We start from the raw sequence: 144179 nt of genomic DNA, 5'->3' as shown, positions 1-144179 counted from the left end.
AGCTAGGTTCAACAGGGAACTTGCAGACTTTTAGCCCTATAGGTAGCTGACTGTCCTGGCAGCAAGCAACTCTTTTAGTCCCAAGTGCCTCCTCTGGGGTTTGGCAGTGCCCTAGGGTCCTGGGTATGGGAGGAGGGAAAAGGAGAAATGAGGAAATAGAGATGGAGAGTAGGAGGGGAGAGTGGGAAAAAGAAGGGTGACCAGGGGTGTTTGGAATGGTGCTGGGCTGTGGGTAGGGGCCAGTACCACCTACAGTTGCCTTGGGTGTCTCTTGGTGCCTTGCATTCACTTCTTATAGGAGCAAAGATATAAGGTCTAGCTCTCTCCTGTCCACCCCAAGGCTGGCAGGGCCTCTCTTTTCTCCTTATGTCACCAACGGGCAATTGAGTGAGGGTACCTATTTGGCTCACAGTGATTCCTAACCCCAGGTCTCACCAAAACAGGGTCGTCCCTAATGCTTGGCCTTCTTTCCAGGGAGCCAGTGGATGAGGTGCTGCAGATCCCCCCATCCCTGCTGACATGCGGAGGCTGCCAGCAGAACATCGGGGACCGCTACTTCCTGAAGGCCATCGACCAGTACTGGCACGAGGACTGCCTCAGCTGTGACCTCTGCGGGTGCCGGCTGGGCGAGGTGGGGAGGCGCCTCTACTACAAGCTGGGCCGGAAACTCTGCCGGAGAGACTATCTCAGGTATCCCTTGCTGCCTTCCTGGGCCCTTAACAGGAAGGCTGGGCGTCCAGAGTCATCTGAGTCCATCTGGGTCGATCTCCCCGAGCCCCTGCTACCTTCCAGAACGAGGTCAGGCTGCAGAGGCTGAGTCTCAGTGGCCCCATGCAGAGAAGCAGTTGGCATTTCTTCCTGTTGGAGCATGCTCTCAGGGATACATTCCTATGGGGTAAAATACTAATATTTTTAAAGGCAAGAGAATGATAAACATGAAATTCAGAATACTTTATGTTTGAGGATGGGCTCTTAGGAGCTCATTTAATGCTTCAAAGCATACCTATAGGTTATAAATATTCTTTTCTATGACTTGAACATTACATGATGAGAAATTTAAAAATAGCATGTTTCTGTTGTGGCACTCCAAGAACATGACTGTCCCCACATGAAGGCCCTGAGTCAGTTGTAGGTTGACCCCAGACACCATTGCTTTCTAGCTCTGTGAGGGGCAAGTTACTGACTTTTCCTAAGCCTCGATTTTGTCATCTGTAAAATGAAGATAATAGAAATACCTCCTTCTGAGGAAGAGGTGAGCATTAGATGGGGTAATATAACACATGTAAAGTGCCTTGTCTTGGTGCACAAGTATCAAATAAATGTTAGCTGCTCTCGTAACTAACTCTCCTGACATTATCCTTAAGTTTTTTCCTGTCTGAAGAACAAAGAGGTAGAAGAATGGAAGGGCAGATAGGAACTCTACCACACCAGTGAGACCAGCACTGAAGACATCTGCCATGCTCCAGGTCACACAACCAGCCATGTGAATTTTTCGGCACTCAACGAGTGCCTTTGCCCAAATGTTCTAGCGTTTCTAGTTTCATATTAGCTGCTGTGGAGGTAACTCTGTGCCCTGTACTGTCAGATCTGTGCAGCTGTCGTTTTTTGTTTATTTGTTCGTTTGTTTGTTTGTTTGCCATCTTCTTATGGCAGAGGGTCTGTGGAGCATGCAGTCCTAACCCCATGAAGCTTGTGTAGAGTAGACTCCAGTGCCCTTGGCTACCCAGGCAGCCCTTCCTCCCCATCCTGCCTATGGAGCATTTTACGTTAAAAAAAAAAAAATGCAGGCAATTCCACAGTGAAAGCAGCTTATCTGTTCAGAGACTGATGAATAAGCTTTTTTTTTTTTCCTAAATTCCCTGATAAAGTCCTTGCAAATTTGGTGGTTCAGAGAAAATAAGTAGGGTTTTCAATGATTATGATGATCATTTTGGTTAATTTCCTTTAAGTTACAAGAAAAATAGAACCGAGATAAAGAGAGACCTGATTTTGCTCGCTACCAGTTTGCCAAGTCAGTGCAGAAAGCAGACGGGCAAATGATTCCCATTGGGCCCTCTGACTACATCCCTGTCAGATCATTTGAATCTTATTAAATGAAGTGCAGATAGAGTAAGGTCAGAGAGCCCAGGCTTCTCCCTATCTCTACGGCTTTATATAACATTCAAGAATAAACCCGGTGCTGCCTGGGCTTGTTAATCTTTTCCATTTTTAAAAAGGAGAGAGAGGAATGGTCTGGGAGAACCCAATGTTAATTAACTTGTGTCATGGTGACATGAAATAATTCTTCTCCCTGCTACATTCCTAGACAACATGTTAATTAACCGTGTTAGTGCAGGCATTTCCAGCCATCCTTTAATATCTATATTATTGTTATTAAAATGGGCAGGAGAAGGCTTAAGATGTGACACCTCTTGACGGAGGAGAAAAATATTTATTTATTTACTTACTTACTTACTTACTTTTGCTTCTGGGATGGTCCTTTCGCCATGGACTTGTATACATGCATTCGTAACGTATCCAACAGTGTCTTTAAAAGGCACGTTGGAAGAGTGACCGAATGGGTTCTGTGATGGGGTTCAGTCCTTCTCCCCGCTAGGATAACTTCTCCTGAGGATTTCCAATGGCTGACTCTCCTGTTACAGTCCTTTTCAGACATTTCGGCTCAAATATTCACGAGACCCCCCACGTGGAACCTAAACCCTGAGCTGTGTGTCGTGCTGTTCGGAACATAATAGTAGCTGTTAATGTCAGTGCTGGCCCACATCCCCTCAGGTCCCTTTAAGTTACCAATTTTTGCGTGCAGCGCACCCCCCACCCCAAGCCCACCCCTGGTAGTTTTACTTTCAACAGCCAGCACCTGTTAGAGCCAGAAGCGTGCCCACTACCCCGAGACTCCCAGCTTCCCCACTGAGAGTCTCCGCCTGAAATGCTTGCCTTCTTCCCCTTCTGTCCAGCTTCCCCTGCCACCTAACTGGTTCTCCCTAAGAACATATCCTCAATAAATCCCCACCTCAGGCTCTATTCCTGGGATATCCAGCCTAAGGCACCAGTTCTTGGTGCTAGAGGTGAATGCTCAAGTTAGATGTCAAGTCTTGCTGTATTTTTACTATTGGCAGAATCTCAGAACACCAGAGCTGGAAGGGGCTGCAGTGGCCCTCTCTTCCAGTTTCCTTGCTTTCCAGCTTAAGACACAGAAGCCAGGAAAGAGGATGTCATTTGCTCCGGGGTACCTGGCTAGTCAGAGGTGATGCTGGGACCTGCACTTGTCTCTCAAATCTTAGTCCTTCATCTTTCCCTTCATTAGCTGCCTGACATGTGTTGTAATTTACCCCCGACTTCCCTTTAATAAACGTTCTCCTTCCTTAAGGGTCACACACCCGAGGCGGTTGGCCCCATTCCCCCGCACGCTGTTTTGCGAGTCATTTATCCTTGCTCAGGCCCAAACTCGACTTGCTGAACAGTCAGGAAACCAGAACTGTCTTCCCACTCTGTGACCTCCAAGGTGGCAGCTTCCTACAGCTTCACCATCTGCTACGTTGGGATGAAATGCTGTCCCCCAGTAATGAGTTTGCTCCCAGGTGGTGCCTTGAAAACCCTCCGAGCTCTTCGCATGGGAAGCAGGTTCAGAAGGAAATGAGCTGGCCTGGCTCTGACAGTGTGCGCTCCACCCACAGACCACGTCATCTTGATTCCATTAATTCTGCCCAAATGTTTCAAAATTTATCAACTGCCCTTATCTCCCCTACAACCTCTCAGAATGTTCCACTTGATTCTCTGCTATTCTGAAGTTAATAAGAACTTCCGATAAGAACAAGCATTTACCTAAAACTACCCTAAAGGTTTTATGTGGAAAGGACCTGCTAGCTAACGTGCCCTGTTGCTAGCAGGCACGTGTGAAAGTGACTTCCTGGAGCGAGATTGGCGCCGCTGGGAACACCTGAGATATGTTAAAACACAACCGGCATTGGCTTAGCCCTTGACTACCGGTGCTTTGACATGCTCCTTACAACAGCTGAATGACGTAGATCCCATGCTCGCTGCCACTTCACAAGCTCAGAGAAATCAGAGTTCTCTCCAGGGTCATCCAGGTACTCAGGGCTAGTCCTGGACTGAATCTGGATCTTCTGATTCCAATACTTGCATTATTCCATTCTTGAAGACTGGTTTTTAAACTTCAGCCTGCATTAGAATCACCTGGAAGGGCTCATTAACACACAGAATGCTGGGCCTCTCCCCACGCAGAGTGTCTCAATCAGGGGGGCCTGAGAATTTGCATTGCTAACAAGTTCCCTGGTGTTACACATGCTGCTGGTCCCAGGATCACCTCTGAGAACCACTGCACTAGGCTCTACCGTGTTGCATCTGCCACATTGACACTGACTATTGCTGGACATATTCAGTCACTGGTCTGGGACTCAGGAGAGTCTTGATTTCAATGTCAGAAGTTTCTCCAAAGATTCACACCAATGGGGCAGCAAGGACTTTGAATTAAGAGCTTCCATACGATGTGAAGAGATGCTGTTTGTCCTCCAGTCTCTGAGACATGATTAACTGTACCACATGTTTTTTGCCTCTCAGAGGCTGGGGCCCCAGTGAACAATCACGTAGATTGTTGCTTATGGAGGAATTCAAGTCCAGCCTCCTCCATGGTGGAATTAGTGGCTGTTAGCATGATAAGAGCAGCCAAAGATGCCCATTTCATTGCATTCCTGGTCAATTCTCTCTCAAAGGGGCCCCCTGGTAGAAACTCCTCTTCTACAATGAAAGTTCACCTATTGGGAGTGGGACACACAGTACGTGCCCAACCTCATATCACTTCAGCTGAGAGTCTTTTCCACCCAGGAGGGGCCTGGGACAGCCTAGAGGAGGTGGAGAGTAGTGCTACAGGCCAGGAGAGAGCTCAGAAAAGGGATGAGTTATGCCAAACACAAATGCTACAAATTGTGGTTTCATCCCAGAGTACCTTCTTCCTTCCAGGAAAGACTATACAGAGTGAGCCACCTGTCTGGACCCAACACTCCCTTGCTTCCCGACATCTGGAAATTCAGCCTATTTCTCAAGCCCTTTCTTCCAGTGCCGTCTCTGCCACTGCCTTCTTAGCTTTTCTTTCTTTTATCCCCCCAGGCTTTTTGGCCAAGATGGTCTTTGCGCCTCCTGCGACAAGCGGATCCGTGCCTATGAGATGACCATGCGGGTGAAAGACAAAGTGTATCACCTGGAATGTTTCAAGTGTGCCGCCTGTCAGAAACATTTCTGTGTCGGCGACAGATACCTCCTCATCAACTCCGACATAGTGTGCGAACAGGACATCTACGAGTGGACTAAGATCAATGGAATGATATAGGCCAGAGTCCCCCAGTCCCTGACGTCACTGTCTCCATGGGGTCTTCACTCTTAGGCACTTTGGGGATTGAGGGTGGGATGAGACCTTTCTTAAGGGACGGTAGACTTAATTGGGCACAAGACAGCATCCAAGTGACTTAATGCAAGAGATAAGATTTAAATGTGAGAGAATAACCAGCCTTTAGGGAGAACTTATAAACAGTGGCCACAGCCTATCCGTAATAACTGACGTGGTTAATGAAGGAAAGGAGCATCCGGGGGGCAAGCAGGTGCTGCGCCATCATGGTGGAACTTCCCATCTACAGATAGGGAGTCGTTGTGTAAAGACGTGTTATGACTTTGACCCTTGAAAACTAGAGATGTGCAATTGATTTCTTCCCCGCTTTTATGATAACCCTGTTCCAGTCGCTGTCCTCCACACAAGGGAAGGACAGAGAAGAGAGTGGCCCTCCTTTTATTCCTGGCCACTTTCCCAAGGCCTTAAGCTTTGGACGCAAGGGAAACTGCATGGAGACACATTTCATTTGAGAATGGAAACTACAACTTTTAGCCAAATTATTTAAAGCAATGCTGATGAATCACTGTTTCTAGACACCTTAGTTTTCAGGTGAGGAGTTCCACAGAATGTTTCTATACAAATGTAAATCTAAAAAAAAAAAAAAAAGCTGTTCAACTATTTTATTATCTTAGATTATATCAAAGTATTTGTTGTGTGTAGTTAAGAAAAAAAAAACCTCTGCAGACAATAAAAACAACAGACTAAAATGCAGTGTTGTTTATTTGATGATGATCTAACAATTTGGGATGGCAGAAAAATAAATGGCTTTTTATATTGTAAACGAGAAGTAAATAAGCAACTTACTTTTAGGTCAAATAAAAACTTCCTTTTATTGCTAAGGTTTCTACAAGGCAGGCAGATTTCTATATTACTAGCAATTATATAACAGGTCACCATGTAGCTCAGAGGGATGTAGAATAATTAAATTGTTATTGTGAAACGTGCGTTTCACTTCAGCATTGTATGGAATGAACGGAAGGCAAGATCATTGCCTTTGGGAAACCTGTAACCTAGAAAGGACACAAATACATAAAACAGATTCCCTTTGGGAGAGAAGGTAATTACCTAGTTTGAAATGTGGCAAGATGCTGAGCTTGACACTTCGATTTTCCAAGACGTGTGTCTCAGGGTATTTTATGACAAGTGGTTAAGAGGACCTTACTTTGAGGATTTAAAGCAAGCACCTTCCTTGGTGGTGTGTTTGCCTTTCACCTTATCCAGGCCACCATGAACTGATTCCGAGCGCCACCTGCTGGTCATCGCCTCTCAGCTGGCCAGCTCAAGACTGCCCCAATGAAAAACCAACCTAGATGGATATACTTTTCAATTCTTTTATAAAAATTTTGGCAAGCTCCAAGAAGTCTTGATATATTTGATATGTTTAAGACATCAGAAACATACATCTATTGCTACTGTTGGTTAACTATAATGTTCCTTTAAAATTTCCACCACTAAGATTTGCTTGTTTTTCTTCTTCTAGAGGAGAAATAATTAAGTGTTGGCCATCTTCGTCTGTAAAGTGCCAAAAGTGGTTGGGAAATTTGACTGTGTAAGGTGGCCTATTTAAAACAAATATAATTATATTGCATTCCAATTCTGGTAGTGGTAAGGTGCTGCCAGTGAGGAATGTTTGTTCTAAATCAACAAAGGGGATGTTGTTCTCAAGTTGTGGTCTCTGAACCAGCAGTATCAGCATCACTTGAGAACTTGTTTAAAATGAAGACTCGTAGGCTCCATCCCAGATAGAGTGTATCAGAAACCCTTGGGATGGGGTTCAGCAATCTGTTTTAACAAGCCCTAAAGATGATTCTGATTCACGTTCAAGTTTGAGACTGAAATTCTCAAACATCCTCTGTTAGGCAGATCATGCACTCTAAGTTGTTAATAGTTAATATTTGACACAAAGGTTGATCACTGAGTGACTTTTCCACATGGGGACAAACACTGTCTACCCTCATTCCATAAACTGCAAACTTTTACATAATTTTGTCACTCAGCTAACATTTGTCATCTACCAGATCAACCACAATTCAATCCACCATTTTAACCATGTTATTATAATAATAACAATAATAGATTTTAACTATGCAACTATATTGTGAGCAGTAATAGGTAAAAATAAAGATTATTCTTGCTTTGGAAATGTAAGCTTTATTCTTAATCTCCATGGCGGTACAACACACATAGGATTCAGGAACTCAGCGAATACCTTTGCCATCCTCGGTAAAGCATTTTTCATTTGTCGGTGGCACCATCTTGCAGAATTGTGAATGACTTACAATTTGAGATGACATAGTCTTTGTGGCACAACACCCCAAGAGCCCAGATGTCTAACCCACAACTGACCTAAGAGGAAGGACATGTAAAGAGACTTCATGGGGGACCAGCTCCCAGAGTCCATCCTGGTGGTCTTTGCCTGGGTGAGGAACCCATGTGTCCTGGACCCAGAGTCAGGAGCACTGGCACCTGCTCCTTTCCCTGGTCTATACCCTAACTCAGCAGTTTGCTGGAACATTTCATTTTCTTTTACCTCATTAATGTCATGTCCCAAACCGACTTCCTTGCTGTCTTTAATAGAACCACTGCTTCTCAGGGAATGTTAGAACTCCACAAAGTTAAGATAGAGCAGTGGCTAGGAACTTTATCATCTGAAGACTTGGAATGACATGCAATGACATGACTCCTTTACTTAACAAATATCTACGTAACACCATGTGCCAGGCACTGTTCTAGGTGCTTCACAAATGTCAACTTCTTTAATTCATATAACAGCCCTAATGGCAGTTTCTATTGATTATCTTCTACATTTTACTGTTGGAGAAACTGAAGCACAGACAAGTTTAGTAACTTGCCTAAGGCCCTACAGTAATAAATGACAGAAATAGGCTGTAACTGAGGGTCTCCCCCACTCTGCTCTACTGCAAAATAGGAAAAATCAAGACCTTTCTCCTAGGTTATTTAAAAATATTTGAGTTCACTCTAGCCAGAAATGTAACCAAAGTACAACAATACAAGATGAGCACCATAATAAAGATATGTAAAAAGTGCTATAGAAACACAGATAAGGGAATAATTAAATTGGCCCAGGGGTGGCTAGCTGCAGTAATGAGGAAATGACATTTAAAATGATCCTGGACCAGGAAGGAGGTGACATAGGCAAGAACACAGACTCAGAGACCTTGACCTTGCAGAACAAGAGTCAGGTGACCCCAGAGTTCTCCTGGTGATGGTTGTGATGGTGGTGGTGGTAGGCTTTGGCCAGAGAGGGGCTAGATCCAGTGAGTAAATAAATAAGGAAGATGAGGTTTTCCAGTTTTCGGACTGAATGGCAAATCTAAATCAAAACCCAGGAATCTCTGAGGGGCAGAGGTAAGAAGGTAGGGAGGTACAAGACAGGCCTAGAACATCTTATTATGCCAGAAAATAAAAAAAAAAAGTGCTCTCACACACACACACACACACACACACACACACACACATATGTCACAAGGATAAAGAAGCAGATTGAAGGGGCTATCAATGACCAAATTTAGGACAACTTGACTACCAAAATAATTAAGGGTAGAAATGAGTTATAAACCATTGAGGGAAAAAATAAGAATTTGTGAGTTCATGCAAATAAATGGAGAGAAGGGCGGGCTCTTGCTTAGAGCAGAATCTTGAGTGCCAGCTCGTAAATGTGAAGAGAGTGTAGGAACTGGAAAGTTATTTTGCAACTATCATAATAAAATGACAGAATCAAGCAAGAATCATCAATAGTGACTAAATTTCAACAGAGAAAGAGCAGGATACTTGGATGTTCTTGAAGTGCCTTCCTATATATTGCTTATTAGTTACAAGAGGAGAAACCAGTGATGACACACAGGGGAAATTGGATAACACTGTCAGCAGGGGGTCAGTAAGGGGCAGATGGACACTGTATGCCTCCAGACGTGATACTCTGCAAAGGACACAGCATCACTCTTTTTAGTATTCTGACTGAGAATGTATAAGATGAATCTAATCATGAGACAAATGATCAAACTCGAAATGGTGAACATTGTATTTAAAAAAGGAAGAGGGTGGACTCTATTCTTCAAAAATGTTACCATCATAAAAAGACAAAGACGGGTTGTGGGAATGTTCCAGATTAAAGAAGGCTAAGGAGACCTAACAACTAAATCCAGTACCGAGGTCAATGCTGGATCCAGTGCTGGAGGGAGAAAATGCTACAAAAAGACTATCATCGGGTCAATTGAGAAAACTAGAGTATGAATGGGTAGATTAGTTCAAGGTATTTTACAAATAAATCTAGTGAAGCTGATAACTGCACTGTGGTTGTGTAAGAGAATATCATTGTTATTAGGAAATACACACTGAAATATTGAGAAATGGTTGAGAAAAAAGTGTGTGTGTGTGTGGAGAGAGAGAGAGAGAGAGAATAAAGAAAATGGGGTAAAATGTTAAGAGGACAATCTAGGTAAAAAATGTACAGGCACACTATTTTCTTGCAACTTCTCTATAAGTTTGAAACTATTTATAAATGTGTGTTTTTTTTAAAATTCAGGAATCTGAACTTTTTCTTGTTTGGGGTGTTTGGTTCAATTAGGAGAAGAACAGGAGGTAGAAGGAAAATATAGCTTAGAATTCAGTAATGTACTACTATTCATTTGTCACAATTTCAATGTACTTTGACCTTATAAATAAAGGTTATATATCTTACACAAGTAATTCCCCCCAAATACACACACATAATGTGAATAATGTGTTCAGGATTCACTTAGTGACAATTTCTGAGACAGGTTACTTCTCAACCTCATAAAATGAACTTGCTACAAGTTCTGCATTTCCTTTGTAATTATGATCAAGATGTAATCATCTGGCTCTGAAATGTGTGTATTATAGGGCCAGAAATAAGTTATAATGTTTTATGTTTCATACCTAGATCTAAGAATTGAGTTAAAAGACATTTCAGGGCATTAAAGTCACTTCCATTCTCTACCAGTGGCTATGTATAAATTCTTCCCCAAAACCGTCATTTCTCCGAGTTAATAGAATCTTTGAAGCTAAATCAAGTCAATTTCCATTGTCACATTGTGAAGCTTTTGAACTGGGCTCACTGAATTATCCTATTTGATGGCCACATTGAAGATGGCTTTGTGGTGAGCCTAAGAAAACCCACAGCAGCAGCTTCTATGTGTCACAGCCTTTCTGCCCCACCCTGTTCATCCTCATTAGTTAATGAGCAGCTCAGGGCAAATATCCCATTAGACATATAGTAGGTAAAACAGATACAAAGCCAATGTCATATGATAGAAAGAACACAAAAATGGAAAAGGAAATCTGATTTTGCCACTAATTAGTACAGACTTCAGTTTCCTCATTTGCACAGAATCCAACTTGTAATATCACCAGTGGAAATGAAATGTCCAAAGCATTTGCCAACTTGGATTTTTTTCATTGCATTTAATGTTATCTAACAAAATGAGAGGGGGTATGATGTAGAAAAGTAGTTTTTAGAGACAATGGGCTTGGGCCTACTTCTAGCCAGTCTTCTCATCTGTGAAATGGGGATAATGATACTTTAACATATTATTGCATAAAATATGGGTAACCTACAAAAGCAACAAGATCAGTTTCTGGCATTCATGCATGAATGAGTTCACTCAGGAAATAGATGCTGAACATCTCATATGTGCCAGAAGCTGTTCTTGGCAATGGAGATACAGTGGTGAGCAAGACAGATGTGACACCTGTTAGCGTGGCACTTATGTACCAGTGGGAGGAAACAGAAAATAAATAAATACACAAAGAAATTAACAATAGATAAATGAAATTAAGAAAATAAAATAGGATGACTTGATAAAGTAAAGAGACACAGAGTGATGTCTTCATTTTCGAGTCAGGGGTGGTCAGGGAAGGCCTTAGTGAGGGAGTAATTTTGAGCAAGGTCCAGAATGACAGGAAGGACCCAGCCATATAAACAGAGGGACCAGGCAAATGTAAAGCTCTTAAGCCAAGAACAAATTTAGTGAGTTCATAGAACACCAACAAGTCCCAGAGAAGCTGGAGAGGAAAGGTGATAGGTGAGGCCAAATCATGTAGGATCTTGTAGGTCTGGAGATGAGCTCAGGTTTTGTTTTGAGAAGGACGGCAAGCCTTTGGAATCTTTTAAGCAGGAGAATGACATACTACTCTGATTAGTGTTTTAAAAGATCTCCCTAGCTGCTATGTGCCCATAGGATGATAGCTAGACCAGGTGGGAAGTCATTGCATAATCCAAATGAGAAATGATGGTGGCTTGAGCTAGAGTGTTTTTAATGAGGATGGAGAAAAGTTGACAGATTCAAGCTTTATTTCAGAGGAAACTAAAATTACTTAACAGGCATCAAAAAAAAAAGAAAGCTTATTTTATTACTACTACTAATAGGAACTTCTTAACCACCTTGGGAACCATTTTTTGTTGAAGAAACATTGTCTTCACAGTGTCCGTTGCAACACAATTTGTCATATTCACTAAGGTTTTACTTGATTGGTGTGACGAGGAAATAAGCATCTGAGAAAAGGAAAATTTTATTTAAATACAGACAAAATCTTTCCTTCATTACCTGGTGATTGAAGGGAAAAAAAGGTAGTTGGTTTAACTACTAGGGATCTGATTTCATTAAAAAAGAATGTGAATCCTGCCTACTATGTCTTATAATGAAACCAATGCACCCAGTGGTGAGTGAGTCCAGCATGACTGAACAGGAGAAGGAAGGCGAGAGGAGGCAGACACAGCTGTATATGAGGATAAAGTCAAATCTAAACTGGAAAATGCTTAGTTTGGGCAAGATTGTGGCTTAAAATAAACTGTAACACCTATAATTGCTAAATAAAATAGACCCAAAGATATTTAGATGCCAAATTGAGATACAAGAAAAGCAAATATAGAAAATATTAGGTACAGGAATAACAGAAGTCAGAAAATTGCATAAAGCTGACACTGAGATGTCCTGGGGGAGTTACTGGCCAGTACAGTCTGGGACCACGTGGAGATAAGAGATCAAGATTTCTGTGAAGCAGGAGAAGATTGATTTGACATTTGAAAATCAATCAATGTAATTTTCTATGTTAATAGACCACACAGTCAATCAATAGATTGAAAAATCATTTGACAAAATCTACAACCGCATTCATGATAAAAATTTTCAGCCAACTCGGAATGGAAGGAAACTTCCTTATCCTAATAAAGAACAACTATGAAAAATCCACAACTAAAATCATACATAATGTAAAATACTGAATACTCTCACTTTATTTATTTTTAATTTATTTATTTTATTTATTTTTTTGGTGACGTTGGTTAATGAAATCCAATAAGTTTCAGCTGTACACTTTAACAGTAAGGCATATAGATGTTTACACTGTGTGTTCACCTCCCATAGTTAGATTTCTTTCTGTCACCACATATTTGGCCCCCTTTACCCCATCTACCTCCTCCCTCCTCTCCCACTCCCTACCCTCTGGTAACCACCGATCTGTTGTCCATGTCCATGAGTCTCTGTTTGTTTGTCCTGTTCATTTGTTGCTTTTAGGTTTATATCCCACATATAAGTGATATCATGTGATTTTCAACTTTTCGTCTGGTTTATTTCCTTTAGCATGATTATCTCGAGGCCCATCCACATTGTTGCAAATGGCAGTATTTCATCTCTTCTTATGGCTGAGTAATATTCCATTGTCTATATGTACCACAGCTTCTTTAGCCAATCATCTATCCTAGGGACACTTCAGTTGCTTCCATGTCCTGGCCACTGTGAATAATGTTATGAACATCGGTGTGCAAATATCTTTTTGGATATGGGTTTTCAAGTCTTTGGGGTAAATACTCAGTAGAGTGATTGCTGGATCATAGGGTAGATCAATTCTTAGTTTTTTGAGAAACCTCCGTACTGTTTTCCATAATGGCTGTACCGATTTGCAGTCCCACAGCAGTGTACGAGGGTTCCTTTTTCTCTGCATCCTCTCCAACATTTGTTATTACTTGTTCTATTGGATATAGCTATTCTAACAGGTGTGAGATGGTATCTTATTGTGGTTTTGATTTGCATTTCCCTAATAGCTAGCGATGTTGAGCATCTTTTCATGTATTTGTTGGCCATTTGTGAATACTCTCACTTTAAATTTGAGAACAGGTCAAGGATTCCTGCTCTCACAACTTCTATTCAACATCGTATTGGAGATTCTAACCAGTGAAGTAAAGCAAGAAAAAAGAAATTGAAAGCAAGAAAAAAGAAATTTATTTCTTCAGAAAAGAAGAAATAAACTGTCTTTTCAAAATAAAATGTCTATGTAGAATATCCGAAAGAATCCAAAAACAAAAACAAACAAACGAAAAAAACTAGAACTAAAAGTGAGTTTAGCAAGGTTAACAGAATACAAAAATCAATTGTGTTTACATATACAAGCAATGAACAATCAGAAACCAAGAAAAAATACCATATAAAATAGCATAAGAATGTTAAATACTTAAGGATAGATTTAACAAAATTTCCCAAACCTGTACACTGAAAACTGGCAAACATTGCTGAAAATAATTAAAGATGACCTAAGTAAATGAAGAGCAATACTATGCTCATGGGTCCAAAGATTTAATATTGTTAAAATGTCAATTCTGCAGATTCAGTGCAATCCCAAACAAGATCTCAGGAAGCTTTTTAAACGTTAGAAATTGACAAGCTAATTCTAAAATTTGCCTCTAAATGACAAAACAATTCCAAAAAGAACAAAGTTGAAGAATTCGCATACTAGCTAATCAAGACGGTGTGATGTTGGTGTAAGAACAGGCAATGGAACAAAGTTCCACTGATAGTCCAGAAATAGACTCACACATATGTGGCCAACTGCTTTTTGACAAGATGCCAAAGTAATTCAATAGAATAATTCAAATGCTGCTGAAATAATTGGAAATCTATATGCAAAAAAAAGTAAACCTTAATTCTTCACACTGTACATAAAAATTAACTCAAAATGAATCCTAGACCAAAGTATAATACACGTAAAAAAAAAAGAAAAGAAAAGAAACAGAACCATTTTAAAATGGAGTCAGAACTGCCATCTCAAAGGAACTGCCTTGCATGTCTTATGCCTCAAACTTTGGAATGTTAAAACGAGGCAAAATAACCTTTGGACTGGGCCTAAACCAACACTGTGTTCCAAAGAACTGTTTGCAAGGACAATAAGAAAGCAGATATTATGACTACAGGACTGATGGTTACTGGACTAAACATTAAAAACATCATTTAGAATGAACATCACTATGTCAGCTTATCTGCACCAATAGAAATGCCTTCCTTCTACTGATATAATTATTCCCCTTCCCATTCTTATAAATACCCCCTGCCTTTGTCTCTTAGTTTCTGTCTAAATGAATCAGTGCTTCCCATATAGCTATTCTTTTTATCTCAAATAAATGCTCGTTGCCCCTCAATTTGTCCTTTTATTTTTAGGTTATACACATAATAGTTCCCTAAGGAAATATAAGAGAAAAATTTGTAATTTTGAGACAATGATTTCTTAGATGCAATATAAATAGCACAAATCAAAATTTCAAAAAATTGATAAAATGGACTTTATGAAAATTTTAAAATTTTGCTTTTCCAAAGAAACCTTTAAGAAAATTAAAAGAAAGGTACAGACTGAGAGAAAATACTTGCAAAACATATCTGATAAAAGACTTGTACCCTGAATTTTTAAAAAACTCTTACAACTCAAAATAGAAGACAACTCAACTAAAATGGGTAAAAGACTTGAAAAAATACCTTGCTAAAAAAAAAGTATGCAAATTAAAGACTCCTTAGCAATAAAAATAAATAAATAAATAAGTCAGACAGAAAAAGTTGAGAACCATATGAGATATAAAACCGAAAGCAATAATTGAACAAGACAAAAACTCATAAACACAGACAACAGTTTAGTGGTTACCAGAGGGAAAGAGGTAGGGAGAGGTAGATAAGGGCAAAGGGGTGATGGAAGGAAATTTAACTTTGGGTGGTGAACACACAATGCAATATACATATGACCTATTATTTAATTGTACATTTGAAACCTATATCATTTTATTAACCAATATCACCCCCAATAAATTTAATTTTAAAAATAAAATTAAAAAAAACATTAAACATGCAAAAAAAATCCTACTCATATGTAACATGAATGGATCTCGAAAGCATCACACTAAGTGAAAAAAGACAGACACAAAAGACTAGGTATTGTATGATTCCATTCATACAAAATTCTAGAAAAGGGAAAACTATAGTGACAAAATCAAAACAAATCAGCAGTTGCCAGGAGCTGGGGACGGGGATGGGGCCGGTAGGCAGAGGAGGGGTGGGTGGTGGGCAGGGAGTATAGATTTACCTCAGAAGTGTTGGCAATAAATGCCAGAGGGAAGATGACCTATCCTATAACTTCCAGTATTTAAAAATATTTTTGGATACAAGAAATATAGTTTACCTTGCTCAGGAGAGGGATTGGGAAGTGAAAGAGGGAGGAAGGGGGGGAGGGAGTAATGAAATATGATTTCATTTTCTTGGAATAGTCATAATTGGATTATTCTGTGTGGTTATCCTGGTTTATAAATGATATTCTCTTTTTTTGTTCGATGGGAAATTCCTGATCTCGAACTGAAATAGACATTTTGGTTGAATTCTCATTCCCAGTAAGAGCAAGCAGAAAAGTGAGGATAAATTCTCTTCTAATGCTTCCCAATTGTTTTTCATATCCTGGCATATGTAGAATAGAATGCTGCAGAAATGGGAGGCAGCTGCTTATGGCCCAACAGGTTTCCCAAGGGTGCTGATAACATAGACCCAACTGTAACCCTTTCTAGGCACACCAGGGTTCCCCAGCACGCCGGTGGCTCTGCTCCAGGAGCAAGAGCTGCAAATGAAGTGATTGCTAATGAGAAAGGAGTAATGGTCTCAATGCTGGCCAGTTGCAATACTAAACTAACTCTGTAGCCAAAGGCCTATAAATCAATCAGAACACCTCGGCGTGAACCCATGACCACACTCCTGGACAGTTTTCATGAAGATGAACCGGGACCACTGCTGGATTTATCTTTTAAGCCACTTGTCTTTGACCCTAAATTCATGAATCCAGGAGAAAGGCTGGATTTAGGAACATATTGCTGATGAATTTTTATCCATTCGTTATCTCTTTTTGACTGTCTGTTCAATGTATTTCTGTAGCAGGAATAAAATATAGTAAAAATTATTTCTTACCATTGTAAAATTGGAATAACATCTCCTACATACCTACTTCACAGGGTTGTTCTGATAATAAAGCATTAGCACAGAACCTGTAACCTAGTAAATGCTATGGAAATGGTGGCAATTATCATTTACATGTTCATATACTGAGAACTAATTCTTAGATTAATAAAGAGTCAAAATGTTAAATATACCAAATTCATCTTAAAGGTGTGTGATTTTTGTAGGGAATGTGGAGTCAAGATACATGGAGCTTAGTCAATGCTACTATCAGGAATGAATTGTCAATGGGGTAACAGAATCAGAATTGGGACCTGGAGGGACCCAAGTGTTGGGAGGGACCCAACACTTTCCTTCTCTAGATGGAGAAAAGGAGATTCAGAGAAAGAAAGCCACAGTAGCAAACCTGCGATCGTGACCTGTCCTGGGTTCTTCTCCAGAATGCTATGCTGTGGATAAAAAGACTCTTTTTAAGTGCTTCAGGAAAGCTAAACACTCTACAAACAAGAGATAGTGTGAGCACTATATTTGGACAAATAAAATCTGAATCCGACGGAATCCTCCCAGCCGTTATATCTGGGGAAAATAGTAATGTGTTCAGCCAACAAAGACAAATCTAAATGAAGCAAAGCAAGTGATGCTGTACGTTGCAATACCACCCAATATTCAAATAGGCTCTCCTGAGCTGTGTCTAATGTCAGCATCATTTTTTTAAAGAGACATATCAGTTTCAGTCAAGGTTTTTATTTCACTTTCCCCATTTTTCACTGCCTGGACTAGGGGGAAAAAATAAAAAGAATTACCAGCTACATTACTTTTTAATTTAATGCCCTTGAGTAAGGACAATAGCAATGAGGCATGATGGAGATGTCAGGGAGGACAGCGAATGGAGAATGGTTATTAGTGCAACATCTTCCATGAATATTGGTTGCAGCAGCTGTCTCTGCCATCATTCTCTCAAGGTAGTGCCTTGCTTCCCATTGTCATTCTATCTCAGAATCAAATTATTTGAATTCCAGACACATCGACAGCACATTGAAGGGCCCCTGCCAATTTTTGCAGCTCGCTTGGAGAAGAGCATCAGGAAGCATTACTCATTTATACGACTCCCAGTCTCCTGTTGTAAATTCAGCGTGCAGGACTGCCTCCAGGTGCGGCCTTTCAGCTTAGCTCTCTAATCCTGTAACCCTTTACCACCAACTCCTTCCCATAAATGTGTGCAAAAAATTCCCAGGCCAAATCTTCCACCTCTTTGAGCTTCTTTTTGTGCAAATGGAGTCTGGGCTGCCAGAGCCCACCTAGAGACAGAAGCCAGCTATTTTTCCTCGGTCTGTCCTAGGGATGAAAGCCCCAAAGCACAACACACTGAATTGTCTCCACGGCCTCCCTTCCAACATTTTCATTCAGATGAAGTCTAGTTAAAATGAACATCTGTCCTACAATAGTGAAACAGCTGATGATGGCCCATCTCTTGTTGGAATAGGAAGGAGCCATTAGTAAGGGTGTTTTTGAAGATTTTTTTTATGACGTAGGAAAAATCTCACAACATAGATTTTAAAAAACATAGTCTAACCCCAAATATTATGCATGTTTTATATATGCATGTAAATATACATACACAGAGATATTTAACTGGAAGAAAGTACTTTAAAGTTAACTGATTATTTTATTTTTCTTTATTTTTTTCTATATATTGTAAAACAAGCAGATATTATTTTTATATTCAGAAAAATAAATGCTGTTTATAAAGAAAATTCCCATCAAGGGTGTTTTTATAAACAAAAGGACTTTTTTCAAAAGGCTCACTACACACCCATAAAACTCCCATTCTGAGAGCAAGGGGGGTCCTGCCCATTGCCCCCTGCTTAGAAAGGCTGCCACAGGGGGTTTCTCTACACACAAGTCTGGCACTCTAGTTAAGGAGTTTTGTCCAGCAGGACCAACAGTGACATGCCAGTGCAGTAGGATTCTCTCCCTTGAATTGACCCACATAGGGAAAGTAGCAAAGGTGGAAGAAGAAGGGAAGGGAAAGGGAAAAATGAGTCATTGGAATAGCGGGCTAGTGTGTGGATTGCTGAGGAGGCAATAAAAAACTCGATACTGGAGCTGCCTTAGGCCTTGGACCAGCTTCTGATTCCAGGGTTCTGTGCCATGCAGCTCCATGATTCCTATTTTTCCCATGAGGTCTTGGTGGTTGGTCTTCCTGACTATCTGGGAGACAGACCCATGGATAAGAATCCTGTTTTCCTAACTACCATGGGTCTCCTTATAATAATCTATTTAGGGCCAGGTTGTACTTCGATTCTTTTAATCACATGAGACAGGAATTTCAGGCTACCAAAACCCTGCAAACAGGTCATTTTATTCTTTTTTAAGTACACTATCCAAAGCAAGGTTATCACTAGCCCATATAGAATTCTATACAAATTTTAAGAAGCTACCCCTTCCTCAAGTTAAAAAAAAAACTTATTACTTATTTCTCAATATCAACAATTACTAAAGAATTGTAATTCTGCATAATTTACAGTAATTCTGTGTAAATTATACAATTAAATGATTCATAATAAAATCATTAAAATTCAAATGTTTATTAATAATATTAGAAACTTAAGTAACTTGGATCTAATAATTTGTTGTAAGAGAGACATCTTGCCTCAGTAGAAATACTTGTTTTGACTGTTTGAAGGCTTCCTTTATTTATAGCTCATATGTTGTAGAAATGATCACCAGATTGGTAGTCTTTCTTATGGCATTGTGGGCCTTGCACTGGTTTTAACATATTTAATTTTGAGATGTCACATTCTTCATTGATATTGATACTGGCAAAATTAATCGTACCTTGAAAGTTTCAAAGTTATTTGGAAATAAATCTCATAAATTGTCATCACAAAAAATTGTGAAATTTTGGTGGGCGCATATTAGACTTTAAAAAGAGTTTAGATTTTTAGTCCTTATATATTGATGAATAGTGTATAAAATTCTTTACTATACTCATCAGCCAATTTCGACTGTACATTTTTACTGAGTTTGGTGCTTCATAATGATAGTAATTCTTCACATCACATGAGATATCTAGAATCTTGCTACTCCAAGTACCAGCATCAGGGCATCACCAGGAGCCTGTCAGGAATGCAGAATCTCATATCTCACTCCACAATTATTGAATCAAAATTTGTATTTTCGTAAGATCCCTAGACATTCATGAAAATTTGAGAAATACTGATCTAGGATGCTGAAAATGCCATGATATTCTTTCAGCAATATAAACGCTTCTTTAAAAGATAATAATGTTACCAATATAGAAAAAATTGCAATAGATTTTGGATTATAAGTGGATTAATTGTGGAAATAACATTTGAAATGAATCTTCTTCCCCTCTCTGGTATTTTTACATTGGAGAAATTAGGGTCAATTTGTTTAGCAGCAATAAAATCATTTTGTAATTATCATAAATTTATTTCCCTTGAAATATTTTCTTAGCTTTTTATATGCTTTCAAGAGAATAATACATATATACAATGGAATATTACTCAGCCATAAGAAGAGATGAAATATTGCCATTTGTGACAACATGGATGGACCTCGAGATAATTATGTTGCGTGAAATATGCCAGACAGAGAAAGTTGAAAATCACATGATATCACTTAAATGTGAGATATAAACCTAAATGCAACAAATGAGCAGGACAAACAGAGACTCATGAGCATGAACTATAGGCTAGTGGTTACCAGAGGACTATAGAATAGTGGTTATTAATGGGATAAGGGAGGAGGGGTGAGGTAGATGGGGTAAAGGGGGTCAAATATATGGTAGCTGAAGGAAACTGGACTTTGGGTGGTAAACACACAATAGAATATACAGATGTCAAATGATAATGTACACCTGAAAATTGTATTAACCAATGTTACCCCAATAAACTTAATTTAAAAATGAGAATAATATACATTGACTTTTGGTTCCCATCTAATTTTGCTTATAACATTAATTTTACCTTCACTTCAAATTAGTACTGAACAATGCACTTTAGAGAATATTTTCAAAAGTATGTATAGTCTTTTGAAAAAATTTTTTACCTTTCAATTACAATCGACATACAATATTATATCATTTTCAGGTGAAAAGCATGTATACTTTGGACTCATATTTTGGAACCTATGTTTTTATTCGTATCATCAATATGCACTGCAGACTCATTCTAATTAAGTTTTAGTAGTAAAATGGCATCTACTCAATTTTCCCATCTCAGATTCAACAATGATTTTAAATTTTATGTTCCATAAATGCATTTTCAATATACTCCAACATTTGGTTAAAGCAAAAATAGTAGTTATGTAATTTCTTAGATGATACAAAAATTTCAGTGCTGTCAAATTTTTGCTGCATCATTTAATACGAAATGTAAAGAAGATACAAGACAAAAAATATAGAATGCCTTAGAATTTTTTTTGAGTATCTTCTATAGCAATTCATTATATTCTTTACACGTACTTGTGGCATGGTTGTATCCAATTTTTCTTTAGATTCAGTTTTTGTAAGCAGTCTTCTGAAAATATGTCCATGCTTTCTTTTGTTTTGTCATCTACCGAACAAACCCCTTTGGTCCAAATATTCACATATGAAACATTTACTTTTTGGAAATTCACAACTCTAATAACATTACCAGTTCCATGTAGATTATATCAGAGGTTGTATCTAAAAAAATCAAATAACATTTGCATTTCTTACCTTTCTCTCAAGTAGTTCATTCATTGCATCCGCTATAATTTTATTTGGTTTTATATTTTAGGCCTTAAAAATATGTAATATTATTTTTAATCAATGTGTCTTATGTTATCCAATTTTGTATAGTTTCTGCCCAATGAAGACAATTCTCATCATTGTACTCATTGTTTCTTGGATAAATCTTCTTCCTAGATGTTGCTTTGCCAAAAGCTGAATCACGTATGATATGTGTTCCCAATATTGTTTCTCACTGTCATAGCAGTTTTGCCTGTGTCTCTCTCAATATACGTTCTCAAATCGTATTTCACCTTTGAATTCTTAACACTATTGTTGAAATGCATTTTACCTTGCGTTTATTAGTAATATGTAATATATACTGCCAATCCTTACTCACATTTTCATTCTTCCGTTGATTTTTTTTTCCATTCCTGAAGAATTTGTAATACAGATGAAACAGAAATCATTCAGGTAGAATAATGTGGGATTTTATTTTCAATAATTTCTGTAAACTTTCTACCAGTACTGATGGTAGTTATATTTGATACAATTTGAGGACTGTTTGAAGAAATAGAAAAATGAATTTAATGAAAAGTTAAATTTCTTATATAAGGTAACCAAATTTCAACTAGAGTGTTATTAATATTCAAATTGTTAAATATTCAAATTATACAGCCAGGTACCTGGGTAGGAAACACACACACACACACACACACACACACACACACACACACACACATATACCCAGTTTAATATTTTCTTTTTCTCTTTCCCTTTTTCTTAAAATTTATGTTATGTTTGGCATAAATATTGATGGTAAATTCACATCCTAGTCCTGCAGTCTTTGCCCTTGTTCCATCTTCTCAAAAAACGTATTCAACAATCTATTCTTTTTCATTTTCTTCTGTTTTTTGATTCTGAAATTAATTTTAAAAATTCTTTCATAGTATCTGATCGAAAAACCAATAATTAGTATTTTATTTTAGAACTTATATGTATGTAGCATGCAAAGTATATAATTAACAAGCTGCTAAATATTGTGTTAATATTCTTACTAATAAAACATCCATAACAACAAGCAACTGCTATTATGTAATTACCAGATCATTAAATAGTAATCTCTGATTTATATGCATAGAATTTATTTTGTGGATTATTTGTGCATATGTAGTTTGATGGCGATTTGTACAATAATGAAAGTTCTTGTATATTTACATTGGGAAGTCAGCAATATCTTTTGAGTACAGCAAATAAACAACAGATGTGATGCAATATGAAACATTAAATTTGCTGGTGCACTAAAAACAATAGGGATTTTAAAATTTTTTCAAAATGCTTATCAGCATATCAATTATAAAAGCAATTTCTTGTTTAAAAGCAGAAATATTTTTAGATGATGTTACATTTGTTGTTCGTTCTGATTATTGACTCATTTTTCCTTTGTGAGTAGAAGCAGAATAGATTAAACCTCTTAAAATAAGACACTCTACTGCCATCTGCTGGGAAGTTGTAATAAACATATAAATCACCCATCTTTGTGATAAACGATAACAATAAACATACAAAAGTGTTCAGGATACTAATGGTGTTCTCTTCGATGAGGAGCATGCGTGCAGTGCCAACTGAAATAATTGGCTCCAGCAATTCGTCCGTAACCCACAGGTAGCACTGATGACTCATATCTATATTCAGGGCCCATATGTGTTTTAAAAAACCATTACCATGTTTTAGGTTATTAGACTCAACGTTTAAAAATAAGGGAAAAATCAGGGAAGCCATTGTGATGGTCAGGTTGTGAAGGGTTAGGGCTGGATGACAGTTGGGCAGTTGGAATGAGGCAGCTGTGAAGAATCTGAGAGACAGTTGGAAGGCAGCCCCGATCTGGGTGATGGGATGTAGGAGACAGGCTAGGGACGAGGCAGAATTTCAGAGGCAGGAGGAAAAGATAAATGATAGTTCCCTGAGCAGAAGTAGGGAAACTGGGAAGGAATATGATCTGAGAGAGAGTTTAATCCGCCTTTAACGTACTTGAGGCAGAGAGAGGCACCAGGAAGGCAGGGTTCTGCCTTCCAGTAGCGTGTGGCCTGGTAAAGGAGACAGGCAAGCTCACAAGCAACTAGCCGCCAAGGCTGAATGAGGGAACTTCGCTGACGACGCTGCAAAATCACATCGCTCGATGCCAGAGGAAAGATTCGAAGCAGGTCTGCGGCTCTCTGATCCTGAGATGAAGGCAGGCAGGCCATCAGGAGGAGGTGCCAGGAAGCTCAGAGGTGGGGGTGGGATAGGAAGTGAAATTTAGGAAATAAATCCACAAAGGCTTGTGACTACATGAATAAGGGAAAGGCAGAGGTGCCTGAGTTGGAACGAGCTGTCACCAGGCTGGAGCACTCAGAACTGCAGACAGAAGGAAGGGGTGGTTAAAAGCATGGGGCCGGGAGCCAGATGGCTCTAATTTGAACACTGGTTCTGCCCTTTGTTGGTTGTGTCTTCTTGAGCCATTATTACCTTCTCTGTGCCTTAATACCTCCATCTATGAAATGGGTACCATTATAGTACCTATGGTGAAAGCTACACATATGGATAATGTAAAATGTGAGTACCAATGCTTGGCACATAGTAAGGGTCCATCAATGCTAGCCAGCTTTGAGCACATTCGGAAGGAAAAGAGAGTAGTGCAGAGGTCGGAAGTAGCGCTAAAGTGGTACAACATCATCGAAGTTCTGGGGAGGAGCAGGTTTTAAGGAAAACAGGGTCAGAATGACAACAGAGAACATATATTGAGCACGTTGGTACATTATTTTGTTAAGGAACTGAGGCTCATAGATAGGAAGTGAATGGCACGAGGTCATACAGCTGGACAGATGTGGAGATGGAATTTAAATCTACGTCTGTACGGCCCTGCAGCCCACGTACCCACACTGCCCCCAGTCCCCAGGAGCCTCCAGAGAGGGCAAGGAGGTTAAAGACAGAGGAGGGGCCGCTTGGCGTGAGGAAGAAGCAAAGTATTCAGAACAGTGTGGGACTGCAGCCTGGTGTCTAGATCCAAAGTGGGAGAGAGGAAACAGAAATGGTGGATGCAGGTAACTCATCGGAGAACTTTGGCCCAGAATAAACTGAGGAATGAGGCAGCAGCATGGGGATATGAAAGCATCATGTAGGGGTTTATTCAGAGCAGGGACATGGGACTTGTTTTCAAGTCAGGAGGAAATGAAGAAGGAGATACTAAAGAGGCTATGGGGGTATAGCTGATGGAGAAAGGCCTTTTGGGGTGTGAAAAGGGTTGAAATCAGGGTCACAGCTGTGACAAAAGGAAGAAAAGGAGTTTATTACTGTATCAGAAGAATCAAGGGTGGGACCTTTGCACCCTCTTGAGGGGACAAGCTGAACCCCACCTTGAGACACAGGTGTCTGGTAGCTGGTAGGACACACCCAACAGGAAAGCTTAGCATTTAAGCAAGGGGTCAGGAGCTCTGGGGAGAGGAAGCAAGTAGGGCTCCTACTGGGGGATCAGACCAGCCTGAGCTCTGTCCACCAACACCCCCCATCCATCCAGGCTCTCCACAAACTGTTAGAACTAACTGGAGAGTTGAGATTTAACAAAGCAGATTCTGTCTTCACCAAGGTGGTTCGATCTGTCAGAGGAGACAGACAGGTGGATGCTGCTGTAACTGGTGAAGTGTAGGATGCTGTGGAGCACCCAAGAGGTCACAGTGCAAAAGGGAGGTCTAAGCTGAGAGCTGGAGGAAGGGGCAGGGGCAGAGAGGTGAAGAAGGTGAGGGGTTGTAGGGCAGGCGCAGCAGCTTCTGCAAATGATCAAAGGAGAGTAGTACAATATATTCCAGAAAGTGAGGTGCACAGCCGCTGGGACATAGATGGTGGCTGTGGGGAGAAACTGCACTTTATTTTAACGAAGCTAATGGGGCCATTGATGACTTTTGCACAGAGAAAGCCATGTGGAATTTATTTGAAAGCTGCCTCTGTTTCCTCTGTGGGATGTGAACTGAATGTGCACGTGACTGAGTAGGAGACCAGAGGGGACCGCAGTGGCCAAGCAGGGGAAGGATGACCTTGGTAGCAATCATGGAGAAGCAGAATGGCCGACTCAAGAAATACTCTAGAGAAGGAGCTGAGAGTCTCAGAAATTGTGAAGATGATGGTGAATACTTCAGTGTGGGGGTCATGCTGGGAGAGGCGTGGGGGTTTTGCGTGAACGAGGGAGAGACACTCGGTTTTGAAACTGGGCTTTTTGATGTGCACGTGGGACGTCTGGCGGGTCATGTCCAGCAGGCAGCCGGAGTTGTGGAATGGTGGTTTAGAAGAGGTGTGGGGACAGAGCTGGTGACTTGCAGTCCCATGTCTGGGGATAGAGCGCGGAAGAGTCCTGCCTCTTCCTCCCGGGAATAGGAAGACTGGTCGGCCTGGGAGCAATGAGAAAGTCAAGGTTTGATTTTGTGTTTTAAGCAGATGAGATTTGAGCTTATGGAGACACTGCTGGCAAGGAGTCAGTAGACGGAGCAGGTGGAATCGTCCTGAAGAGGGGTACGGGCTGAAGATTAAGGAAAGAGGAGACAGGCTTACACAGATGCTCTAAAGAAGAGAGGAAGGACCTGAGCAGAGAAACTTGGAGGGGGCCAGGGCTGGGCCTGGAGACCGTCACTCCACGGGGGCGCGGAAGTGGGTAATCTTGGATGGTTTTCGTCCACAGGACTCTGCAGCTTAGGTTCAGGGAAGGAAACTGACAGGAAGCTGAGGCTTGGCTGGTCACATACAAGGGAAGGACCATGGCATCCATCCTGCACTTCAAAGGAATAAATAGAGGTAAGCTGGGGAAGTGGTGCAACAGCCCTGGAAGACATCTGTGCTCTGGTCCGAGGGGTCTGTGCGGTCCTCTCATCGGAGCGTAGGGAGGCTCCTGGGAGAGACCTCGCCCTGACGGGCAGCGAGGCCGAGTTCTGATCACTAGGCTTTTGATGAGAAGAGCAGAAAAGTACCTGGAAGTTCCCACAGGACAGCAACCAAGCTCAGCGAGTGGAGAGAGTGGATGTGTGAGAGTATCTGAGATGCTCGGAGTGGGGGGGGCCCAGGGGCGGGGGTGCTCTAGGTGGCTTTGCGAGAGGAGAGGAATTGGGGAAAGTGGGGGGACCGCAGGTGCTTGGCTCTGCTTCGCTTCGCGGCTTGCGCTGCCTGGGGACGCCCTGTCGACATTTGTGCCCACGAACCGCCTGTAACGCACACTCTCACCCCTAAGCAATACCCTCCATATCCAGGGCTCTTTGCAGACCAGAAGCGCTTGCCCTCAAACTCCATCATTTAATGCTCACAACCTCCTGAAGGGGGCGCTTTGATGCCCAACTCGTAAATGAAATGGCGAATCGAGAGGTTTGGGGATTTTTTTTTCTGAGGCCACGCAGCTCGTGTCTGGTGGAATCCAATCTCAGCTCCTTGCCGTCTCTTTTCACATCCAACTCAAGTTCCAAGGTCCTTTGTTAGAAGCAATCTCTCGCAGATAGCCACCTCGCCCTTCCTTGGGCTTGGCCGGCAAGGAGAGTCCTGCTCTTTGCTTATCCCTGCCTACAGAAGCATAACTAGAGATGTCTGGAGAAAACCTCTCCACTCTGATGACACAATTCATGACCTTTAACCTCAAGAAAGCCCAAGGGAGCCTGGGTGCTGTCTAGTCCCCACTCTCAGACAACTGCGTCTTCTCTGACCTCACAGCCCCTGGGAACATCCAGGGCCCCAGTGTGCTCCCGGGTTTGTGGTGGGGAAGACCCGTCTCTGCCCAGGAGGAGCCTGAGATCTGGACACCAGCCCTGGTCGCCTAGCTGTGCTTCAGACCTTGGCCTCCCACACCCTGAGTGAATGAAGGGCCAGGCCTGATACCTGCCCCCACCCCCTCCTCTGCCCAGTCCACAGGGGCCAACTAAACAAGCAGATTCTCCACGGTTTAGCGATAGCTCCTCTGACACTGATTCACATATTTAATATGCTCTTGGGAGAGAAAGTATTTTGAATACAGGTTCCACTGATATCACATTTTTCTCTGAATGTGCAGGGTTTTAGGAACCATGACAACCACCCTCTAGGAGGACCCCCGTGGTGCTCTGCTCATCCTGTCTTTCTGTCTGAATTGGGGTGAAGGACAGAACCGCAGATGGCTCTGAATGCACAACCCGGCTGCCTCTCGCCTGGGAGGGGTGAGGTGACTTGGGGGGACACATGGGGAGAGTCACTGTGACACCAACTTCTCCTGGAACGCTTCGGGCCAGCAGAGCTGCCATCTCTCTCAGCCTGGCCTCATGCACCACCTCTGCCTAAAGAGCACCTGGCGCCCAAGAGATTCGTGATATCGTTTGAGCAAGATGACTCCTCTGAGTCCAGCCCCGTCAGGGGTCACAGGGCAGAGGAATCTACCCCAGCTCCAGTCTCTCCCTACCTCAGGGTCACAGTCCTTTGGTTTGCGAGTCTCTCTGTGTACCAATAATTGTATAAGGAGCTTTTTTAAAAAAAAAAATTACTCAGAAGCATTTGATTTCTAATAGCATTAAAGCTCCACAATTATCTACATGGCTACTAGAAACAGGCATTTCCTCCTTAGGCTGCAGGGTGTGGTGACCTTCGTTAGTGGTGAATATTGTTTTTTAAAACCATAAATCTCAGAGTTGACTCTGGCAGGTTGAGTGTCCACATGAACGCATAAGGATGCAGATGATGTGTCCATTGTCACAAATAAGAGTCCCTTCAGGGTGAGACACAACAGGAATCAAAATTGAAGAACTGACAGATGACCATAAAGTTCCCCCTACCCGTCCCGTAGAGATGGTCCAAAAGAGAAGGCTGGAGTTGGCATCCTCTAACACAGAGACCAGCTGGGTATCTTTTTTTTTTTGCTGGAAGTGGGCCTGAGCCACGGGTGGGTCTGCAGGAAGATTCTAGTACAGGAACTGGTGGGCCTGGGAGAGGAAGGAAGCCGAGACTATGCCTTGAATTTGTTTCTGAGAGACAGGAAACAGTGCAAGGGGAACGGTCTCCTCTGCAGAGTCACCTTTGAAGGTGCTGAGAAGAAAGGACACAAGGGCTTGGGGAGAGCCGTGTTAGGTCTCTGGCCCCGTTAGCTCGGCCTTCTGCCCTGTCCCTGGGCCTTCCAGGCCAATTCCCTCTTCTCAGTGCCTGTCACAAGGGGCCCTTGCACTTGCCCCACTGCCTCCCTTGTCACTCCGTTCATGGAAACCTCTTTCATGAGCTTGTCAAGCGCCCTGCTTCCTGAGGGCCTGCTGCTTCCCCCAAGCCCCAGAACCCTGGGAGATGCAGGGACCTGGGAAACAAAGCGGAAGTCTTCTCGGGATACTGTGGGCACTGGGGGGTTGGGGAGATAGGGACTGGAGCCCACCCTGCAGACCCCTGACCTGCTCCCGTAATGTCTCACTCAGGCCCCGTGGCCTGGAGTTTCCATGACGATGGTAACAAGTCTAAGATTCTAATCTGAAATTGCTGCCTCTTCAAGCTGCTCAAATAAGACAGTGATGGGGAAGAGGAATGCGGGGGAGGGAGAGTTCCAAGGTGAATGGCGGGTGGGGGTGGGAAGGGGTGAGCTGCAGGTCTATTTTTTCTCTCCCACTCTCCGAAATGACTTTCACACCTTTTCCTCTCTCCTCTCTTTTCGCACCTGTACCTCCGAGGGCCCTATGTCTCCTCTCTCACAGCTGCTACCTGGCTTCCTGCTTAACTGGGAAAACAGATAAACTACCCCTGATTTTATCAATAGCCAGCCATTCCACTTAAACACTGGACCCTACTCCACTTCTTAGTCAAGGACATCCCTCCTGCAATTGACCTCTATCCACCTGCACTATTACTTTTTCCCTCTCTATGGGATCGTTTTCGAGCAAACGAAATCACGCCGGGATAGTGAACTTTTAAAAATCAACTCTATTGAGGTATAATTTGGATATGAAATACACCCATTATAAGTGGAAAGTTAGATGTTTTGACACATGTTTACACCCTGTGTAATCAACACCACCACTACTGAGTTATAGAATGCTCCCATAATCCCCCAAAAGGGATCCTATTGCTGGGACTTATTCCCTGGTCTGGCTACAGCACCGCCTGTTTATGCATTCATCTGTTGAGATACCATTGGGCTACTTCTGTCTTTTGGCTACCACGCATAAAAGATGCAGTGACCATTCACGTACAAATCTTTGTATGGACATATGATATCATTTCTCTTGAGTAAATATCTACAAGCAGAATAGCTGGGCCATAGAATAATCTATGTTTAGTGGTATGAGAAACTTCCAAACTGTTTTCCAAAGTGGTTGTACCAGCTTACATTTCCATAGCAGTCATGAAAGTACCAGATGCTGCACTAAGCATTGTTAGTTTTTTCTCCCTAACTTTAGCCATTCATGCGCGTGTGTAGAGATATGTTCATTTTAGTCGTAATTTGCATTTCTCTGACGACGATGCTGAGCATCCTTTCGTGTACTTACTGGCTACTCATATACTCTGTGAAGTGTATGCTCATCTTTTGCCTATTGTATTCGTTTTCGACATATCACCATAAATTTGACTGAGGAAATAAAGTGTATTTATTGTCTCAGTTTCCTGTGGGTCTTCTGCTGAGGTCTCACAAGGCTGCAATCAAGGTGTTGGCCAGGACTGCAGTCTCATCTGAGGCCTAGGTCTTCTTCCAAGCACACGTAGTTTTTGGCAGAAGTCATCTCCTTGCACCTGCAGAACTCATGGTGGTTTGCCCCAAGGCCAACGGGAGAGCTTTGCTACTGCTTCTAGGGCCTCATTTAAAAGGTTCACCTGATTAAGTCAGGCCCACCCAGAATAATCTCCCTTTATATTAACTCAAAGTCAACTGATAAGAAATCTTAATTACATCTGTCAATGCAAGCTAACAACAGAGTGACACCAATAATATTCACCAGTCTCACCCATACTCAAGGGAAGATAATTATACAAGGGCCTGGGTCATCTCAGAATTCTTCTCACCACACCCATTTTTAATTGTTTGGTTTGTCTCCATATTAAATGATATGAATACTTTATAAATTCTGGATACAAGTCTTATGTTAGATATATGTGTTGCAAATATTTTTTCCCAGTCCCTGACTTGTCTTCTCATTTTCTCAATGGTGTTTTTGGTAGAAACAAATTTTTAATTTTTATGAAGTTCAATTTGCCAACTTTTTCTTTTATGGTTCATGCTTCTTATTCCTCCATGAGAAGTCTTTCCCTATGCAAAGGTTATAATATTTTCTATTTTTTTTAGAAGTTTCATAGTTTTAACTTTTACATTTAGTTCTGTGACTCATTTTGAGTAAATTTTTCTGAATGAGATAAGAGTGGAGATTCACTTTTTTTTTTTTCCAAAAGAATGTACCATTTTACCAGCACTATCTGTTGAAAACACCATTATTTCCCCCATTGAATTACCTTGGCGCTTTATTTGAAAATCAATTGATCGTATACGTATGTGGGTCTGTTTCTGGACCCATATCCCATTGATTTCTATTTTTATACTTAAATCTACATATACGTAAAGCCACTTGATTATATGTATATTGTCTTAAAATCAGGCAAATTACATCCTTCAGTTCTTTTCCAAAAATTTTTTGGCTTTTCTATGACCTATGAATTCAGCATCAGCTTTTCAACTTGTAAAACAAAAATAAGCTTGCCGGAATTTTGACTGGTATTGCATTGAATGTATAACTCAACTTGGGGGAAAATGACATCTAATAACACCGAGTCATCCAAGCCATAAACCTGGTACATATCTCTATTTATTTTCTCTCAGCATAGTTTTATAGTTTTTAGTGTACATGCTTTTCACATATTAAAATTTTCCTGAGTATATACATATTTTAGAAGCTATTATAAATATTTCAAATTTCCTTTTCCAATTGTTCATTGTTAGTGTATAGAAGTATACTTGATTTCTGTATATTGACACTGTATTTTGTGACTTAGCTAAATTCACTTAATAGGGTAGTCATTTTTTTTAAAGATTCCTCAGGATTATATACATATATATGAGCATATCATCTGCAAATAAAGTTTGGGTCCTTTCTTTTCAATCTGCATGCCTTTTTGCACTACCCAATACCTCCAGCACAATGTTAAATAAAACTGGAGAGATTAGACATCTTCACCTTGTTCTCATTTTTTAGGAAAAAAAGCCAGCCTTTCCTGAGGATTAGTCAATAGCTGCTACGTTTCAGCCAAAAAATTCCTAATCACTTTCCCTCATAGAAACATGTACGTGCACATAAAATTTTGTATAAATTTCAACGTGTTGACCCCCTTGGAGGCCATATGTGTACCTTATTTGATTCCATGGACCCCAATTTAATAAATCCTTGACCTATATCAGCCCCTACCTACAGGAATAAGAGAAAGATAAAAGTGGACTTTTAGCTGCCGTAGGAGAAATGGAAAACAGGGTTACGACCAAACCCAACAATCAGTCTACAGTGGGTTGGATACCTGCACTCATTTCTGTGAAAATGGCGTGCATGGGCCCAGGCTGAGGCAGGTGTAATCTGAAAGACCAAGAGGCCAGATCTCCCCTAAGGAAGGAGAGAGCAATGATGCCACTTTACGAAGGTGACATTTTCAAGAGCTTCCAAATCTTCCTAATTAATAGAAGGGTAGACACCAAAGGGACATATCTGGAATCTGCGAATGCGCCAGCCGATTGTTTACAGCGTCCCAGAGTGCACAAAGGATGTTGGTGTCAGCAAAGTCTTAAACCTGCATAATTATTCCAAACCAATCCTTTATTGGAGTAACTCCTTTATGTTTAACGGTTCTGGTGTCCCTATCTCCACGTTCCAATGTGAGAAAACATCTTACCCTCTGGGCGCTTCTTTAGGCAAAAAGGTTAGGTGATTCCTAAAAGCCTTTACAGTTTTCAGGATTCGATGTTCTCCATTAGTGGTTCTCAACTCTATATCAGAATCACCTGAGGAACTTAAAAGACTAGCGAGGCCTGTGCCTCATTCCCAGGGATATAAGATGCAATGGGCTTGAGGTGGAGCCCTAAAGCTAGTTTTATAAAATCAGGTACCAGGGATTTTATGAACGTTCATTGAGTGATTCTAATGTGCAAACGGGACTGGGAACCCGAGATCCTCAGTTTTGGCAGGGAAACCCGCTGATTAGAAGGACCTGGTCGTGATATGGTAGACAAAGCTATGGTCTTGTGCTGCCTCCTGGTGGTCAGATTTCTCCCTACAGGCAGATTTCTGCAGCTGCAAGTGTTTCAAAGTGAGACAGGAAATTTTTAATCAAGGAAGAGAGGAAGAGGAAGGATAAAGAAGGAAAGAGGAAAGAGGAGACAGAGAAGAGCTCCTTCTCCGTGACCCAAGGGTACACGGGCATTTCTTTCCCTACTACAAGTAAAGTGTCCCCAGAGACTGAGTCCTGGGGGCAATCGCCTGCATTAAATGTGGAAAAACTCCCTCTGGGTCCACAGGCTGGACCCTGGCAACCGAATTCAGAAGGAGAAAGGCTCGGAGGAGCTCCTGAGACAACAAAGCCAGGAAGGAGATTTGAGATGATGAGATAATATATTTGTTTTTTTACATAAAGTCATTGACTTCTTAGGCTAAATTAAGAACAGATTATCCATACATTAGAAATAGCAACAAAATTAATATTCTAGCATATTCGTGATCTCCACCTTTTTCCAGAAATACTTTAGTCTAACGTCCTTCTCCTTGATGCCCACGTACCCATTGGCTTTTCAGTTTTTAAGAGGAAATACGTGCCCCACCACTTAAATTATAGTGAGTTCACATTACAGGCCAAAGGTAATGTTTAGCTTCATATATTCTATGCCTGGCCATAAACAGCCCTGGTCAGAGGCTCACAGGTAAGAATTGTGCTCATTCACCTTCCACAGGCTGTGCTTCTTAGACCAAATCCTGGAAGGTAGACTTGTAAGCAAACTGTATCCAGTCAACCCAATTGCCCTCCCAACACTGGATGTTGCAAACTCTAAACCAAATAAGGAAATATTATAGCCGGCAAAGCTCTTAAAAATGTAAAAATTAAGATTAACCATCTTCGTTGTTCAGATGATACTAAGACATTAAATGACTTGTCTGAGATCACACTACTTATTCCTTTCAAAGCAAAAACTAGCATCTGAGTCTCCTGATTTGGAATCAAATGTTATGATCACCTATCACATCTCTGCATGCGAAACACAATACCTCTCCTTAGGAAACAAGAAAAACAATGACAAAACAGAAAACAAAACACATAATGCCAGGGCCTTGTCTGTTTATCATTTTATCCAGGATACCATAAAATCATGTATTTACTAGCACTCAGTAAATCTTCGTTGATTTGCAACAGATTACAATTCAATAAATATTTACTGAGTGACCTACAATTAATTAGGCAGTATAAGGGGCATTTTTGCATTAGTACCTGCATTTTATACTATTCTATTATCATCACCATTGTTGTTATTATCGAGTTGAAAACAGTTAACGCATAAGTTAAAGATAGTGATCATTATTGTCTCTCATTTGGGATTGAAGAAAAAGGAAGGTCGGTAGAAATGGGTGGCCAGTATTTCTCAGAACCTATAGGAAGGAGGGTTCGCCTGAGATATAACTTGAAAACTGGCAATTTCTGAAGTTTATAAACAATTGTCTTTCTTCACCAAATGCATTTTCAGAGTACAAATATCGATCCCTGAGTTTTGCCCAGCTGATACAATTCCCAGAGGAATGTCACTGTTATAGGCAAGAAGTAAAGTGACATGGTCCATGGTATTTCAACGATCAGGTTTTTAGTCTTCCCCCCAAGAGTTTGTGCTTATCAGTTCCTTTTTTCTCTCTTTTTGCTTTGAACAATCTGGATATATGTGAACCTAGGAATAAATGCTTTGGAAGACATAAAAAGAATGGCAGCTATGTCTAAGGATCTGCACTAAAGCTGACTGATCAACAGTCTTCAAAAACAGGCTCTTTAGGAGAGGATGGTCTTTTACGGTAAATCGGGCCTGTCCTAGGAACAAAATATAGACAAAACTCCTACCAAAAAAAAATCTCTTGGTTTAGAGTTAAATTTCATTTTTATTATTGAAGCTCTCTACCCGCTAAAACCTTAAGTGAAAGCATAGGTTATATGGAGCAAGCCAGAACTTGGTTGCATTTCTGGCCCTGTGCCTTACTGCTGCTTCAGGTGGACTCTGGCACATGGTGAATTCTAGATAAATGCTAGCAATTATTGCCATTACTCTTATTACCTCCACATTACCATTATGGTTATTGTTCTGAGCCTCCATCTTTGATGCTTTTTCCTGTATCCATATGGTCTACCATATCGATTGCTTCTCCCTGGATCGAAAAGAAGTCATTTCTGAACATCTGCACCAGTGAACTTCTGATCTAGTTATAAAGTACCTGCTCTGTCTCTTCCAGTTCTAGTCAAATTACCAAGAATGATTTTCGGGTTTTTCTTCTAAGACGAAGGTAAAATGTTAAAAAATAAAAAAATCAACAGTATGTGAAACCCAAGACTAATATAATACTAATAAATACAGCTAATAATAACACAATACTCATAAATCAACATGTATGTTGATGGTAAAGGCAAGAGATAGACAGAGGGAGAGAATGAATATATATGAGTAGATGACACCAAAGAAGGCTGAACTGATACCGGCTCTAGTAGGGAATCTGGCAAAGACAACCTTTTCTGAGGACTATCCCTCAGGTACTGAGTCTAAGTCTGTTGAGCATTCTGGGGTCATCTTTGAAAGTTATCAACCTCTCCACAAGAAAACATTCACATACACACCACATTTGCGTAAAGACTAGTGGTTGACCGTGGAGGGTGATAATTGGATCTATTTAATTCTCCGAACCCCACTTGAAGAAAGTTTAATCTAAGATTAGCCCCTGCCTTTGTAAATAAGAAGACAAAAGTGGGCAGTCTCCTGGGAGAGAAGAGGAAAGCAAGGGCATCCCTGCGCTACCACAAGAGAGGACCAAACCCTGCCCTGAGGTGTGGACAGATGTAATGCAAAAGATGGGGCAGGAGGGAGTGACAAAGCCACTGAGAGAAGCGGAGCTGCCAGGAGCTGCAGAACCTGCCTAGGCAGGATTCCTACATAATCGAGGTTGGTTTGTTTGTTTTGTTTTCCTTTTCTTGGTAAGCGGAAGAAAATTACTTTAATGATTAACTTTAGTCGAGCTTGAGTACAAGTCATTTTTCGCAGTGTTCTTGGCATTGTTTATAGAAAGTCACCACCAACAGGGGTCGCTGTGAATGTATCCAATCAGGACCTTCGAGGACCCAAGCTCGAGATCGCTCGTAACAATTAAACAGACTGACAAAAGAACAAAAAGAACAGACTACGCCATGTAAGCTCCGGTCTCCAGCAAATTCAGGAAATTTGGAGCCTCCTTTTGTGGGGGGTGAGGGGAGGATCTGGGACTAAATCCCAGGCCTAGTCCTGTTTCCTACTGGTCTAGCCTTTGCAATTCTCCTAGAGCTATTCCAGGTTTTCTCATTGGACAACGAGCTTGTCAGGGGTTTGTGTGTTTGTTTGTTTGTTTGTTTTGCCTCAAGGAGTAGCGAAGTCCACGCCAGGTTTTTCTATCAGCCCATCAGTCTGGCTGCTAGTCTGACAGCTGCTGTAACCTGCCTGCAGCGCTGCATTTCCATCCTCTTTTGCAAGCTATGAGCTGCCTCGCTACCAGGTTTTTCCTTCTGCAGCGAATCTACCTTTTTCAAATAGCCCACTCGCTTTTGGGCGTCAGTGGCTGGCAGAATCCCCGAGACCCCTCCACTTTCCTCCTGGATCTCAGAGCAGACCCCCGCCCCCCTGCTCCCCCCTAGAGTTCTGGCTAGATTCCTGAACTCTGAGGCCGCCTCATCCACTCTGGGGCTTGCAGATGCCTGAGATCCTGGTCACCCAGACTCCAGCCCTTGACACAACTCCTAAGAAATGTTTCCCACCCCTAAGGTGGCCCAGTGTAAAATGACCACTTGCAAACATTAGAGACAATGTAGATAGGTGCCTTTGTGTTTGGAACCATTATGCAAGAGGACAAGGACGTACACCCTACTATATTAGATACAAACAGAGTTCCCAGGGCCACCTAGAAGAGTTGGACTCAGGACCTCCTCTCACCTCCTTTCATGACACAGAGTTTGTGTCCAGGTGAGGCAGACATATATACAAACAAGTCCCTTATCAGATATATATTTTAGAAATATTTTCTCCCATTATATGGGTGTCTTTTCACTTTCTTGATAGGGTCCATTAAAGCACAAAAGTTTTTAATTTTGATAAAGTTCAGTTGATCTACTTTTTCTTTTGTTGCTCATGGTTTTAGTGTCATGTCTATGAATCCATTATGAAAGTCATGAAGATTTACCTGTATGTTTTCTTCTCAGAGTTTTACAATTTCAGCTGTAATATTAGATTATTGAGCCATTTTGAATTAATTTTTGTATATGGTGTGAAGCTAAGGATCAATTTTATTTTTTTTTTGCATGTAACTATCCCGTTGTCTCAGCACTATTTGCTGGAAATATTATTCTTTCTTCATTAAATTGTCTTAACGTCCTTGTTGAAAAGCAATTGACTTAAATGTACAGGGTTATTTCTAGACTTGCAATTTTATTCCATCCATCTACATAATTCTCCTTATGTTGCCTGCCGCGCTATTGCACCCAAGTCATGCTTCCTTGGGTTGCTCCCAACCTATGACTGACCACGATGGGGTATTAGTGCAGGAAAATCCTGTGTGTCTCTGGACTTCTCTGGTGGGCAGCTTTGGCTTTAAGAGTCTCTATCGGCCTGGCTGAGACATTCTCAGAGCTGCAGTCCAGTTTAAGATTCTTCCCTCCCTGTCCTTCTTCCTTTGCCTTCTCTTTTCTCAGCATCAGAACTGCATCATGGTCTGAAGGTTCTCTTTGCCCACTCTCCCTCCTTCCCTTTTATTCTTCACAAGCCCCTCTCCCCCACCCCCCAATACATCTCTCATCAATCTAATCCTATCTTGGCATCTGTTTCTCAGACGCTCCTAACTGACACACTGTGTCAAAGCCTATTTCCATTAATCTTAGAGCAGTATGCCCTACAGCCACAAATAACACCCGAAATTTAGCCAATTATTTAGCAAGTCTAGTGCTGTGGGCCTCAGCAATTTATGTCTGTGGTGTTCCATGGTGTTTGGCCATCTCAGAAGCAAGCTATTTAATCAGTGAACTTAGGTGGGTGTGTGTCTAATGGGTGGGCAACCACCTGTTCCTGAAGTTGACTAAGGTATCAGGAACTAGGCTTGGGACTTGATGGGAGGTACCATTTCTGTATTTCTATAAAACTTTCTGGGTATTTCAGTTCAGACAGTTCAGGATCCAATGCAAGGTAACAGTGTCAGATAACAAAGTATTTTTCCAGAATGGGCTAGTTTCAGGCTTGGCAACAAACGGAAGACCTTGTCGACTTGGCTGATAAGAAACTGGAGTCTCATTTCCAAAGTCTCCAATCTGCCATGAGATTGAACACCGATATCCGTAATTCCATGGATATGAAGGAGATAGGAGGCTTCAGAACAAGGTTTGCTTTACTGATGATTGGATTGCTTTCAAGCTTTCTTCCCACAGGTGTTCCCTCCTCAAATATGGTTGCTTATCTGGTGTATGAAGGTTATAGTAAAATTTTCTACATATGGAGAGTGTCGTTTCCAAAATAGATCAATCAGAGGTTGGGCCTCCATTCCTACTGCTAGCCGGTAGCCATACAGGAAGCCCCCAAGAAGGTCATATGAGTGGCAGAATCATTTCTCTCTCTCTCTCTCTCTCTCTCCTCCTCTCTCCTATCTCTCTCTCTCTCTCTCTCTCTCTCATGGGTTTATTGAGGTATCACTGACATACAAAAAAAATGCACAATTTAATGTATATATTTTGATGAGTGTGAACATATACATACTCCATGGTGCCATCACCAACCAAAGCAGGAAACACACCCATCGCCTCCCAAAGTTTCCAAGTCGATCCATCTTCAGTCAACTTTTCCAAGATGGGACGCAATGGAATGCGTGCAGTACATTCAGTGCTTGTGGCATCAATGTGGCAGAGCGATTGTCCCTAAGCAGCAGTTCTCATTGTGTTAGCATTAGTTCAACTCACTGATAATGTACTTCTGGGGAGTATGTTACAGTAGTCCTTGCCTAGGTAGGTGAAGGCAAATGATATCAGTCGGGAAACAGCCAAAACTTTCAGAGGGCCATAAAGGAACAGAATTCAATGAGATTACTGACAGAGGTACAAGCAAGATGAGGGAACCAATTAGGATGGTAAAATGCCCAGGGATTAGTTCAGAAGGAAGCTGTTTCTAGCCCTGAAAGAGCAATGGGAGGGGCAGTGTTGCCAGAGCTGGACAAGCCGAAGATCTGAACGAGGGCACCAATAGCAGTGATCGCCCCAGAAAAATAGAGCCATGGCCCAAACCCCAGCTGGTGGAGATTAAATACCCTTATTCCTCTTTTCTCCTGCCTTCTCCAACTCCCCTACCAATTCTTCCCATTGGCTGAACCGATCCAGAAGCCAGATGACAAGGGAACCCAGTTGAAGGAGTTCATAGCTTCCTGGGGCACAGAGCAGAGCACAGGTCAGAGACTGATTTTTCCCTTCTTCCCTTCTGGAAGAAAAAAAAACAGCATTCATCCATCCAAGCCTGCATACCAAGTGTCACTGGTTCAGCCACCCTTATGAGGTCTGTCCTGCACTACAGGAACAACAGTGGACAAACTGACCTGTTTAAGCCTCAAAAGGATACAGTAAGACTCTAAACACCAGTGGCTTTCCCGGCCCAAGTTACTGCATTGGTAGAGGGCATTATTTGACACCCTGGTCTGTATTACGTCTTGCATGAGAATACTGCGTTTTCTCTGCCGCTAGTAAGAGACATTGTTTAACTGATGCAATCTTGGCAAACTTGGGGATTATAGGCCATTTTGGCCACACCTTCAGTATTTACCATTTTAGAAGTTACAACGGGGACACTTTAAATGTATCCAATTGGTGGGTCCACTCACGGGTGCATCTGGAAGGTTCACATCAATTACAGAAGCTGGAAACAAACAAACAAACAAAAAAAACATGTTCCAGACAAAACAACAGACTTTAGCAAATTGAGGAATATTTAAAGTCTCACCTAAGGGAGGAGCAAGGGACCAAGTCTCAGAACTTAGTTTGAATGATTGCTGGAACTGTACCTTTAAATCTCTTACATCTATTCCAGGCCTCTCATTAGCCATGGGTTTGTCTGTATTTTGCTCTACAGAAGCAGAGAAATCCATTCCATATTTTTGCAGCTACCTATTAGCCTGGCTGCCATTCTGAGCTGCAGTGGCAGCCTCTAATCTTCACACATCCCTGTAATTTTATCCTTCTCCCTGTTTTCAACCATAAAGCATGAGCATCCTCCTGAATTTTCCTGGGTTCTGCAGAGGCAAGCCTCCTTTTGACCAATCAACAGCAGCCTTTCAGCCCAGGGTTTTTCTTCTGGGCGACGCACTTGTTTTGGGGAGCTGGTGTCTGGCAGTTGTACCGTGGTCCTCCCACCCCCTCATCTCCTGAGCTCCCAGATGCCCAAGCTGCCTCAGCACAACCAGGAGAGCTGACATCAGGGTTTGTGCTGTCCAGCCCCGGCCACCCTGTGACCTGACGGGACCCCATGAGAATTTCCTGACAATGTTTTCTGCCCCTGAGAGGCCCAACTGGACAAGGCCTGTTCCAAAAACACTTAGCATGAGACAAAGTGGGGTATAACCCTCATGCAGCTACCATTCAGGGGCCCAGGACACACACTACTATGCCATGCAGCATAAAATACAAAACAGGGACTGGGTACAAGCAGAGAAGGAGGAGCGTGCACATGACCCCCACCCCCATTTTACTTCCCATGCCAACTTTCATCTTTTGGTGTCCCACTGAGAGGTGACCCTAGACTAGGCAGAGGAAGACTGGACACAAACCAGAAAGAGTTCAGTAGAGCGGGTTCCTAAACTATGGCATTTTATACATGGCAGGGTGGGTGGGTGGGGGACAGCTAGGCCACCATTTAGCAGGAGCCTCTAAAGCTCGGCATCTGGTGACTGCCTGTCCTGCCTCTCAGCAAACTCAGATCTGCTGAGGCAGCTAGTTGTTAAACCATGAGAATGAGGGAGAAAATGAGACATGAGGGCCATGTGGATTTGTCTCTCCCTAATCCAACAGTTAGCAAGTATATCTCTCACTTTCTAAAGAGTAATTGCATCAAAGCAGGAACCGCACTGTGTTCATCTCGATCCCTTAGAGTCCCTAGCCCAGACCCTCGCACTCGAAAAGATATGAATAAATGACTGAGGGATTTACCAGAACAACCAAGGGAACCCTGACGCTGACAAAGCTACGATATAATTACCCAGAGGCAGGGCACTGTGCGCTAAGAACTGCTTTGCCACAGACCAAGGTGACACTGGGGTTCTAAAAAGAACTGGTAAGTATAGTTATTTCTTAAGCATTATCCATCTCTATTCCTGAGAGAACAGGAAAACCTTTATTTAAAATGCCACATAAGAACTCTTCTTTCAGAACCTTGTGCTTTCTCACCTACCATAGGAATATTAATGGCAAGCGAATACTATTTTAGTGAAATCCTTCTATGCCCTTTAGAAACTAGCTTCCAAACAAAACATTAGCAGACTTGGAGGGACTGTTTCTCCCACCCAGGCACACAACCTCTGAAGCCCTCACCCTCGACCTTAGGCCAGAGGACCCAAATAACTAAGTCCTGGGCTTCCTCTTCCTACCCCTTTTCCAGCCATTACTGAGGGTACGGGTGGGGGCAGGGGGGATAGTGATAGGAAGCCATAGCCCAGGAAAAGTCTCTCCTGGGTCCTGCTCACCTGCATTGCTCCCCCAACCTTCCTCAACCTCCCTGCTTCATACCATGTTAGGGAGAAAAATGGAGACTGTGTTGAGACCACCTGTCCCAGGGAGACATGAGCTGTTACAGAAGAGGCCAGCAACCCTATGAGATTTGCCCGAGTGGGAAGTGGCAGAGCCTGGCAGCCTGGGAAAGAGGGCCTAGGGAGGGCGGCAGGGGCTCTGGGTCCAGCCGCCTGGGAGAAACAAGTCCTCTGCCTGAGCACCCCTTCTGGCTTTTCGGTGAGTAAGGAATAATCATTTAAAAAGAAAAGAGAGCCACATATATTTAGGTAAACATTTTTGGCCTTAGGATCTAATATGGCTTACAGAGCACTGTGAGATCCTGGTTTTTTAGGATGTTGGTATTTTATTTATTGTGGTTTTTTTTTTTTTTTTGCATTACTTTTGATTTTTTAAAATATTGCATTAAAATATTATCTTAATTATTGAAGGGTTTTGGGGGGACACCCCCTTAAATTTTGTGCCCCAGGTAAGTGACTCTCTTGTTTCACCTTAATCCTAGCCATGCTAGTAGGGCAACTTCATACTTTTGGTCATCTCATTAGGTTATAACCAGACCAAGTTCAAAAGAAAGGAAAATATAATAGGATAGCAGAAGCAAATGCAGTGTACTTGAAACCCTTACCAGCTTTTGGACTTAAAACAAGTAAAGTAGCCCATCTGAGGGAGAAGTAGAGACAAACATGAATTAGGAGCAAATACCTTTATGAGCATTTACCTATATATATATGTCTGGTTCCCTTATAAACAGAAATAACTCTCTATTTTGATCCATTCAACCTGAATTAAATTTTCTACCTGTTGAATGCCATAGTAGGCCCTGGAGTTACAAGGATGAAAAAGACTGAGTTTACAGTCTGGTGAGAAAGACGAACAGGGAACAACTGATCTGAATCTAATTCAATAAATGTTCTAAATATGTGTGTAGTTAGTTTTGAAGTACAGAGATGTAAGCAGAGGGATTAGTTTTTGTTTTTTGCTTGGTGAGTGTCTCGTTTGTACCCATAGAGTTTTAATTTGTGGGGGTCACTGAGTGACATGACAAAGCCAATGCTATTGAAAGAAGATATTTCCCTGGAGAAGGGGACACAACACTCCACACAGGGCCGCAGTGGAAGAATCAGGTTTTGGTCAGGAGGCAGAAGCAGGAGCAAAGGGAAAAATTTAGGCCAGAGCCTTTACTGGGGTTTCTCATAAAGGGAAGGCAGGGTAGGGCCGAGCAAACAGCTGAGAATTGGCTAGTTTGAACAATGAATAGTGGGCTTTGGGCTGTAGAGGTTTTATCTAGCTGCCTGGTACTGGGCCCTGGGATGATTTAGAGCAAGAGAAATATCAGCTTGGTGTGTAAAAGTTAGATAAAGGGGGCAGTTGGCTTGCATACGAGAGGTGTTCTCCCGAGTAATTTGTTTGCTACCTTTAGAAATTAGCTAGTCCTGGGAGGACAGTCTCTCCCTAGCCAGCAAGATTTTTAGTTTGTCAAAACATCATAAGATACAGAAAATAAACATGAGTAATACTGTCTGTGTATGTGTGGGGGTGCGGGGGGGGGTAGAGGGTTATAAATATTAGACAAAACCATAAAGCATTAATGGTATGGTGAATCGAGGAAATGGAGTTTTTTGTGTGTGGGGAAATCATTTCCACTTTTCCAAAAACTTGGGAGGAAACTTTTTCCAAGATATGGAAAAGTTTGGAAAACTTAGTGATAGAAGTATGTGTAGGCTTGGGAAATTTATATATATATATATATATATATATATATATATATATATATATATATATATATATATATATATATATATATATATATAGAATATCTAGCCAGGCACTCTACGTGAAGCTTCATTACAGTCCATAAACCACTTTAGGGCAGGGATGGTTTTTCAAGATGAGTAAACAGGCTCATAGAATTTAGTTAACTAGTACACCATCTCACTGCTAGTAAATGACAAATGTATTCAGTACAGGTCTGCCTGACCTGAGTCCCCAAAGCCCCTGATATTATACTTCTTTTGGAAAAGCAAAGAAAAAGAAAGAAATAGGCAAGGTAAGCGATGTATTTTTTAGCTCACAATCCATGACAATTGTCCCACTTGCACTTAAATACCACTTTAGCAAGGCTGAATCTTGCCTCAATTACTCCCCGGGAGGGGTGTGGGGGCGGGGGATTAGCTCATCCCTTCATACCTTGCTACTTAAACCACAGAGATTAAACCTTGGCAAAAATAAAACAAAACAAAAATCCATTTACTATACACATGGCGTTGCCCCAATAGGCCAAAAAATAACCATAACGACTAAATTTAGGGACAGTGGCTGACCCTTAGTTTCAGTCCCTGCGCACCTTTAACTTGGGGTTAAAATTAGGCCCTCGATGATCATTACCCCAGTTTGGGAGAAGAGCCTTTCCCAGGAGCCTGTGGCCGGCTCCCAACTATGCCCCCACTTAGCGGATATGGCTCAGAGCCGCCTAGCTGCACAGAAGGGACACGCGGGGCGAAGGAGGTTGACGAAGGGACATTAAGGGCTTCTAGGTTGTAAAACGGAGAGAAGCAGTGGATTTGGAGGCCAAGGGAGGAGAGGATTTAGTGCGAGATTTGGGGCCAGTCTTCGAGGATACCGGGTGCAAAATTTTGCTTGAGGTACTAGAGGGACCCAGGAAGATTTTGGAACTGAAAGGGGTCCAGGATGGGCAAGTTCAGGGACCAGAATGGCAGCGGAGAGCTCGAGAGACCCGAGGGGGAGCACGTGGGCACCCCGCAGAGATCGAGCAGCTTAACTGAGCCGGGACCCGAGACGCAGAGCGCTCCCACGGCGCTGGCGCAGGGCGCCCCCGCCACCCCGGGCGGCAGGCGGAGCCTTCCCGAGCGCCGGCCCTCGGCCCGCCCCGTGGGCGGGGCTGTCCAGGCGGTTACATAACAAACCTGTGCGAGCAGCTGGGGAGCGGCTCCGGCGCTGGCGGCGGGGGCGGGGCCGGGGCGGGATCTGGGCGGGGTCAGGCCTGCACCGGGCCAGGCAAGATGGCGGCCGTGGAGACCGAGTCGGCGCCTCTGACCCTAGAATCGCTGCCCACCGATCCCCTGCTCCTCATCTTATCCTTCTTGGACTACCGGGACCTAATCAAGTAATGGGACGACGCGCGTCGCTGGCGTGGGGTTATGGGGGCGGGAAGAGGCGGTGAGGCAGGAGGGACTGAGGCCCGGCTCACGGACGGGACTTGGACTCCCCGCGTCAACCCGAAGGTGACGCCAGGACCTCTGTGGTCCTGCAGAGCCACCCGGGGGCCGAGGCGAGTCAGGGACGGTAAGGGCCCGCCTTGAGGTCTTCCTGCTGTGCAAGGCCCAGGCCTCAGGAGCGACGAGAGCCCTCTCTCCCAGGCCTCGGCGAGGCCCAGTTCAAAGAGGGGAGGTACTGCTCCCCGCTGCCGCCCCGCCGACCCCAGCCCCCACCCCCACCACCCTCCGGTCTCCGCCCGATGTGGCCCAGCCCTGGCCGCCTTGGAAAGGCCCTTTGTGGTCCGAGCGCTCTTCTTTGCTTGGGTCCCCGGACTTCAGAGTAGGGCCCTCGAATGGGCAGGCGGGGCGCCTGAGAGAAGAAGGCCAGGCGACCCACTGACCCCCAGGTGCAACTTCCGCGGCACCGTAACATGTGGCTGGGCACACTTTCGGACTTTTGTTCTCGGTAATTGTTTTGCTCCCAGCCCTCCTCCTCAGGGTTGCATGTTGGATTTTGTGTTTTGGTACTGACTTCTGTTTGTGCGATACAGGTGACCGTTTGCTCTCTTGTATGCTTTGGGTTTCCCAGATTGCCAGCACCTGTTCCAAAAATAGACACCGGTTGCTAGTGAGGGTGGTTGAAAGCCCAGTTCCTTCAGCGCTTGGGACTGTCTGGGATGGCGAAAGAAATGGCGCTGTTTATACCCTTGACAGCTGGTGGCATGGCTCTGTCTTTCTTGTGCCACCACATATATTTGCAGAGGAAGTGAAGTCGCCCTCTTAAGGATGGGTAGGCGAGATTCGTTTGTTGAAGTCGCCCTCTTAATGATGGGTAGGCGAGATCTTTTCGATTTGAACTGATCATCCCTCTCCGCCCCCCCCCAAAATCGAAAGGAGATTTTGTTTGTTTTTTGGATTAACCATTAGATTCTAGCCATTGTGCCCTGTGTTATCAGAGATCCTTTTAGAAATACAGCCTTTTTGGAGTTACTGGTAGCTGTCGGTTGGCCTAGCTAAGTGGTAACAGAGGGACAACTCCAGTTTCTGACTGCTATCCATTTTAGTACTTTCTGACTGCTATCCACTTTAGTACTTTAGTACACTTATTTTTTCTAGAAAATAAATTTTTCTCTACTCAGGCTTGAACAAAAACAAATAAAGTTTATCTTTTCTTTGGAAAAGGCTCTTCCAGATGCAAACTGTTATCTGAAATATTCTGTTGTATAGCCTCTTACAAATCCAACACACACGTACACACGCTGTTTTGATCTATGGGCTACATAGCTCCCAGAATGATCTAAGACAGATCTGGCTATCATTCTTAAAAACTTATGATGCCCCTGGTTTCCAGACTATAACCTAAATTCTGGAAGCATTTCAGGCCCTTATCATTTGGCACAGTCCACTCTAGCCAAATCAGACCTCTGCCAGCATACACCACACATCACAGACACACACACACACACACACACACACACACACACACACACACACACACGTGTGTGTGTGTTCTTTTGTTCTGTGGCTTAAGCTCTTGACCTTCTTGGAATGCCTTGTCCTGCTCGACCTCTTAACCTGGCAGGATGAAATTTCTTTAAGACTCCTCTCCTGATCGTGCACTCTACCTTCTTCCTTCCTCTGCAGAGTTTATTTGCCGTGCCAGATAGATCGTCAACTTCTTAAATGTAAAGACTGTCTTGTTTATCTTTGTATTCATCATTTATTCACAGATATTTTTGAGTGCCTGCTATGTGCCAGCCTGTTAAATGTTGGGGATACAATAATGAACAAGACAGATAAGGCTCAGGAAGCTTACAGTCGTGAGCAAGATGGAAAACAAGTACATAATACAAGACATGCTATGTGCTTTGAAGAAAATAAATCAATTGCTCTGTTAAGGAATGTGGGTGGGAAGATGATCAATTCAAATCGAAAAGAGCTGCCATTTATGAAGAACGCCATAGAGCAGTTCGGGCAGAGGGAACAGTGTGTTCAGAAGCCGATTGGACAATAGAATGGCCTGTTGGAAGAGCGAGAAGACTGGCATTGCGGGAGGTAGGGAGTGACTCACAGGGAGAGTGGCTTGAGAAGAGACTAGTGAGATTATGCAGGACATTGTGAGCCAAGGTAAAGAGATCAGATTTCATTTTAAATGCTTTAGGTATTAATCTCATTTTTAAACAGAAATGACATGACCCCTCCATAAATGCTTGTGAAAGTGAACTGAGTTGAGTACTGTATTGGGGTTCTTGAGAAAAACAGAACCAATACAACATGTATATATGTATATGATTTATTGTAAGGCATTGGCTCCTGAATTATGGAGGCTGAGAAGTCTTACTATCTTGTCATCTGCAAGCTGGACACCCAAGAAAGCTGGTGGTATAATTCGAAGGGCTGAGAACTGGAGAGCTGATGGTGTAGATTCCAGTCTGGATCTGAAAGCCTGAGAACCAGGAATGCCAAGGGCAAGAAAAGACCCATGTCTCAGCTCAAGCGTCAGGCAGAGGGCAAATCCAACATTTCTCTGCCTTTTTGTTCTACTTTGGCCTTCAGTGAATTGGATGATACCCACTCACAGTGGGGAGGGCCACCTGGTATACTTAGTCTACCAGTTCAAATACTAATCTTTTCCAGAAACATCCTCTCAGATACACCCACAAATAATGTTTAGTGACCTATCTGGGCATCCCTTAGCCAGGCAAGTTGACACAAAATTAACCATCACAGATACCATCAAATTTTATCCACAGAAAAGTTTCTGGTGTACTGAAACTTCCTTCCTGCACTGTACAGCCCATCTTTGCCAAGTGCTCTGCCCATTACTAAACTCTGGTTTTTGGTACATATATTTGCTGAGCTGGATTGAGTTGGATTGGATTAGTTCCTTAGGGTCATTATGTAATATCAGCTGCGTAGTTTAAATCTACTTCGCCATTTCAGGGTGATCTATTGTGTACTAGTCTTTCTTAACCCTCACTGTGTATCGGAATTACATGTGGCACTTTTCAAACATACACATGCCTGAGGTACAGATCTCACCCCAAGCCAATTGAGTCAGAATCTCTAGAACAGTAGTTCTCATGCTTGATGTGCATCCAAATAACCTTTGGTGCTGATTCCAGAAGTTCTTTTATGTTGTTTAACTCTTGGGACAGTGTAGGTAGGGACAGGGATCAAGAAAAGAGGGAATGGACTCTGAATCACAAAACTGGAGGAATTCTTGCATTTGCAAATGTTAGTTTGCATATTTTGTGAGCTTGGCAGAATAGGATGAGGATAAATTTTGTGTAAAATCTGAAAATGAAACAAAGGCTATTTATTCTGTTTACCATCGATTGGTTTTTAACATGTTCCACTCATGGCCTTGACAAACTTCATGTGAGTTAAGATTTCCTTAGTCGATTAGCTATTGAATAAGTGAGATCTTTCAATACCTATGCTCTGTAACTTGTGATTCCTTTTCTGAAAGGATAGAAATTCATTTTCCTAATCTTAGGTTCATTTTTTTTTTTTTTGCAAATTAAATAAGGTAAAATTTACAGGATAGGAGCATTATTCTATTATAAATATATAATAAGAAAATTACTTGTTTCTAACATTCCATGTTTTTGAGCAGTTGATACTAACTTGAGTAGCCATGGACATTGAAATAGAATTGTTATGAATCTGACACTTTTTATTTATAGGTGGGCTCTTCAATAATTGCTATACTTAAAAAGTGGTTTTGGCTGCAGTATTTCTTTCCTTTAAGAAAAGATTAGAACAAAACAAACAAAAAGCATGTATATTTATTTAATATCAAATGTCTTGCAGATCTTACCAAAAAAAAGAAAAACCACTTTGTCTTACCTGAATAACATTTCTTCCTATATGCAGAAATGGTTATTGTCCCAATAATAAATATATGAAGTTTCTTTGATTTGAAATTAACTTCAATGGTTTATAGGTTTTATAGACTTTCATGTGAAAATTGTAGTTGTAGAGAGTTGAGGGGTTATTTGTGAACTCAAATAGTTAAGATTTCAGTACTCACAAGGTAATTATATTAGCTAACACATTAAACAGTTTTTAGAGAATATTGTTTTGCAATTATAAGGGTAGAAAATAGAAAATAAGGAAAGCAAAAGGAATAGAACAAAACTTAACATTGAATATTTTCATCTTTATTTTAAATTGTTTTCTTTTCTTTTCTTTTTTTTTTTTACTAACTGTGAATCTGGTTATGGTCAGTTGTTGCTATGTCAGTCGAAGACTTAGCCAGCTATCAAGTCATGATCCGCTATGGAGAAGACATTGCAAAAAATACTGGCTGATATCTGAGTGAGTATTTGAGAAATATGTATTCTTGAAATTGGGCCCTTGGCTTTTCATAGTCTGTACTGATAGTCCCCTGTAACCCTTGTTTCTTTCTCTCCTTTGATGACTCTCGTGCCTGCCAATAAATGCGGTATTCTCCAAGCTTCATTTTTGGCCCGCTGCTCTTCTTGCTCTGTGAATTCTCCTGCATGCACTGTTGTGGTTTCTAGTGACTACCCGTGTGCCCCTGATTCCTGAACCTGAATTGCATCCATGACATCTCCCACTGGGCTTCAGACTTGTTTGCACAACTGTCTGCTGGACCTTTCCATTGGATGACCCACAAGGTTTTCTGACTTCAGTAAATGTTAATAAATTGACAGGATAAAAGTGTTGATGAATGAAGGTGGGAGTTGAGGAAGGTGAAAGAAAGGGTAGGATTGCTAATATCTTTTTCTTAGATTGAGGGGAATCAGCTAGTGACTGAAGTTGGTAAAGCAAGAAATAGAGGTTTAAGTATATTATTTAAAGCTGCAAGCTACTCAATAGAACTAAAACTAACAGAGCTATTAAACAGGAGGAGGAAGACTGGGGAAGAGGGAATTTTAAATATTGCTTAAATAATACTTTTATTTTAGGGTATCAATAGATAGATTGATAAATCGGGAACTACAGGCATAAACATTTAGAATTAACTTCTAGAAATAACTAAAGTTTCCTTTGATGTATTGGGCTTAGAACAGGAGACTAGTGTTTTTTATCATAAGTTCTTTGGTACTTTTTTGGGTTTTGATAAATATATATATATATTATTTACATGCATGAAAGAATATTTCCCTTCTACCACCACTCCCCCGCAAAAAACACCACCCTGAATGATTCTTTTCCCCATCCGTAAACCTGATCTTCCTGCTTTCCTGGTCTTCATGGCAGTACTATCCCATCCACCCAGGGAACATCTAAGCCAGAAACAGAAATCATCCTAGATCTCTTTCTTTTCTCCCTCCCTCTCTCTCTCTTTCTCTCTCTCTTTCTTTTCCTCTCTCCACTCATTCAATCACCATGCTTGATTTTAGCCTCTTTATATTTCTTGAACCTTTCTACTCATTTCATCTAGCTACCCCAGTTTTAATTCAGTTGATATCTCTTACCAGGACTACTACAAAACTCTCCTAACTCATGTCTGTGCCACTCCCACACCACAGCCAGAATTCTGCTGTTTTAACTATCCTGTTAAAAACCCCAGTGACCTATATAATTTTATTAACAAATGTCACCCCAATAAAGTTAATCTAAAAAAAAAAACTTTTCAGTGGCTCTTCATTCTCTACAGAATAAAGTACAAGCTCATTAGTATGTTAAGGCCCATTGCGGCTGCCTTATCTTGTACCATTTCTGACTCTGAATTTTTCACTTTATTCTCTCTCCCTGATAAGACTATACATTTTTTGAAGGCAAAAAATCTGCCTTATTTTTAATATCCTCAGTGGCCAAGTGCTCAATAAATATTGTGGAATTGTATCGAATAGAAAGGTCGAATCATGTGATTACTTTGATGCTATATGATTTTCTAGCTAATCTAATGTAAATAAATTAGATTAATATTATCTCATTAGATTCTAAATATTATGTAAAATGGAACAACTACAGTTCAAACAACATGGATGTGAACTGCCTAGATCCACTTATACTTGTATTTTTTTCGAGAAATACCGTAAATATATTTTCTTTTCCTTATGATTTTCTTAATATTTTCTTTAGCTTAACTTTATTGTAAGAATACAGTCTACAATACATATAACATACAAAGTTTGTGTAAATCAAGTGTTTATGTTATTGGTAAGGCTTCCAATCAACAGTAGCTATTAGTAGTTAAGTTTTGGGGGAGTCACAGCTATACTCGGATTTTTGTCTGGGGGCTCAGAGGGATCCATGCCCCTAACCTCCGTTGCATTGTTCAAGGGTCAACTGTACATATTCATTTTTAAATTTTATGATTGGTATGTATTTAGGAGTCAGTTGAGATTCATACCCCATATACTCTTCACATTTTATTAAGATTAGAAAACTTAGGAAAAAATAAGAAAGGAAATAAATGACTCATAATCTCACCATGCCAGCAATAATTCCTGTTATGTTTTTTGATGTGTCACTTTCTGCTATCTAGTCTTCATTTCTGGCTCAAATAAATGAAAAGGAAGGCAAAAGTAACCACAGATTTCCAATAAAGTATGTTGGTAAATGTCTAAAATATGTGCTAATTTCATTCTAAAAGATGTTTAACTTAACTTCCGTAATTCGTTTAGGGAAGAAAAAACACAGAAGAATCAATGTTGGAAATCTCTCTTCATTGATACTTACTCTGATGTTGGAAGATACATAGACCATTATGCTGCTATTAAAAAGGCCTGGGATGATCTCAAGAAATATTTGGAGCCCAGATGTCCTCGGATGGTTTTATCTCTGAAAGGTACTGGGAATGCAGGGTCTCCCTTCCTCAATTTAGTTACTATAGTATAAATAGGGTAAATGACTTTGGGTCTCTATCATTTATGCTAATCTGTGCTCATCCAACACTATCTGTAATTCCCCATTCACATTTGGCAAAGGAAATAGCCTATATTGCTAAAAGGACCCTTGCTATAGTGCCTGCTGTAGTTTTGCCTACCTCTGGACCAGTGTGATCATTTATTAGAAGGGAAAGCCGAACTCTTTTTATGCTTGTGTTTGTTTTATATAAAGAAACAAATAGGGCAAAGATTGCTTAAGGATAACTATTGTGATTTCTTTTAAAAGATTTTTTCATTGAAAAACTGCCTGCTGTTATCAACCTCTTTTCTGCTTTCAGTACAACTAAATGTTTGGCAGTCTAATATTTAGAAAAACCAAATATGAAAGACTTGGAGTCTTTAAGAGTATAAGAATAGTATAGTAGAGTAAGGAAAACTTTCATCCGCTTTTTTTTTTTTTGATATTTACAGAATAATAAAAACAAAGAGTTGAACTGAGGTCTATGTGATCCCAGAATCTGTACTCTTTATACTACACTGTTATTTTCCAATTTTGGCAAGAAATATTAAGAAGCTAGCGGTATTAAATTGGTTTTTTAATTTATGCCCAAGAAAGTACTTAGATTGCAGATATATTGCTACTTATCTGGTTTAGCCTCCAAGTTTTTTCAGATTTCTCCACTAAAAGGAATTTTATACATGTTTTGGTTTGATAAGCTGAAATTGGGATCATTTATACTCACATGTATTCCTTTTGCAGTAAGGTCTCTTTTGAAACAGTATTTCTTTGACATTTCATAGTTTCACTGTAACTTCTCATGCAAATATGAATTTCATACAAATCATGATCACATGGCCAGGTACTTGAAACTGAATTGCTAAGAGGTAGAAGAAAGAATGATTTAGCAGAGAGAGTAGAGCCTTGAAGGAATGTGCCCTTGACTAATATTTTTAATAGCTTTTTTCCTTGGAAGATAATAATATTATCTGCTTGGTATATGAGGTTAAATAATTTCAAGAAGAAAATAATTCCAAAAATATATATTTGTGGTGATATGTAAAATAGGTAAGTGATATTTAGTAAATAGCTACTATTTACTAAACACAAAGCTAGGCACTAAGCTAAATACTTTGTATCATTCCATTTAATTTGCCAAAATTCTGTCAGGTAATTACTATTCTTATTTTGTAGGTGAACAACCCAAGACATAAAAAGCTAAATAAGTTGTTTGACATCACAGAGCAAAAGGCAGAACCAGATTTGAATATAGTGCTGTCTCCAGAGCTATGGTCTTAACAGTAGTTGAAGAGAGAAAGGACCTATCCTATTTTGTTTAGAATCTTGGGATCCTTAGAGAGCTAGTTCAATATTAGGACATTTGGAATATGAGAATGTAGACATAGTTCTCCTTTCAGGCACAGAGGTACCAAGAAAGGAAAAAACTAAGGATACATAGCAGCTTCTTCCTCTTCTCCTTTTTTCTTTTTCTTCTTTTTCTTTTTCTTTTTCTTTCCCTTCCCTCCCCTCCCCTCTCCTCCAGTATTCCCAGGCCCCCCTGCTCACTGTTCTGTACCTAGTGGTTGAAGATGAGGTTGTGGTTGTGGTTTTACTCTCAGGTGCCAATTCTCTGGGGGCTTTGCTATGAGTTAGAATAGGACAAGGGCTCTTTGATATCTAGACTGCTGGAGATTCTAAGAATGCTATGCCTGTGAGTTTAGGACTAAGTTAGGAACCTAGCCACTTCAGGAATCATAGTCTCTGACTCAATTTCAAGGTTGTTGAGATAGCAGCTGGAAAGGAAACTTGGAAAACAAATAGATATTGGGCTTGGGGAAATTTTTATAAGTATCTTAAAATTTATGATACATTAATATATCATCTATCAATCTATCTATTGGTATAGATCATATATCTTCAAATTTCATATTTACCTTACATGTTGGCTTAAAATTTTAGACTCGGAAGAGCATTTAGAGATCATTTACACCAGGTGTTGGCAAAGTTTTTCTTTAAATGACCAGAGAGTAAATATTTTAGGCTTTGAGGGGCAAACAGTGTCTTTATTATAACGGTTTAATTCTGCTGCTGTTGTGGGAAAGCAGCCATAGTTATCACCAAAGCTAATGGGGATAACATTGTTCCAAGAAAAGTTTATTTAAGCAGCAGGCTGGGATTTGGCCTGCAGGCTATAGTTTGCCAATCCCTGGTTTATATTAATCCCTTCATTTTACAGGGGTGAAGGAACAGGCTCAGCAAGTTTGGATGACTTACACAAGGTCCCATAATTAGTCAGTGACAGAGATAGAACTCTAGGTTTCTTGGCTCCTAGTAACCTTTTCACTGTTTCCTCATGCAGGTAGGCTAGGGGACAAGAAAATAAATGAACATTTATTGAGTGCCAGTAAGCACTTTATTAAGCACATGACACTTATTTAATCCTCACTATAATTCTCTCAGTTAGGTGGTATTGGCTCCTATTTCGCAGATGAAGAAATAGGATTAAAAAGATGATATAACTTGCCAGAGATCAGTCAGTAAGTGGTAGAGGTGAGATTTCACCTGGTCTGTCTGACTCCCAAATTCTATAATAGTAGGATGCTTCTCTAAACCTTGATTTCACTGTTTTGTAAACATATATTTCTTTGTTTCTCTTTTGCCATATTTGTTTTTTCCTCTCTAGCTGTCTCTTTTCAAGAAATGCTTGGTTTATTAATATTGTATGTTAAATATCCAACAGGTAGCACTAACTATATAAATATTAGTTTCTTTCCTCATCCAACTTCTCGTTCAGGCAGCTATTCAGCTTGTTTTGTACTAAACTTTATTTTTAACAAAGTTTTTATTTTGGAGTAATTTTAGATTACAGAGAAGTTGCAAATATAGTACAGAGAGCTCCTGTACACCCCTCACCCAGTTTTAGATTCCCCTAATGTATGCCCTGTGGGACGTTTGTCAAAACTAAAGTCTTCATTGGCACAATATTATTAATTAAACTCCAGACATTATTCATATTTCACCAGATTTTCCATTTACGTCCTTTTTCAATTCCTGTGTCCAATCCAGAATACCACGTTACATTTAGTTGTCATGTCTCCTTAGTGTCCGCTAGTCTGTGGCAGTTTCTCAGTTTTTCCTTGTCTTTCATGACCTTGACAGTTTGAAGGAGTACTGGTCAGGTATTTTGTAGAATGTCCCTCCAACTGACATTGTTTGACGTATTACTCATGACTAGCCTGGAGTAATGGGTTTTCAAAAAGATTACCACAGAGGTGAAATGTACCTCTTGTCACTTATATGTGGATACGTGATTTCCATATGTTATCACTAGTGATATTAACTAATCTGTAGAAGTGTGCACAGATCGTAAGTTTAATACTCAGTGAATTATCATAACATGAACATACCCATTGTAACACTCCCCAGGTCAAGTAGAATAATTATCTGTACCTAGAATCTTCCTTTTTTTCAGAGGTAACCACTCTCCTGATTGCTAAGGTCACTAAGTAGTTTTCTCTTTTTGAACTTTAGATAAATTGCATGAGTAACTGTATTTTGTGTGAATTATTTCCATTTTGTTTGTGAGATTCAGCTGTGTTGTCTGTAACACTAGTTTGTTCATTTTTATTGCAGTATAGTACTTCATTATATGAGTAGACCACAATTCATGTTGATGGATTTGGGGGTTATTTCTAGTTTTGGGCTATTACAAATAATGCCAGTGTAAAAAAGAAATTGTAAATAGTACAAATGTAAATCATTTTTGATGTTTATATGTATGTATTTTTTTCGGGTAAATATCTAGGATTGAGTTTACTGGGTTGTAGACTGTGCTTATATTAAACTTCAAAAGATACTGTTAATTTTCCAAAATGATTTTACCACGTTACATTCCTACCAGCACTTTAGTGTTGTCATTCGATATTTGTTGTGATTTCTTCTGTGGTCTAGTATATAATCTGCCTTGGTAAATGTTCCATGTATACTTGAAAAGAATGTATAGTCTGCCATTGTTGGATTCAGTACTATATATGTAATTAGGCAAAAATTGTTAATCTCGTTCAAATACTATGCACTCTTACTAATTTTTTTGGCTACTCATTTTATTAGTTACTGAGAGAGGTATGTTAAACTTTCTCACTGTGGTAGACAGAATTCTGAGATCCTAAGATTCCCACACCTGCTGTATATACATGGTGTAATAATAGATTCCTTGAATGGGAGTGGTACTGTGGGTATATTGATTTCAGTCCTGTGATTACGTCATATTATATGTCGAAGCTGAAGGGGGTTTGCAAATGTAATTAAATTCCCAAATTAGTAGATTTGAGTTAATCATTCATCAAAAGGGAAATTATCCTGAGTGGGCCTGACCTAATCAGGTGAGTCCTAAAAGAAAGTGGGTCCTGCAGAAGTCAAAGAGATTTGAAGCTTGGATATCTCTCCTTTTGGCCTTAAATAAACAAATGGGCGTGTTGTGCAGAGGGACAACCAGTGAGCTTGGAAGAGGACCCCAGCATAAGGTGCATGAGATGAGATAGCAGCCCCAGTTGACACCATGATTTCAGCCTGTGGGACCTGAGCAGAGTATCCAATTCAGTCATGCCCAGACTTCTGACCTACAGAAACTATGAAATAACAAGTGTTTTAAGCTGCAAATGTTGTGGCAATAGACAACTAATATACACACTATAATTGTAGATAGATCTTTTTTTCCATTAGTTCTTTATTTCAAAAATACATATTGAAGCTGTTATTAGGTATACAAAATTAGAATTATAATATCCATGTAGTAAGTTTAACCTTTTTTACTGTTACAAAAAAGTCTGTCATTCCCTCTAATAATACTGTTTGCCCTAATATCTATTTTGTGTGATTTTAGTAGCTCTTCTAGATTTCTTTTCTGTATCTACATTTTTAAGATGTGCCTCTAGTATATTATTGTGTTTTGTTTTTTATCTGATGTCGGTCTCTCTTTTAACTATATTAGTCTATTTATATTTTATTAATTACTACTATATCTGAGTTTAAATATACCATGTTTCTGTTTATTTTTTATTTTTGTCACTTAAGCAGGTGTTCCTTTTTTGCATTCTTAATTATCTTTTATTCTGTATCCCTCCTTTCTTTAAATTAAAGTTTATTTTAAATTGGTATGTTTACCACTTCTTGGATAATGAAAGAACCTTAGAATATTTTAATTTTAATTACCTCCCCTCCTGCCTTTTGTGTTATAGTTTTTGTGGTTTTAATTTTCAGTATATTTTCTACCCCGAAAATGGCAGATTTTGCCTAATTATCTCATATATTCAATATTATTTTAGATTTATCTTTTCTGGTTGCTTTTTATTTCCTATATCTTCATGCTTCCATCTGGGATCATTTTTCATCTTCACTTTTGAAGTATATACTCACTGGATATAGAATTCTAGACAGCAGTTATTTTTTTCAGCACTTCAAAGATACAATTCTTCTGGTTTCAATTGTTTCTGTTGAAAATTTAGGTGTCATTCTTATGTGGTTTTCCCCTTCTCTGGCTGCTTTTAAGAATTTCTCTTTTAAAAAAAATTTTCTTTTTGTCTTTGATTTTCAGTAGTTTTGCAATGATGTGTGTAGATATGATTGTCTTTGTAATTATTCTTCATGGAGTTTATAGTGCTGGAATCTATGGTTTGATGTTTTCATTAGTTTTGGAAAATTCTCTCAGTCCGGTGACACTGCTGAAAGCATTGCTCAGCTCCTCAGCCTATCAGCCTCATGTTTCCTTTCAGAATTGGCAATTGCCTCAAAGACAAGGTGGCTCCCAAGGCTGTCTAACCTCTCAGTTTCTTCTGGACCCCTCACCCCTGCCATTTCTCACCTTCACTGAGGTTCTCCAAAAGCCTTAAAACCAATTTTCTATCGTTCAGTTTTTCTAGTTCTCATCAAGAGGTTTGGTCTAACAACCTAGTTGGCCATTGCTAGAAATAAATCTCTTGTTTGTAATCCTTTCTGCTATTTAAAGCAAGAATATATGGCAGGCTTACAAATGCGCAAAATTGAATTCAAGTTAATGGCTTCCTCACAGCATGAACCTACACCTATGTCCTACATTTCCCATTTAGAGACTACGTTAAGGCTCTTGAACAATGTCAGTTTAGAAAATTTCTGGGGATTTTTTTTTTTTAATAGAGAAGTATGAGTATATCAGATTAAGAAAAGTGAGATATGCCAAAATGTCTGAAAAAATTATTGTGGATTTCATTGGTGCGTACCTTTCCGTATTTTACTCAGTGCCAGTGTTTTCCCTGTTCAGAAGAAACTGAGGAATTTGCTTGCTCAGTGCTTCAAATGTCAGAGCAAATCTAAAGTGATAACATGTTTCTCTGAATTTTCAATTCATTTCCCTATATTTCAGCAATGCATTTTGGACAGAATTCACTTGCTCGTCAAGGTTGTTTCTTTGGTTGGCACAAAAACCGTATTTTGTCTTAGATTTAAGGCTTATTGTTTTTTCATAATTTGCTATTTTGGGTATTTGCAGAGGGTGCTCGAGAGGAAGACCTAGATGCTGTGGAAGCTCAGATTGGTTGCAAGCTTCCTGATGATTATCGATGTTCCTATCGTATCCACAATGGGCAGAAGTTAGTGGTTCCCGGGTAAGATGTTTGCTATTTTGACTATTTTTGATGATACAGTTATGTTCTGGAATGAAAATAAATTATAGTTACTCTTAACAGATTAAAGGAGTATAGGAATTCCCTCTTCTTCCTTGTAGCAGTCCATAAGACAAAATCTATAGCTTGAACTTAATTTAACAAAATATGTCTCATAAAAACATTTTAATCAACATATCCTTAAAGTTAAAATGAAGTCTGTTTGGGTGTGGGGCCTATGAGACGTAGGGGAGATGTGTGTATGAGTATATCTTAAGTAAAACTATTTGGAATCCTTTAACTGTTTATCCTGTTATAGGCCAGATAATTTGTTTTCGGGAGCCTGATGCAAATTCTATGTACTATACATGTAAAAAGCAGTGCTTGTTCAGAGCTGCATATACTAAACTAAAGAAAGTATAGTTTTGTCCTATTCAAGCATAGCCTATAATTAAATGGCCTATTTTAAACTTACTTCTGAAAGATGAAGTATTCACTGTGGAACCCTTCAGGAAAAGCAGACCACGCAGTAGCTGTCAAATTCACTCACAATTTTAAAAACTATATGCTTTGAATGTGTCTACTCCTTTTGTTCTTTTATGAAATTAAGCTATTTCAGAGACATTGCATTTGTGAAATGCTAATAAGAACCTAGGAAGAACTTTGCATTGTTCTTATTGGAACTTGGTATCTCTGTGTATGTGAGGAATCCTATAAGGTTCCATTACCATTTCAGATCAGGTTTGAGTGAATACAGGGAATCTTGGAAGTGATCATACTGAGTTTACAAGGTAGTATTCAGAAATCAAATACTGGGCAGTTAGGACAAGATAAGCCTAAGTTATTGGCTTTTTTTCCCTAGCCTATTTTCCTATCAAACTGAAATTTGACAAAATTGAAAAGTTAACCACATTTCAAGAGCAAGCAAGAGAGAACTTTATTAAAAGAGTTGCCCAGAATTGACATGACAAACAGGTCATGATTTTTAACACAGGAATTTTTATCTAGTCACAGTCCAAACAGTGAGACTTAATACAAGACTATCACCAAGGACCCACACCTGCTTTGTTCTCATGCACATGCAGTGAGATGAGTTTAGGTCCCACATGCCCTAAGTTTATAAAAGTTTAGACAAAGTTTAGGCTAATTAACATTTATACTGTCTGATAAGATAGAGTAAGCCAAAGGTTGTATCACAATAAAGGTATCAGAGAGAATTTACCCTTAAACATTAGTCATACATACATACATAGTAAAACACCAGCAAATCAGCTTATGGCAAGATGGATTCTTGAAAGCAAAAAGCTATTTTTCTTTGAAAAAAGCTGACATTTAGACATTTTAGACGTTCGGGCTTTAATTTAAATCAGAATTTTTCTACTCGAGTTTGAATTTAATATATAGACAATGTTGTGTTTTTGGCATTCCCAGTTTGGAATCAACATGTTAATCAGTTCCTATAAAGTTGTTAATGTGAAATTATTATTCATCAAAAAGATAAAGCACAGCTGTTTGTTTGGCACTGCAATTGATTAAATTTTTGAGTCTGTATTCTCAGGTTGTTGGGAAGTATGGCGCTGTCTAATCACTATCGTTCTGAGGATCTGTTAGATGTCGATACAGCTGCTGGAGGCTTCCAGCAGAGACAGGGCCTGAAATACTGTCTCCCTTTAACTTTTTGCATACATACTGGTTTGAGTCAGTACATAGCAGTGGAAGCTGCGGAGGGCCGAAACAAAAATGAAGTTTTCTACCAATGTCCAGTAAGTAGGAAGTGTGTTTAAATGTGGCTTTAAGATGTGTTCTGATGAGTGTCTACATGTGTGTGTTAGGAATTTTCAGGGTTGTAGAATGGGTGTAGAGCATTATGCTATTTAATTATAGACCCATCTAATTAGAGGGCTAATATTCTAACATAATGGCATGGAATGCCAAAAGAAAATTTTACTAATGGACAGACAATTTAAACTATTGAACATAAGAGGGAAAGCTATGCTTTATGTTAAGGCATTTTAAGTTTAAGGAAAATTAATGGGCTTTTTGTTGAAGTAATTGTAATATACATTTCTAACTTCAAAATTTTAGCTTTTGAACTTCATTTGATTCAAGTTCTGAGTGCAGTAGGAACTTTTTAAACTCTTCAGTAGGTATTTGAGTTGTTGAAAAATATAGATCCTTTTTAGGAGGCATTTGTTATGATTAAATGTAATCGGAAATACAGTATTTGATTTCAGTCTTATTCCTCAGTTCTCGGTAATTTCTCAGTTGCAGAAGTTCTGCCTTCATTTTTGCCTAGCTGTGCACTTTTAAAAAAGGAATTTAAAGTAGAAAATATTTTTCATAGTTAGCTGAGAGTTATGCCTCCATATAACATTTAAAATATTTCAAGAGCTTTAATAGCTTTTAATTTTTTTCTAAGCATTTTCATATCTTTTATCTCATTTTTGACGTGATACCTCTGTTAGGTTGTGGGATGATGGCTTGGTCTCTTTATTTACTGATAAAACTGTGTAACCTAAAATTGTTCAGGTCTCTTCACTTAATCCAAATCCCTTTCTTCTAGGATAATTGGCCATATTTCTTCTCACCTTAACTTCCTAATTCTTTTTCTGAAGGACAGTTTTTTAGTTCATTGTAACAGTAATAGTATATAAGCATTTAAATGTTATTGAGAGGTGCCAGACACTCTTCTAAGGACTTCGTAGAAAGAACCTAAATGTAGAAATCATAAGAGCAGGAATTGCAAAGTATGAGGAATGTCCAAGCACTTGTTATTTTTATCTGTTTTTCCTTGTGTCCAGGGAAGAATACAGATAATGAACAATGAGATATTAAGTTAAATGTATTTTTCTCAATTATAATCTTTTTCTCACCCAGGACCAAATGGCTCGGAATCCAGCTGCTATTGACATGTTTATCATAGGTAAGAGGAAAAAAAATCTTCTTTTCCCTTCTTCCTGGTCAAAAAAATTAAGTTGGTAGCAACTTTTCAGTTACTTGATCACCTGGCAATTTTATACTTGTATTTCTTCAGCCTTGCAGGTTTATAAAGTACTCTGTCTAGGCTCTCATTAGCATAGCATGGTTTCTATTTGGAAAAAATCCATGCGCTATACACACTTATACTCTTAGGACTCTGCTATAGAACAGTGAAATGTATAGAACTGCTGTGAGTAAGTCTATAGTTCCTTTACACGCACATGCATTTTCTATCAATCATATTAATACATACAGATAAAGATATATAAAACTACTTCATAATTTTTTTCTTGGTGCCAATACCATAGTAAAATACCGATAAGTCACACTAGAGACCTCAAACAGGAAACTTCAGAGACCAATACCATAGTAAAATACCGATAAGTCACACTAGAGACCTCAAACAGGAAACTTCAGAGACCAGTATAAACTGGGCTTTATAAATTCCTTGGTACAGCAAGTTTGTCTTGGCCTCAAAAGGGTTTTTCTCATAGGATTCGAGAACAGTTCAATTTGTATGCAGGTGCAGTTTACCCCTTGCTATTCATCCAATCTTGCTTTGCTTAGATTTTGCTCACTTAAGTGAAGCTTCCTGACTATCCATTTTGCTTTTTAAAGGCATTCTGGCACATATTAAACATATACTATTAGTAAAGGGACCTTGCAGGCTAAAACATCTGTATTTAATTATTTTTCCTAATTGGAAGCATGAACAGAGTAGAAATCTCCATTTGTTCCATACTGTGGCACATTCTAGGTTTGTGGCATATTTCACTATCAAGAAGCTCTCACCCCTATGTAGTAAGTTGTAAAGAGCTTTTACACTTAGCCCATAGGTTTCAGCTCACACTGATAGATGTGGTCTGTGGTTTCTAAGTTAACCACCCACTAGGGTGATGCCCCTGCTCGTTGCCCTCTTTGGCATCTTTGCACAGCACATACTTTGAGATGATTATTATGGCTCCAGTGCAGTGGTGCTTTTCAGATGATAAACCAAATGCTGCCTGAGCTCTACAGTAAGTTGCCTGCTAGGCTCTGAGTTTCTTACTCTTAGTTTCATGCTGTTCTGGCATGATGTGAAAGACCTGACCACTACAGCAGAGCACTGAGGTTTGATGATAATATTCTAGTAGTCGGAATTACTTCTAGAATAAGAGAGCAGAATAAAAGATTTAAGACGCACTGAGAAGAGACAAGGTAGGATGTCAGTGCTGAGAGGGAAGATGAGAAAGCAGCTTTCTTTAAGCTACCCTGATAAAACCCCGATACTGTCAAAGAAACTCCAAGATACGTGCTTACTTTAAAAGATAAACTACCTTATAACATGTAAATTATATCTTGATTCAACTAAATTTGACTTTCTTGGAATTTTGGTAAAACATAAGGTGGAATCTCTTGGTGTTCAGTGCATTGTTAATAGATATTTAAGAAAACTAGATTCTATGTTTGGATAAATTTAGTAGTGAAGGCTGCATTGGAAATTCTGTCTACATTTTAAAGAACATCCTTTGGTATGTATGTATTATAATAAATTTACGTTGAAATACACTATGTCAATGTTTATGTAAACCATAAGAAATTTATTTTTCTTATAAAATATTTTAATTCATAAAAATATACTAAATGAGTTTTTAAAAAAACTCTACAAGAAAATTACTAGTTCTCAAAACATAAAATTGTACTTTCTATGAATTTTAATGAGATTATTCATGTCATTAAAGATAGACTCCTTAATATCTTGCTCAAAGTAGACAGATGATCAGTGATTATTTGAATACAATATCATTTAATAAATAAGGGGTGTAGTTTACCTTCTCAATTGATGCCTTTAAGATTTTAAAGCTATATACCCTCAGACGCAAATCTAAATTGTATCTTCTATCATTCCTAAAATAGGATATTAAGTAAATACTATAAATTTAGCATCTAACATTTCACGTGGAAGACTATAGGAACTGTTAATAGAAACAAAATTACAAAGAAATTCATTGGACAGCACTGATTAAGGGACTAATATATGCTAGGCACTGAGATGTGTAAATAAAGGGGTCTCAGAAAGCTATATTGTAGTACCTAGAAGGAGCAAACAATTTATATAAATGCTGATTATTGATCCAATCACTAGATCACGAATGTATGGTCTAGACTGGACTGTTTCAGTCATTCTTTACTGCTTCAAGATGGTCACAGAGAATATGGAGGACTGCTGTGCATTTGAATCTGTAGTAGTGCAACTAGACTCCTTTGGGGTTGTCCTAACAGCCAGAACTCCACAGTGCCATACCCCTGAGATGTCCACACTGAGCATGAGTCAGGATGTACCCTGATTGACTGAAGATAGGTGCTGATATTTTTCCTGTAGTTTCTTCTTAGACATAGCTGTATCTCCTTTGTTCAAGAAATTATAAACAAAAGGCTTTTCATTTTTATACTAGAACAAATTAAAGTTTAAAATCTATTATTTAATTATAAGTGTAAAACTTAGTTCATAGGTAATTGGGAATAAGATGGATAGAATTGAGACTAGGAATTGACCTAACAAAGGACTAGTGGAATTATATCTATAAATGTTTCTAGTTTTGATATCACATCTTAAGCATAAAGAAATTATAATTATTTCCTTGTTTCCTGGTTGATTTTATAAAAACTATTTGTCCGTCCTTTTTTTTTTTTCCCCCCTTTCCTGGTTTACAGGTGCTACTTTTACTGACTGGTTTACTTCTTATGTCAACAATGTTGTATCAGGCGGCTTCCCTATCATCAGAGACCAAATTTTCAGGTATATTTATTTCACTTAGGGCTTTTTGGTTCGGAATAATTATAATCAGCAAAAACCTTCAGTTAGAGATCATGAATGCAGTTTCCCAGGAAGGTTAATAACAGAACCTCTCATAAATGTAAATCGATTTTATTCTCACTTTAAAACCAAAACATCCAAACATTTGAACAGCCAATATTTTTCTTATCTTGATGAATCAAGAGAAAAAACTGATTTTGATTTTTAATTTAAAGATTATGGCTTTATAGTTGTTGTACAGTTTATTTTGGAGGGGGGTGGAAATAAAGATGTTTGCCAGTTCGTAGATATTATGAATTGCAAGTCATTAACTGTTGACTCCTAGCAAATATTACTTATTATCTCTAAATGGAACATCTACATATTATGTATATTATTAGAGGTAGTATTGGTTTATAGCATGGTTGGCAGAAATTGATAGACTAAGTGTGCATTACAGGCCCGTAGAATAACATACTAACACATTTTTATTGTCAGAGCCACTGTTTATAGGGTATAGCTGGGTTTTCCGATGTCTCAAAAGTTTCCTTAGCTCTGAAAATGGAGATAAGCTCTTTTTAGTTTCCAGCCTAGTTACTGATCCAGTGTTGAACCACTGATCGTTGAACCTTGACTGCTGTCATTACTGATCTGGAGTCTTCAGGGCTTTTTGATTCATTTGTAATTCTGGTTTTCTTCTAAGTTTAATAGGACTATACCTTTAAGGTTACAAATATGATTTAAATTTTCAATCCTAAAGTAAAGTATCAGCTATTTTGCATTGTATCTTTAAACCTTTTATCTTATAGAATTGAGGTTAGTTGACTAAAAACTGTTTAATTTTTAAAATTACCTAGGTATGTTCATGATCCAGAGTGTGTAGCAACAACCGGGGATATTACAGTTTCTGTTTCCACATCGTTTCTGCCAGAACTTAGCTCTGTACATCCACCTCACTATTTCTTCACATATCGAATCAGGTGAGAATTTGAAACGGGTCACCTTTCAGTTAATAGTGGGATATATCCTATGGATGCATTGTTATTATCCCATTTGACATGATACATAAAACATATTTTGAAAGACAGTTTCTTGCTGAAGTATGGAAGAAGGTGGATAACAAAATTTTTTACAATATAGTGTTTGGAAAGTACCTTGAGTTTATATTAACCTCTAAATTATTTAAGTTATTGCTTATAAATATAAGTATTGTGCCAGGTACTTTGCAAGGTGGACTACTAAATTGTAATCATGAAAGATCAAAATTACAGTTGTAGTGCTTTCTAGAACCTATCAAATTCCCCAAGTTAAAGCCATGCTTTTAAAATTTCATCTGGCTTCTCTATATTCAGTTAAAAGTCTAATAAATATTTATTGAGTGCTGCCCATATATCAGACCCAGTGTTAAGCACTGGATTTGGTTAAATAAATAACAAATATTAAATTCACTTTAATTAGAAGTACTCTGTGGTGTGACATAAAGACAACTCATTGCTCTAAAGGACTAAAGATACTTTGTTTTTAGATATATTTTTATATATTTATGATGTTAAATATAGTATTTTAAGAATACATATACATATATGTATACATACTAGAAATATTTTCATAAAATATAACTTACCAGGAACATCCTAGGATTTTGTTATTTTATATAGCCTTTGATATGTCTAGTTACACTTTGATATGTCTATTTAATTTAGATCCTAGGACTAATTTAGAGCCTAGGACTGAGATATGCTTAAAATAGTTATACCAGCATACACTTATAGGGAACTCAAAATGAAAATAAGAGACAGAAGATTCCCAGAGGAAGAGGGGAAATAATAGTATTGGGAAGCAAAGTTAAGGTGTAATCCCAGTAACTGAATAGTGACATTTTGCTTTGAGCTTTCTAGAAGCTAATGGAAAAAAAGGGAAATGGGTTGCATAGCTTAGTAGTGAGAAAAGACTGTCAGTTTTTTAAAACAAGTTTTTCATGGCACTATATTCTAGAAGGTGTTTCCCACACTGATCTTTGTTTAAACAGCAAATGTTTGTTGCCAGCATTGTCTTTGAAAATATTTATGTTGCCCTTTCTATTGTAGTTCCTCACTGAAAGTCAGATACATAAATTAGTGGAAGCATTTCTGTGGGGGAGTCAAGCTAATCAGGCCAGTGTCTTTGAAAACTTCCATAAATAGATGATTAACACAGACTTTGGATTGGGTTTCCTAATTTCCTTTGGAAATTCTTTTCAAGGTCCTACCCAAATACTGTCACTCTTAAAAGAAACAAAAAAAGGGCCTGATTTGTGTGTCTGCCACTTCCTTCCCTTATCTAGGATCGAAATGTCAAAGGATGCACTTCCTGAGAAGGCTTGTCAGTTGGACAGTCGCTATTGGAGAATAACAAATGCTAAAGGTGATGTAGAAGAAGTTCAAGGACCTGGAGTAGTTGGTATGTAACGCAGCATTTGGGTTTATAGATCAGTTGCTTCTAAGAGATTTTGGAGAGCATATATGTGATACACAGCTTGGAAAATACATGATGTAGTTAGCAGATAAGACCACATCTTTTTAATAGCCGAGTTTACAATGTGAAAGTTATCATAGATTCTGGACTTCTGACTATAATACTTTGCTTCATAAATATAATTTGTAGAGATCATTATACTATCAGTTTAGTACCTTAAACATAACTTTTCTAAAATTATAGCAGACTCAGTTATTCAGGGATTGAGTTTCCATTCTGTGGATCACTTGAGTTCTTTGCTTTTTCTTATTTTTTTAGCTGGATAATTACTCGTTATCCTATTTTGCAGGGTTACAGGGTATAGGGCAGAAAGAGAAATATTGGTCATCTTTTTTGAAATATGAGGGAAATGTTAAAATTAATAGCACAGATTTTTGTTGTGTTTGGATTTCGGTCATTTCTAGCTTGATTTCCATTGGCATTTAAAATTTATGATCATCTTATGTTTCTAAACTCTTCCTTAGATTCTTTAGATTTTGTATTTGTTCTTCAGGAAAATAACATTTAAGCTATGTACTTGTTATCAGTTCTCTAAGCATATCCAGAATTCAGTTTAAATTAAAGTTGTTCTAATTCATTGCCACAAATAAATTCATATTCTACATGTTTATTTAAGGAATTTTTCCTGGATTTATGTGGGGATCTCTAGTGCTAAGGAATCGAATTAAAGCTGTCATTCTTTTTCAGTCATTTGGTCCATTGGAGTAAGACCTCTCCCTTGTGACTGCCATTTTGTCTGGGCTAAATGCTTAAGATGTATCCTCAGAGTTTTATGTTTTAGTCTCTTGCTACTTTAAACATTTAGATTATCCTTATTTCTGTTTAGTATCTGTGACACTTTTTATTACCCATCTTAAAGATGGTGTCTAAAATGCCTCAAAGCATTTTGAAAAAGAAAATACTCCTTTTTTTGTTTTGTTTCATTCTACTAGATATCCCCCATCCCGCCACACACACCATAGAGAATTGGGGGATTACCAAAAAAAAAAAAAATCGAAATACTCACTCATAATCCCGTCATTGTTACTATTTTGTTGTATTTCCTTTTAGATTTTTCTTTCTAATTGTGCATTTACTTAAACATAGTCTACATAATCCCATAGAAGACATATCTTATTAGCTGTGATGAAGAACTGAATTTTATTCTTTGGCTTATTGTTACTGTTTTCTCTGCAGGTGAATTTCCAATCATCAGCCCTGGTCGGGTATATGAATATACAAGTTGTACCACATTCTCTACAACATCGGGATATATGGAAGGCTATTATACTTTCCACTTTCTTTACTTTAAAGACAAGATCTTTAATGTCGCCATTCCCCGATTCCATATGGCATGTCCGACATTCAGGGTGTCTATAGCTCGATTGGTAGGTTAAATTTTCCTCTGGTGCTGATTTACATGACTTTGTAGAATTCACTCCACAGAGGGTCTTTGTTGATTAGCCAGACAAATAGTTTATAAGTTGTGTTCCAGAAAAAAATAGAAATTTTGAGGGAAGTATCATGGGGAGGGGTGGGATGTGTGAATATGTTGGGGGAGGTGGACAGTAAGTAAGCTAGGCTCCATACTCTTCAATCAGAGTAATTCTGTTATCTTCTTTATCGTTGTTTTTGTTTGTTAGTTTTTTTTAATAGACTTTATTTTTAAGAGCAGTTCTAGATTCACAGCAAAATTGAGCAGAAGGTACAGAAATTTCCCATACACCCTCTGCCCCCACATAACATCTCCCACCAGAGAGGTACCATTATTACAACTGATGAGCCTGCTGACACATCATTATCACCCAGAGGCAATCGTTTACATCAGGGTTCACTCTTGGTGTTGTCCATTCTATGGCTTTGGACAAATGTATACTGACATGGAGCCACCGTTATAGTATCATGTAGTTATTGGTTTTAAAGGTTCAGCCTCTTTTCCACTGTTTCCAGAAATACTTCTGTCACTTAATGAGAAACACCACACTAGGCCAATTAGAATCTGCTTTATTTTATTTCATTAAGACTGGGAAAACAATTTCTTACAGTGTTTTTGCTAAAACTCCCAATTTTGTAAAAGAATACAAATAACCTATAGAAATCATTGCGAAGAGGATTTAATGGGTAGACTTATACTTTTAATAGTCCTTTGGAATCATTTCCTAAGTCAACTAGATATGTTTTTTAAATCTCATTTTAGAGTTACCTTATTACAGGTACAGCAGTAACCCCAATCTTGTGGGCTATAGAATGATTAGAGAAAATTATGAAGCTCCAATTATAAAATAGGAATAAAATATGAATTGTATACCCAAAATGTAATTGAGTTATAGGTATCAAATGTTCACAAAAAGCCCTCTGGCTCCTGGGATGACCCTGATGGGTGGGTCTAAAATAAGACTGGGAAGATGGACATATTAATCTGACCCAGAGTTGACACATTCCCAACTCCAGTTTGGAGAAAGAAAGATGATGATGAGACTTTAGGCCGTTATACCTGTGACATGTCTGGTGATAACCGTCTACAGTCTGGGTTTGGAAGTTAGGGTTAGCTTCCCTCCCAGTGAAGGAATGCTTTCTACTGTATATTTCCAGTACGGAGAATTTGCTACTTCCTGTAAGTCTTCCATTTTTGACTAGCCCAGTTTCTGTATGAGATTGGTATCATTCTTAAATGTTTGATGCCATTTATCAGTGTAGTCATCTGGGGCTGGAGTTCTCTTTGTGGAAAAGTTTTGAAATATGAGTAATTTCTTTAATATTTATATTTTCTGTTTGTTGTTTCACTTTTGGTAATTTGTGTCTTTCAAGAAATTTGTCCATTTGTCTAAATGTTGAATTTATTGGCATAAAGTTATTCACAATATTCCTTTAATAATCCTTTTAATGGCTACAAGAGCTATAGTCATATGTACTCGTTTGTTCTTAATATTGGTAATGTATATCATCTCTTGCTCTTTAGTTTAGCTAGGGGGTTATCACTTTTATTGATCTTTTAAAGGAACAACTTTTGGTTTTGCTGATTATTATTTGCTCATTTTCTGTTTTCATTGATTTTTGCAGTTACCTTTATTTCTATCCTCGTACTTACTTTGGCTTTAATTTGCTGCTTTTTCTAACTTCTTAAAAAGAAGGTTAAAAAGAAGGTTTTCTCTCAGCTCTGTTTTAGCTCCGTTTCATAAATTTTGATGTTTTTATTAATATTTAGTTCAGAATATTCTCCAATTATCTTTATAATTTAATTTTGATATATGATTTTTCTAGAAATGTCTTAATTTCCAAACAGTCAGAGATTTTCCAGTTATCTTTTCGTTATTGATTTCTAATTTTGTTATGGTTAGAGAACTCGCTGTATATAATTTTCAATCCTTTTAAATGTTTTATGGCCCAGAATTATGGTTTTTCTTGATAAATAATCCTATGTATTTGAAAAGAATGTTATTCTGATATTTGGGGGAATATTGTCCTATAAATGACAGGTCAAACTGGTTTACTGTTTTTCAAGTCATCTATATATTTACTGATATTTTTTTTTGTCTGTTCTCTGAGAGATGATTGTTGTAATACCAAATTATAATTACAGTTTTGTCTGTTTTCTTTAATTCTATCAGATTTGCTTCATGTATTTTGAAGCTCTATAATTACATGCAAATATACTGAGAATTGTGATGTCTTTTTAATGAAGTGCTTCTTTTATTATGAAATCTCTCTATCTCTGACAATATTCCTTGTCCTAAAGTTGCTGATACTCCTGACATAAAGTGTAAAGAGACGAGAGTTTGAGCAAGCAGTTGTTATTATTGGGTCAGCTTGATCCTGTTGAGGCTTCTTTGTAATGTTTGTTAGGGTGGGTATAATGTAGTCTCAAGGATAGTCATTCTCAAACTTTTCAGTCTCCTGACCCCCTTAAGCTCTTAAAAGTTATTAACAATTCCTCAGAAATTTAAAATTAAGAACTACCGTACAACCCAGCAATTCTACTTATGGATGTTTATCCAAAGAAATCAGACCCTAATTCGAAAAGATATGCACTCCTATGTTCATTGCAGCATTATTTACAATAGCCAAGATATGGGAGCAACCTAGGTGTCTGTCAATAGATGAATGGATAAAGAAGATGTGGTACATATATACAATGGAATGTTACTCAGCAATAAAAAAGAATGAAATATTGCCATTTATGACAACATGGATGGACCTGGAGGGTATTATGCTAAGTGAAATAAGTTAGATAAAAGACAAATGCTGTATGATTTCACTTATATGTGGAATCTAAACAACCAAAACAAACAAACAAACAAAACAGAAACAAACTCCTAGATACAGAGAACAAGCTGATGGTTGCCAGAGTCGTTAGGAGTGAGAGGATGAGCAAAAAAGGTGAAAGCGATTAAGAAGTACAAACTGTCAGTTATAAAATAAGTCACGGGGATGTAATGTACAGCATAGGGAATATAGTCAATAATATTGTAATAACTCTGTATGGTGACAGATGGTTACTAGACTTATTGTGGTGATCACTTCATAATGTGTATATATATATGTCCAATCACATTGTTGTATACCTGAAACTAATATAATATTGTATGTCAACTATAATTAAAAAAAGTTATGAGGACTCTAGAGAACTCTTGCTTATGTGGGTTATATTGATATTTATCATGTTAGAAATTAAAACTGAGAAGTTTTATAATTACTTATTACTTTTTTAAAGTTTTAAATTTTTAAATTTATAATTTTAAATTACAATAATAAACTCATTACATGTTCAACCCTCTCTTAACTGTTCTTACTTATTTAGAGTTTTAGTGTCTTCCCAACCACAGATAATAGTATAAAATCTTGACCTGCCTTGTGGAAAATGTTTTTTCTGTCTCAGGGATGAGAAATCAATAAAAATAAATGAGAATTCTGGACTTATTTTTAATCAACATGAAAGAGGCACTGGATTTTACATTTGTGCTGTGTTGTATTTATGTCGTACCTTTCCTATTTAAATATTAGTTTTTTTGATATGGGAGTTGAATTGTTTTCCTTTTGTGTTCTCTAACAATATGATTAATTAAGAGGCTTAACCCTTCATTTTGCTTATATTTTGAATGCCACTTTAAAATATACTTTGGTTGGTCTTAAGCTTTTTCTTGGTCTAGATGGTTGGTTTGTTTTTAGACCTTTAGAGATTTCTGCTGCTGATGTATGTCCATTCTTGTCTTTGTGTTCCTCTTTCCATCTGCTGTTTGTGTACATGTGTTTTATCTGTGATCATCAGCAGTCTCTTTAGCCACACTGATTTCTCTAACAGTATTTCTGTTTTCTTCTTTATTAAGATAATAATTATATGATCTGGATTTAATGTTTTAGAATTTTTTAAGCCTTCTCCCTTTCCCCTTTTGGACCATCTACTGAATTTTAGTCTTCTTTCTCTAGATTTAAAAATAAATCCTGAGATAAAAGTAATAGAATATCTTCTATCCATATTTATGTATTTCTCTGGTTGGTGTTTGTGTTAAAATAAATCCCAAGTGAAAATTCCTTTGACAAATCCTGAAGGACAATACTTTTCTCTCACATTAATTTGCTCAACAAATATTTATTGAATACATACTAGGTGCTAGGGAAAATGCAGTGAACATTGCAGTCAAAATCTCTGCCTTGGAATTTGCATTGTAGTTAGAAGAGACAAAGTGTAGCAAATGAACACTATGTACTTAGGTCAGTGGTTAATATGTGCTCTCTGCATAAAAATCGGGAAAGGGGATAAGAAGTGTCCTGTTGGGTTGTTCTAATATAAAGATGTGTCAAGGAATGCCTTGGGGATACTCATGTTGAAACTTAGGTAGGGGGATTCAGGTGGATATGTGGGAGAAGGGTGTTTGTTCCAAGCAAAAGATCAGCAAGTGCAGAGGTCTTGAAGCACTCGTGTGCTTGGCGTGTTTGCAGAACTGCAGGGAGGCCGGTGCGCTGGAAGACAGTAAACCGGGAGGGCAGTTGGAGGTGAGATCAGAAGGGTGGTGGGCTGCTGCTTCATCTAATGCCATAAAAGCCTTGGTGGAAGGACTTGCAGACAGCCACACTTCCCACATTACCAACTAGGACCTACTTGCTATTTCGGCACTTCCCATATTACCAACTAGGACCTACTTGCTATTCAGAATGCTGTCCAATACAGCAGCTCTTCTCATTGAGCCTTCAAAAGTATGAAAGAAAACTGACAGCAGAGTAAGTCAAGACTTGATCAGAGACACTGCTTAAGAGGAATTGACGTTTCCAAGAGATTCAGATAAATGCATGTTTAACGTCACTACTGCCCTATTCTGAGAGCCTTCAACAAGTTAATTTAAAAGTAGAGGCTACCAGTGGTTAAAATATGCTGTATCTATAGTAAGAACTCAACAGACATCTATTAGACCTCTTGTTGACAGTACATAAAACCAGTAGAGATCATACCTTATTAATGTTTTCACATCCTCTTTAAGCATATAGATGAACAGAAATGTTTCTTAATATACTAATGATAATTCAGTAAAACGTTATTTTGGGTTGTTAGTAGTGGTCTGTTTGCTACCTTGTACATGAATCATCAACTACCATGTAAAAAATAAGTACTATATTAACAAAATATACTTACCTTTAAAACCACATGGAGCATTTTGAAACGTGATGGAGTATACACTCTGGAATCTTGCATCAGCGTGTGCATTATGAACAGCGTGTGCTGTTCAAGTCTTTAAAAATTCATATTTGGTATGTCCAGTTATTTAGCTTCTAGATAAATGAGAATCTGCATTAAATAAGTGTAAAAACCTGATGGAAGTTCTTATCAAAAGATTGTTCTCTTTTTCAAGGAAATGGGTCCTGATGAATATGAAGAGATGGAAGAGGAAGAAGAGCAGGAGGAGGAAGAAGACGACGATGATGATTCGGCAGATATGGACGAATCTGATGAAGACGACGAGGAGGAGAGGCGGAGGAGAGTCTTCGACGTTCCCATTCGCAGACGCCGCTGCTCTCGCCTTTTTTAGCAAGCCTCTGCTGATGGAAGCACTGGAATGAATCCAGCCTGTCAAATAGATTTCTTAATGATGTAAATAACTAAATTGTTCTCAGCATATAGCAAGAAAACTAGCATGAAATATTGTTCCAGGCCCTGGGTTCTGTGCGACTCTACATTAGGAATTGGATTGTTTGGGTTTACTTTGTGGTTTTGAGGTTGAGGAGGAAATGGAAATCTTTTTTTTTTCCTCTTCTAGAAGTCAGTGGGGGAATAGTTCTCTAGCTAAGGAACACATTTTTTTGTTTAAAAATATTTTATACTTATAAAAATATGGAACTGGGAGGGAATTGTTTTGAATATGGATTTAAAATTTAGCAGAAATACCTACCCAAGGATAGTGAGAAACTATGTGACTGAATAATTCTGTAGAAAGACTTCTTGGAGTTGTGAGTTACTTAGAAATGAACAGAATTTGTAATTAGGCTATTCCATTTAGTGATTCCTATATATTTTGTACTCACAGGAAACTAATTGACTAAATAGCTTGAATGCTAGTTGTTTTGTCCTTTCTTAGACAATCTGTCCTTAAATTTAAAGTTTTCATCGCTACAACCTTGAATTTAAAGCCTCAATCAGTATGACCTTGACTTTGAATTTAGTCTTCAACTCTACCAACCTTGAATTTACTTTCAAGTCTTCAACACCACAACCTTGAATTTAATTTAAAGTCTTCATCACTATGACTTTTATTGTATTGTTCACAGATGCATCATTTTTGAAATGTAGTGTGTAAAAGTATGTATTGTGTTGTTTATTAACAAAGAATTCTTCACATTGTCTCGTGTAGTCTAAATTTGTAAATACTGCTTGTTTTGTTTCTCCTTTATACACTTGACTGTCTAACTTTGTGATAAGTGATATGAATTTTATGTTAATATTAAGTATGTTTTCCTGAAATACGGATTTTTTTGGTAATTATATAATTGAGAATTTGGAATGAAATCCTCCAAGTGTCAAAAACTCACATTTTAAAAACAATTTTTGGTTCTGATGCTGCATTTTGTGTAATTGCCTGTTTTCCATAAATTAACATTTAGTATAAGCCTTTCCTCTTTAGATGGATACTTGTTGGCCTGTTGCCAGAGGCCCATTCAAAGTCACTTTATGAAAAAAAAAAAAGTCACTATGGCTTTTACTATACCCTGACACGTGCTCCACCTTCCATTTCTCCCAAGAACAGTTCTTCTGTATGGAAAACTAGGAATAGGGAGGTGGGTACACAGTAAAGCAACTGCCATTAAGGACCAGGAAGTCAAACTTACTCTTTCATATTGGCACATATCAAAATGTTCTGAAATGGAGTAAGTAATTTCTCATTTTTTTTAATATAGTATTGTCAGGCTACCAAATGCTTCTATTATGCCTGTCTCCTTTTTAATCAACCAACTGACTTTTTAAAAAAACTTTCCTGATAAAGCAGTAATTTAAAACTAGTTAACGCTGGAAGTTAAAGCTGGCGCAAGGATCCCTTGCCATTCTTTGCAACTTTTCTGGATGACCTCTCCTCTCTCTCAGTTCCCAGAGTACTGATGATGCCCCAAATTTCCCCTGTAACCTCAACCAATCCTTGTTTCTCAGAGTGCTTCAGGCTTCCTTATCAAAATTCACATTCTCTTAGTGTGTTGAATGAATGGCCTCTAGTTCATACTAAGGTATGATTGATTAGTTGATAACAAGTTCAGATTTTTTATTTCATTGGCAAAAATGTATTCATACGTAAAAAGGATCTAACAGTTGGTCAGACTGTGCTTTTGGTGAAAAAACTCGAGGTCAGTGGTTAAATATTTCTGCCTCCGAGGTCCCTTGAGAATACCATCTATTCATTTGACTAAAGTTTGATGTATCAAGACGAGACATAAATAGAAGGTTGGGCAACTTAGGGGCTTCTTCCTCTTGTGAAAAGTCAGAGGTAATTAATTCAGGGCTGATGTGTTTACCCAGTGATGTCAACAACATTCCAGATTCCTTCCATCTTTCTGTTCTGTCATCCTTAGCACAAGACTTTAGTCTTCAAGGTTGTAAGATAGCAGCTGCAGTCATACTGTGTTCCAGGAAGGCTGAAGAAAGAAGGGAAACATTAAATGGAAAGCAAAATGTCAAACATAAGGCTGTAGAGGTAAAACAGCCAGGTCTCCAGCAGGAGGATAGGTAGAGAAGGGGTGAGGAATGCAGGAATTAACATATGCAGCATGGAGACCTGGTATGAAGGAATCGTAATGGCCCGAATAAGACATGCTACAGGCCTGAATTAGGGCAGAAGCAAGAGTAGAGAGGATGGAACATACAACTGATGAAGAAGTAGGTAAGAGTTGTTGATTAGATGCGAGGAAGTGGAAATCAAAGTTGATTCCCAGGTTTCTGGCTTGATAAATGAAAAAATTGCAGGGAAAGCAGTGTAACGGAGGTGAATTCAGATTGGGACACACTTTGAGTTCAAGATGTGGGACATGTAGGTGGAGATGTCCAGCAATCAGCTGGATGTGGGAGTAATCAGGACTGGGGAATATTTGCAAATCTTCTGCAAACATATATCTCCAAGGTAAAATAAGTGGGTGCACTGTAGTCTCCCAGAGAGCATATATAGCAATGGTTCTCGGTCCAACCCTGGCAACATCAGATTATGGGCGAGTAGTGGAAAAGAATCTTAGACTGAAAGGTCAAGGGACTGGAAGCAAAACCAGGAGAGAGTGGCATCTCAGAATCCAAGAGAGTTCCAAGGAAGGAACGGCTAATAGGTTGCATATAAGATAATGCATCTGAAAGAGCTTCGTAAAAATATCATTGGAAATACATAAATTAGCTGATTTAAGCAGACACACCAAATGAAACTCATTTCCTGACATCCCTAAGCCATCAGAGAATCTTGGTAGAAGGCTCGTCATGATCAGTTATCTTATGATTTGCCCTGCTTCGATTTTAGCTCACGTCTTATTCCCCTTCGGATTTAGCTAAGCAGTCCTGAGATACTATACGTTCCTACCCGGATCCTCCAAGAGTGTCTCATGGTCACCAGCAGAGGTCAATCTTCTAGAGAAAGACGTACTTTTCGCCTATTCTCCACTCTCCCTTCTATGGCACTCAAGGCCGGTTCTGCAGCGGGTAGGACACTTTCCAAGCAATAAATAGAAACTTCAGATTACATCATCACGTAAAAATAACGTTCTATGTGGTGGCTCTTGTCCCAGACTGGCCAATGTAAGCTTTTAAACAGGTTTGTTCCAAACAAGTCACAAGGCATGGGTGTGGCTGAAGTTTATTTGTGGGCTTCAGAGATGAGAGCAGAGAGGAGCTCAGGCTGGCTGAGCAGGACTGGATAAAATCAACAGCTGAGACCAGTGGAGGCGCGGCGTGGGCAGAAAATCGTTTTGAAAATCATTTTAATGTAACTTTTTTTTAAGGGGAAAATCATAAACTTGGAGTTTTATATTTGTTTTGTTTTCGGTTACAAATCGGAGGAAGACACCATAAACTCCATTTCCTGGGTTTTAAAGGTCTTAATTTAGCCCTGGCCACGAGTCTTTTTCTGAACCTAGCCCGGGAGCCCGAGTCCCTTGTGCGCAGTGTCTACCCAGCTCCTAGGGTGCTCTGGACCCGCGCCGTGACCACCAGGGATCCGGAGCCTTCACTCATACCCACGACCTTGGGCTCGCGGACTGCGGCGCTCAGGAAGAGGCGGGAGCCCAGGCAAGGTGGGGCCCGCGGAAGGAGGCGGAGCCCGCCGGCGCCCAGTCTATAAAACCCGGAGGGCTGAACCGCACAGACCATGAATTGCTGGAAGCCGGGCCTTGGGCGTTGTCAGGTAAGACTAGGGCGGAGGGGTTGGGTGGAGTCGCGCGTCGGGCCCGCGGCGGCTGTGGATCTTTGCTGGCGCGCGCGCCCTCGGGCAGTGGGCTCGGGGAGTCCGGGCAGGCTGCGCCCCACCCTGCGCCAGCCTCCGATCCGGAGGACGGCTCCAGCTTTTTCCTGTACCCCGGGACGGCATCCCGTCGCCCTGCCCTTGGGCCCGCGGCCTGGCGGGAGTCCCCGCGCCAGAGGCCTCTGGTCGCAGGCTTCAAGCTCCCCTGAGAGCCCGTCAGAGCACTGGCTCTTTTTGTTCACAACAAAGGAAAAGGAGGGAGAGGGCACTCTCTCCGAAACACGCCAAATTCCGCGGGCCTTGTTCTCCATTCCCTCGGGAATATTTTCCTCGAACCCAGACCACCCGCCTTCACCTTTCTCTGAAAGGAAGCTCTTGCGATTTAGAGAAAAGAAATCGCGCCTTAAAAGGCGGTTCATGCCATCCCTAAGTGGTCACAGGCATGCTTCTCTTACCTAGAGGACTAAATGTCAGATTTTAATGAACAGGGAAGGGCTGAAACAGACGTTTTACGTCCAAGTTTGGTGTGAGGTTTTGTTTCCATGGGCCGGCTTGGGCCGCGCCCTTCTTAGGATTAGACAGCCGACTTTTATGATTTGAATGGCTGTTTAAGGGAAAGTCTGGAAATGTGGCAGCTCACATGTTCCATTTCTGCTCTGACACATCTGAACAGTGCCAGGAAAATGACTTCTCCCCTATAGCCTGCAACCCACAGTGAGAAGAGCTGGGGTCTGACTCACCATGACAGTATTTGTTACTTCTGAAACCTGTCTTCCAGGTTCTTTGTGAAATAGTAGTTTGATCTGGTTGCCACCTTGTGAAGTCTCTCGCTCAGGCAGCTTCCTCGGGTTTTTCTTTTGATCATGGCTTATTTTCCTTCCTATAAATACCCCGTGTCCATCTTGAATGTACCTCCTGCTGTGACCAACCGATTCTCTTTAAAATCATCTTATTTAGCGGTGACTTCCTAAAGAGATTAGGGGGCCTCAGCTGAGGCCTGGCTATCCACCTCTCTCAACTGCAGTAATTCTACTTCATTCTAAACAAATCAGCCCATAAATTTTACAGGCTTAGAGACATGGCCCACACTATATTGTCAGCTTGTGATGATAGACCCTTTTTGAAAGAGGAGAGCCCTCACACACAGGAGAGAGAACCCAGATATGACTTGTATTCAATTCCAAGAATCCCAGATCACGGAAACACCTCTTCCCACTGTGGCGCCCTACCCTATCTAGCTTAATCTATCTGTTGGTGAGGTGGCTCTGGAATCCACTTAGAATCAACACAGTGTGAAGCCCGTGCGTACCTGAAGTGGTGAATTCGCATTTCCTGATCATCGAGTTCGTGTGTCACAGTTAATGGTTAAGGGCCCGCACTTTGGCATCAGAGCAGGTTTTGAATTTTGGCTCTGCTGTGTACTGGCAGAGTAATCCTGAATTAGCAGTTTAATGTAACTATTATCAGTAAAATCATAGACCTTACATCGCTGATATAATTCATGGAAATGGCTCAGTTTGGCGCCTGGTATGTGGAGAGCAAATGTTGGCTGTTATTATTTCAGGTATTCCCACCTTGTTCATGTTCCCGACTGGGGACAGTTTACTCCCAGTTCCCCAGAGCAGGCACACAGGGCTCAGAATGTTAATTTTGAGGGAGGTGGCAACATTTCCCAGAATGCTGAGAAATTTCTAGCTCCAAAGCAGATCATCGGGAGTTGCCTCACTGTGGACCAGACATGCCTGAGATTTGTGTCTTCTGTATTTTCAAAGTAAAAGCAGGACGCTGTTTGCTGGAATGAACCTTCCCGTGAGAAAACATCCCAGTAGGCTGAGTGGCTTGGAAGATAAAAGCCCAAATAAAATGGATTTTAGAGTGAGGAGAGTGGGTATCTAATGGAATTCATCTTTGACAGCTGCAAATATAAGCTCTTAAAAAGGAGCACATTAAAAATTCTGGGGCAGCTCTTGAATCTCAGCCACAAAAAAAAAACAAAAAAACAAAAAAATACACCCAGGGGTGCAGTGGAATTTCCAAGGGGAAGACTTGCTTCTACCTATGCCTCATATCTTTGGGAAATATGGGCTCTGTGGGTTTACTTTTCCAAGGGTGGGGTTGCCGCTTGGGTCTCTCTGATAAGAGGCCCTCAGGAAAACTAAGAACTTGGCAAGTTTGTGTGGTTTAGAGAGTTCTGAGGTGGCTATCTCCAGCAGTGGGACCTCAAAGTGGGAGGGGCTGTTCTTTATGACGTGACTGTGCTGTTTGTCTCTCTACTGATGTTGTAATTAACTTCTCTGAACTGAGTAACTGATCTCTGTCTAGGCCTGCTTGGCTGCCCCAGGCACTGTATTATGAGGTGATAAGGCAAAGTTGTAGGCTCTTGACACTACTAGCTACCTGGTGATGTCCCTGGTGAGTACAGCAGCCTGATCCACCCAGGGTGGCTCTGCAACTATTCTGTTGCGGCAGGACAGGTAACGTCATCCCCTAGGGCCTCCATTAATTTCCTATAAAATAAGAACTTTGGGTTTTACCTTTGAGGACACTTCTAGCCTTAATGTTCGACAGCCTGTAAGGTCCCAGGCTCCCAGGAGCAGTAATTATACTCATGGGCATCAGTGAATCTCCTGATGGAAAATCTCTTCTCTGGAGGCCTAAGCTTAATGAATTTATTTCAGAAGCTGAATTCATAAGTCTTCCCCACCAGAGACTTTAACAACAGTTAAATGCTCAGACTTGGGTTTACATGTTGCTCTACCACATACCGGTTCTGAGGCTAGTGTATTAGTTTTCTATTGATGCTGAAACAAATCACCAAAATTTAGCAGCTTAACACAACATAAATTTATTAGTCTTATAGTTCTGTAAGTCAGAACTCTGACAAGCCCTCACCAGGTTCAAGTCAAGTTGTTGACAGGGCTCAGCTCCTTTCTGGAACTGTGGGAAAATCCATTTCCTTCCTCATCTGGATTATTGGCACAATACAGTCCTTGCGATCGGAGGACTGAAGTCTCATTTCCAGACTGAGCGTCTGTTCAGGACAGTTCTTAGCTTGTAGAGGCCACACGTTTGCTTTGGTTATGGCCCCCTTCCTCTCTCTTCAAAATCCATAATGGGCAGAGTTCATCTTGCTCTGAATCTCTTGCCTTTTCTGTTTGCACAGCTGTCTGACGGACTGCCACCTCCCCCTCTCTCTTAAAAGTAGTCACCTAGGTGATTACATTGGGCCCACTGGATAATGCAGAATAATCTCTAGCCTTAATCTCATCTATAAAGTCACTTGCCATATAAGGATACCTGTATTTACAGGTATCTGGAATTAGAACGGGGATATCTTTGGGGAAGAGAGGCATTATTTATTCTATCTTCCATAGTTGTGTAAATTAGTTACCCTCCTCGACTCTCAGTTTTCTTATAAGTGGAGGTGGATATTACAGCATTGTGTGAGGCTTAAACACAGTTAACATGTCAAGAGCACCTAGCAACTGGCCCTAGTATTTGCTAACAAAACAGAAGTGAGTATAGAAAGGAGAGCTTGCTAAATGGCTGGCATTCAGTGACAGACAGCCCAGTGTATAGTTATATGGGCCCTTAAAAGAGACCCCTAATTATTTTATCAAACTCTTGCCCTTTCTGCTTTTCAACCTTTTCCTGACCTTCATCAGGCAATTCCTGAGCAGCAGATGACCTGCAAAGATGTGAGAAATGTCATTCCTAGCCTAGAGGTGGATGGGGCCTTACCCAATGCCCCGGCTGCCTGCCAGGCATAAGTCCTGGCCTATGGGACTCAGGAGGATAGAAAGTGGATCCCCCTGGGTTAGAGGAGCTGTCAAGATGGGCTCAGGGAAGCAGGAGTGGGGTTGGAAATTTCTTATATCTGCTATTCATGGTTTGGACAATCAAAAACCTCTCTGCCTTGGCTTTCTTGCATACGAAAAGAGGTTTTGACACTCACTGCTACACTTTTAGGCTTGACTGTAATGGGGACTAGTCATCAAAGTTACCCAGAACCCCTCTATACTTCCCAGAGTGAACAAGGATGTGTCCCTGTTACTGGTCCATGTGCCCGACACTTCGAAATGCCAAAATCCAAAATGTCAGATGTGGAGTAAGGAAAGGCTTATCGATCTAGAATGTACCAGCCAAGAAGATGGAAGACCTAGTGGTTCCTCAAATCTATCTTACCAAAGGACGGAGTTCAGGCTTCATGTACTTCAGTGGAAGGGGGAAATGGGAGCAGCTGTTTTTGTAAAACTCAAGCCAAAGCAGATTTCCTCTAATGATTAGCATGTTATGTGCAAGACTAAGAGGAAGCTATTAGCCTGAAGGCCCTGGGAATAAGACAGACTTGACTGAGATAAAACCCAGAAGCCTGGAGCCTTTCACTGTTTCCCATCATTCTTGCTCAGGTAGAGAGCCAGAGCTTCCAGGCATGCTGAGCCTTTGCCTCCTGTTCTGCTGCTAAATGCATGTTGGTGCCCTCCAGAGTCGCTCTTTTAGTCTGATGCACTTAGTGGTGTGGCCTGGAGAAGTGGCCTTCACTGGGTGCCAGCTCAGCCAGCAGGATAGAAAGTACTTTACTCGTACTTGATTAAACAACCCTTGTGAGGAAGGAAGTGCTGTATCCACTGCATGCTGGTGAACACTGAGGTCTGGCGCATGGAGTTTATTAAAGGCCCCATGGCTGCTGTCGGTGAAAGCCGGGGCAGGCCCAGGCATTCCTGACTCCAGGCCTGGTGTGCTTTGTCTCCCTAAAGCTGCCCCTCTCACCAGTATGCACAGCATTTCTTCAGTAAGCTGAGGTCTTGGGGCAGGAGAGGGGACCAAGCGCTGCCCCACCAAGAGCATGCCTCAGTTTATGGCACCCCAGCCCGGTAGGCTTCCCCTGCTTTTTTGGTCTGCTAGCTCCTTCCCCAGGTCTCCAGAAGCTCTCTAGGCCTTCTAACTCTTGGTTTCTGGGATAACCAGCAGTCATTTATTGGTTTGTGACAATTCTTTGTGTGTTATCCTTTCAGATTCTATAGACAGTCACAATGGGAAGCAAAGGAGGATTTGTCTTGCTCGGGCTCCTGCTCATCCTGTTTGCCCTCTACCATTCAGGTGAGTGTCTGAAGGATGTGGATTGGACCATAGAGGCCTCCATGGCCATGCGCTTCCTATTTCTTAGGCCTCAAGGAGACAGAGCTGATGCCACTGTCCTCAGCCTGGCCTTAGTTCTTTTGCCTTCCAGTATTACAGGTCCAGGGTTGTGTGACAACTCCTTCCTACGTTAGGGCCTCACCCTCAGGGGAACACCTTCTTGAGTTACATACAGCCTGTCCTGGGTTACAGAGCTGCTTTTGCGGGGAGGGTCGGAGGGGGGTGCACCCAGCAGCTTAAGTTTCACCCCCTCACCACAAGCTGCTGGGTTACCAGTGGACACCATCTTTACAGCGCCGAACTCAAACCCTTTGCCCTGGGGCTTCTCCTGTGTTGTGATGAGGGTGAAGATACAGTAACAGCAGTAGCAGCTAATGCTTACAGCATTGTTGCTATTCTGAGCATTTCACAGGTATTTACTTATTTAATTCTCATGTCTGCCCTATGGAGTAGGTACTGTTTTTATCGCCATTTTACAAATGATAAGACTGAGGCCCAAAGAGATGAAATAACTTATAAAATATCCCACAGAAGTGGTACAGCTAGAATTTGAACCCAGACAGCCTGGCACCAGAACGTCCACTCTTACCTCCTCCTCCTCCTCCATGCCACCCCTCCCTGGCTGCTGGAAGTACCTGTGTATTCCTCAGTCCTAACCTCTGTAACACTAAAAACACCTGTGTGACTTGATTTACTTCATCATAAGGAACAAATGTCATTTTCTATTGTGTCATGTAGGTACTACTCGTTTTTGCGGGGGAGGGGGAGCAGAAAAAGAAGTAGCAAGGCAATGAGCAAAAAAAAACCAAGAAATCTGCTAAGTTGACACATGTCGTGTATCAGTAACTTCAGTAGCTACCACATATTGAATGCCTGTTACATACTAGGGGCCGCATCAAACCCTGTCTCCTGTAATCCTCCTGGTCATTCCGTGAGGGGTTAGTCAGTGTTGTTATACCCATTTTATACTTGAAACTGAAGCAAAGAAGAAACTAGCCCAAGGACACATTGGAATATGCTCTCCCTTTCTGAGAGAAAAAAAAAAGTAGTCACGATTCTACTTCTCCCCTACATCCTCTAATTCGAGCCAGGATAGGTTACAGTGAGGTTAAGCTATGTTAAGACACTACATTACCATCTGAATTCTTCTACCTAGTTTTTTCTGGAGTAAGAATAGCCTGGTCATGCCCACTTTCCAACAGTCTGTTTACGGAGCAGGCTTGGGTTTGGGGCCATCAGCTGTTCTGTGACAGATCTCAGGGTGCACTTAAGCCATTCCTCAGAGAGTCGGCATTTGAGGCAGATACTCCATACCCTGGCTTAGCAGATAGAATATTGAATAGTTGTCTGCTGATTTATTGCTTGTCCCCGGCGTGGGTCCCACCCACAATTTGTACTGTTTCCTTCTAATTCCTACTCAGGATGATTAGAAGAACGTCGTGGTTAAACCAAGCTTGGGTTTCAGAACTGATGGCCTGGGTTTGAGTCCCTGGTCCCTCACTTAGTTGCTCTGTGACCTTGGACAAGTTAGTTAATGTCTTAGTCTTAGTTTTCTCTTGAAAAATGGCAGTGGAGATCATTGAGCCTACCTCTTATAATAAGTCTGTGAAGATGGAGAGCTTCGCACAGATATTTAAACACTGAATGAATGTATTATCTCTGAATGTCCCTGCCCCACTGTAGTTCCAAATGCGAGCTTTGGTTCTTCTGTCTAAGGGTTTGTCAAGAAGCCAAATGAACTCTAGCTCTAGCCAGGAGAAAATTCACTCCTGTGGGCAACCTTTTCGAATAGCCAGGCTAAAACAATTCTTTCCTCTCATGAGTATACACAAATCTGGAGCCGGAAGGAGACTAGAAAAATTGCATCTTTGTCCCTTATTGCGGCTCCCTCCTCACACAGGCATGACAAACACCGATACTGGGGAGGAGAGAAAGAACGGGATCATGGAGGCCTGCCCCAGGCGTGGCAAATACTCATTACATGGCAGACAGCATATAGCAGGAAGAAAGTCATGTCTTATTATAGAAAAGGGTATTATATCTGCATGAATTAGGCAAATTTTCTTGCACCTCTTACTTCTCAGCCTCTCCCCAGCACAAATGTGGAATATGGCCGATCTTTTTCTTGTCACCATTGATATGGAGAAGGGAAAATAATCCAGCAAGACCTCGTCTCGCTAGCAAAGATGATCGATCCTTAAGAATGTACATGGGAGCAAGAGTCATTTTTCAAACCGGAGGCAATTTGCGTCTGATGTACGCTGACTCCTGTTCTCAGTGTCACTGCTTATGCCTGGCTGTCCCACTGCCCTGAGTTTAAGGCGTACAGCTGCTGTCTTTCCCTTGATCATCGTCTATGCTTCTGGCTGTGGGCAAGTCCCTCCTCAGGAATCAGCTTCAGTGATGACACCCTACACCAGAGTTATCGGACTAGTTCTATAGAGGGCCGAAGAGTAAATATTTGAGGCTTTGCAGGCCAAGAGACAAAATCAAGCATTTTATGTAGACTTTTACATAAATAACAAGAGAAAACAAATTTCTACAAACTTTTGACAGAATTCAAAATGTAATAACTGAGTACGATTATAATACAAATCTAATGAGAAGATGGAATTCTTTTTTAATATATCATTACATTGTAGATTAATCACTTCCTGTTGAAGGGAATAGGAAGCTTCTCGACGGTACAGCTAACATGGATTTTTAAGTATGGAAATTCCTTTTGTACTTGCATCAGGGCCCCCAAAATGCTGCTGGAATTGTATTTTGAGCTTGAAAAAGTAAATCTGCTACAGATTTGTGTGGGGATGGAAGCAAGCTGAGTTGCTGACCTCTGCCCCATCGTGATGGAGATGGTGGGCTTTCTTCTGCTGCCAGGAGGGCAAGGCAGTGCTCTTCTACCAGATTCTTATGAGTTTTCTTCCTGATTCTAGGTCATGGCCTGGAGTGTTATAGCTGTCTTAACCCAATCAAAAGCTGCACTGCAGCCATCAATTGTTCACAAAATTTGGATGCGTGTCTCTACGTCAAAGCCGGTAAGAGCCTCCCTCTTCCCTCTCTCCCAATTGTAACGGGATGATGAGAGCCTGGAAAAAAAAATTGTGCCACTCTAATTCTTGTTAGACTTGTATTCAACAAGTGATAGCTACCATGTAGTAGCACCAGTTACACGTAGCACTAAGCACTTCCCATACATACGTTTTAATTTAATGCTTCTCAGCTACCACTCAGGGTATTATTTTATTCTTGTTTGATAAATGAGGAAACTGAGGCTCATATTAAGCAACAGACAAAGGTCAAGTAATCAACCCAGGATCTGAATACTGTCATTCATCTAATTCCAGTGCTTATTCTCTTAACAGCAACACTGGCTGCCTCCCCAACTTTTAAGAGCCAAAGTGTGTCAGAGTCTGAGCTAGGGCCAGGGATGCAAAAAGGAAGAAAGGAGACAGAATTATGATAGAGGCCTATTTAGCTGTCGCAAATATCTTTATTTATACCTCTCATTCCATGGGGTATTTAGCACATAACAGTCCTGCAAGCAGAGCTCAAAGGACAAGGAGGGGAAGAGTATTCCTGAGAGTGGCGAAAGCAGGAACCAAGATTTGGTGGCCTCAGAGCAGGGCACTCATGGCCATGGGATGGGGGACTGCTAATATTGCATTGACAAGTCCTGTCAAACTGCATTTCCCATATTGGTTAGACTCTAGAAGTTCAGTCTCCATAAACCCTGTTAAAATAGGATTTAGGAAATGGACAGAGGAAAGAAACCAGCAAAGGGATGCCCTCTGTTCTTGTTGGATTTGGTTCCGGATTGCATCAATATGTGGAAATGATACTGGTAAGGAATGGTTATTTTAGGGTCTTCATGGTTAGGTAACGTATAAGGTAATGCCTCCTCCCACCCCTCCCCGCCCCCCAGACTTACATCTCTAAGAGATAAAAATAAAATCCCCCTTCAAGGTTATTTCACTCTTACATCCTCTACTATAAACTTTTCATGGTGGGAACATCAGGGAATGCTGAACAGGTCAGGTAAATTCATGAAAGGCTTGGGAGACCCACAGATTCAGAAAAACCTGACAGAAAGGAAAAGATTAATTTCCTAGGAAAAGAGGAATCCCTCAATAACTAAGGACAGATTAGAATTACCTTGTCTTAAAAAACAGACATGTCTGATGATTTTGATATAAATTCTTGGAATGCAGCTCAGATTTCAAGCCCTCTATGCAAGGAACTTGACTGCATAAGTGGACAGTCCCTCTGCCTCTGGAGCACCCTATTAATTCATTGTAAATACAGAAAGCATCATGAGGCCTCTAGGGGGAACATAGTCACTCACGCCACAAATACTTGCGCACCAGTTATATATGCGCAGAGACCTGGTTCTTAACCTGGATGGCCTATGTCATTTGGACCCTCACTACAAAAAGTGTAATTTGCAAATAAGAGAATAAAGGCAATATTACACGTAGAATTAGCAATTAAGAGCTCTAAGCTCTGATCTCTGTCCTGCCATCAGTTAACTTATTTCTGCTTGTTTTTTACTTATGAAATGTAAGAGTTGGATGGGTAGAGGTGGGAAGGAGAGGGAAAGAGGGAAGTAGACTAGATAGAGCCAATATCTTTTTTCCAGGTCTCAAAGCCCATTGTTTCTTATCTGAATTACTAGACTTTTAATTTTTTCCAACTTTATTAAAGTATAATTGACAAAAATTGTATATATTTAAGGTGAACAATGTGATGATTTGATATATATTATGAAAAGATTACCACTATCTAACACATCTGTCATCTCACATAGTTACCTTTTTGTGTAATTAGAACACTTAAGATCTATTCTCTTAACAAATTTCAAGTATACAGTACAGTATTACTAACTAGTCACCACACTGTACAGTAGGTTCCCAGAACTTACTCATCTTACAATGAATGAATGGTTTTTTTAAATGCTTAATGTAAACAATTTTGCACACTTACTAGAATGGTCAAAGTCCAAAACACTGACACCACTAAATGCTGCCAAGAATGTAGAACAATAGGAGCCCTCATTCATTGCTGGCGAGAATGGTAAATGGTATAGTCTAGTCACTTTGGTGGTTTCTCAAAAAACTAAACCCTCTAACTGTACAAGTCAGCAATTGCGTTCATTGTTACTTACCCAAATGAGATGAAAACTTATATGCATACGACAATCTGCACATGAATGTTTATGACAGGTTTATTATAAATCCCAAAACTTGGAAGCAACCAAGATGTCCTTCAGTAGATGAATAGATAAATAAACTCCCAAAACTTAAGCTAGACATGTGATAAAAGCAGTTTTTGAAATACAGATATTCTGACCTCACAGTAAGGCAGATACTGACAGAGCATCTAAATCCCCCTCCAGCTCTGGAGACAGCAGCCTGGGAGAGGCAGGGCACACTGGGCCGAAGGCCAGGCACGACGTTAGAGAAGTCCTTTTGCTATTCGAGCCACATTTTCCCCCCAGCTATAACATGGGAATACTTATCTCTTGGGGTCAGTGGAGCACTTAGAGGAGAAAATGGGTATGATAGTGCTGTGCAGATTAAGTCTAGAAGAGAGACAGGCATTGGGTATTAATTCAGCCACTATTTACTGGCATCCTGGCCAGGTCCTGGCAGTATAAATCATGTAGAGTCTGGCAGGAGCCTCTGATGACAGTGCCAAGTGATCATTGCTGTAATGGCCTTCTGAATAAGGGATGCACTTAGGGGTGTCTAGGACAACTGTGGACTTGCCTGGTGAGGGTAGACTCAAGGCAAATCTTCCAAGATGGGGAGGATGTGCCAAGCAGAGAGAGAACCTCTAATATTCCAGTGACTGATACAATCCACTTTTATGTGAGTGGTTCTGGTGAGAAGTTCACCATCATAAGGGATTATGCAAATAAAATAATTCAAGTAAAGTTCTTGGCTCATTGCAAGACACATAGTAAGTGATGAATTGGTAGCAGTTATTAATACATTACTGTCTGCTCTCTGCAGGTTGTTAGGCTTCCCTGATGAAAATTCTGGTAGCTTTATTGCTCTCCCAGTTCCAATGCCTGCTGACCGTTACACAAAGCAGTAACTTGTCCTGCTCAACAGCATCCTCTAGTACAGTGTTAGAGAAGCAGCCAGTTTAATGCTTACGACCCAAGTATGTAGGGCCATTGGAACACTCAATATGGCCTGTGCCACTTGACTAAACGCCATTAAAATCCAGCCCATAAACCCATTCCCTCTGAACGGTGGATGGGACAGTTATATCTATAGTTAGAAGCTTACAAGTTTTGTTCCAAACTATGAACGAAATTGAATAAATTAGTTACAAGCCTTAAGGAAATGGGCATCCGTATTTTTTTCTTTCCAGCACAGAAGATAAAAAAACTAATTCCAGGGCAAGGACCATACCTTCTATATTTGTATATCCTGAGCATTGAGCACAGTCTTAGCACATAGATAGTTTTGGGGTTTTTTTTGTTTTTGTTTTTAGTTTCAAGTATACAGTTCATTGGTTAGACATTTATATAGTTTATAAGACAGTCCCCCTAATTGTTCCTTCTCTCCTCTGGTTTTTAGACAGTTATGTTTGAAAAGAGAAATCTACCATAATTGTTCTATCTCAACTAACAGATTTTTTCCACTTAACATAATTTTTCTAAATTTAAAAAAACTGTAAGATACTTGGCATATATACTTTTTGGCCTTTATTTTTCTATATGTGCAAAAATTGGGACCATAAAGGCACGTTCTAACTGGTTGTTCCCCTTTACAACCCAACTGGGGTGCACGTTCTTGCCCAAGCATCTCTCCTTCCACAAAATAAGTTCTAAGAAGTGGGATGGAGGGTTCAAAGACAGGTACAGAACTTTTTACCGACTTGCTTGCTTACCCTCGTGTGTGTCTTTCTCCCACAGAAGAGCGAACATATTACCAGTGCTGGAAGTTTGACAATTGCAATTTCAGATACATTTCAAAGGCCTTAGGGGAGAACAAACTAGAGTACGACTGCTGCCAGAAGAACCTGTGTAACAGGAATGATGCGGTGCGCGCATCAGGGAAAACGTTTCTGCTGCTGACTCAGCTGCTTGCAGCATTCTGGAAGTTCTTTCTCTAAATCAGTACCCGGAGAGCTTCTAAACTCCCTATTTCTCTGTATCCCTTATGTCCGTCCTTTACTGCTGTGTTCCAAAAGCTTTGTACGTTCCAACTGGATCCTGATGGGAAAGATTAAAGCTTGAGCAACATGGATAAGAGAGATACTCAAGAAACTCCGAAGACCAGTCCTGTTTGCAGAGAAGGCCCATTTGAGAAAAGAAGTTTAAGAATGAAGGAAATGACATGTGATTGGAGCTAGGTTACATGCTTCTTCCTCTGCTCTTTGCAGTGACAGCTTGACTAACTTCTCTGAAATCCTGGTATTTCCTATCTTGCTTCTTGCATGTAGTTAAATAGTATAATCGATACTTTTGGAAGAGTGGGACAAGGGGGGTTCTTTTCAACAGTCTCTCACAGGGAATGCTTTAATGCAGTTTGGGACCTCCAGATGTCATCATAAACAGAAACAGGTATGCAGGGAAGTGTTTTATGTGCCGACATCAATCCTCTTGAGTCCTAGCTGACTTAGAACAGATTGTGTAAAATATCTTTATAAGATCTGTTTGCATAATCGCAGATGTTGGGGCTTTCAGAACCTCAGCCGGTTTCCTGAAAAGTGATACACCTTTTCAGAAGGATAAAGTTTTGCCTTTTTCTTGTAGGTGCTAGTGAATAAGTCTCAAGATCCTGTAGACTTAATGACATTTGTATTCTTATACTTGGCAGTATTTAACAGAATAGCCTGACTTTTGCAGATGAAAGTGGGATTTCTTAATTAACATTTAAAAAAAAAAAAAAAGCCCTTGATTATGTAATCTGTCAGACAAACTGAAATGAATGATGCCTTTCTGAAAATAAAATCCAATCAAATGCTAGAGTGTGGTCATTAGCCCAAGAGGATAATGGCATATGCAGCATGCCCCGTGAAAGGAAAGAACTTGAGCAGTACCAGTTTTCTTCTGTTGATGCTGTAGACAAAGACTTTCTCATCCAAACCTAGTGCATCACCTTGGTACTCTGTGTTCCCTGTTGGCTCAGCGTTTGTCTTTACATCATCTTTAATTCTATGTTCCAAGGCAAAATACCAGGTGTGACTCTTTCTGTTACCGAACTCAAAAGGGTTCATTTGCCTGCACGTGTCAATAGCCAAAAGAGACATGAGACGGGAGTTTGCAGCAAAGCAAGTAGAGGTTTACTTAAGGAAATGGTACCAAGCCTGGAGACACAACAGAGCTAGCGCTCAAAGACCCAGGTCTCTGATGGCCTCTAGGGAATAGGTTATATACGGAAACAGTCATTAGTTTCTAAGGGAGTTGGAGTTGTGGGCTCTACTGATTGGTCGGCACTAGGTTAGGAGGCAGTGATCATCAGGTCCTGATGTCAGTCATGGCATGTCCTACCTGGTTTCGGGGGGATGCTGGTAAGATCATTCCACTTTCATAGGTGTGAAGCTGCAGGATGTTCTCTTTAGTTTGACCAAAACTTTTCTCTGGTCAACAGACTTGAGGCTTTGTTCCTAAAAGTAATGCTGACCTAAGGGCTTAATGATTAAGAGAATGGTCCTGCAATGTGCAGAAAGATAAGGAAAGAGAAGAAGCAAGTGAGTCCAAGGCCTGTTTGAGTGGAGGAGAAAGAGGAAAAAGTCGTTTTAAAAGAAGTGAAGATTTACATGGTCACAATTCCTTAGCAGGACTTTTTCAGCCTAACTGTGCCCATAGCTACCATCTGAGCAAAGCAACTCATTTCACGTAGGGCTTTTTACTTAGGACCAAGAATCAACTTTGTCTTCAGCAGAAAGTGAAATTTGGGACAGTTTAAAAGGGGGATCCGACCGGACCGCAAAAAGCCAGATGTTGGCCAGTTCCGGAACTCTCTCAAGATTGAGATTCCAGGATGAGACCATCCGACTACTAAAAGTGGTCATGTGCAACTTTCGGGCCAGAGAAAATTGAAAAAAGGGTAATTAAGGCAGAAACTGGGTGCCGCTGAACGGGGAGAGGTCTGCGGGAAGTCGAAATCGGCAAAGGTACAAATAGCCTTAAGCTTCAAGGTTTCTTTCTGAAGAAAGTTGCTATGATTCATACCATAGACTACGGATTGGGTGTCTGGACCCAAAGGCAACAATACTTCAAAGGCCAGATGAGTGGAAAGTCAGTAGCCTTTGCATAGCTTTACAGAAATGTTCAAATTGAATTCAGTATTAGGTGGTAATAACCCCATTGGATCTCTTTGCGGGGATGAGCTATGGGTGCACAGTACACCAAGTGGGTGGGTAAGTAGAACTCATAGTATGTCCTGAAGGATGCTGACCCATTGTCTTATTCTCAGAAGTACTGAGCTTCGAGGTATGGGTATATTTCCGTGTCCTTGCAGTCGGCCCTGCAACTTACATCATAGAGTGTGATCCTCAAAATAAAGGCCAGCCTATGTGTTTTGGACTTCGAGCCTCTTGAGTAAGAACCATGCTTTATTTGTCTGCAACTTCAGCAGGGCCAGATAATTTATCTCACACACTGTGAGTCCCTCATCCTCATCTGTGTTCAAAGTCTGCTAGCTCAGGTTGTTTTTGTTGCTAGCTTGCAAACATCGGAACTAATAACAGTTCTAAGGGATTCTTAATGTGCTGAGAAGGCACAGAGCTGGTGGGAGGTGGTACTGACCTGACAATCACTAGGGATACTAGTGATGAGGGGTACCTTCTGGTGCGAGGTTCTACACCCCACGTTTTACATGTGTCTTCATCAGTACTACTATCATCCCGCTTTAAGAGGAAATGACATTTGGAGAAGTGAGCTGAAACGCTGAAGGTCACTGAGGTAATTAACGTGTTGGCAAGTCCAGGATTCACACTGAACTTCCCAAGGCAGCCACTCTGCCACCTGGCCTATTCCACAGCAAACATACACCAGTCTGACCTTGGAAAAAAGCCTGGAACAAGACCCTGGTGCTTTTTTGCTTTGAAGAAATCAATTCCTGCCTTTTTTGAGAAGAAACATTAAGTACAGTTATATTTTACTGGACAGTTAGGTTACCCGAGCTTCACAAAATCTAGTTAGGCCTTTTGAGAAACAAGATAATTTAAAACTCTGTGTTTGCCACGGTCTGTTCCCAAAGGAGCACTGCTTCTTGTCAGTGTTTCACGGCGGCGTAGCGGTGCTTAAGGGCATGCATGGGTTTTGTAGTTGGGAACCTGAGTTTGATCCCATGTCTTCCACTGATTGGCTATGTCTCTGGACAAGCGTTTTGGACCTCTCTGAGCTCTGGCTTCCTACACCTACCTCAAAGAATTGTGAGGTTTGAGGTCAAGCATTTTTAAAGTGGCAGAAAGTGGGCTATAATAAGGATGCAGGTTACGTGGAACACTGGGCAAAGCTTAAGAGATCTGAGACTCTACAGGGAACCATGTGGCATTCATTCCACTGGCTTTGACATGAGTAGAAACTGATCAGAGGCCTATTAAAATTAAAGGATTATTCACCATAAAATTTTTATTTAAAGCTTCCTATTTATGCACACGTTTTATATGGGAATAAGATCAATGACCACACCACTTAACTTCTAGGTGGTGTCTATGTGGGTCCATTGTAGGTAAGGGTATTCTCTTCCCTGGCAGCCGAGTAGGTCAAGAGACTCTGGGTTGGGGAGGGGGACGGCATGCGCCCTGCAGAGGGAAAGCACACTGAACTGGGAGTTGAGATTCTGGGATCGTGGAGTGGGGAGCTTCTTTTCTGTAATTGGCATCCCTAGAGGTGCTGCCTTTCCCATCCTTGCTACATGCAAGTTAGCCAAACCCCAGTATATTAATCCTATATCTACGACTAGTGCTCATGCTAACTCAACTAACTCCACCCAGTCTGGTTGTAAGTTTTACGGATGTATCACTATCGGTCAACGTAGAATACTAATGCCGAGAAGATGTGGCAGCCTTTCCGGGCATGCAAGGGGTCTCACGTGTTGCCGTGATATGGGGCTGTGGCCAGAGCTATAACTTAGCGTTATGATTCCCTGAACTACCAGTGTGGACAGAATAGGACCTAGCACTACTTTTTTCAACAAGGAATGCAGTGATCACAACTTGAGGGCTTATTGTATGCCAGGCACTATTCCAAGCATTACATATACAAGTTCACTTAATATTTCTCAGTAACTATAAACAGTATTGCCTACAGCCAAAGCCATCGGAGTGCTTACAAATTGCAGTTCCCTGTGCATGTCACTGGCTTGGACTGTGTGCCCGGGTGGCTGCCCAGGGGTTCGGCCAGGTGTCTCCATATCATATTCCCTCGTCCCTTTTGTGTTGCTTAAAATAGTTTGAGAAAATTTCTGTTCTTTGCGACCAAATATCTCTGACCAAGACAACTACTAGTGAGAAGGGTTAACTAAACCACCCTTTTCCCTGAGCTATAGGAAGAAGTCTTAAAAAACCCTAAAGATTGGAATGGAAACCGTGTGTATATGATGTGAATAAAGCCGTTTTCAGATTTTTTTTTTAAATTGGGATTTCCAATAAGATCTTGCTGCAACAGACTTTTACTTAAATGCAATACATTTTCAGAACAGTTACGAAAGTTCCTTTTTCCGTAAAAGTAGAAATTCTCCAGTTTCAGGCACGTAGTATCTCCAGGTGCCAGCCCCCAGGGAGAGCAGTAACTCAGTTACAGGGAGGTGATATCTCCAGGCGCCAGCCCCAGGAAAAGTGCAACACTCCAAGGTGAAGATGATAAAACTGTCTACTAGGCCCTGTTTGATCTGAGAGTTCCCCCGGATACATTTATCTTTGTACAAAACGTTAACGGCTAACTTCCGTGTAGGGAGCTAAAGGGTTAAGTGAAGCTCCCAAAATTCAAAGGAGTGCAGGGATTATCTCGGGAGGCCTGCTTGCATATAAAAGGGAAAAAGCTGGTTCTGAGGATTTCCAGGAGGAAGATAAGATTAGAAACAGGAAGTAAGAAGGGAGTTTCGATTGTACCTTGATCTTCAAGATGTTACTTTAACTATGTTATCTTGGGATACACAAAGGAACAGAATATGTATAAAAAGGAGCCCAAGAAATAAACTCGGGAGAGAGAGACGGTTGTGAGATCTGTTCTCCCTCCTGCACCCTGTCTGTCTTCTCTTTTTTCTCAGTCCCCGCTCCCCCATTCAGGGACCCGGTTTGACTTGGTCGGCTGGTTTCCGACACTTCTGCTTCTTGTAATCTGCTTATTCAAGGATGTAGTAGGAGGCTCTATAAGCTGCCTCCTCTGGAAGCTCGGGGCTGATCTCCTCTAACCCTGCATGGTAGAGAGTCAGTCGCTGGCCGGCTAATAAAGGCTCATAATTAATCTCAATTATCTCTGTGGGTCTCAGAACCATTTGCGCCACATTTCCTTCCCCTATCACTGACTAGCTCTGAGGGCTTGCACGTACTGCTTCACCATTCTGACCCTCTGTGTCATCATCAGATGTAACAGTAGTACCTATGGTAATGGACATTTTGGTTTTTAGCCACTAGGCACGTTTCCCTTCCCCTCTGATAACAAAACCATAATTGCCTATTGGGGAATTACTTCCACCCACTAAGTGCATTCTTGGCGAGACCATTAATGAAGGAGGTCTACTCACCTCTTGCCAAAAGGTGGGCATGTTCTCTCCTGGAATTTAGGTCCTGAGTTATAGAAGGACTCAAAAGCTATTTTAGTTGAAGGTATAAGTCTCTCAGGAAGGCTGCAAGTAACAGACGACCCAACTTAGAAGGTAGGCAGCTGGTGGCATTGGTTCAGCTGCTCAGCAGTGTCTCGGCTGGTATATTTGTGATATTTTCATCTCAAAGTCACTGCAGAAGTCTTAGCATTGCATCTCGGTTCAAGGCAGGAAGAGATGAAGGGAACGCATGCCGATGGAACTTGTTTTTGTCCTTCTTATCAGGAAAGTAAAATCCCAGAAAGCTTCTGGCTATCTCCTGGTCATATCTTTTGGCTGGAAATATCTCATGGCCACCCCTAGCCGAAAGGGAGACTGGCAAAGCTAGTCTTTCATATTCCAGCCTCTATAGGGGAAGGTGCAGGGGAAAGAGTATAAAATAGTCATTGAGAATAGCCAGCCAGCAGCATTTACTACCTGTACTGGAGAGGCTATTGATTCCTTTCTGCTACCTGTGGTGCAGGACAGGGCAAATTCCCTTGGGTGAGGAGACAAGCCCTGCACTGAGACAGAGGGTTCTTAGTGGAGAGAGTAGAAAGAGTTCAAACTCATGCCAAAGTTAGAGTCAAAGGCAAGTTTATTAGAGAAGAGGTAACACTCCATAGGCAGAGCATGGTCTCCTCTCAGCCTCAGAAAGACTCAGAGAGGGGCGGACAGTGAGAGACAGAGTAAAGGCACCTGAGAGGGACCCCATCTGGAATTCAGTTTATACATCTTCTTTAGTTCCTGTGAGTTACAGTTTAAAGACTTTGTTTACCCATTTCCTTTGATGCAGACATGCAGTGAGGAGGGATAGGAGTCCTCAGCAGGGAACGGCCTGCTGGCAGTTAGTTCCCAGCCTTTAATTCCTAGATTCCCTATGGTGTTAGCCACAGGGAATGAATGATTTTATTTTGTGCAGGAGCGGCCACTTAAAGACTCTGTTGTTCCTGGTTCCCCTTCACAGGTGTGGGAAGTGGGTTGTTAGCAATCCCAGCGGAAATCGTCCTTTGTTCTGCAGGTGTCCTCCTGGCCTGGCTCCAAGGCCGATCAGCATATCGCAGTGTCTCTGAATGTAGCTTGATTTAACACTTAAGTTCTCTTGCCTCCTCCCTACGTTATCTGGATCCTTGGAGCCCTCCCTGGTCTCTGAACCTTCTAAACCTAATTCTTACGCTTTCAGTCCCATGAATTATCTCATATCTCATAGCCCTTCGTATTAATTCTCAGTATTAACCTCTGTTGCTTGTGAACAGAAAATTCTGACAGACCTACCCTATAACTGTTACTGTGAGGATAACATGAGAGCACGTTACAGTAAGTGGTCAATAAGTGTTAACTACAATTATTTTGCACAACTAGTTGATGCTGGTTGATGGAACTTAAACTCAGCTCTCTCATCTTCCAAGCCCCTGCATTCTCCACTCTATTAAACTGCCTCTCAGGCTTCAGTTTATTTAAAAATCTGCTTACTCTGCAAGTGCATAAGAACACATTTACCAAAGAAAACAAGAATAGGGGCTGGACTGCATTTTTTAGAAACTTTCTTGTAATAGTGGGCATTGCAGAGGGCAATGGGAATGCCTGGGCCACCAGCAAGGACCAACACAATGGCTAATTCAGATAAGTAATAAAGAAAAGACTGTTCTGTGCTTCCCAGGGTAGTGGGGACTTGAATTGTGACACAAACAACTTCTAGTAAGAGCCAGCCTCTTGCCAGGAAGAGGATGGAAAGCCAGAGGACCTGAAGGTGCCCTTGACCTGAGAGCCGTGGGAACTGTTGGGAGGCCACAGGAGGAAGTGGGGAAGAGGCTGAGGCCTGGGGCCAGCCAGCCTGTTTGGAATCCCAGCTCGGAGCTAAGCAGTCACAGGACCTCGGGCGAGTTGCTTAAGCTCCTGTACCTCAGTTTTCTCACCTGGAAAATGAGGATGATAACCTACAGCTTGGGGTTGTCAGAAATATAAAATGAATTAAGACAAGTGCCTGGCACACAGTAGTGGCTGTGGGTTTAATTTCACTCAGAGGGAAAACAGGTAATCAGCTTCTAGGGTGTAGGGCTTGCTAAATTATCTGGTTTTAGCCAGTGGCAATGAACGATTGTATTTGGATACGGCAGCCACTGAAGGACTCTGTTGTTTCTGTTTCCCCTTCCGCAGGTGTGGGAAATGGATTATTAGCAATCCCAGCAGAAATCTTCCTCTGTTTCGAAGGTGTCCTCCTGGCCTGGCTACAGGGCTGATCAGCATATCGCAGTCTCTATTAATCAAAGTAGCTTGATTAACATTTTAATTCTCTTGCTTCCTCCCTACATTAACTCTAGTCGAGCTGTTAAATTACTAAAATCAAGTAGGTTGAGGCATGAGGAAAAAATTCTGTTCCTATTTTAAGTTAGCCTGGGAACTTAAACGTTTGAATTTTCCAATCCTTTGTCAATGCCTAGATATATATATATCAATTCCAGATAACTCCCTTCCCTCAGTGGATTACCCACCTGAAGGACTAAGGTAAGAAATATTCATATCTAGACAGCCTGACATCCATTATCCAAAACACTCGTTACCTAGAGGGTCACTATCTCAGACCAATCCAGAGGCTAAGAATGCAGGATTGATTCTTTTCAAGAATGTACTTTTTACTATAAGAACTCTTAACTCTTTTTTTCTTCTTCAGAACACTCTGGGTTTTGCTTGATTGTGTTTCTGGTTTACAAACTGGAACATGTATTTCTAGCCAGAGCCCCAGACTCTTTTTGAGTTCTTTCAACAATACGTACAAATAAAAGCAAGTGATGATATTGCATCATTTAAAAAACATAAGAAACATCTGTTTACCTTCTAAGGACCATCAGTATGTAATAACAAGAGCTAATGTTTACTGAGCATGTACCACGGCCAGGTACTTAGATTGTCTCATTTAATCTTGCCAATCCAAGTGAGTAGTGTTGTGGCGCGAATGATTCTGAGACCCACAGAACCAATTGAGATTAATTATGAGCCTTTATTAGCCGGCCGGCGACTGACTCTCTACCACGCAGGGTTAGAGGAGATCAGCCCCGAGCTTCTATAGGAGGCAGCTTATAAAGCCTCCTACTACATCCTTGAATAAGCAGATTATAAGAAGCAGAAGTTAGCCATTAACGTTTTGTACAAAGATAAATGTATCCGGGGAACTCTCGGATCAAACAGGGCCTAGTAGACAGTTTTATTATTTTCACCTTGGAATGTTGCACTTCTCCTGGGGCTGGCGCCTGGAGATATCGCCTCCCTGTGACTGAGTTACTGCTTGCACCTGGAGATACTGCCTCCCTGAAACTGGAGAATTTCCACTTTTACAGTAGGTACCATTACTATTCCCACTATATAGATGAAAAGCTGAGGTTCAGAAAGGTTCACCTATACAGCCAAGAACATAGTGGATCCAGGGTTTAGTCCCAGGCCTGAGTCCAAAACCCTGACTCTTACCACTACTATGGTTCTGTAGTGGTGGGAAAAAAAAGGTTTCCTCTACTCTCTTAGGTTCTGTAGCTGGCAAAAGATAGATTAACTGGTCTTGAGAATTACACTGACAAAAACACAGATTAACAGGAGATAAGATTTATTATGCATGCACGAGGTGGGGGGAGGAAGCTACTCACAAAAAAGAAGTGAAAATCTAAAAAGCGGTCAGGCTTGAGAGTTTACAAACCATTTTAACAAAAGGTAATAAATTGTGGACAAATGACAAGCCAAAGGAAAAGGGGTTTGGGCTTCTAGGGATTGTAAATTATGGGGGGAAATATATGGGGGAAATTTATGGAAGATAAGGGTCGTTTAGTAAGTTTGTTATACAGACGGAAGTCAGTGGCATCTCCAGTCATCTCTTCTTCCTGGGATGGGAGAGAGGAGGGGGGACCCCTTCACAAGGGGAAATTTATGTTACCTTTTCAGAGGGAAATATAGGTCCTGCTCTTAGGCAGAAAAGGAGAGGACAGAGAATTCCTCGTGTCTTCTGTTTCTCAATCGCCTTCAATTTAAAATAATCCTATGCCAAAGTGGCATATTTTAGGGTGGTATATTCTGATCCCTATTGAGTCCTATTATATTCTCAGCATTATAGGATCCTTGGGCTGGATCCAGCTAAGTATAGGAAGAAAAAGCTCAGCATCAGATAGACCCCTGAGTGGGGATAGGCGCTCTTTCCTTTTGGACATAATTTCTAGGTTTACAAATGCTTTACACATACCATTCTGTCTTGTGTCTGATCACCATAAACAACTGGATGAAGCAACCTGGTTCTCTGAAGTCAAACAACTTGCCCAAAGATATCCAGCTCGGACATCTGTCTCTCCCTTTGCGGCTGCACCCTCGGACACACACACACACGCACACACACGCACACACAGCGCGCGCCGCGCGCGCATTGCATCAGCATTTGCCAGTGGAAATGGTATTGACTCAGGTCTTGACTGGCGGGCAGCCTAAACTAGCCCCTGCCCATCTTTGTTCATTCACACCAATCACCGTTAAACGTAGGCTCTCAAGAAAATTTACCTTCCCTCAGTCAATGACTAATACGGGCTACTCATGAAAAGATGCTGGGCATGTCTCTTGAGCAGTAGTCCAGATCAGTCATAATGAATAAGTGAGCCATTTATGGTAGATTTCCTTTGGGTGGTTAGTTTACTGTCTGTGAGCTCCTGATAAGGAATGTGTTTGGGAGGGAACTACATTTCATCGAAGACACTCTACTTCATATCTATTACAAACCCATACCAGGGTCCTTTTTTCCAGAATCTCCCACAACACTGCGAAATTGGGCAGAAACGTGGATTGGCTCCAACAGCCATTCTCAATCAACCCTCGCCTCCATTTCTGCCTCCAGGTGTGGAGGATGAAACGTCAGACACTCATTTCCCCACACTTCAGGGAGGGATGGTAAGGGAAGTCAGCTGGGGCAGGGAACAGGTTTGTAGGAAAAAATTTTTTTCTCTCTATGAAAGGAGAGGAAGATTGAAGAAAGTTTTCTCTTGCAGTTGTGGCCAGCTCCCGGCTTCGTGCTTTCGGATGAGGTCATGTTAGCCTGTGAGAGCTGGAACCGGGGAGGGGTGCAACAGGGCTGGAGCCGGGCTTGTGGAATTTAGGGGCCGTGAGAGGAGCAGAGGGGCCGGACTTGGCCGGAGGCTGGAGGGGAGTGGCTCCTGTCGTCGAGTGGGTAAGAAGATCGCCCGGCGAAGCGGAAACCAAGGGGTCGTCCCGCATCTTAGGATGCGCCTACGGGACTCCCACTCCTGCCACTCAGGGTGCCTTTCTCACTTCAGGGGCGCGGCCTGTCGTCAACGGGCGTGGCCACATTCTGCTGCGTGGCCGGCGGGCCCCTCGAATTCCACCTATTCCGGGAGGGGCGGGGGCGAAAGGTTGGGGCCGCGCTCCCCCGGGGCGTGGCCTGTGGAACCTCAGAACCCCGGCGACGTGGGGCAGGCGCGTGTCTACCTGCGCGGGGTTCCTCCCACGCAGCCTCCCATTCAAAAGATGCCGAAGGGGCGGCGCGGCAGCCAGAGTCCCACGATGAGCCAGCGGCCGGCCCCGCCCCTCTACTTCCCGTCCCTCTATGACCGCGGCATCTCCTCGTCCCCGCTCAGTGACTTCAACATCTGGAAGAAGCTCTTTGTGCCACTGAAGGCGGGTGGGGCGCCGGCGGGTGGGGTCTTGGGGGGCCGGCCCCTGCTCCAGGCGCCCCCGGCCCCAGCGCCCCCGCCGCCGCCCGGCCTGGGTCCCCCCAGGGAGCGCCCCTGTCCTCCGCCCTGGCCCTCGGGCCTGGCCTCCATCCCCTATGAGCCTTTGCGTTTCTTCTACTCGCCGCCGCCAGGGCCAGAGGTGGCTGCCTCGACCCTGGCGCCCGGCCCCACGACCCCCTGGCTTGCCTCTGCCTCACACCCCGAGGAGTTGTGCGAGCTGGAGATCCGGATTAAGGAGCTGGAGCTGCTCACCATCACTGGAGACGGCTTCGACTCCCAGCGCTGTGCGTGACTTCCCTGGGGCTGCGCTAGCCCATCCTTAGCCTGCCTCATGCCTTGGCTCATGCCCCTTATCCCCCTCCCGACAATGCAGAGGCCTTGGGCTCAGGCTCCAAAGCTCCCAGGAGTCCCAGGTCTCAATCGATCCCCCCAGAACCCAGACTCCCCCAGCCTGAATTTCAACCGACTGCTTCCCCGACCACGAATCGGGACTTCAGGGACCCTTTTGTCCCAAATTCCATCCTCCCTCCATCCTAAACCCTGTCAGTAATCTGGGCTCTGAGCTTCTAAACCTGGAATTTCATCCACGACAGCCCCTTTCCTGAACTTTGAGCCTCCCTCACAGTACTGCTGCCCCTAGAGCTCCATCCACCACAGACAGCCCCTCTCTCTAGAGACCTGAGATTCAGTGTTTATCTTAAACTGGGATCCTGAATGGGAGGTGGGGGAAGTAGGCGAGTGGCAGCTGGAATGTCTGTACGGGAGAAGTGGGAATTGTGCAAGACCCAGGAGGCCCAAGGACGTTCACTGAGGGGCTTTGGGACCCTCCACTTCTCAGTGCTGGAAGGTAGCCTCTCACTGGGGTCCTGGACTCTGCCAGTTGATCTCTGTCTGAAGTCTCAGGAATCCGCATCAGGTGTGCTGCTGTGTGTGGAATTCCTCCAGCATGCAAGCTGACTGACTCCTCCCTGTTCGAGAGTAAAATTGTTCAATCCGGTTCTACTCCCAGAACAACCTATTGCACTGTAGAATATTCAGCGGCATCAGGCTGTCTGCAGACTTTGTCTTTCTGACCAAGCACTTGACCACGGGAGGAAGGCAGTTGATTCTAGAAGACCATCCCCACTATTGTATAAAATGTAAGCCGCTCCCCCCCCCCACCAGGAAAGTATGAAATAACCTAAATGTTTAGGTCCATATGACATGGGAATGGTCCCCAATTCATTGGGCACCCTGTAATTCCCCTTTCCATAGCTACGGAAGAAACAATTCCTAGAAAATGGGTTTATCTAAGTCCTAGATTTCTCAACTACATATTCTCTACTTATACATGTTTGGGCTGTTAGGGTCCCTTGCCCCCCGCCCCCCGACCCGCCATCTTGGATCATAATGGGTTTGGGACTCATGTAGAAAACACAATTGCTTTGGCAGTGTTAGAAAAAGCCCTTCTCTCTACTCCAGCTAAGTTTGTTTTGCTCTCCTGCAGATAAGTTCTTGAAGGCACTTAAAGATGAAAAGTTACAAGGACTGAAGACCAGGCAGCCTGGGAAGAAGTCGGCCTCTCTCTCCTGAGGAGCTGCCCACCAGAGCCTGGGCAGCCACCTCCTTAGGTGTTAGTGCTTAGATAATGTGTCCTGTTTGTAGTCATTTCAAAAATCGTTATTTTCTGTTCTGTATTTACTGCTGTTCTTGTTGCTCCCAGCACATACTCCACATACAGTGCCCACTTACGTGGTAAATCTCATGGTCTCTCTCCTTCTGTGCTGCTGCTGGGGGGAGTCCTTTCATGGGGTCTGGAAGCTGCCATCCTGCTGGCATTCAGGTTGTCCCAAGACCAGGGGAGGGGTCCCCCAAACTGCCAAGTCAGATGAAAATTGAGAAAAACCAAGGGCAATATATATTTGGTTCTGTTGCTGCATGCCTGCTCAGAAAGGCTGTTTAAGGACTGGAACAGGTGGGTTGGATTGTTTTCAAACAGCTTTAGTCCTTGGAAGTGTTTTGTTTTGTTTCGTTTTAATAGGTTTTGGACCACAAAACTATTTGATATTTGGATCCAAGCCACATTTCTTCCTAGAAATTCACATATTCAAGAAATATTTATCAAGAGCTTATTAAGTGCCAAGCACCCTCCTGGGCTCCTGAGATTTGGGGAGGGGGAGACACAGACAATAAATATAAATATTATGTAAGTCATAACATGGTATCACAGAAGATGATATGGTAAGGGGGAAAAACGAATAGGGTAAGTGTGGCCAGGAGGGTCCAAGGAAAGCAGGGTAGAATTTCGAATAGGGTTACTTGAAGAGGTAATATTTAAACAAGGTGTGAAGGCATTTGAGGGTGACAACCATGTGTCACCCTGGGAATGTTCCAGGCAGAAGGACCAATGTGAAGGCTGAAGGTGGGAGTGTGTTGGGATGTTTGAGGGACAGAAAAAGCCCAGATGGCAGGAGCAAGAGAAATGAGAGGGGAGTGATAGGGATGCCTGCAGAGAGAATCCGTTCATGTGGGACCCTGCAGCCATGGTAAGGACTCTGGGTTTTCCTCGGAGTGGGATGGGGAGTAGTTAGAGGGTTTTCAGTAGTGAGTGACAGGATCTGACTTGTGCTGTTGGGTTGAGAACAGACTAAGAAAGGAAGCAGGGAAAGCAATTAGGGGCTGTATTAATTAATAATCCAGCTAAGTGAGAAGTGATGAGACAGCACTGTGCGGTGCAGCCCCATCTGCCTTTTCTTTCCTGCTGGGTGACAGATGTCTGTCGGACACCTGCTGCCACCACTGCCCCTGCCCCTCACTACTAGGTGCTGTCTCTATGGTGAGGATGGGGAGTGAGATCTCAGTAACACCAGCATGCAAATTAAGGAAAATATTTTATGAAACAAATCTTCAATCAATTATAACATTTTAATGCTTGGCATCTGGATTCCCGTGTGCCTTCACTAAGCCAGCAGCAATTGTAGATCATAGCCGAAGAATGAAGTCTAGGTTTCTTACAAATGAGAATAGAAAGGAGACCACGTGAAGGTGTTTAGGAAGGGGGAGGGGGAGTGGCGAGCTGGGACAAACACTGCGGAGAGGCCAAGAATTCACTCTTGGATCTAGCAACATGGATTTAGTATTTGTGATCTTGTCAAGAACAGTTTTGGTCGAGTGACGGGGATGAATGCCCGACTGCAGTAGTTTTAGGAGAGAATGGGAGTATGTGACTCTTTAGAGGAGTTCAGCTGTCAAGGAGAGCAGAGAACTAGAAGCGGGCTGAGAGAAGGTTTCATTAGGATGGGAGAAAGGACCATATGTTTGTGGCCTGGGTCGGGGGTGAGCTTGTTAGAGCAGGGGTCCTTAACCCTGGGCCGCAGACCGGTACCATTTCTCTGCCTGTTAGGAACCAGGCCGCAAAGCAGGAGGTAAGCGGCAGGCAAGGGACTGAAGCTTCATCTACATTTGCAGCCACTCCCCAGCGCTAGCATCACCGCCTCAGCTCCACCTCAGATCTTCAGGCATTAGACTCTCATAGGAGCACCTGTCCTTGGTGCCAGAAAGGCTGGGGACTGCTGCAGTAGAGGGAGAAAAACTGATGATGTAGAAGAGAGATGAGGAACGGTGCTGGAACGGTGTCCTTGAGCAGACGAGAGGGGTGGGATCCAGTTTAAAATAGAGGAATTGGCTTCAGATGGGAGCAGAAACGATTCCTCTGTAATAACAGGAGGTCACGTCTGTGCTATGAGGGTGCAGATGCTGGTAGAGGGGTAAATGGGGTGGTGGGAGACCTGGAAATTGCATTCATGTGCCCCAAAGTTTGTGTAGTGACTTCCAGCTTGAGACAAGACCCAGCTGGAAACCCTGAGCCTGTCGAGACTGGCAAGCTGCAGAGAGCGTGCCTGATGCGGGGGGCAGCTACACCCAGCTCTGGCTGTTGTTGCCCAGCCAGCAGTGTGGGCACAGTGTCAGGTGAACATTCCTGCTTTCTAAATCTTAACAATGAATTCAAATGTTTCCAAATACAGCGGGGGGGCCAAATGAAATAAAGGCTGGATGCTCCCCCAGAGTTCGCAACCTCCGCTCTACCCACAGGAGTCCTAGCACCTGGACTGGGATTCCGGGCTCTGTCTGGCCTCCCCAGGAAGAAGCCAGGTTCCTGTTGTCCCAGGCTGGTTGTTACTAGAGAAGCATCCTCGTTTCCCCATGCCTTCACCCAGTCCTGTCACCTATCCCCTCGTAACATGGCTTTGGTCATAGGTCTTGTTATCAGGATAGTGGAGAGGCAGGTCATGTGACTGTCAGCCCCTCTAGAACAAAATGGAATGGAAGAGGTTGTTCCTCCAAGAAAAGGAAGCTTGGCAGATGAAAACAATAAGGGTCCCAATTGAGAGAACACCATATGCAAGGAATAACAGATCAATGCAGTGGCATGCTGCAGCCAGCTTGAACAGCTCATAAGAGCCAATTGTTAAAATTTCAGGAATTTTGTAAGCTGGTTGTTAAGTACAGCCATTATTAAAAATTAAATTATATCAACTTACAGTCGAGCTATATTTAAAACTATGGTAATAAATACTCAAAATCCATCACTTCCTAATTACTTTGCTACATTTTACAATTACCTACGTTACCTATTACCTATGTCTAGTATATCTGTATGGTGGAAATCCTATGTGATGGTGTGCTAATGCACGTTACTTCCTAATAATGTCATGCTGGCATCTAGAAATTGGCCACAATGAGAGTATTTACACCATGGAAACTGGCAAACATACAAATCAGAGTTGTTCTTTCTCCCTCTCTCCCCAACCAAAAGTTGATTGTTAAACATTTACTAGTAAACCATAAGATAAACAAGAAATGAAAGTACCATTTTATTTATAACTTAGCCAGAAGGAAAGCAAAGTGCTTTGGGGCTTTCAAAGTTCAGCTGGAGGTATAAACGAAGCTTCCTGCTTCCTGCGGCTTCATTTGCACACTCAGTTACAGACGTGGAAGAAGAGGAGGAAGAACCTGGTCATGTCTGCTCATGCAGGCAGGCTTGTAACAGGCTCCCAGCGAGAACGTGCGAATTGACTTTTAAGATGGAGTAAACTTGCCCAGTGGTGATGCAGGGCCCAAGGAATGTCCTGGACCTTGATCAATTAGATTAGCAACTTCTATTTTGGGGAAATTAGGGTAGAAGGTGGGCAGAGATAACAACCTTTTGGGGGAGGACTGAAGTCCTTCCTCTCCAGTGGCAACAGTTTTGAGCAAGATTGAATATGACACCTGATAAAGCATGAAACCACCTATCATCACAGATCTGTTAGTCCTGAGAAAAATATAAATTTCAAATGTGATGGGAAAACTTCCCACTATCTTGTTGAAGTAATATGTGCCCCACTCTTTGGCCAAAGGAGTAGGGCAGAATCCAGTTCCTGCAGGGGCCTGGCTTCTTGGAACAGAAGGAGGAGAGAGCTGATCAACACTTCAAAGTTTTCTGTCTTCCTGGAGATAAACACCACCGTTGGTGCCTCGTGGGACACTGCCCTTTTTCTTTCAAGTGTCTTGAATCCATAACAAACCAGATATGTGACCTTAGGAAAGTCACCTAACCTCTCTGAGCCTGTTTCTTCATCTGTAAAATAGAAACACTGCTCTCACAGGATGGTTGGGTGGGGGACAACAAATAAGGTGATAGATGTGAACCTGCCCTCAATGGAGAGTCACTATTATTATTTTCCAGTAAGTTTAAGACACGGCCCTCATTGTTGAGCTACTGGCACAGGGAGTGGTGGGGAGCACAGGATATGAGCTGGAAGGAGGCCTTTTGGATGGTGTCCCAAAGGGATGGCTTTAGTCGTCACCCGGCCCTTTCATCCTGTCCACACCAGAGGTCAGCACGTCCACAAGGTGCCTGTGCAGCAGCTGGAGGGGAAGTGACTAGAGAGAAATCCAGAAAAGGCATCAGTGACAAAGAGCCAGGAAATCATCTACGCTAGGACCTCTTTTGATTGGCAGGAAACAGAAGGCCACTCTACCTAGCTTTCTTAAATAAGAGTTGTTGACAGTAGTGTTCTTTGTCTACTAGCGGTAGAAACTAATGTAAGAGAAGCCAAAAAGGGAAGCCTCCAGGCCTTTAGAAGGAAAGGAATGAGGGGCTTCCCCTGGACAACTCAGCTCCAACTCTACCATTCCTTGGAAAGGAAATGTGATTGGCTCACCTGGGCTACATGTCCATCTCTGTCCCTGTCGGGGATGGGTGGTCAGGGTCCTGTGATTACAGTCTCACCAGAAGCATTTGGAGCAGGGGAGCAGCTATAAACAGAGATAGTTCATGTCCCCTCATGGACCTCATGCCAATTGGCACCGGGGCCTGGAAGCCACCAGGATTCCCAATAGCTGCCTTCTACTCTCTCTTTCTTGCTCTGTCCGTCTGCTGCACCTCTCTTGCCTTTTCCAGTCAGCTTCTTCATAACTTAGCTACTAAGTGACTCACAGAAACCACGTCAATTGTCCACAATAAACTCTTCGTTAGTTCTACTTCCTAAGAATTGAGTGGCTCACCAGCTGGCCTTGAGCCAGGTTACAAGTTAGAGGAGAAGAGAGAGAGAGAGAGAGAGCAGGAAAGGCCATATAATCAGCTGGTGATTCAACAGGGCTCTGAGAAAGGACTCCGCCAGCAAGAAGAATAAAGGTTAGCTATTCCACTTGTCCATTCACAGGCTCACCCAGGATTATTAATCTCATCTCAGAGTTGATCTGAATGCAATGTCTAATCTTTTCCGAGCCCTTTTACTCATCAGAAAACTTGCATGATAATCCCCCCTGCCTGGGTTGTTGTGAATTAACAGAAGTAATGTGTGTCCACTGTTTAGCTCGTGACCTGACACGTGGCCTATGCTCCCCATCATTTTACCTTATAGGGTCTGCAGGGCAAATCTGCATCAAGGTTTCTGGTCGTTAACACAATTCCTCCTTTTTCTCTCGTGGCGGGATCCACCAGGTGGCAGCATGGATTTAGAAGTGGGATAAAACAGCCCCCTTCCCTTTCAAGTCCTCTCATATCCAGGGCTGGCTGGCATTTATCAGCTCGTTCGTTATTATCTAGAAGAAAATCAATTTGGCAACCTTTCGGGAGGAGACACTGCAGCCATTAAAGGCATTCATTGCAGAGATAAACACAGGTGCAGTTCTGGAGGCTGCAGGTGGCCGCCTGTGGAGAGACACGTTTTCTCTGCCTAGGGAAAATGTCTTTTCTGAACCAGTTTCAGAGTGAAAAGTCCAGTTTACATAAATAAAATAAAATGGACTGAACTAATTAATACTTATTATCTGTATTAGTCTACTCGGGCTCCTATAATAAAATCCTACAGACTGGGTGGCGTAAACAAGCAGACTTATTTCTCACAGTTCTGGAGGCTGGGAAATCCAAGATCAAGGTGCTGGTCAATGCATTTCCTAATGAGAACTCTCCTCCTGGTTTGTAGATGGCCACCTTCCTGCTGTGTCCACACATGGCAGAGAGAGCCCTGGTGTCTCTTCCTTTTCCTATAAGGACATTAATCCCATAATGAAGGCCCCGCCCTCATGACCTCATCTAAACCTAATCACCCCCAAATCTGAACACATTGGGGATTAAGACTTCAACTCATGATTTTTTTTGAGGGTGGAAACAGAGAAATGCAATTCAGTTCATAGCATATCTACAGTGTTATTTCTCTCCTGTTATTTTTCTGCCTAGGTCCTATTATTCATATATATATATTTTATATAGAGTCATGTACCATATGACGATACAGTGACAGACTGTATAGACAACAGTAGTCCCATAAGATTACAATGGAGCTGAATTTCCTGTAAGAAACAGAAAGATATGTGGTTCAGGAGCAATTTTTTTCTCTGACAGGTGCAATATCTGTGGGGCTTAGCAATAGATTCCCTCTTATTGAAGCACCTCATCTTTGAGTGCACAGGTTGCATCCCAGTCAGTCAGCCACTGACCTGTTTGAGCACAGAGGAGCCTGCCCTCCAACGCTACATATTCAGAGGCTGCTGCAGCTCTCCCAGATCTACCCTGATGGTCTTCAGAGTTACAGTGCTGCAAATTCTTTGTTGAGGACTTAAGATCTTATAAAAGGACGCAGGCCCACAGGAGCTACCTTAACAAGCAGTAAGTGCCACTGCGACTTTAGTAAAAGTTTTCTTTGGCAGTGTGGAGCCAGCCCGTCTCTGTACTTTCGGAATATTTTTGGATTGTAATGATGTAAAGCATAGATAAGTTTTATTTCTTCTATCAATTCAATGCCAGCGAGAGTCCTTTGTGCACATAGGGTCAGTGGAACCAAAAACAGATTTCCAGAGTCAAAATACTGAGTCCTCAATTCTATATCCTTTACATGTTAAACACCCTCTTTTTTATGAATACCACAGAATTCGTTAATCTGACCAGTGCTCCCATTTGCAATAGCCAAAACCACATTGCCATGGCAACCTCCTATGTTCCTTTATCTCTCCAGCTTGATTTCTTATTCCTCCTGATCCTCAGGCACCTTTCACTCTCTCCTGACAGTCGGTTTCTCCTCAATAATTTCCAGCCAGTTTCTCCTCGATATTTCCAATCAATCCGGCCCACATTCCTGTGGAGCAGTACTGACAGCCTCAATGTACTATTTCCAACCCTCTCAGAAGGAAGGAGCGGGAGGCCGTGGGCCGATGTTTATAAGGTCTACGGAAGTACACAGGAATGTCCTAGGCCTTCACATGTGCTCGCCACTCACTGACTCACCCAGAGCAATTTCTAATCTGCAAGCTCCATTCATGGTAAGTGCCCTATATAGATGTACCATTTAAAAAAATCTTTTATATTGTATTTTTACTGTAACTTTTCTATGTTTAGATATGTTTAGGTACACAAATACCACTGTGTTACAATTTCTCACAGTATTTAGTACAGTGACATATTGCATAGGTTTGTAGCCCAGGAGCTACAACATAGCCACATAGCTTAGGTGTGTGTAGGCTATAGACCACGTAGGCGGGAATAAGTGCATTCTATGATGTTCACACAACCGCGAAATCGCCTAACGTTGAATTTCTCAGAATGTATCTCAATCGTTAAATGACACATGATTGTATATATAAATAGGCCATTCAACCATTAATGGATAAATAAATATAGAACTCATTATCTATGGACTGTTGGTTATATCTACTTATCTATGGACTATTATCTATCTGCCCGTTTATTATCTGTGATTATTGTTATCCATGACTGGTTGGATGGTCTAGATCTATTTTGCTTATAGAACTTTCTGCAGTGAGAGAAATGTTCTATATCTGTGCTGTTAAATATGGAAGCCATTAGCTACGTGTGGCTATTGAGACTTGACACGTGGCTAGGACTGAGGAACTGACTTTTAAATTATATTTCACTTTAATTATTTAAATTTAAGTTTAAATGGCCACATGGGTTTAGTGACTACTGTATTGGACAGCTCAGGTCTAGATAGAGGTACGCAGACACACACATACACACACACACACACACACACACACACGCACACTTTTCTTCCTTAGTTAATCAATTCGATTGTGTTCCATTTGGAAAGAGGGAAAATTTGGTTTCCAAAGTTAACTGATGTGGTTGCAGGTAAAAATAGTACTTCTTTATAGACGAGAACACTAAGGGTCAGAGAAGCGAAGTCGGTACCTAAGGTGTCACCGTGAGTCAGCAGCAGAGCCAATAATCTGCCTTCTCCAGGTGGCAGCTCCTTCCTCTGTGTAAGCCTCCAGGAATTCAGCCGAACCGTGTCCACACCAGTTACCTCTGGAAACCAAGCCTGCATTAAACCCCCAAATTTCCCTCTTTCCTATGCTGTACGTGACGTCCTTGTGACTTGTTTATTTTATAACTAGAAGTTTATCTTCATTTCCGGATATGGCTCAGGTAGAGGACACAACATGCCCACGGGAACACAACTAGAATGTTGTAAAGATGAGGTTTGAATCTAGGTCTGGGCAACCCCAAGACGGGGATCCCTTTAAAGTGTGATAACGGTGGTCCCGACATAGTTCAGAGCGAGAGCAAAACATTTGCAGACATGTGGCAAACGAAGCTTTTAGTTCCCAAAGCGCATGAATATTAATACACAAAGCAACTTGGGCAATTCAGTCTTAAGACTATCCAGGCCTTTTCTCTTGATCTGACCTAGAAAATAGACTTTTGCAGAAACATGCAAAAGCCTCCCACTTTTCCACCATGAATCTCAGCAGGTAAGATGAAGCATGAGAAATCCAGTTCAACACCCGGCTTATTGGTAGACCCTAGGTTCTAAATCTGTTTCCAAATGTTCCATAGGTAAGACATCTGGGTGGCAGCCTGAATTTTTATTAGGTTGTGTTGGCATCTCTGAGGATATGGCCTCAAGGGGTGTGGCTTCCACAGGCCCTGTGGGTCTCCCTAAGGCTCAGCTACCAGGACTGAGGAGCTGGGTGATGGAGGGAGCACCAGGGGCAAAAGCAAACTCTTTTATATATTCAGTAAGGGCCTATTAGAGTTCAGAGTAAGCTCATATAGCCCATTCCAGAGACCAGGTAACCAGAAGTGTTTTTACCTTAAGCATTTGCCAGTGGTCTTTGACTTGGAGGAGAGGTTGGTGGTGAAACTATTATGCTAATAAAATTTTATTTCAGGTCCAAGGAGTCAGCTGGCTTCTCCCTACATGTGTACTTGTCCATGTGCAAACACAAACACTGAAATGTTAAAATAAAGGGTTCAACTGTGCAAATCAGTATTTGTCATAACTATAACTCCAAGAAGTCATAGAGTCAAAGCAATTCTTTCCAACTGTCTGTGCATTTTATAGGTAATGGACCGTTTACAGCACCCTCACTAATGGTTTCATTACTTGGTCCCATGCTCCTTCCTGGCACATTCTTTCTGTCTTCAAGTGGCCAGCAGAGCTCATGAGTTGGATACATGATGTTTACGCAGAGAAGTCTAAATGTCATCCTTTGGAATACGTTTGCTCTCCTATTTCTAATGGGGACCCAGCAAGGAGAGCTTCGTTTGCCACATGTCTGTTCCAGCTCCCTGAGTCTTTGTCTGCCATTTCTGGGACTGAAGAAGCCACCACCACTTCCTTTCACTTGATCATTTCATTTGTCCTGAGAAACAAGAGCAGCCAGAGTCTAGGAGGAAAGATATAGAAAATGGAGGAGGAAGGAACCCCTCAGTTCTAGGGCCCACTGGTCCTGTTCTCTGCAATGGTCTCCACTCCATGGGGAGCCCCACAAAATGCTTTTGTTGGGCCTTCGAGTTTTTTCCACATCACTGCAGCAAGATAGTGGCTTTGCGGGTCTTTTTCTGTGCATATTTGAGCCCTCTTTACAGAGAGACAGAGAGAGGAGTAAACAATTGCTCCTTCCGTCTCTTAAGTACTTTTGTAAGTACTTGCAGAGAGCTTCAGTAAGTTCAGCTCTGGCGGGAAACAATACTGCATTGCTGCCTGAACTGCCCAAGTCTCTGTGGAGCCACAAAAGCCCCAGGGTGGGGCATAGGGCCTCCTGAGAGACAGGCTTCCTTTCTTGTCCTCTAAATCTCCTTGGCCTCAAGACTACTTCTTATTCAGTATCCTTTCTTAGACCTTTGCTTTGAATATAGCCCATCATGGCCTCTCTGAGTCCTGACCATTCAGTTTCCATATTTCAGAGTGAAAAGACTCTGTTTCCTGGTATTTCCTAGAGAGAGAATCCCGTTGGCCTAGCCCCATGTGCCAAGCCCCATATTTTGAATTTGTAGCTCTTGGGTTGGATGTAGCTGGTCAGTATATGAATTTGTAGCTCTTGGGTTGGATGTCTCTCCTGTCCACTCAGCTTAGGCCAGAGGCAGAGCATGTAGTACAATGCGTGGTCTCTGACAGGGCTGAACCTAAGGCAAGCATCATCAGTACTGGGCATAGCGCAGGGTGGGAGAGGTAGGCAGTCGTATTTTATCCTTACAGGCAGAAGAGAGGTCTCGGGAGTGTCCCATACCAATGTCATCCCTGGACTCCTTGGGAGCCACTGACCTGGGTGGGACATCTTCATGTTTTGAGAAGGGCCCATGAGCAGACATTGGCTTTTTCTGCCCTGGGACACCATCTGCCCCCAAAATATAGTCATGTTTGGGCTGGAACTGCTTCTGTGGGGCCTGTGGATGGCAAGGGGTCAGCTCTTTTTGGCCATTCGGTTCATGCCCCAGGCTGGGACGGCTTCTGAGACCACACAGGGTCCGCTGGGCCTGCAGCTGCTCTTTGCCAACCCCTGGCAGGCCCTGCTATGCAGTTGGGTTGGGAAGGGGATTCCATCTCACCACCTGAGGAAGGCAGAATGAGAAGTAGGCAGGTTTTGGGGTATAAAAGCCTTTGCCATTTTATTTTACAATAAAAAATTCTAACAGCATATGAACACTCTGTTCCTGGCAGAGGCCAAGGATGTACAAAGTTAATTAGAAAGCAAAGCACTAAATGACAACAGCTACAGTCAAAGCTTCTGTTCAGTACTTGTCTTTGCCCAATGTGTCTAACGTGGTCGGTAAGGAGTCACCAGTCTGAGTTTTCCACCCAGAGTGAAAGCACACATATGTATAAGTACTTACATATCCTCCAAACATCAACGATGACAGCAAAATACAGCTCCAGATGAGTCTGGCTTTGGTGGGCAGTTCCAAACTTAGGAATGTCTTTTTTTTTTTTTTTTTTAATTTTATATAATGTATATTTAAAAAATTTTATAGAACATGTGACAAATTAGTTCAGTGGATGGAAGGAGCTAACATATTTTACTAGATAAAACTGAATTATGAAGCTAATACTTTATAGTAGAAGTACCTTCAAATATACTTTTCGAAATATTTTCACATACATCATGCCACACGCAAGAGGTAGGAAGTGCTGACATTGTTACACCCATTTCACAGATAAGGAAGCAGAGACTGGTTCCTCCTGAGCTGACCAAGGCCTTGACTATTTATGCCTTTTTCAAAATTTTCTGACCAGTGATACTCCTCCGATTGTTTGCTATAAAACCTTCTTAAGGTTTGTGTATGAGTTAGGGATGAGTTTAGACATAGGTGCAGATGGGGGAAAATAAGGCGAGGCCACAGTTAATTTATGTAAAACACATTGACATCTCCTTCTATAATTTGCAAAAGTTTGGCCAAGGTCAGACAATAAAAATAATCAATTTCTAGGTTTCATTACATAACGGCTTTCACTAAAGTGTGGGTTAGACCTATGGAGATAAGTTCTGCCACATCCCAAATTTTCCTATTTTTTGAAACTTGCGTAATCAAAGTAACTTAATATCCTCTAAAAGAATTTATTTCTGACACTATTAATTCTATTTCCTAAATATCCCTTTCCAGGAATACCTTACGTGTTAGCACTTAACCACAGGCTAGGATTTTGTAACAGTTCATTTTAAGAAATCAAGAGACCTTTCAAGTCTTGGAACACTAACTTATTATATTTGGAAGGGCAGAGCCGCAAGAATATCAATTTCCCTTGAAACCAGTTTTGTTTCAAAAGACTCTATTGAGAGGCTCATGAGTTTTCTCATCCATGCAAGTCTGTCGCCATCGGCCACGTTAATAGCACCTGAGCTGAGATCGTGCATTTCAATTTACAAGTATTTATTGTCTGCTGAGCAAGATGCTGTGTGCTAACTGGGCCTTGGTCAGAAATCACTTCTTAGACCCAGCAGCAGCAGCAATAGCACTGGTGGTGGGTGGGGAGTGGTTGGGGCAGGTCTGGCCAGTCTGCCCACCGCCTGCGGTTTCAAGCTCATGCATTCTCACTAATGCACAAGTCTAGGATGCTCTCCTCTCTCTGTGGCAGTATCCATAGGAACTGCTCACCTGCTGGCTGGCATCTTAGGAATACTGGTCAATTTCAGTCTGCATCAAGTTCCTGTTGAAGGCCCTGCCCACTCATGCTCCCTCCTCTGGGTGCTAGCCCCCAACAAAAGCCGTCATTGAAAGGGTCAGTCCAAGAGGCCATGCTCATATTACATGACCCTGCCTCCTTGGTTACAGCTGATTGGATAGACACTTGACCCAAGAGTGCCTGATCCATAGGCAGATGAACTGGACCAATCGGACTCTCAAGAATTTGCCTTAGGGGGTACAGAAATGATAGTCAAAGAGGGATGGGTATTAAAAAGGACAGGTTGTGTGGAGGAGGTCCGAGGGTGGATTTTCAGCTACACGTACACTGATGAGAAAACAGAGAAAGCTATAGGAAGATAACTGGGCAGACAGGCAGAGAGAAACAGAGACGAAAGCTCATATGGAGAGGATAGGAGAGCAAAAGAGAAGACACCGTCGCCATCCCGTTCCCATATGGGAGCTGGGTTTTGTTTCTATGAAATGGCCTTGTACCTTTCGGTCAACCCCTGAAAGTTTGAATTAGTCAGTGTGAATGGGTTTCTAGTCCTTGCAAATTTCCTTGACTAAAATACCTTTAAGGTTGATTCAGTGGCAGAATTTAATTTCCAATACCTGCATCCAAGTCGGTCACTGCTCCAAACTAAATCACTGTCTTTCCCGAGTGTTTGGCTGTATTTTGAAAGGAAAGTCCAAACTATTTTCTGATGTGTGGCAGAAGGAATGGATTAAGTTTAAATTCTCTTCTCAAACTTTAAAAATAATATGTATTGTTTTATGCATTAAACATTGAGTGCCTGTGTGTTATGTAGGAAAAAGCAGCTTATTATCTTTAATCAATATTTATATCTTTTGATCCATTTCTACTTGTTAGAGAAGCATTTCCTTTAGTCAAATATTTAAATTCTCTTCCATATGTACTCTCAGATTTTTTTAAAATCACAAATCTAACAATTTCTTATCCATTCTTCCATCAAGATTGCTCAGAAATGACAATTCTTCTGCTGAATTCTTAAATTAACAAATGCACAATAATTTCGTGGACCAAAGAATTGATTCTTACATAATCCACCCTGTTTTTGTCAGCTCAGGTTGCCATAACAAAGTACCATAGACTGGGTGGCTTATATACAACAAAAATGTATTTCTCACAGCTCTGGAGGCTGGAAGTTCAGATTAGGATGCCAGCACAGTGGGGCTTTGGTGAGAGCCTTCCTCTGGGTTGCAGACTGCGGACTTTTTATTTTATTCTCACAGGCAGAAAAGAAGGCAAGAGAGCTCCCTGGGGGAAGGGAGGGGGTCTGTTTTATAAGGGCACTAATCCCATTCGTGAGGGCTCTACCCACATGACCTAAGCAAGGCCCAAGGCCCCGCCTCTAATACCATAACAAGGGGGGTTAGGATTCCAACATATAAACTGGTGGTAATGGGGACACAAACATTCAGTGTCTAGCACACCATGAGAGAGGCAACTTCCTGCTCCATAGGTAACAACTGCTCTCAGATCACAGGTACCAGGGCACACAACAGACTTTTTCCTGCATCACCAGATTGCCTCCCCCAGTGCAGAGCATGGAATCTGCTACCTCACAATGACAAGCTGTCATGATCTCCCTTCCTGTTCGGATCCATGGCACTGAGAGAGGAATACACCCCTAGTCTTGAACAGTAGTTGAGAACACCATTTCCCTCATGGCATTCTCTGGAAAAAGCCAAAATGCGTGTCTTTTCAGAATGCAGAAAACTCACATCAAAACTAGTTCCAAAAAATGTTTATTATGCCACAAATGCACTGTCCTCTATACACTTTATTTGAAGTTCTTTACATAATCAATCATCTTTTTCTTTACGAGAACGTAGGGAGTCTCTCACATGACCTTTGTCTACTTTTTAAACTTCCTGGCATAGTTCAAGAAATGCATCAGAGACAAAGCGTGCAGGCAGCATGGTGAAATGGAAAGCAGGCTGGATCATGAATCAGCAGGCTTAGGCTGGAATCCTCAGGCGGGTCACTCTACTTCTCTGGACTTTCGCTTCTTTCTCCAAGTCGCCAAGGTCCTTGCGGCTTCTTCAACTGTCTGGAAGGTCGTGAGGATCACAAAGCCTCTGGGCTCCCATGGAACTCTGTTTTCACTTCCACGAGGCACTTTGGACCATCTGCCTTTTCTCAGAGCCAGCTGTCCAGGTATCTGTCACTTCCATGAGGTCAGGAGACTCTTCAGAAAAGGGACGACATCTGAGTCACAGAAAATCAAACAACGGCGGCTGTCTCCCCCACTGGTGGGAAAACATGAACAGACTAACTTCAGGTTTTCCTCCCATATACTTTTCTTAAACCTATGGTGTCTAGTTTAAGGGAGTATCTGATTATCAGGCTATATCTTTACTTGTCTCAGTTGATCAACTTAATATTTCATGGGCTTCTGTAAAGACCGCAATAATTTGTTTCTCCATCCTCTGAGGAAGCTGGAGCCATACCACTGCAAACTGCAGGCTCATTCTCTGTAAGTCACTGGCACATCCAAAGCTCAGACACTGTCTTTGAAGCATGTGCATATATTATAATTACACTAAGCTCTTAAAACTCTATTTTCACATACAATATTTCCAGGCATTTACCAATTCGACAAAGTACTGGGTTGATGTCATTGCACTGATGAAATATTGATGTTATTGATAAGGCGGGACAATGTAGCTGACTTTATCAGACTCATACCGTTTACATGAAAAGGCTGAGTTTCTTTGGCTCTTTGTTCATTCAAGTGCACTGAATACCAATTTGGACAGACTTAGACATTGTGTTAACCTGTCGATAAAATCTTGCACTGTCCACTGTGTTTTGCGAGCTGATTTAGGTTTTGGATTACAACAACTGGCCATTGGTAGAAATATACCGTATATACACACGGAAATTACAAAAATACATTTTATTTATAGCTGATTTTTTTTTAAGTAACAAAAAACTAACACTATGAAAGATCAACCAGCATACCAAAAGGACACTACCTAATATCACCTGAACAAGAGACTTGTTTGGGGATCCCATGACATATCATCTCCAGAACATTCCAGAAAGGGCAATTTGCCATTGGGAAATAAAAACGGCTTCTTTGAAAAGTCTGTGCTTTGACGGTTTGAATCTCCCATTCCAGTCAGTTCCACCCCTACTCTTCTCTCAACTTTTAAATTTCTAAATTCTCTCAGTAAAGACCAAAGAAACTCATGAGGAGAATGGAAATATGGGCTCACAGGGAATGGATACAGCTGAAGCTACATGGATCCTGGGTGAAGGCAGAACAGGACCTTGTTCCCCAACAGATATCGAGTCCCCAACATGCACAGCTCCCAAAGTTGGCGAGGGAACCAGAGTGCTTCCTCCACCAGGCCGTTTTGCTTCCTCCAATAAGCAGCTGTTTTGCTTTGCGTGGACAGTCTGTGGCTGGTGACTTGGGGCTGTGTGACAGTGTCCACCCAGAGCTCTGGAGGCCGACTCGCCATGGCAGGGAGGGTGACTTGCAACATCACCTTCCCAAGGTCAGCGGCCCTGCCGTTTCAACAAACGTCCTCGTCCTCCAGCATCCATTAACTACAGGGGGTGGGGAGGGAGGAGACGGGCTAACTGTACACTTTTAAAATGTTATTTACATTTAAATGTAAATCAACAGATTTTCTACATTCAGAGGCTTCTATAAACAGAGGCTACAGCCCGGGGAGCCTTTGGGTCCCCCATTCCTGCTCTTAGCAGGCATCGTCATTATTTCCTTTTGTAACATTCAGCAGCATAGGCTGGACATCATTGCTGAAGATACAGAGATGGTTTTGTAAAAGTCAATGTATCTATTATGCCCCCCAGGACAGAAGCTTCATTCTCAGGCCACCTTCATTGCCAGGCAAAGAAAAAGCTCCCCCAATTATTGTTTTTCTTTTGTAGGATCCTAAAAGCTCTTAGCACCGCTTCTCTTTCAGTTAGATCCCAACCTGTAGGGTACCCCAGTTCCAAAAGGACAACCCCTTCTCAAAACCTGGCAACACAAATCGACCATTCCCTCTCATCTTCTCTCTTTCTTGGCCTTTGTTTAATTAATGGGGGAAAAAAGCATCAGGATGACTTATAGGTACAGTCATTGATAGCACTGATTTTCATCCAATGCCTCTGACCTCAAATATGAATCTTTAAAAGAAAAGGACTCAAGTTTCTTGGCTGGAGTCAGTGCCTCCCTTACAGACTGGAGGTGATTTTAATGATTACAGTCATGGCTGAATGAGAGAGAGCACAGTCTGGTGCTTAATCACACGCCTGCACTGCCTTTAATGCAGAAACAGAGTTAACATGCAGAGGTCACCGAAGACAGAGCTATGTTCTCCCCTTTCTGGTGATTTATTGAAATGTGGCATTGAACAGGAATCTGTAGATTAACTAGTGTCTCTCGTGACTAAGGCTCCATCGGGAAATACACCCACAGTTCAGACATTCGACATAACAGAATATCAAATATATGGTCCCAAGTAGGGACTTCGTGACATATAGTTGAATATTAAGCTGAGAATCTAGTTGTTCAAGTTTCTTCCATTTCCCAGAAGCTCCACTGTTCATCTTTTCAGAAACTGAGGGTGAGAAGGACTCACCCACCGTCTATGCCTCAAGTCCCAACACGTGAGGCTCGAGAAACCTGAAGACTGTCTCCTCAGAGTTCAGAAGTCCTTTGTGGCTAAGGAATTAGACCTGGAACTCAAACATGTCTGTCTGTTTCTTGGCCAGCTTGGCCACCTCTTCCCGGATGGCCTTCACGAGGGCCGCAGTGGAGATGTTGGTCAGGGGTGTGTCAGACGGGTCGTTCTCTGCCAGGCTCTGCTGGGAGGCTGCTGTGGAGGGCACTGGGGCCTGCTCCAAGCTGGGGTGCATGCCAGACGGCTGGCTATACTGGCGAGGGAGCCTGGAGGGAGAGTTCTGTTGATAACGCGACCGGGGGTAAGCCTCGATGTACCCAGGTAGGGGGACCTGCAGAGGACATTGGGAGAGAGGAGAAGGGCCTAGGATTAGGAAGGGGCTCAAGTCAGAGGACACGCCTGACACTGGGAGCAGGAGGGGACTGAGGACAAGGAAAGAGATTCAGAAGAAAAGAGAGGCCACGCACCACTGTACAGCTACAGAATATGGAGTCAGTTTGTTTAGAAAATAGGTAATTTGGACTCGCTGAATATGCTGAATATCTTAGTCTACCTCTGAATCTACCTGGTTACCTTTTTAATATAAACAGAATCCAGCAAACAGAAGTGTAATAATAGCCATTGTAATAACTACAAAAATTATAGTACTTTGGAGATATTTGATAGGGACAATAATCCTACAAACCATCAGAGACCATCTTACAAATGTCATTTTAATATAGTGAGGCATAATAATGATTCTGAGTCACTTATTAAAGACAAATCAAATTATGTTCCCCTCTTAAAGAAGAAGGGGGAAGGATATAATTCATTCCAGAATTTTAAAAATGCCAGATGGTATATATTTTTTAAATATTTTAGAAATTAAAGAAGTAAGCTTTGGTAATCAGGAAAATTAATATACATAGGCTAACGTCACCCCTGATGTCATGTAAATGTGGCATCACTGCAATAAGAATAGATACCAACACTGAGGTTGAGTTGAATCTGTAGGGATAGAAAGTATGGATTCCGGGAATTTGGACAGAGGGAAAAGATGACCCAGGCTTTGTGCGTCAATGCGCTTCCTAAATCTAGGATGTAGTTCAAATGCTGAGGCCAAACCCTAAAATGCATATAGCACTAGGGGCCTGGAGAGGCAGCCTGCCCTTTCTAATCCATGTTGGATGATCTTACTCAGGAATTGAGGCAACCAACCCCAGGGGCCATCAATGTGCTATTTTTGTTTGCTTGGGTGTGGGGTGGGGGGAGTTGTTTTTTTGTTTGTTTTGTTTTCACAGAGCAGCCCTTGACAGGTATGAATATCCAGGTTCGTCTGGTTGCTTCCCTTCTTTGGTCCGGGCTGGGCCGGGTCCACTGTGCCATGTACTCCTAGTAGTAATGACAGAAAAAACCAGGGGATGATGACAAGACAGCCCTCAGCTGGAGTCGGGCAGAAAGCCTTAGGAGAGACGTGCAGAGTAATTTAGTCTTGAGTTTCTAATACTTCAATTTCTGGTATTTCATTCAAAATTTCTTATAGAATTTTAAAGCTAACAGGAATAAATTTAAAGAGGCAGGTTTGAACTGTGGCCTTAGCACCTTACAAAATCCATGTGGCTTTAGATTAGGCCTCAGTTTCTTTATGTGCAAAATGAGATGGATCTTGGTAATAATAATAGCTACTTGATAGGATGGTTGTGAAGATTAAATAATATAAATAAAATATCTAAAATGGTGTCTGGCACACAGAAAAATATCCCAAAATGGTAGTTATAACAATTTATTTGATTAAGGTGATACCGCTAGGAAGAGGTGGAACCTGGACTAGAAGACAGGTCCCAACTTCCTCTGTCAAAGGACATCCCAGCTTATCACACTGTCTGCTCTAAAACGGCTGACTTTCGCCACTTGGTTGGTGGATGGGGGCTGAGATAATAAAACATGCAGTCTCAACCTCTCCTCCATGTTCTCCCTAAAGCGTGCCAAGCAAGTAAAGTTGTGAGGGAATCAGCAAGGGTCTCACCGAATCAGCCCACTGGCTTGGGAGCTCATTTTCTCCCGCATAGGACATCCAGGCCTGATTCCTGTAGGACGAGGGAGGTGTTGGGATGAAGTAGCCGGTGAAGCCAGGTCTGTTGGCAGCTGGGATGGCGAACACCGCCGGCACCGTATTACCTGGTACGGAAGAGATGGATGGGGGAGGTTAGGTCAACACCCAGTGGGCTGACCCTGGTACAAGCTGGGGAAGCTGGGACATGGGAGGACTCTGGCATTGGGGGAGGGGGTCAAAGGGGTTAGCAGACCTCCACCTGCAGCCCTAGCCCTGCTCACCTGCTCCATCAGCATGGAAGGCATGATCTGCTGTGACTCAGACCTGGGTTTCTAGAGAAGTGATGGCCTAACTCCCCTCACTGAGCCCTCAGCAGCTCCCCCACCCCCACCTCAGCACTGCAGACCTACTGGCAAGAGGAACTGACATCAGTGTCCAGGTGTTTCCCTCCCAAGAGAACAGGTATTTTTAAAGAGCCAAGAAAAGAAACCAAAGGGAAAGGATTCCACTGGTGAAATTTCTGGACCCAGTGAACGCTTTAACAAGTGCTGGCAACTGGGTGCTTGCAGTTTTAGCCAAAAAGGTATGGTTTGAATAAACTAAAAACCAGGTGGGGCATGTATAGACCTCCATGTTCATGTCAGCATCGTGTGTAATAACAAAAAACTGGAAATAACCAATATGTCCCTCCCTTGGAGAAAGGATAAACTTGGTATATCACACAGTAGAACACCCAACGGAGATGGGGGTGGGTAGTTGTACCTGTGATGCTTTAAAAATATGTAATAATAATAATAATAATAATAATAATAATAATAATAATAGTAATGATGATGATGATGATAAAAATCCTGAAGTCTGGCAAAATTTTAAAAATATATTTTGGCTGTACCACATCTTAACTTTTTGTCAGATTTCAGATCTTTTAAAGAAATAAAAGCAGTAGCTCTACTAGCCAGGGCGACTGAAGGCACAAGGGACTTGGATTCCTGAGGACCGCAGGTAGCAGGTAGAGTGTGGATTTGGGGCTGGAGTCCAGCGCGGGCTTTTTGCAGGCTTTTCTCCTCTTGCCCACCTGAGTAATTTAAAGCCGACTGATCCAACTGTGCCACGGACACGGGGCCTCTGGACACCTGCGCGAAGGAGGAGCTGTCGTGCAGCTGGGTCGGCTCCGGCCCGGCGGACTCAGCCATCCTGGTCTTGCTGCCGACGTCAGAGGTGGACCTGGGTGGGCAGAGGGGCCATGTTAGCCGCTTTCCCAGCCTGCAGCGGAGGAAGCCGCAGTGGGCTCCAAGCCTCACGAGGATGGAGTCCTCAGGCCTGGATTTGCCTCTTAGTAACAAAGGGAGCCAACACGGCCGACTGGTAACAGCCATCGTGGCAGCCAGAGCTGGAGTCATTTTTAGATATTCAAGGTCAGTGCTCCCCCTGAGGATGGCTCTTGTGTCTCTGGGGAGTAAAACACTCAATTTCTACATAAAACTAAGCCAAGCAATTAGCGCTGGCTATTCGCTGGGGATGGTCAACCCAGGAGGTGATGACATCATCGGCAGCCAATGAGAAGGCTCCATTGGGTAGGGGGCGCTCCCCTCTTCTGACACCAGAATAGGTGACCTGGGAAGGCCAGAGGACCACGTTCCCTGCTGCTACTGGCAGAAAACATGGATACTAAAATTCTGGGAAGCTCCAAGGGCAGGGACCTTGCACTTGAGCACTTCCTGGGTATTATGAACGCAAGAACACATTTGTTTTGGTCCCACAGGCAGGGAGAGAATTGGCCTATTTAACACATCATCATATTTCCACTCAGTGCTCAGAAAGCCATATAAGACGACGGCAGCCTGGGCTCAGCTGCACGGGCCTCTCTCCTTATTATAAAGGGTGTTTCAGCTACAGACTCCGTCTTCCTTTTCACAGAGGGAATCCAGGCTCCCCTAAAATTAAAATAGCAGGGAGGCAAAGGCAGCCATAACAGGTGGCAGGCTGCCAGCCCACAGGGCCACCCCAGAGGAGCTGCTGTCACTGTCACTTAGGAGCAGAATAGAGCCACAGCAAGGGAGCTGGATGGGAATGCGGAGGTCTGGGTTGCTGCTCCTTCCCTTCTCTGAGCCTCAGTTTCTTTGTCTGTAAAACAAAAGAGGTGGATGACCCATCTCAAAAGGCTCCTCCCTGCTCTAATCTTCTGGGCGTGAATATGAGGCGGGCGGGTGTGACCTGATATCATCTGTAAGGATGGCAGACGATAGGGAAAGATATAACATGGGGGGTGACTGGTGGTTAAGAGAAGAAATGAAATGGATGCTGGCCTTCGGCAAGTCTGCCACAAATGGCGGATGTGCAGCCCCTCCCAGAAGGAAGCCCTGTACTATTCCCCAGGGAGGGTTAAACGCAGAGGCTGTGATGATTTGACTGTCTATCAAGGGGGGTGCTGGAGGCTCAGCGGTCTCCCTTTCTTTCTTGATCTCTCTCTCCTCTTCCTGCCTGCTCACTCCCACAGCCCTGGCTTCACACATGCGGTTCCCAGGATTTGCTACTCCTTCTGCAAACCCTTCTCAGGAAAAACCCTGGGTCCTGCTCCATACACCCAGCCCCATTCGAGGAATCCCAGAGCCTTTGAGATCATTTCAGTCATTGTCCTCACTTTATAGATAAGGAAACGGAGCAGAGAGGAGTTACACAGCAGGTTATCTATTTACTGGCGGATTACATGGAACCCTGGTCTGCTGTTTCCCACCCCATCCCGCACTCTGCTGGGGCCACGGGGTGGTGTCTACACACAGCTCACAGCTTGGCATTCTAAACCACTGGAGATGAGGGCAGGGTTGTTTCTCAGGGTTGAATTTTTCACAAAATTCAAACCTGTGGTGGTCCATAGATAGGGTGTGACGAGCGTGTTGAGGGGAGGCTAGGGGAGGAGGGCCAGGGCAGTGGCCCATACACATCCCCAGGCCCAGTTGTTCCTCCCAGCCCTGGACATGCTGACTATTCCAACATCTTGACATCTCCCACTGCTCACGGCTTGTTTTTTCTTGTCTATTTTTATCAAAAACATGTGTTCTTTATATCATTACAGAGCAAAGAGAATGTTGGACATGTGCTGCATAAGGGACATTTCAGAGTTCATGTGTGTTCAGCCTGTCCCTCTTGAAGTCAAGAGTTGGGGTAGATGCCCAGACACACTGCTCCACAGCCTCTTGGACCTCACCCCTGAATAATAAAGGGATTTCTGGGTGCGCACACATGGCAGGAGGTGCCCAGACTTGAGGCAGCTGTTGTGATGGCCTGAGCTGGAGTAATTTTTACATGTTTGAGGCAAAAGATGGGGCTTTTAGGGCATGGGGTGCTGACGTTGGTTTTCTTCAATTGTGGGTTCTACAGGACTTCTATTTAAAGTGTCAAGAAAGTGAGTCAACCTTCTGTGGTCCCCACTTCCTTCATGGTCCTCAGGGTGTCGCAAGCACATGACTGTCTGTACAGATGATGCACCTGGAATGGGGCAGGGCATTATGGGAAGTCTGTCGGGTGGGGGTACACAGGACCAAATCCTTCCCAAGTATTCCCAACAAAAAAAAGAAAGGAATGTGTTACCGCCGGAGAGAAGCGACAGCCACGGGGCCAGTCCTGGGAGGTACAGGCGGAGGGGGAGAGCCCATGACCATTTCAGGAAGCTGGGAAAACCTGTAGGCCTGTGAAAGGGACAAGCAAATAGAGGGCGATCTGTTAAAACCCAGAGCCAATCAACAGACGGGTTCTTATTTAAAAGGGAAATTTTCTGAGGGTCGCTTTCCATCCGTCCTCAAACTTTTCCTATAGATCTTCTTTAACGGGTTTCCCCAGCCCCTTCTTCTAACTCATCTCCTACCACTCTTCCCTTTGCTGGGTCCACTGTAGTAACAGAGTCCTTTAATTGCTCTTTCCCAAGGTGTCCTGGGCAATTGAATACGCCAAGTTCTTTCCCCACCTGGGCTTTTGTACATGCTACGCCTTCTCCTCAGTGTGCTTTTATCACTGCTTATTTATTATCTGCCCCCAACTAGACTAATGCGGGCAGGGGCTTTGTTGTCAGGTATATCCTCATGCCTGGAGCAGTGCCTGATATATCACAGATGATCAATAAATATTAGATGAATAAATGAATGAACCATTGATTGCGTTTTACTCTCTCACTCATAGAAAGCAGGTTTAGTGGGGGAAAAGCAATGGGTTTGAAGTCAGGAGTTAAGGGTGGTGGACCTGGTTTGTTGATGAATAGACTTTATATCCCTCATCAAGTCAGGTGACCTCTCTGGGCCGCAGTGTCCTCTTCTGAAATGGGGCAAGGATGCCTTGCTCCGAGGGGTGCTGACAAAGATCAGGCAGGTCAGTGTATGTGTAAGTATTTTGCAATCTATAAAGCACTATTCAAAGATAAAGGATTGGAACTGTCCTCCAGTGAAGACTTTAAGCAACACTTGAGGGCATAAAAGGACAATAGTCAGTGACAGACAGGACCAGAGAGCCAGGCTAGTGTCTTCTTTAGCAAGAGAAAATCTAGAAATGCTCTCTGGGAAAACACAGCTTAACTTGTGCTTCTCATTCATTCTTTTTCTTTAGGTATCATGACCTGCCATCTCTTTCTCAAGGAACCAGATGACAAGACTTTAAACCTGACGGCATCAGGACAAAAAGCAGCAGTAGAGGGAATCCATAAATAGGATTCTCTAAACTGAATGAGTCTTCTCCCTCCAGCATTATGTCAGGGTACATACTTGTAAGGGCCAGCCCACTAAATAACAGCTAGATCCTGGGGAAAACGTACTTTTTAATGGACCGTGGGAATTGTGAGATGTAAGGGAAATATCAAGGACCCCACCCTTCCCCGCTCCCACACACGTACCTCAGCAAACTAAAATAAAACCATGAGCTGAAACTAGACGTGGAAATAGTGACTAGTAAGCAGATATAAAAGGTGGGGTTGCCTGGAAGACATAAATGACATATTAGCAACCAATTCAGAGATTAAGCCTAGGGCAGGGCAAGGTGAGGCAGGTGAACCTCAGACACTCACAGCCAATCCAGTCCCTCCCAGGGAGGGAGGCTCGTAGTGCTCCCAGGCTCAGGCAGAAGCAACTATAAGTCCTCTCTGGGGGCAAGTATCCCTAAACTAGGGATTAGCAGGATTAGCAGAGATGAAGATGAGGCAAACAGGAGTTCATTGTCAAAGACTAGAAAACATGAGTGAAAGTTGGTAGGAAAAGCAAACAAGAGATTTAGATCTTTAAGGACTTTAGAGTCTGAAATATCCAGATGTAAAATAGAATATAACAATGTAAGAAATCAAAAAAATATATATGACCAGAGATACTATCAGGAATAATCTGGATGTGAGGGCGATCTGGCTGCAACATCTGTCACCCCATTGATTGCCAGGGTTGATCTGGCTAATCTGGCTGGCTAGGCGGGTGTCCCCTTCCTCCCTCACCACTCCATGTGCGTCCCTCCCGCAGCTGCGTGCCCGGTCAAAGAGGACAACCTTCCTTGATAGAGGAGAGGACCATTCTTCAGTCAAGGGTATACAAGTAGCTGCGCTCCCCTGCTAGAACCTCCAAACAAGCTCTCAAGGAATAATCTGGCAGATTTGAAAAAGAACAACGACAACTTTTTGCAGTGAAATGTAATGACTGAAATGAAACACTCAACATGGAAGAATTAAGGAACAGATTCATCAGATGAAGATAAAAATAAACCAGAAAATGAAATTGAGGAAATGATTAAGAATGAAGTATAGAGATACAAGGAGTTAGAAAATATAAAAGAGAAGTAAAAGATATGGAGGATGAAATAAGAAGGTCTAATATGCAGCTAATCAAAATGCCAAAGGAGAGAAATTGGAGAAAAGAGAGGCAACATTTGAAGAAACAGTGACTAAGAATTTTCTGGACTTGATAAAATCAATAAATTAAACATTTCGGGAAGTACAATGTATCCCAAGTAGGATCAATAAAATAAAACAACTGGAGACATTGTAGTGAAGTGGCAAAAATACTAAAGGCAAAGAGATCTTAACAGCAGCTGGAGAAAAAGGCATATCGTCTATGAGGGAATTAGAGTTTGACAGATGACTTCTTAACAGCACCCAGAAGACCACAGAATGCAAAGTGCTCAAAGAAAAAACTGTCAACCTACAAGTGTATCAGCAATATCAACTTTTCAGAACAAGAATGAAAGAAAACACCTACCCAGATCTAGAGTTACTAAGTCAATACGGAAAGCTATATTACCATGCCGCATTTTCTTTTTCTTTTTCTTTTTTTTTTTTTTGAGCACCAGTAAACTATGTATGCTAAAGCAGTTTCTAGGGAACCAAAATCTGAAGTTCCACTAGACCCTAAGCTCCTTGGTGTTCCGCAACTCAGTCTCTCTCTTCCTGGTACTCCTACCTTACCTAGCAAAGCGCTTTGCACCTAGTGGTGCTAAGTAACTGTTTGCCGAATGAATGCCAATTGAACTAGGAATCCGAAGACCCAGGCTCTAGTCTTGATTCAGCGATTCGTTTTGTGTAGATACGTCGTTTAATCTCTCGGCGCCTCATTTTTTGACCCCTTGTGAAAAAAGGCACGGGCATAGGTCATGGGTTTCAGACAAGTATTTCTTTTTGACATAACCATTTTGACCTAACCAGAATACATAACCATTTTGATATAACCAGAATACATAACCAGACTAAAGCAGAGCTTCTCTGGTTGAAGTTGGTGGTGGTGGTGGAGGGGTATCCTGACGAATTTGGCTCTGCGCTCACCTGCACGATAACACCATAGAGAATTCCCTGAACCCTAAGGTTTTGCACTGAATTTGAAAATCATTGTCCTGGACGTCCTTCCAGCTTTGCATTCCATTATCATCTATGAACCAACAAGTAAGGACATGCCTTTCCCAAAATACAGAAAAGGGTTTATAGCCCCTCTTCTCTCTTCTGGCCTTTCATGATATTCAGCAGAAGAGACAACCTATTTTTAGCTCTGGTTCCTGGAAGGCTTATTTTCTAGTTAATACAGTTTTCCAGCTGAGATCAAGCTTTCTATGCCTGTGTCTGTCCCGTAGCAGTTCACCAAAAGAACTGATTAAAAGTTTTGAACTTTTGACAAGTACCAAGGGCATTCCCTTCTTTGGAAGATTTTTTCTGGTACAAAGCAATACTGCACAGGAAGTCAGATGTCTTCCAAGGCCTCAGGAACCATGGGAGGTTCAAGCTGGAAAGAGCAGGAGACACTGAGATTATACCCCTTACCTGTTAAAGGGGGACACTGAAGCCCAGAGAGGTAAACTGACTAGTTGAAGGTCACAGAGCCAATTAAGGGCACTGTCTTGCAATTCTAAGTTAAGGGTGGCATGGTACAGAGGGCATGGATTCGAAGTCAGACAAAACTGGGGTCAAGTCCTGGCTTTGATCCTTATCAGTTGCTTGACCTTGAGCAACTGACCTTCTCTGTGTTGGCTTTCTCATTAGATGATGAAGGGCACATCATCATACCCTTATTTTAAAGGTTGTTTGAAAGACTCATTTTGCATGTTAATGTACTATCTAGCACACAGTTGGTACTTGATAAGTGATAGTCTCTTCTTTCTGAGATAGGATAATATTTTGATATAGTCAATGTAGTAACCGAGACTTTTTTCCCCAATAGTTTGTTGAATCCAGGGCCCTTTCCCTACCTCGAGCAGTGGCAACATTCCACCTTTCTGTCCCAGAGAAGCAGGGCCACAGCCACTGAAGATGTTCCAAGAGCCAGTTCTTATTAGAGTTTCAACAGTCATTGAATTGCAAAGGTTTAGGATTCTATCAAATATCTAAGTTCTAAAGCACTTAAGGCCTAAGATCAATGCCAAAACAAGAGATTTGGAAGAAGCAGGGTACATTTAGACTACTCTGCCCCTAGATTAGGTAAACACCCTTTGGATAGGAAGGAACAGAGTTGGAAGGAAGCAAGAGAGTTTAGATGTTGATGGGTCTGGAGAAGGGGCTCTGTGTCCTGCCTCAATCTGAGGGGAGAAGATGGGAGAGGGAGAGAAGAGGATATAAATACTGTACATTTATATCCTCTTTTTAAAATACATTTTAAAAATGTATTTATAAATACATTTTGGGAATCTGAAAGACAAAGGACCTGTACTCACTTTTAGAAAAGCCCAGAATCAGCAACAGCAGAGAACTCCCCCACCTCCCCGAGGATGGAGGGAGACAGAGAGAGAGAGAGAGAGAGAGAGAGAGAGAGAGAGAGAGAGAATACGCTTCAGCATGGGAGAAAGGGAAGGAGAGGTCTAGAGAGAGCTTGTTAGCAGTAGGACCAGGATACAGCTGTGCTCTACCTAGTATCTAACATCTGGAGACTAGATGGAAACAAAGCCTTCTCAGGGACACCAGCCAGAGTAGTGAGATGAGGACAAACTGGGACTAGATACTGAACCCTTCTCACCATCCCCTCACCATGCTTTGCACCCCCTCTGCCCCCACCCCTTTTTTTTTTTTTTTTTGCTTAATCTAGGGATAGAGAAGGAGATCCTGAATTGACTGACACTGAGCTTCTGGCATGTGGAGATTATATAAAAATATAGAAAGTTACGTGTCTTACACACCTGAGTTTATGGGTTGAAATAAGTATTCACACTTCCTCTCCTCCCTCCCTCTCCCTTCCTGCGTAGCTTTCCTGTATAAGCTATGGTTTTTACTCACTCAAATGATGTTTCTAAACTTAGAGGGGTATGCATTTGCCAGATGTTGGGTACTCAGTTGGTTTTCAAAAGAGATTTCTCAGGGCAGCCCAAAAGCAAAGGTCCCATGCCCCGGCTGGCCCAGGTATGACAGAGTGACAGAATTCAATGACTCCTGAGATTTGGACAATGCCTGGGGTAGACCCTCTCCCAGTGATCCGACTTCATCAAACCACCAATGAATTCGGTGTAACCTGAGGTAGAGGGAGCCCAGTAATAGCTGACATTGAATTCCCCACACACCTGGAGCTCAGAACAGATTCAAATTTGATTGGGAGAAACACACAAAGTGTAATATTTCTTGAACCCAAGTACTGAGGTGGATGCAAATGCATACCTGCTATGTCTGCACATCTCATCAATAGGGAGGGATCTTTTTGTTTTGTTCTGTTTTTGAAGGGAGAGGAGGAAAAAGAATGTAGAATTATTAATTTCATGCTAATAGAGATGTCTCTCTTACAAGGGTCAATGACAGGAATGGACAAAATCCCCTCACACTGGGTAAGCTTCCTTTTGAGAAGCTCACACTCTCAAGTTTTGGGGATTCAAGTTCTCATTTGAGCCTGAAGGCCTTCCCTGTGGCTTGCTTGGCCAGAGGGGTAGAATGAGTGTGGGCTTTGAAGTTAGACAACTTCAGGTTCTAACTCCCGTTCTGCCCTTTATAGCTGTGTAACCTTGAGCAAGTTTCTTGACTTCTCCAAGCCTGTTTCCTCACTGAATACACAGGGAGAATAACACTGAACTCCTAGGGTGGTTGTTAGATGAGAAGAGATAACGTCTACACAGCACTTAGTGTCAGGTACACCACGGGAGCCCAACAGATGGCGACTCTTACTGTCATTATTATTATTACCGTTAGTTCCACCTATAAAGCCTCTAGTGGGGAAGATGTTTTAACCCCACTGGCTTTCTCAGAATCCCTTACTCTGATACCAATAGGAAGGCTATAGGACATGTTCCTTCTACTTGGCACAGACCCATTATGGCTGCGAGCAAAATTCAATTGGTCATTACGTGTCGAGTCTACTTTTTTCACAGATTCAAGGGGTAAAATATGATCGAGAGTCTCCTAAAATGCAGTGCACAAATCCCAAGCTGCCAGCAGTAACCTTTCCTGTGCTATAAATGCCACTGGTCCGGCCTTGTGCATTTAAAACCACCAGCTTCCAATTATCCTCTGGCAGAGTTCAAAGCGCTTACTTTTGGGAATCTGAAAAGTAATCATAGTTATCATTCTAAATTGCCACCTTTTCTATTGATTTTCTTATTATCATAGCACAAGGAGGCTTGGCAAGAACTTGGGTTAAGAACCACCATTTCTACTGTGTATTGTTAGCTATTTTCTCCTTTCATGGAAAATAGGGGCCACATGTGTTGTTGGCAAAAGGAAACTTTAACAACAAAAAAACTGCCTTTGATATAACCCATCCCTGTTGTGTTATTTCTCAAGCCTTTTCTATTTTCGGGTGGCCTCATTTAAAAAGTATATCATGCTGATGTTTTTGTGCTTCTTGGCACAACTGCCAACCTCAAATTCTAACAAATAGAACCATCTAAGTTTTCATATGTCCCATGATGAGATTTTTATATGGTTTTGTCAAATCAAGGCACAATGAATGTGAGTTGTGGCATCTTCTTGACTGTCATTGGTTGGAAGATTCATCTAGGTCATTTAAGTTTTTCTCTCTGAAACCTAAATCTCTGTACAGATCCCCAGAATCTGGCCTCCAGTCAGAGGGGTCAGTCAAGTTGTTCTTGAGAATCATCTTTAAACACAAGTGCAGTTTCTCTGGGACTCTGAGTTGGGGCACCCAGAGCGTACTCTTACAGGAATTTCACAGAGCAGGAAGAGGAAAAGATGTAGTTTCAGAACTGTCAGGCAAAAGGGATATAACTAGTAGAATCCAATGAAAAAGAGAATATTTTTATAATAATGACTACCATTTTTTGAATCATTTGATGTGCCAGGACTAGGTACCATACAAAGCACTCTAATTAATAACAGGCAAACAAGTATTGGGCGTTCACTATGTGTCAGGACTGTGCTAAGCATTTTACATGAATTTCATCCTCATGACAGTCTCTTATCACCACCGTTTTATGGCTGAGGAATCCGGGCTCAGGGTAGCAGTCACTGGCTAAGGTCATTCGGCTGGCAACTGCCATTCTACTCCGGGCTGAGGGAAAATCCAGGGACATGGTCAATGTATGGAGATCAGGAAGTATGAATCATTGAAATTAAAGTCAATGTGAATCAATATGGACTAGATACAGGTAACTTCTCTCAGGGGACAGACACTTGAGAAGTCTGTATAAACGTGATAAGATTGGGAGTTTTCTAAATCTCAGTGTGAAAATCCCTTCGTCTCCCATAAAGGTGGGTATCAATTTAATGGACAATTAGTAAAAATTATAGAAACTGTAATAGGACCGTCTTGGGAAAGTATTTTAAGGTGGTAGATTTATAAGGCTCGATGAGAATCTAACTTTCTGAAAAAAAAAAAGTTTCGATTCTACACTGATGGGAGCATGGCTGGTGGTGGCCCCAGAGTTCCTCACACGCTTCTAGAAGGCAGCGCTTCTTGAGCGTATCCAGCAAAATTCCCTGCTAGCAGAGGCAGAGTTGTATTCCTAAGATCTGAGCATTGCCCCAAAGTCTTCTATTTTACCTTAAAAATAAGAAGAATTTTACATTAATCTACACATATCTTAGAAAATGGAATGCAAAAAAGATGCCCTGAGTTCACTCTCTTTCCTTTATTGACTGTACTCTCTGGATTTGCATATCACAGACTGAGAAAGATGACTTTAAACAACCAGTTCTTCGATAATGCCTTTCCCCAAATTGGCTTTTACTTCATGTAAGACCTTGTTGACCAGCAAGCAAATATGCTGGCCCACGTGGTCATCCAGCTTCTCAGTGCTGGTTTGGGAGTTAGTATTCTTAATAATAGAGCAGTTGTGAGCTTAATCAGCATGAGTCACAGTCCCAAGATCTAATCACCCTGGAGCTAACAAACAACATAGAAACTCTGCACCTCCCAAGTCCCTGCAGTGATGACGACCCCACCCAAGCACAGCCACCCTTGCCTCAGACGTTCAGTTTGAAATAAACTTTGGTCTCTCCCACTAAAGCTTAATCAACAAGGAAAGGTTAGGCTAGAGAATGACAATCAAAGAGAGGGCACGGACAGAGAGACAGAGCGGCAGGATTTGGAGCAGTGTCCAGGGGAGGGGATCTGCAGCGAAGAACAGTAAGGAAATGCACAAGTGTACAAACTATATAGTCAAATAATAGAAACTTTTTAAAGCACCAGTGTAGTGTGGACTTTGAGGGGGCAGGTTGGGGGGTTGATGTTATCATAAAGCTCCACAAGCCCATAGGTGTTCCAAATAGTCTATTGCAAATGAAAGAAATTAAACAGATGGAGAGGCAGTGTAACATAGCACAAGGCAGAATAGCTGGTTAAGAATGTGGACTTTGGCGCCACATTGCCTGGCCTTGGGTCCTAGCTCTGCCCCTTGCTGGTTGTGTGACTTGAATAAGCTCTGTAACCTTCGTTTCCTCATCTGTAAAATAGAGATAAAACTAGTATCTGTCTCAGAGGCTTGTAGTAAGAACTAAATAAATGAGAGGACATACATATGACACCTAGATCAGTACCTAGCAACAGTGCAACACGCAATGAATGTAAGTTTTATTATAAAGCTCTATTAATGAATAACCCTTGGGGATAGGCCATTAAATATTACAAGGGTAGAATCTATAATAAAGCATTGTCTACTGTGGTCTATGGCTTATAAAACTAAGTCTGCTTTTTAAAAAGATATGTAGATGCTACGGTGATGAATGAAATGTAAAACTAATTAAAATTGTTAACATCATGGAAGCTTTTAGTCATTGAATGCTTTCTCGGATACTCAAGTGTAGTTACCACGAAATGAAATAATCACAACTAATACTTCTATAGCATTTACTATGTGCTCAGTGTTCTTCTAGTACCTGACACATATCAACTCTCTCAATCTTTACAACGGCCCTAGGAAGGAGATCATTTTTCTTATTTATTGATTTTACCCGTAGAGAATTTAAGTAACATTCCCAGGTGACAAAGCTAGTAAGTGGTAGAGCTGGGATTCAAAGTCAAGCCACCTGCCTCCGGGGCTTCTGCTCTGAACCACCAGGCTACACGGGCCCCTAACATGCAGCTCTGCGGTGCGTACTGACATTTAAAGTGAGTCCTCACACCTGGAAATGTAGGAAACCATCAGTGCGTGAAGAATGAGGTCAGCCCTTCGCAGGAGGGCTAACAGGAAAGGCAATTCATCTTAAAACGTATTACGGTTGGACGTAGGGCTTCCTGTGCGCCTGTGCCCACAGGACTAAAGGCTTAGGCTTGGATCATGGGTGGAGGATGGGACGAGAGCCCAGCAAAGTTCATCTCCAAATCCCAAGGTGACATAATCACTAGAAGTCCCAGCTCTGAGAACCCTGTTGGAACGCCTTGTGAGGGAATGACCTCATGATGGCAGGTGGGTGGGACGTCTGACTTACTGGCCGGGGCAGACTGTACTGGTACATTTCTGGGCGGTAGGTCGGCACCCACTGCACCCCAGCCCTGGGCCGTGTCATGGTCCCTGGAGCGCTGGTCACCACCTCCGAATAGGGCAGGTGCTGAGTTGAGCCGTAGGCCTCCTGGTGCCGGCTCTGGCCTGCGTGGCCCGCGGACGCCAGGCTGAAGGCCTCCTCCAGCAGCATGTGCATCTGTTGCCTGACCTCGTCGATGGAGGGCTGGGAGCTCAGCGTGGAGGTCTCCGAGTGGCCTTTCACCTGTCTCGACCTGGCGTAGCCCCGGGGCTCGTTAACTCTGTCAATGTTGGTTTCCTCTATGATTTCAGGCTCGGTCTGTGGGAGCAAACAAACACCCATTAATGTTAATTTCCTTCCCATTAATGTTGCCTGTAGTGTACTGAAAATGTTCAGCTTGGACAGGTGATATTTGGCATATGTGCTAATTTGTTACATCCTGGATGTCCTATCCAGGAATTCACATGACGGCGATAAGCTCTGTACGGGCTTAGCTTTCCCTGTGCACTTTGGCTATCCACGTCGCAGGCTTTGCTAATTAGCGTAATGACCACGAGAAATGTCTCTCCATTGCCAACATGGAAGGTGTTCGCTAAAACCTTTTAGAGACATTCTCTGCCCTTACGCCTTTTAGGTAAAGGAATCTAGAGAATTCCGTAGTCTACACCACATAGGTTGGTGCTCTAGATTCCAGACTAATTCTAAATGGTCCAGCCATCGGTTAGGGAATTGCTAGTTGCCTGATGCCAGTTTCAGAAAGAGTAACAAAACCCTGCCTCTAGAGCGCTAATCTCAAGGTGTGATGCACACTGATTCAGAAGCCTGGGGGGCAGGGCTCAGCAATCTGTGCTTAACAAGACCCCCAGGGGATGCTGATGCCTGCTCACGTCTGAGACCCATTATCTTGAATGGTAACGTTCTCCTGCCTTCTTCCAGTGAACCTTTCATTTAGGGAAGAGCTGCAGTATTTAAGTGGGCACAGAGCTAGGACTTCGTCAGCTTCCAGAGCAGGCTGCGTGGACTGTCTTATGCTTGCCTGCTAAAGAATACTTATTTACTAAGTCACGGCAGATTTTGGTCTGAGACTTGCTTCTGTTATACCTTGATGGTGAGGGTGTGGGAGAGTAGTTAATCCACGGTCACTTTAAGTATGCCATGGCTACCAATGTCTGCTAAAAGAACGTGAGACTTCTAAAAGGATACATTGGCATAGAGCAGTTTGCCACCCTGCTCTCCATCCATCACATACATAAGTACAGTGGTGCCCTCTTATCCGCGGGGGATACGTTCCAAGACCCCCCATGGATGCCTGAAATTGCAGATAATACCGAACCCTATATATACACTATGTTTTTTCCTATACATACATACCTATGATAAAATTTAATTCATAAATGAGGCGCAGTATGAGATTACCAACAATAACTAATAATAAAGTAGAACAATTACAACAATATACTGTAATAAAATTTAAGTGAATGTGGTCTCCCTAATAACTCATCTGATAGCCTAGCTGGCTATTAAGTGACTAATGGGTGGGGAGCGTAACAGATTGGATACACTGGACAAAGGGATGAGTCACATCCAGAGTGGACGGAATGGGACAGTGCGAGATTTTATTACACTACTCATAACGGCAAGCGATTCAAAACTTATCAAATGTTTATTCCTGGAACTTTCCATTTAACATTTTTAGACCACAGTTGACTTCCGGTGACTGAAACCATGGAAAGTGAAACTTCAGATAAGGTGGGTGGTCACTTCAGAAAAATCAGAAAATACAGATAAGCAAGAGGAAAAAAAACTCCATTAACATTTGGTATACTTATTCCACTCTTGAGCCTATCTGAGTGTGTATGCACATTCCTCCTCCATACACACACACCCATTTGAAAAGATTTGTGTATTTATACCCTGGTTCTGGATGCTTATTATTATTTTACAGAGTGAATATTCTTCTACCAGGGTTCCATAGTTTAACAGCTGTGTAACGCTGGGCAATGTCTTAGCTTAGGCTCCTCCTAAAACAGAGCCTGAGACATGTTTATATACAGATAATTTATTTTGGAAAATAATTCTAGGGAATAGGAGTGGGGCCTAGGATGAGTAAATTGGGGATAGAAGAAATGCCAGTCAAAGGTGGGGACTAAATTAGTAATTGCTGTGAGCACTGTGGCTTACTCCCACTGGGGACCCTCCAAGAAACTATGTAGAATGCATGTAGGATTGTATAGCAAAGTTTCCTCCACTAGCTCTAGTCCCCTGTTAGATAAGGGTTGTCCTAAAGATGTCCTTGCCCTCTGAAATCTGTGCAAGTGCCAGATGGGCGGAATGGGCTCCCACAGGTGTCCCACTGAACAGTGGCAGCTAAGCCTCAGGGCAAAACGAGAGATTAGGGACTGCTAAGGTGACACAGCCAAGCTGTTGCTGTGCAGGGAAGATGACTCAGCAATGGGCACATATCACAGCAATGGCCAGATCTAAAAGGTGTGCGGAGAACATAAAGAACAGGGCAGAAAAGATATTCCAACCAGGAAAATTACTTAACTTTTTGATGTTTCAGTTTCCTTATCTGTAAGATGAGGATAAAAATAAGACCTGCCTCCAAGGGTTTTATAAGGATTAAAAAATACAATATATATAAAGAGTTTAGAAAAGCAGTATATGGTAAAAATACGATAATAGTAGATGCCATCATCATCATAATCATCATCACTACCACTTTTATTAATTCGACTGTACATATTTCTCATGTAATGACTGTATAAAGCACTCAAATATATAAGAATGAGCACAGCAAGAAAACATCATTAGGGAACTCATTCATAAAGAGGAGACCTTCTCTTTACAATCTATATATGGAAGGTCAGAACTTTGTTATTTTTCACGTCTAAAAATTTTACTTTTCTTTAGTATTTAATATATGCTCATTAGAGAAGAATCAAAAATACAGAAAGCACAAAAAAGAAATTAAGACATTTCCTGTCATCACCCAGAGTTAGGGCTTGGCTATAGCTCAAGATCAAAAGACAAGGTCCTTGTCGACCTTCAAATCCAGATTTATCAACAAACATCTCTACAGTAAGTAATTTAGAATACTATTTTTATATTAACACAAGCAAAGATAGATTATGGAGTAGAATACAAAATTACCTTTATGACAAAAAAACAGGAACTCAGAGACATTTCATGTCTGGATGGGTGCATGCCTGCAAACCCTGGGCTAGGGGTACACTGGGGCTTTTCTGAATTGGGGTTCTTTAGGAAAATGTATTTCCTGAAGGCCTGGTGACACCTTCTAGGGTAGTGAATACAGCTTCTGAAAAACATTTTTTTCACAATACACAGAATATTATGAACTGAATTTCAGAGCCTGAAGGGACTTTAGGAGACCATTTAATTCAAGCCCATTTTACAGATGAGGAGTTTGGGTCCTCTAGCCAAAGTCATGCAGAGACGCCAGTGGCAGAGCCTGGCTCTCCTAGCCCCTGCCCCTTGCATGTTCTGCTGTACCACACTGCCTCTTACATTTCCGTGTCAGTGCTAGTTGCTACCCACACACTGCCCTTCCTCCCTACATCCCAGTCTCCATCATAAATAATGGATGCTTAATGCTAAACTATTCCCAGGTGGAAGATTAATGGCACTGGGGTGAGCTATGGTTTTTTTTTCCACCCTTGAACTGTGCTATGCATTTCCAGTCATACTAGTGGATTTTTATTACGTGAATTTATAGTTGTGCCTTAAGCAGGGCAAAAAATATACTTCTTAGCAATAATTGCCTACTTTCCCATTCTCCCAGGAGCCTTGCAGTGGAGCTGGCTGCGTTGGGGGCGTTTCTGAGTAAGGTTGGTAGGGAGATACTACCTCTGCTAGGGACGTGGAGATACTTTCTCCAGGATCCCACTGCATCTACCCCATGACACACCAATGGAAATTAACCTCTGCTTTCCCCCATAGAGTTTCCATTTTGCATGGGCAGGGAGGAGAGGAGGTTCCCCTTAACTGGAGAACCCAGAGTCATAATCCAAGTATGACCTCAACCGGTTTGGTCTACAGAAGTGTTTTCCCATTGTTCTCACTTGGTTGTTCAGTTTCTTGACATTTGTAAATGAAAACAAGACAAGCTACCATTGTTCCCTGGGCTTCCCCCTCATCACACCTGATTTGCTTATTTAATGTCTGTCTTGCCCAAGTCTGGATGCTCCGTGAGCTCACCTCACCTCTGTCTTTCATGAGCTTAGCACAAGGCACCTGACATTCAATAAAGCTTTGTGAAACTGAACCAAAATTAAAAAAAAAACAACCTGTCCAATTGCCCAGGGTGTGGAATTTGAGTTTAAGATAAAGGGCCCACTTTCCCTAATAAATTTCCTCCAATGCTAATGAGCCACACTGCCACAGGCAAGTCACATGAGCTCCCTGAGCATCAGCATCCTCATCTGTAAAATGGAAGAGTTGAACTATGGTCTGTGAAGTCCCTTCTGGTTCTCACGTTTACTGTTTCTTGGACTCCATCTGCTCTACAGGGTCCAGATTTCTCTACTATCATCTTTCTGATGTCTACTCATGAAAGGATTCCACCTCCCTCCTCGCCTTGAAACACGTGAGCGCTAATAAATTTGTTTTTTTTACTCAGCGGGTAATTATTGATTTCAACCCCATGCCATGCTCTGGGTTGAGAGTTGTGAATACAACAGTAAGTTAGTGACCCAGCCCTCAAGGAGCTTCCAAGCTATAGGAGGAGACAAATAACAACAACAACAATAACAATAGCAGCTAACATTTATTAGAAGCTTAGGAGCCAGACACTGTTCTCAGTGTTTTATACATATTCACTCGGTTTTCCTTACAATAACCTCTGAGGTAAGAACTAGGATTACCCTCATTTTACAGATGAAGAAATTGAGGCATTGAAAGATCAATGATACATAATTGGTGGGGCTGGGATTTGAACCCAAGGAGTCTGATTCCAGCAACCAGGCTCTTATCCATGAGGACAAAGACAAACAGATCCATTACCATACCACAGATACGGGCTCTGACAGAGGAAGGAACAGACTTCTGTAATCAGAAATACCACTATTAAACATTTATTGAGATAATCTACCTCATAGATTACTATAAGGATGAAAAGCATCGATATGTAAATATAAAGTGCTTAGAGGAGTGTCTAGCACATAATCATTTAATAAATATTAGCTGCTATCATAATTGTTATTTACCTCCTCTTGTAGACTGGGAGGGAGCTTCTTGAGGGCTGGGTCAGTGTCTTATCATTATATTCACAGCCTCTAATCCAGGGCCTAGCCCGAAGCTGAAACCAGTAATTATTAAGTAGGAGAACATAGCAAGTGCTCAGATCTACTTGAGGACCTGTGATGTGCCAGCCCTGTGCTGTGTTTGCCACATGTGTTACTTTACCAATCTCTGAGGGCCGTATGGCTGTACCCATTTCTCCGATAAGGCTTATCATGTCTACTGGTTTTACTTGCCCCAATCCTTCTCCTTAATTTGCACATTTCTGAAAATACCTTTTGCTTTCATTTGGCAAAAAGGGGGAGAAAGGAGCAAAGAAAAATCTCCCAATGTTGGCCGACAGTTGGCATGGGTACAATGTTGGGGGCCATGTCTGAGACAGAACATATATTTTTAAACCTCTTTAACTTAAGTTTACCATACTTGCTCCTCCAACCACACACTCCTGAGAAGCAATGAGGAACGATTATTTTAAAAACTATTCTTATAAACTAATCAAGACATACTTCAACAACAATTCTAAAAATTAATCAGGGAATGTCTGTTCATGGCAGAAAATTAGAAAATACAGAAAAGCAAAAGGAAGAAAGTTAAAATCCACTCTAATCCTATCACCTATGATATAACTGTTAGCATTTTGACCTTTGTGCATAGCCTTCCAGATGTTTCCTATCCTTCTTACTCCCACACCCTACGCACCACCCCACCCCTAGCCTCAGCGAAGAACAGCTAGTCTGGGCAGGGTCAGTTTCTGCTTCTGCTCCGGGAGACCACTATTTGCCACAAAGATTCTCAGGCTTTTGTGATGGAGAATAGGAAGTGGGGGAGGACAAAGAGGCAGACAGGTGTGGGCTGCAGGATTTTTGAGCAGATTTCGGAGAGAGGTACACAAACAGCTATGGCATACGAATGGGAGAGGGAATTTTAAATTAAATTAATTTAAATAAAACAAAATTTAAAAGTATTACTGGGCAACATGAGTAAAGAAGAAGTATTTTATAATTAGTTTTGTTGACAGAAATATTCTCTCAGACTGAGACATCTGGGTCATAAACCTATGTGTATATGTATGATTTTTTATAAAATAGGATATATATATATATTTTTATAACCTTGTTATAAAAATGTTATAATTAAATGTCACCGTCAACCAGTATATGTATTTATAGGGAATAACTTTGAATGATTTCACAGTATTCTGCCATATGCAGTTTCCAACCTATATTTAACTGTCTACTATTTTAGGTGGTTTCCCAATATCTTTCTATAGAAACAAGGCTGAAATAAGTATACTCATGATTAAAACTTTGCACATAACCATGGATTTAGCCTTAGGTTAAATTTTTAGAGGTAGAATTACTGAGTGAGGGAATATGCACACATTTAAGACTTTGGTTACTTACGATGTATCATAACTCAGCAGCAAAGAATACAGGTATTTAGGAAAAATTAAGGCCATTTCTTCACACCCTAACACAAAAAGACTCCTGGGTTTGAGCTTTATGGTTCCCACTGGATAAAGCAAGCATCTGTGGTCTTTTCAACTGGTAAAGATTATGCCTGAGACTTTAAATGAACATGGGTCTATGGAAGAGCTAGGGCTTATGGGAAGAGTTCTTGCAGTCCAAGTCATCGCGAGAACCCAACAGGAAGAACTCCATGCTGACAGTAAAGCTCTGTGGTTGTTACCTGTCCCTTCCCTTGCTCTCTTTTCCTGTCTAATATATACTTCTCCATTTGGCATCTTGCAATGTGAGCGTGTGGCTTGTCATGTCTGCATGTACTGGGTTGAGACCTTTTCTTTTTTCCCAAATAAATCCTTTTGCTGGTGAAACACCTTAGTTGCTATTATTTTTCAGCTGATACAACGTTGTTTTCAAAAGAGCACACCAGTCCCACACACCTAGGGTGACCTGCACAGCGGCTAAGTATCGATGTGATTTTAGCTTCTCTTTGAAACACCACAGGAACAAACTTGAAGGAAATTACAGCCCTGCTGGGAATGTTAAGTATCCTCTTTCTGGAAAATATTCCAACACGGCTTAGTTCTAGTTCCTGGTCCTGAAGCACATACTGTAGAATTAGAACTGTCACATTGCTGGGAGTAGGGTAAATAGTACACATACTTTGTAAACCTGTTTGTAGTTTCTTAAAAAGTTAAATATACACCTACCTATAACACAGAAATGCTACTCTTATTTATCCAAGATTAATGAAAATATATTGTCTTAGTCTGTTTAGGCTGCTAGAATAAAATAACAGACTGGGTAGATTATAAACAACAGAAATGTATTTCTCATAGTTCTGGAGGCTGCAAGTCCAAGATCAAGATGCTAGCATGGTCGGGAGATGGCTCTATTCTGGTCTGCAGACTTCACATTGTAGCCTCATGTGGGGTAAGGGAGCTCTGTGGGACCTCTTTGATAAGGGCACTAATTTTATTCATGGGCTCCACACTCATGACCTAATCACCTCCCAAAGGCCCCGCCTCCAAATACCAACACATTAGGGTTTAGAATTTCAACATATGAATTTTGGAGGAATGCAAACATTCAGACTATAACATACATATTCATAAATTTTTTACATGAAATTGTTGATAGCAATTTTTTTCTAGTAGCTCCAAACTAGAAACAACTCAAATGTCCAATAATGGGATGATGGATAAATTAATTGGTATAATTATACAATGGAAGAGTACTCAGTAAGAAAAAGAATAAACTACTGATACACACAACATAGATAGATATTGAGCAAAAAAGTCAGACACAAAAGTGTACATACTGAATAATTCCATTTATATAGTTCGAGAAGAGGTTAAACTATGATGGTAGATATCAGAAAAGTGGCTGCCAGCTGGAGGTAGTGGTAGCAAAGACTGCCCAAATGGAAGAATGAGGCACCTTTCTGGAGGTGATGATGAAAATCTTCCATGTTTTGATTAGCTTGGTGATTATAAGAGTATATACATTTGTCAAAGCTTATCCAATTGTACACTAAAGACCTGTACATTTTATCACATATAAATTTGCTTAATAAAACAAACAAAATGGGTTGGGCAATAGGGCTAGTTTGATGGGAATGAAGGCCTTTCAGAAGAGAAGACATTTTTGAAGACCGTGAAGAAGAGGTTCGCCATGTGACAATCATAGGAAAGCTTATGAAAAAGTCCTGAGATGGGAAAGAGCTTGTAGTATTTGAGGAAGAGAAAGTTGTCTGTTATGAGCTGCATTGCATCCCCAACCCAAATTCAAATGGTGAAGTTCTAACCCCTAGCACCTTAGAGTGTGACTGCATATGGAGAATGGACCTTTGCAGTCCAATCTTAACTTAGTTAAGTTAAAATGAGGTCATTAGAGTGGGCCTTGATTTGATACGACCAGTGCCCTTATAATAAAAGGAAATTTGGACACAAACGTGTGAAGAGAGAAGACAATATGAAAATAGGAAGAAGATGGCCATCTATAAGCCAAGGAGAGGGGCTTGGGACATATCCTTCCCTCATGGCCCTCAGAAGGAACCAACCTTGCCAACACCTTGATCTCAGACTTCCAGCCCCTAGAAGAGTGAGAAAAAATTTTCAGTTGTTTTAAGTCATTAGGTCTGTATTACTTTATCATGGCAGCCCGAGCTGACTAGTACATGGCCTACGTGGCTGAAACCGATTGTCAGGAGATGAGGCTGGAGAGGCAGGCAGGGGCCAGATCACTAAGGTCTTGAAGGCCATGTCAGAAGGTTAGATTGTTTTCAAAGCGCAATGGGAAACCCTTGAAGAATTTTAAGCGGAGGAGAAATGTGACTGGAATTTACAGGAGGCCAGTTGGAAGACTCTTACAGTAATCCAGGCAAGAAGAGATGGTAGGGGCTTGGGTTAGGGTGGGCACGGACAAAGAAGATGTCGATGAGTTCACGATATATTTTAGACTTGATGGAGGAAATACAGAGATGAAATAAAGGAAGGAGTCAAAGCTGAGATCCTTAACCAAGAAGAGGCATCTTGCTATGCGGGTCTCCTTGATATTCTTGGGGCTCCCCAAGCATAGGTCTTCCTCTGAGCCCTTCCACTTGCTGTTCCTTCTGCCTAGAATGTTCCCTCATTTCAGATGTCTGCTCAAAAGTCACTTGCCCAGACAGCCGTGGCCGGTCTCTAAAGAGCCCTGCCTGTTATTCTCCATTGCCCTGCCTTGCTCCTTGCTCCTCCATAGCACTTCTCATGTTGTGCT

At 41.8% G+C, this 144179-nt stretch overlaps 5 protein-coding genes across 10 annotated transcripts in view; 4 read left to right on the top strand and 1 right to left on the bottom strand.

Moving 5' to 3' along the window:
- LMO2 (LIM domain only 2) overlaps positions 1–6108 on the top strand; it is a 10663-nt gene extending 4555 nt beyond the window's left edge. For both annotated transcript variants that reach the window (XM_039866670.1, XM_039866665.1), the window contains exons 3-4: positions 475–690; positions 5125–6108. In XM_039866670.1, coding sequence (XP_039722604.1) covers positions 475–690; positions 5125–5344 — 436 coding nt within the window. In that variant the 3' untranslated portion in view covers positions 5345–6108. The remainder of the gene's footprint in view (positions 1–474; positions 691–5124) is intronic.
- Positions 6109–44305: 38197 nt separating this feature from the next.
- FBXO3 (F-box protein 3) lies at positions 44306–74295 on the top strand. 2 transcript variants are annotated; one of them, XM_039866644.1, is made up of 11 exons: positions 44306–44465; positions 48790–48879; positions 51162–51325; positions 57887–58001; positions 59557–59761; positions 60876–60921; positions 63672–63756; positions 64611–64733; positions 66077–66192; positions 67444–67634; positions 73089–74295. In XM_039866644.1, the coding sequence occupies exons 1-11, from the start codon at positions 44362–44364 to the stop codon at positions 73263–73265; spliced, it is 1416 nt and encodes a 471-aa protein (XP_039722578.1). In that variant the 5' UTR covers positions 44306–44361; the 3' UTR covers positions 73266–74295. The 2 variants fall into 2 exon arrangements, with proteins under 2 accessions (XP_039722578.1, XP_039722587.1); XM_039866653.1 differs by lacking the exon at positions 44306–44465 and adding an exon at positions 44867–45022.
- Positions 74296–76938: 2643 nt separating this feature from the next.
- Positions 76939–90393, top strand: CD59 (CD59 molecule (CD59 blood group)). Its single transcript, XM_039866662.1, has 4 exons — positions 76939–77096; positions 82169–82253; positions 85226–85327; positions 89218–90393. Exons 2-4 carry the CDS (start codon positions 82187–82189, stop codon positions 89415–89417), a joined length of 369 nt encoding a protein of 122 aa, XP_039722596.1. The 5' UTR covers positions 76939–77096; positions 82169–82186; the 3' UTR covers positions 89418–90393.
- A 9450-nt stretch (positions 90394–99843) lies between these two features.
- Positions 99844–102449, top strand: CUNH11orf91 (chromosome unknown C11orf91 homolog). Its single transcript, XM_039864944.1, has 2 exons — positions 99844–101057; positions 102260–102449. The coding sequence occupies exons 1-2, from the start codon at positions 100304–100306 to the stop codon at positions 102343–102345; spliced, it is 840 nt and encodes a 279-aa protein (XP_039720878.1). The 5' UTR covers positions 99844–100303; the 3' UTR covers positions 102346–102449.
- A 16567-nt stretch (positions 102450–119016) lies between these two features.
- The window catches only part of KIAA1549L (KIAA1549 like), a 230885-nt gene continuing 205722 nt past the window's right edge, over positions 119017–144179 (bottom strand). For 2 of the 4 annotated variants that reach the window (XM_039866602.1, XM_039866630.1), the window contains exons 17-21: positions 134665–135015; positions 124950–125047; positions 122437–122585; positions 121335–121486; positions 119017–119660 (exon numbers count right to left, since the gene is read on the bottom strand). In XM_039866602.1, the coding sequence (XP_039722536.1) occupies positions 119379–119660; positions 121335–121486; positions 122437–122585; positions 124950–125047; positions 134665–135015 (1032 nt within the window). In that variant the 3' untranslated portion in view covers positions 119017–119378. The remainder of the gene's footprint in view (positions 119661–121334; positions 121487–122436; positions 122586–124949; positions 125048–134664; positions 135016–144179) is intronic. The other 2 variants (XM_039866611.1, XM_039866620.1) reach the window with 1 other exon arrangement.

The sequence above is a fragment of the Pteropus medius genome, unplaced genomic scaffold (genome assembly GCF_902729225.1).
Source record: "Pteropus medius unplaced genomic scaffold, Ma_sr-lr_union100, whole genome shotgun sequence".
In the NCBI taxonomy this organism is placed as follows: Eukaryota; Metazoa; Chordata; class Mammalia; order Chiroptera; family Pteropodidae; genus Pteropus; species Pteropus medius.
Note: the sequence above shows the minus strand (reverse complement) of the source record. Positions and strands in the feature narration are given on the sequence as shown.

Excerpts from the sequence above, each read along its gene's own strand:
- FBXO3 (XM_039866644.1), top strand. The coding sequence starts at position 44,362 with ATGGCGGCCGTGGAGACCGAGTCGGCGCCTCTGACCCTAGAATCGCTG. Across the intron at positions 48,880-51,161 it reads AAATACTGGCTGATATCTGA|GGAAGAAAAAACACAGAAGA; the intron begins GTGAGTATTTGA and ends TAATTCGTTTAG. Across the intron at positions 63,757-64,610 it reads ATCAGAGACCAAATTTTCAG|GTATGTTCATGATCCAGAGT; the intron begins GTATATTTATTT and ends AAAATTACCTAG.
- CD59 (XM_039866662.1), top strand. The coding sequence starts at position 82,187 with ATGGGAAGCAAAGGAGGATTTGTCTTGCTCGGGCTCCTGCTCATCCTG. Across the intron at positions 82,254-85,225 it reads GTTTGCCCTCTACCATTCAG|GTCATGGCCTGGAGTGTTAT; the intron begins GTGAGTGTCTGA and ends TCCTGATTCTAG. Across the intron at positions 85,328-89,217 it reads GTGTCTCTACGTCAAAGCCG|AAGAGCGAACATATTACCAG; the intron begins GTAAGAGCCTCC and ends TTTCTCCCACAG.
- CUNH11orf91 (XM_039864944.1), top strand. The coding sequence starts at position 100,304 with ATGCGCCTACGGGACTCCCACTCCTGCCACTCAGGGTGCCTTTCTCAC. Across the intron at positions 101,058-102,259 it reads CGGCTTCGACTCCCAGCGCT|ATAAGTTCTTGAAGGCACTT; the intron begins GTGCGTGACTTC and ends GCTCTCCTGCAG.